The 139,980-nt window shown below is 36.2% G+C and overlaps 4 protein-coding genes and 1 long non-coding RNA gene across 5 annotated transcripts; 4 read left to right on the top strand and 1 right to left on the bottom strand.

Annotated features, from left to right (window-relative positions):
- Window positions 1-25,338: 25,338 nt before the first annotated feature.
- LOC136037691 (transcription initiation factor IIB-like) lies at window positions 25,339-33,698 on the top strand. The gene is made up of 2 exons (XM_065720444.1): window positions 25,339-26,116; window positions 32,968-33,698. Exons 1-2 carry the CDS (start codon window positions 25,343-25,345, stop codon window positions 33,127-33,129), a joined length of 936 nt encoding a protein of 311 aa, XP_065576516.1. The 5' UTR covers window positions 25,339-25,342; the 3' UTR covers window positions 33,130-33,698.
- Window positions 33,699-35,938: 2,240 nt separating this feature from the next.
- On the top strand, window positions 35,939-50,961 carry LOC136037690 (transcription initiation factor IIB-like). The gene is made up of 2 exons (XM_065720443.1): window positions 35,939-37,539; window positions 50,709-50,961. Exons 1-2 carry the CDS (start codon window positions 37,318-37,320, stop codon window positions 50,868-50,870), a joined length of 384 nt encoding a protein of 127 aa, XP_065576515.1. The 5' UTR covers window positions 35,939-37,317; the 3' UTR covers window positions 50,871-50,961.
- Window positions 50,962-55,409: 4,448 nt separating this feature from the next.
- LOC136037758 (transcription initiation factor IIB-like) lies at window positions 55,410-65,742 on the top strand. The gene is made up of 2 exons (XM_065720556.1): window positions 55,410-56,210; window positions 64,913-65,742. Exons 1-2 carry the CDS (start codon window positions 55,410-55,412, stop codon window positions 65,045-65,047), a joined length of 936 nt encoding a protein of 311 aa, XP_065576628.1. The 3' UTR covers window positions 65,048-65,742.
- Window positions 65,743-69,440: 3,698 nt separating this feature from the next.
- Window positions 69,441-79,631, bottom strand: LOC136037757 (transcription initiation factor IIB-like). The gene is made up of 2 exons (XM_065720555.1): window positions 78,858-79,631; window positions 69,441-70,184 (listed from the first exon to the last, which is right to left on the bottom strand). Exons 1-2 carry the CDS (start codon window positions 79,629-79,631, stop codon window positions 70,023-70,025), a joined length of 936 nt encoding a protein of 311 aa, XP_065576627.1. The 3' UTR covers window positions 69,441-70,022.
- A 25,893-nt stretch (window positions 79,632-105,524) lies between these two features.
- Window positions 105,525-132,069, top strand: LOC136037689 (uncharacterized). Its single transcript, XR_010620018.1, has 3 exons — window positions 105,525-105,605; window positions 112,571-112,758; window positions 131,816-132,069. It is a non-coding gene; the product is annotated as an uncharacterized LOC136037689 (long non-coding RNA).
- The last annotated feature ends 7,911 nt before the right edge of the window (window positions 132,070-139,980 follow it).

Raw genomic sequence — 139,980 nt, 5'->3', positions numbered from 1 at the left:
CATTGAATCAGGATATCACTTGCTGTGCAATGCTGACCATTGGTCAGCATACAATTTTTTTCTTTTTTAAGTAGGCCTAACTTCTTGCTACATTAGAAAATAGGGTCAAAACTAGTAGGCTATGCAATTATGCAAAATAATGTGAAATTCAAACCCTCATGTATTGCTATCAAAATAGGAATTGAGAAGAACTATACATCAATGCATAACAAGAAATCTAAGCTATGCATCAATATGGTTGTTAGGTACTTCTGTGTTATTCAGAACACACTCAATAAGTAAAGTTAGGTTCTTTTGTGAAACAAACTATGATGCAATTACATTTAAATTAATATTTATATATAGAGGTGGTTAGGTTAGGTATTTGATATAATGCACACACCCCCCCCCCCTTCCCCTAATGTGCAAATAAGGTTTTGGAATTTAGGCTAAGAGATTGGTTAGATAAAGAGGAAATACTGAGTCCAGTACAAGTGGGATTCAGATTGACATTCAGCACTATTGACAATATTTTTACTTTGGAAATATTGAGATGGAAAAATGGTTGGCTATTTGTATCTTTTTAGACCTGAGAAGTGCTTTTGATTCAGTAAATAGGAGGTTGTTAATTGAAAGCCTGTTAGAAATAGGCTTGCTGTCTTGTTTTGTAGCAATAATAGCAGCTATGTATAGGAGGGTGAAGTTTGTTGTAAAGGTGATGGGGAAATTTTCTAGACTAGTTATGTCTCATTTGGGTGTGAAACAAGGATGTACTTTATCCCCAAAGCTTTTCTCCTTGTTTGTTAATGATTTAGACAGTTTTATGAAAAAATAATGGAGCCCCATTTGTATCTTTGGATTGGTTCAGGGTATCATGTATATTATTTGTAGATGATATAGTAGTAGTGGTGGTAATTTCAACTATTTATTCCACAGCCTTTCTGATTCAGGGGTCATTCTTTAAGAATTGGGACAAAACTTAAGATTTAGTATAAAAGGTGAGGTATTAACAAGGGGACAAACCCCCTCATATACATAATAAAAAAATATAAGAGTATAAAAGTTTGTTATGTAAGTTAATTCTTAAGTTATGTATATTTTTTACTAATAAAAACGTTTGTTAAAAATTAAAAGTTCTAGTTGCCTTTTTAAGTAGCTGAAAAATTGGAGGGCAACTAGGCCTCCTTCCCCACCCCTTATTTCTCAAAATTGTCAGATCAAAACTAAGAGAAAGCCATTTAGCCAAAAAAAAATTAATATGCAAATTTCATTTTAATAATTTATGTGTGGAGAGCCAAAATCAAAAATGTTCAGAAATTAAATAAAAAAAAACTAGTTTTTTAAACTGAAAGTAAGGAGCAATATTAAAACTTAAAACAAACAGAAATTACTCTGTATATGAAATGGGTTGTCCCCTCTGCAATTCCTTGCTCTTAATGCTAAAGTTTGATTCTTTGCCACAATTCTACTTTTTAAAACAATTAAAAACTTTAGTGTAAAGAGTGAGGGATTGCAGAGGGGACAACCCATTTCATATACGGAGTAATTTCTGTTCATTTTAAGTTTTAATATTGCTCCTTACTTTCAGTTTAAAAAAACTTGTTTTTTTTTATTTAATCTTTGTTTAGGGATTAAGCATAGGGAATCATGTTTGAGGAGTTAGCTTGGTAAGAGTTTATTTATGGGTGTTTCTGAATTCATAGTGTTTGAAAGTTTGTTTGCTTGTTTAAGTTGTTTGCAAGTTTGTTTGCCTTTTTAAGTTGTTTGGAATTAGGTGCTTGCATAAAGTTGCATGTGTTTGCTATGTCCTGCAGGCTTTTTTGCAAATAAATCTTATCTATGACATTTTGCCTTTTTTTTTATCAAATAAATATAATACAGAATTTGTAGAACAGACAGAGAAGTTGAACAAATAGGCAGAACAATAAATGTGTTTTTATTCCCTTCACTGCCTGTGTCAATAGAAAAGCCAGGGATTTACTGTTTTCATTCCCTGGAAATTAGTCTTATACCTGGTTCCAAAAGTGAGATTGAATTTGTCAAAGCTTGGAGGTTTATTCCTCCTGTCTGTTTAAAGAAAACAGATGCATAATTGAAGTTTTGTTCATTTCTATCTTACATTTCATGGGCATCCATGGTATTTCTTCCTTTATTATGATCCTTTATAATCTGTCTTGTTTCTTTTCTGCAGGATTTTTTATGTCTCATTTTTAGTAAGATACAAATTACTTATACTAGAAGCACATTTTCAAGACTTTGACCTAACTTAGGATCCCTTGTTCTAAAGGCATGATTGAATTTCTTGAAGCTAGAAATTTCTTTTGTGGCAAATTCAATGGTAAATATTTAGTTCACCCTTTTTGCAACTTAATAGTGGTAAAATAGGTAAGATTGTAAATTTTTAGTGACTGCAATATATTTCACCCATTGCTAATTGCAGTAGAAAGGAAAGTCACTGGTAAGGATCCCCAAAGAATTATTTCAGATTATTTTAAAAAGGCTTTACTGCCCATAAAGCTGGCATAACTGGAGAAGGGGCTTCTCAGGAATTAATGACTTTAAAAGCTATACATTATACATAAAAATGCACATTTTTATGCAGAAAGGCAGCAAGTTATTTATTACTAATCAACTACAGCAGGTATATCTATTGCTTTCTTTAACCATCAATAAAGATAAAATGCATGCTGAAAACTGAATGCTCTTTGGAAACTTTCTTTAGACACACTAATTGTGAGATGGATATCAACAAAATTCCAACAGGGTCTGTATTTACTTAAGATTTACAAACAAGCAAATTGAATGCTTAATTTTGTGATATCCTAATCTCTAAACAGTAAACTAGATTCGTTACATTTCATAATAGTTTTCCACCAGCTCATTTCAGCAAAATCATTTGTAATGACAATACACCCTTTGCTTGGGTAGCCTGGCCTTTTCAAAAATGAAAGACAACTGCTAGTAGGCTAAGCTAGTTCTGCTTGAAATTTGCTATATGAGTTAAGGTATCACTGAGATGGATTATGTTTTTTGCCGCATTTTTAACTGGACTATGAAGCACATCTCTAAGTTGAACAAAGATGAATTTTATCCATCTTTTGTTAGTTTCACAAGGATTTTAGTTGAACTTGAATCCTTGTGAAAATGGCCCCTAAGAAACTTTTATAAGATATTAAAAACTTCAGGGTGAAAAATGAGTTATTAAGGAGGGGGAAGCTACCCTCATTTATGAATCATTTAAGAATTTACTGTAGCTACTAGCCCCTGACAAATCTTGGAAACACAAACTTTAGATGTCAAGTATAATAAAACAAAGATGTTATTATCCTTGACATTGCAAGTTACTCAGAATTACAATGGACACCACCAAACCAAGCATTTATGTTTGCACTAATTTGTTGTAAATTCAGAAAAGCAAGTTAATGTTTACATTCCATCAGAAATTTGTAATTTTCCAACAAGCCAACAACTGCATCCATAACCAAAGTGATAAGATGCTTATCAATACATTTCTGAGGAAAAAAAATATTTGATGGGAGAATTTTCTGCAGGAAAAATTCTCCACAAAGAGGAAATTCTAGCTAGGAAAAGTTATGTGATTTGATTTCCCCTCCACAATACTCTGCTCTTTATGCTACAGTTTGACCTTTTGTCTTAATTCTTTAACTCTTGAAACACAAGGGCCATTTAAATAAAATCAGAAACTTTTAAGTCCTAAAAAACTGTTTCTATGTAATATAAAGAAATAACAAATTATTGGCTTTGGGTGAAACTAATGTTACCAGATAGTACACGAGAAATTGGGCAACATCATTCTTTTCCAAATTGGGTTTTGTTTAAAATAATATGTATTTTTCAAGAAAATCTTGACATTATGGGAATGATGGGAACCATTTTTGGAATTAACATATCAAATAGCATGAAACTTGGCAAAATACTTTATGGAATTTTCAAAACTGTAATTTTGGAGGCCAATGTTATCTATGAGTAAATTTATTAATGCCAAACCTGAAAAAATTAATTCCAAGAAATTAGAAGTTTATTGTACAAAGACAGTGATAGGTGATGTAGCCTATATGATTATTTCTGCTATTTAACCAACATTCTTTCTTGGGAAAAAAGAAAATAACTAAATGAAAACCATAAAATAGCCTAAACTCAAAAACATAGTCAAATAAAGAATATTTCTGCTATTTAACCAGCAAAACAAAATTAGCTAAATAGAAAGCATAAAACAGACCATAGCCAAAAGCCAGGAAGCAAAAAGAGACTTGTTGGTTGTACAGGCTGTCAGGTATTTAGTCAAAATGTTCCTATTGGGTTAGTTGGTCTATACATATGGTAAACTTTTTCTTCAAATATGCACATCAAAATAAAGACTCACAATTATTGTATACAAGATGATGAATAACATCATAATCGCAGGTTACAACAATAAATGACTGTAGCAAAACAAAATAATGTATTTTTAAATAAAATCAGAATCCTTTTTTCTTGGTCCTAAAAAACTGTTTCTATGTAGTAAAAAAAAATTACAAATTATTAGTCAACATAATACTTGTCTCCACTCCAACATTCATTTATACATATACCACAAAACAGAGAAAATGGGGTAGCTAAGTAGTAATGCTATTTGGCAGTTGCTGCTAGTGTCAGCAGCTTTTGGAATTCTATTTAATTGTGCTATTGGCAGCTTTGGAACTTGTCCATACCTGAATATACAAGATTGTGTCTAGAAAAATAATAACTTGCAAGATTAAATTGAATATTATATTACAACTTACCACCATTTTTCTTCATTTTTATCTGATCCTACATCAGTATCCATTATTTCATCAATAAGCAACTGTAGAACTAAATGTGGCATTTCTGACGTACCACTGGCAGAGTTCATTGTATGAAGATTTGAAAAAAGCTGTAAAATTGTAAAATCTAAAATTGTTTCTAGCTGAGATAATCTATTGAATTTTTGAAGTTATTTGATATTTTAGGATTTTGTAAGCTATCTGTTTCAATAATAGTGAGTGTTTTGAAGAGTATCAAGTATTTGAGATGAAAGGAATGCATACAAAGTCTATAGGTTCAGTTATTTTTGTTTTCTACCTATCAAAAGACAACAGTTTTTGAACAGCCATCAGAAGAGAGAAATTTCCCTTCACAGAAAAATCCTAAATCAGCCATTGAATTTTTATGCACCCATCTCTATGCTATATTTTTCATGAATTTTGGAATATTTGATGGAGGCTGTAAAATTTTGTTCCTTTATTGGGCTTTGAATAAATCATTTTTATCTTGGAATGTGAAAGCCTAGATTTAATTAGAAGCCAATACAGTAAACTGAAAATTGTGTTGTGACTACTCTGCTTTATAAAGGTTAAACTTGGTGAACTGAATATTTCAAATATATGACATCCACTTTGCTCTAAATTAAATCCTACCTGCAAGTTTCTGTTTCTTTCTCTAGTTAAATTTAGGTCATGGGCCTAAGTATGAGCCTGATTTGGTTATTAAACAAGTTTCTGAAAATCATATTGCCCTAACAACAAAATGTTCTGTGTTCACAAATTAATGCCCAAGAAAACATTTTTAATTATCATGAAAAATTGCCATTTTTTATATAGCTTATACCTTTGATCTGATACAAGTTTAACCTATTCATAAGCAAATACTATAAAATTATGCAGATAAATAAAAAATAAAAATTCCATAAAAATGAAGACATGAAACCCTTACAATTTTCTATGAATAAGCTGAAATGAGTCAAGTATAAAATAAAACAAAATCCAGGACAAAACCAAAGTCTTTCTGCTATGCTAATTCACAAATGGCACTAATTTACAAAACTGTAAATGGGAGGGGGAAGGGAATGTGTTTTGAAAATCTGAGGAGGGGGGTTCCTTGATGGATGTACCAAAATATATATATTTCAATGAAAATTCCCAAAGTATTTTGCCAAATCTAGGGGAACTCCCTCTCATTTGATGCAGATCCATTATTAAAAAATAATTTAGTAAGCTCAAATACTTTTAAAGATAGCCTAGTGAAAAGGCCATCATTTGGAAATTTTAACTAGCCTAGTCTAAAATTCTAACCTTAATAGTTCAACTGAATGTAAGAAAAAGATAGGCCTAAGCCAAAGAGTTTCAATAATCAACACTACTGTATGCTATCTCAGACACTAATGCACTGAAATTAATATAGAAACAGGATATTTAAACCAAATCTAGGTTAATGCCCACAGATTTATTGCAAAATTAATACCTTTCCATAATGAATTTGGCATTAAATTATTTATGCAGCATTCTGCTTTTCTTTTTGTGAACAATGTAGGTCAATTTTATACAGTGGGTTAAATTTAAGATATAGGTTAGGCTAGCTTAATCAATCAGGAAACAATGCAGAAAAAATAATTGTGGTAAAATTCTAGTTTAGATACTTTTTGCTATCTTGGCAAGAGGTTACGTTATTCAAACTATACCCAAGACAAACAAGTTTAAACATGCAACTAGCCTAGAATATCCTATTAATACACCCCTAGAGTGTATCTAATTTTTTTGATTTCAAGATCAGTTCCAAAATATTCTAAGAGTTTCCTCTACTGGTTGGTGGCCTTAGCTACAATATTTACAAGGACTTATGCACAGGACGTTATTCTAAATTCAGACTAAATGAGTCTAAAACAAATGTTATCAAAATCTTGGTCATAATATTTTTTTCTATCTGAATAAGACCTTAGTTACTTCAAAAGCCGTTCCTGGTGAATGTAAAATTCAAGTAACTTCTCTAGTTACTTTAAAGTTACTTGATTTTTCAGCTGGAACACCCTGAGAATGTCTAGTCTATGCAATTTTGCTGTTTCTTCTTTAACAGCAAACCGTCACAATAGAAGCAACGCCGCCGGAATCAGATTGAGTTTTTGGCCGATTCAAAAGTTGTGAACCTTTCGGGATCTTGGTTCTGATCACTGGCGGCATGGCTTCTCTACGGACTTATTAAACATAATAAAATATTACTATTATATATAATTCTTATAGCATATAAATAAAATAACTATATATGTCTTATAGCTATATAAGACATATATAGTATATATACATTTCACAGTGATATGGTCTTTTGTGGGGTATCCTTATTTTATTACCAGGCAATCGCTAAAGGTATTTGTCTGAAGTCTGCTCCCATGCATTTGTGAAGCATGCAGTTCTGACTTCACGTACCTCTGGTCATCCAGCTAGTCACCGGAGAACTAATGCAGATAAGAACGCTCGTACTGGCAACCCTCATTCTTATATATTTTTTTTTCTACGAACAGAACTAAACTACGAAGACTTATCATTCATGATGTACCCAAGGTTGCTTAAGGACAAATCCCTTTCAATGTCATTAGCCAAGATGGCATACATTTTTCCAGTTTATAACGCTCTGACGGTAATCCCGCTTGGCTCTTATCTTCTTTCTGCAACGGCCTAAAAATATAGTTAGTGACGATCGCAGGAATAACAGAAACGCACCTTAAAGGAAGCCGTGAAGAAGGTGTTAAAGAAGCATAGACGGTACTTGGTAGATCCCCATTATAGGGGGATTCGGTTCTGTTTTCAATAGCTTTGCTTGGAAGCTCATCTCTCGCATCTCATATTCTGAGAGCGAGAATAGACAAAAAGCACGAAAAGATAACTGTTCATACCAGCCATACTCCAACAAACGAGCCAAAAACTGAGGATAGTGATGATTTAATGCGCTACTGGTATTCGAGCTCTTCTCAACTGCCCCACATGATTACCTTTTAAAACCCTAATGATAATGAAAATTAACACCCTAAATGATAATGGCAAGTGGCTGGTCAATTATTGCATCACTCACGCCCAATCTGTCACAAATGATGGAAAAATGGAAGAAAACATAAGAAGAAAAACTAGCTTTTTTAAAGAAGAAGAATATAAGAAGGTAAAGTGTGCAAAAAACTTATATTTTCCCCAGTATGTAAACACCTATATTATGTGTTTATAGAAAGGTCCCTGCACATACTTATCAACTGGGAGGAAAATGAAAACAACTATTGCTGGAGCAAAAGCTTCATCTATAGAAGCCATTATTACCCCTGGAGAAGAACCAATAGACTGGTTGACAGAAAACGTATGTAGCTTAGAGCTATACCTGGGAAAATTAGAGGGGGAGTGGGGTTGGATTTTAACAAACACAACTTAAAATGTCAGAAAAAGCGAATAATTTGAAATTATATAATGTTACTTTGTTTTGCTCTACAGTTTTTTCTGAAGACTTTCCATTTCTGGCTGAACTTCTTTTAAGTTGTGATGCTATAACTACTTTTTTTTAAGTTTCAGTGGTTATGTATTTCATTGCAAGTCTTATTTTATATTACGCTTTCCTGCTTTACTAACGATGGTTCTTTGATATAGAGCCGAAATATTCATTTAGGGAAAGAAATTACAGTGTTAAAGTAATTTCTTGTTTTACCTTTTGTTATTTGTATCATGTATGTTCTAGCTTTCGCCAGTGGCCCACCAAAGGGCACAATGAGGATGCTTGTTCTTACTTTTGATCAGATTTTATTGAAATTCGATTGAACCTTTTTACATTTCCGCTTTTTATAACCACTTACTATATTGCCAGAAGAAAGTATAGGAAAAATTCATTTCATAAAAAATGAAGAATTTTATTTCTTTTTCGGCGGTATCTGTGTGTCAGAAGTTGGAAGAACACACTCTAGACAGTACTTAAGAAAGGTGTTAATCCTTGATTGGTTCTTCGACGCAGACTCAATTATGTAGATAGTCGATACTACATTTACTTCTGAAATACCCCGGGTTCTAACCGCATTCTAAAATTTCTTGTTTAACGACATTGCTTAAAAGGAAAAATACTTGGTCAAAAAATTAAAAACGGATATTTATTCATTAAACATTGAATGTTAAATTCGCAATGGAAAAGTAGGTCTCATAGTTAATAAATACAGGCTAATATTTTCTTAAATCAGTGTTTCTCAACCGCTGGTCTTTTAAAAATGAAAGAGGTACAAAGTCATACCCTAGGGGTACATAAGCTAGGCATGAACCCTCCCTGGAATGTGAAATATTACCCGAAAATACGCTTTTTGGGATGATAGGCTGAGTAGTCCATTTTTATATAGACTCCTTCTCCTCAAATCAAAAGGTCGAGCAACACGCTGGGCATAGGGTACCAGACACAAGATAGCTTTGTGAACGATAAGCCATTTTATCGGATAGTTCTCCATGCAATAAATTTCCCTTCGCACATGGAGTGGGGTGGTTAAAAGAGCCTAGTCCAAGGGAAGGGGGGTGGAGTTTCCTTATTCAAACAACTTTTCATGTTATAAGAATTGGGATTAGCTGAAAATGTATAGACGGTAATTCCTTACCATTTATACTTTTCTGTAGAAGCTAAAAATGCAGAGCAAGCTTATCTCTGGATTTGCCTCTTTTTCGAAGTTGACTGCGCCAGACAGTCTTGTCTAAGTCAACTTTGTTGGGGGGGGGGGGGTTCACTTGCCAAGCTTATTAGGCAATCTCTTTCACAAGACGGCTTTCAGACGCTCGACTGTTTTCACAAGTATGTCTTCAGGAATGAAGCTATACCCGTTCCTTAGGAATTCAGCAGATAAAAGCAGAAAAAGCATATGTATGTTACTAATTACTTGCTTTCAATTTTCAATAACAACATCTTTATAGGAGTTTAAAACACGCCTTTAAAATTATGTATTGACGGTGCTGTATCTATACTGACATCCTTAGCGTTAGAATCACAACAAATTTTAGCGTTTAGCCTTAAGAAATTTTTTTTTACGTTTAGCCTTAAGAACAAATTTTAGCCTTAAGAAAAATTTACAAGGCGATAGAACTCAAATATTTTCCTGTTTAACTAAAGTCAAGCTACTTTACAAGAAACCTTCTGATGTCACACCTTAGTGTAGGAAAATGGCATAAGAGATGTGGGTATTCTTCCCCTCGAAGACTCCCCCTCCCCCTCGCTTTTGTATAACATCAGGAATGAAAATCAGTAGACAAAAAAACTCAAAATAACGACCCTGTGCACCAGTGTTTTCACGTCCAAAAGATTTTAGTTCTCACTAATGGTAAAAAAAAAAAATCGCTTAATAATTCAAAATTATTCCTTTTCATTATGTATTAACTATACACGATACTAGGCATGGTAGTACCAATATCCTCCTTCACTAAAAATGAAGAAATTTCTTTCCGTAAAGATTCGCCTCCTATTTCTTCCAAATATTCGTCTGATCGTTAGCTCCTAGATGTTTCACCTATGTGGATAATAAAATAAAACTAGATAGGTCGCTTATTAAGTAGTGATGTTCAAAGACATTCTTAATTAAAAACAAAGAAATAAACAGACAAGGAAGAAGGTCTACTACTCATAAATATTATCTCAAGACTTAGAGAATTTTTCATAGTTTCTATCTTTGAAATGGATTATAACTCTGTAATTTAAAATAGGTAACAATGTAATGATAAAAAGAATGGGATCAAAACAATAGTTATGAGGCAAACAGCGTAAAACTGTTAAAATACCAATAACAAAAATATACTTGCCAGCTTAAACAGCTTAACCGACAACCGTTGGAGCGATCCAAAACAAACACCATTCCTGCTATAATTTTCCACCACTAATTAATTTGAGTTGTTTCCACCTGAGTATGCGAGTTAAGGGAATTTAGGCAGAGGATCTACCTCAGAAGCATAATCAGAGAGGCTTTTGTTCAGAGCATTTCCACCTCTACTTGAAACTAATACTACTACTACTAATAATAACTCACCTCAGCACCAAGCTGCCAGAGGCCAGCAAAGCTACGCACGCTCCTCCTCCATCCCAACATATTCAAAGCCTTCCTCTTTACACCCTCCCAGGAAGTTCCAATTTCCTTTAAATCATTCTTTATGACATCCTCCCACCCCAGACGAGGACGACCTACTTTTTTTTTTAGCCCTACACGGTTGGCCAAAAAGGTTGATCTTCGGAAATCTGTCATCCTTCATCTACAGAACGTGGCCTAGGCATCTCAGCCTTTCTTTCATTATAACCCTAGAAAGCGGGATTGAACCACATTTTTCGTAGAGCCTACTGTTTGAAATATGGTCAGTCAGTCGGGTACCCAGAACAATCCGTAGGCAATTTCACTGGAAAACATCTAGTAATCTTCATCCGCTTTTCGGAGCACCCATGCTTCAGAGCCGTATTTGACCACTTTACCTTCCAATATTCTAACTAATATTGATATACTCTATCTTGAAACTAATATTGCATACAAATGTGCAATACTTAGAGATTTCACGGCAAAAAGTAGCAATTCATGTTTGACTCTATCAAAATGGTCTAAACTCCTCCCAAAACAAACCACTAACAGCAACCCACTCACGTGGATTTTTTTAAGTATGGAAATGTAATGATAAGGCGTTAAATCGCTTTAATGGTACTTTTTAAAACAAAATAATGTAAATTTATTCATTTAATGAGTTTAATATAGCCTATCGTAAAACAAAACAAAAGTTAAGACTTATTCCATAGTTGAGGGGACTGCCCCCTTATTAACCTCCTTTTCCTTACACTAAAGTTTGGTGGTCTTCCATGTAATTTTTTGATTGAGAGGTCCCCTATGCCATACCAATACCAATTGAATCTTTTGCGTCAGTAGTTCTGGGGGCGGTGGTAGCAACCTTCATGCAGTGCCCCAGAATGTAGTGGACCATGTTTTATTTGTCCACAAATAGGGGCCCACCACTGCTAATTTCAGTTGCCACCCAGGTATCACACCGCCCGGCCCAGTGTCTGGCGAAGAGATGGTATAAATGAGCCTGCGCCACCAACCTTGGGATGGCTAATGGTAACTGGAATTTTGTTTTGTGCTGGGAGGTTCATGATTCTTAATGGATGCTGAAGGAAAGGGTGCAGTGGATAAAACTCTGTTGTGGCCATTCCAAGGATGCCAGAAAGTACATAGCCCATATCCAAGTGGGAAGCTATCCTATTTGGGAAATAATATCACACACTATAAAAGTCATTACTGTGAATGACACTGATAAACCGTGGATAACCAATGATCTAAAGAATTTAATAAAAACCCGTTGTCGCCTTCATATCGCTGGTGATACCGTAGCTTCAGCCAAGTTGCGTAATCATATTGTTAAACTGAACAAGCGTGCCAAGAGGCAGTATGTGAGGGATAAAATTACTCCTTTACTCACAATAGATCCCCACAAATGGCATTCCTCAGTAAAAAGACTTACCGGTAAGACAACACTCAGAGATCTAAGGCTCCTCAAAGAGGACGGTACCTTAACCTCAGCTAATGAAGTCAATTCTTTTTCTGCTGACATTTGTACCACATTTCCATCAATCACCAAATCAGAAATTGATACTATCATTGCTGGTGCAGAGATTGAGGACGTATGTGAAGTCTCTGAATTCACTGTTTATAAGGAACTCCTAAGACTGAAAGCGAACTGTGCGTCCTACCCAGCTGAGCTTCCAGTAAAGCTGTTACGTGAATTCGCCATTTTTCTTGCTAAGCCACTCTCTTCTATAATCAACCAATGTTTCCTTCATCAAGTATTCCCTAGTGCTTGGAAAAGAGCATATGTCCGCGTTATTCCAAAAGTAAGGTGTCCAAAATCTTGTGATCAACTCCGGCCTATATCAATAACTCCGAACCTTTCTAAAGTTGCAGAAACGTTTATTTACCGCACACTTATGTCACAGGTCTCTGTACATCTAGACCCGTATCAGTATGGATGCTTAAGAGGCAGCAGCACAACTGTTTATTTAGTACGAATGTACCATCTCATTGTCGAGTGGCTCGACCGAGGAAGTGCTATAGTCGACCTTCTCTTAGTAGACTACCGAAAGGCTTTTGATCTTATTCGCCATTCCGTTGCTATCACAAATCTTCGCACCATGGGTGCGCAAAAACATATTCTCCTTTTAGTGATCAATTTTTTACAAGCCCGCTATCAGTGCGTTTACAGTCTTTTCCCAGGAGATACCGACTCCGAATGGGTCGAGCTTACATGCGGAGCCCCACAAGGTACTAAGCTCGCTAGGCTACTGTTTTTAGCAGTGATAAATTTCATCCTTTCTGGCTATGAAGAAAGATTTAAGTATATAGACGACTTGTCAGTCCTACTGAAGTACATTGTTGAGAAGTCTGAGGCTGTCCCCCAATTCTGTAACGAAATAATCGACAACTTCAAAGATGAATGTACTGCGAACAGCCTCCAAATCAACGAAGGAAAGACTAAAATCCTTCGCTTTAATCCCCTGAAGAGAGACTTTGTGTGCCCTCCTCCTCCTTATAATAGTGAATCTTCGGCAGTAGTGCTTGGTGTCAAGTTTAGTATCGACTGCTCTTTCAGCCTTCATGTCGATACAATTATCAAAAAGGCAAATAGTACGATGCGGACACTTATACTAATGCGTCGATTTGGTTTCTCAGTGACACAACTAAGGATAGCCTATCTCACTTACATTCGACCAATTTTAGAGTATGCATGTCCCGTATGGGGCCCACAAGTCAATAACACTATTTACCTAAGTGACCAGCTTGAGTCAATACAAAAAAGAGCAGTCAAAGTAATATTGTGCGATGCTTTTACCGAATATATGTTAGCATTATCCACTTTACAAATTCCCTCTCTTCAAGAGCGTCGTCTCAGTTTGATCCTTGAATTTGGCCAATATCTTCTCAGAAGTGATAAATACAGATCGATACTACCACCAGTTTTAGTGAAACATCGAAGTACTAGGTTGAAGAAAATTGACAGATTAGCAGCACCTCCTTCACGCAAAAATCGTTTTTCCAACTCATTCATCCCTTTCTTTGTATCAAAGTATAACAATTGTTGATTTTATCCTATTTGTCTTCTAATTTTTTTTGTCTTTTGATTTAATCCTTCTTTTTTTTTTGTAAGCACAAGCGCCATTTAGTTCTATGACTACAAGAGATTGTGCAAATAAAACCTATTCCTATTCCTATCAACAATCACTTTTGGATAAGCCAAAGGGGAGGCTAGGGTGGCGTGTGGAAGGTTACACCAAAGCATAACTCAAAGCTGATATACGGAGGCTGTGATGCTGATTCTCCACTGCAGAATTGATACCAGGGACTTGATGTCTCACAGGACGATTGTTTATTGCAATGATTTGGATTTTAATGATGATTCGTTTCTTAAAACTGTGAACCCTACTTTTCCAGAAGGCATGAGTGTGCACTCAGATGTTCTGCTTGATGGTGATTCATCTTGATGGATGAGTCAACACTTTTGGAAGAGGAAGTGTTCAGGATTTATTTCTTTTAATATGAGTGTGAAGAGACGCAAAAACACAGGGGATTGGAAACAGAAGGTATGCCTGGGAAACAAACCTTCTGGACATGCTTAACACCAAACACTCGACAAGAAGAAATCCCTAAAAAAACAATCCAAAGTGGGAGAATGGACCCCTATCAAAATTAACGGTTCAGAGGATAGAGTACTGCTTACTACCGACAACCAAAAATGGTGGGTGACCCTCCCTCTCCTCTAAGGGTCGAGAACTTTCTGTCCAATGTGGTATAAATCCTCTAAGTGGGTCTCTTTAAAGGAGCGTGGAAGGCTCTATTCAATGTCTGCGAACCACTAAAGAAAAATCTTCAAGAAAAGGGATGGACAAGTAATGTTCAAAAATACTATGCCCGAGGAGGCACCGATTATCCAAAGGACTAGGATCGAGGACGGGGGACTATCAATAGTGTTGTTACTGACACTGATGGTTTGGAATTATAATGAAACAGAAAAAATATGTTTAGGAATAAAAAGAGCCTAATCTGCAGGCAAAGGAAAAAACTAGCTATGCAGAGGTTGCAAAACTAATCTAAATTAGGAGGGGGGTGAGCAGTCATATCAACAGTTTGAAAACTGATGACGAACAGTGCATTATCGATACAAAGGACGAAGAGATTCTAATTGGCACTAATTTTTGTCCGGAAATTTTCTCCACATAACTGGAGGGGGACTCAATAAGGGTCCGATGTTGGGATGGAAATAATGCGTCCTGGGTAAATGAGCTTATAAATGGTATTGGACTAGGATACCTTTCTTGGCACCAAGTAATGCTACTTCTAAGAAAAATTTTCATGGGGAAGACGCCCCATCATAGTCCACCAGAAAGACTAGTTGGGCTTTTGATGGCCTGAAACGCTCTCCTGGTTCGATGGAGAATTAGTATAACCAGGTCTCATGTCAAAAGAGATATACTCACTCAGCCATTGAAATGACCCTGGATGAAGAAATTGAGAAGCGTAATTATCGATTCTAAATTATTACGAGGGGACATATGGTTCTCAAACAGCTTTTAAAAAAAGATGGCGGAACTATTACGGGTAACCAGGTGACACCTTTGTCACAACTTTAAAGTTTTTCCTAGTTCCAGAAAACGAAGCAAAGAGACTGAATGCTGGCACATCAATTTGCATCATTGCCAGGCTGTTTCATTTAAGATTGTGGGACTGTTGGCTTGAAGGTAAATATTTTTAGCGTTGGTGCAGGAGCCCTAGAGTGTTGTAAATAAAGTGAGGAAGAAGGTTATTGATTCCGAAATCCATTCACAAACAAGGTAAGCATTGCTGCTAGAGCGTTCATTTATAACTCCAAACACTTAGACATTTGAGAATTATCCAATCACTTTTCTAGGAATATTTTAACGATAGTAATAAATACATAATTGAATTCAGGGGTGGATACAGGGGGCCAGGGGGTATCCCCAAGATATTTATGGTGCCTTCACTCCTTGTTTTTTTTTTTTTTTTACTCTTTTTTAGAATATTCTGTCGGTTTGGTCAATTATTGGCACCTTTGTCATATTGGGCCCCCTAAAGATTTTACTCATTTTGCTGCCCTTGTCACATTTGGTCTCTCCCAAGATTTTGTTCTAGATCCCCCCCTGGTTGTATTTTAACATGTGTAGTGTAGATCAGTCTGTATGCTTTACGATGATAGGGTACCACTAGTGAAGGTAATAGAACTAGCTTGCAGAAATCTTGCAGAAATGAGAGAATCCCTAAGTATTATCATAAGATGCGAACAGGCATCACACGACATGAGGTAGCTTGAATACAAATCGGAGGAGTCATAGGCTTTCTGGATTACTTGGCTGGAGAGAATCTTGTCTTGTGCAGCCAAGCCTCGATGCCCACTTTCATAAGGATAAGAAGAAAAAGAAGGCTAGATTTAGCATTAATTTTTTCCTAAGATGCCAGTTCAGTTTGAGAATATCATATCACTGGAAACAGGGAGCAAATAAACCGGTGGGGGACTTCAGAACAAAGTCATAGGAGACAAATAACATGAAGGCTGCTGAGAATCGCAACCCGGACTAGTGACCTGGGAGATTGGAACATATAGTCGTAAGGTACAAAGCCCCTTGAAAAAGAAGTGAGGAGAATAAAGAAGATCTCGTAGGGAAAGTTTTGTGACAGCATAAAGTTGGAAGAAGCACCCAGAGCTGCCTTCAGCTCTGTCATTAACAAAGATGGCGTTTACACAATAAGTTCAGGGGACCCTAAACCAGCCTATTAGATACATCAATCTATGACAGACAGGCTGGAAATAGAGGTTTTAAAGATTGACTGGGTCAAGAAAATGTGGATACACCTAAGCCTGGGAAAGAAAATTATTCAAATTCCACACCACTTCGATTGGTTACACTAATGTCCTTTCATCTGAAAGTGATGGAATGGGCAACTGAAACTGAAAGTCATGGTTACCTCATATTATGTGGCAACCATGAGGCTTATAAGTAATCCTGAGGCAAATGAGTTTTGGAACCAGATGTTCAACAGAAACGGACGTGCAGAAGCTGGTATGGTCCGCACAGTAAGCAATAAGAATCAAAGTATATACCATAGGCATTTTTCTAGACATAGGAGGGAGATTTGATAATGCCACTTTTGAATCCATGGGAGAAGGAAAAATAGACGAAACTATTCTAAGGTAGAATTTTGATGAACTCAGAAGCCGGCTATTGGCCATGGAACTAAAGGGTATAAAGAAATCAAAAACTAGTCTGATAAGCCTCAAGGAGGAGTGATTTTTCTGTTTATACGGATCCTTGTTATTTACCGCCGATGCTTTGAAAAACCAAAGCAAACTGTTCAATATATATATATATATATATATATATATATATATATATATATATATATATATATATATATATATATATAGCCTTCAATTAAAACGGTAAAGACCTAAAAGGCCGTAGAACTGATACGGTTAGGGGAAAGGGAAGGGGGCAGTAGCCAATCTCTTAATTTGCAGAAATTTTTATTCGTTCTAATTTTACTTGAATATTCAGTCTGATTTTTATCCATTTTAAAATTTATTTATTCACCTTATCCAGTCCCTGTGATATTTACAATTGATATGATCGCTTATAAATACCAACATCTAGGTCTAGCTTTGAACTGAGATTCAGTGATTTAAGAATAAATGAATCGCATTTCGGTTTTTCTCAAAAAAGAAACTGATACTTTAGTAATCCCTGAACTAAGCTTTGAATTACCTTCCCGGTCACATAATCAAACATATCAACAACCCATTAGGTCTCAAAGGGTGTCTGCAAGGACACTTGTTGAGGCCAATTCTCCAACGTATTTAATTGTTGGCTCGTTTCTTTTAGTGAATGATTTTTTGCTTTTATTTGTCATTTATTCGTTACCATCTGTCGATGGCAATTCAGAATTTTTCTTGGCGCAAATTGCAGATATTGGCGAAGGCTTACTTTATGGCTGTTAGGTATTTGGTTTTAATTCTTATAATTTCTAGCTTTTATTGAATTTTAGTTATCTTTTTTAATTTTGCTTTTTCAATGGTTTTGTTGACTTTTCGCGTTTGTTTTTGGTTTTTTCTTCGGCTTTTCCTTGATTTTATTATTTTGTTTGCGCTGAAGAAGAAAGGCAATTGTTTTCTCGAAATATTAGCTTCGTATGTTTTTTCAGTATCTTCATTTGGCCTTTAAAGCTCCGTTTTTGTTCGTTTACTTTATTTATTCTTTAATTAATTTAAAGAAAACTTTTCCACAAAACATATTTTTCAAAGAAAAACAAAGAGCTCCATTAAGCCAAGAATAAGCAAAAATAAAGTCAAATAATCTTCCAAGCGTAGTATTACCAAAGATCACTATCAATAAATAAACGAAACTCAAACCAAACAAATATCACAATAAATCGCAGAGTGAAACTCAAAACGAGCAAAATTAACATGAGTAGGGCTGATAACCCCCCTGCCTTCTCAAGACAAGAACACAATTTGTACTTTACTGAAAAAACAAACAAACAAAAACATGGATGGTCAATTTAACTGACATATACTGATATTTATTCCTTAAATTTTTATAATTTTAAATTAATGAAAGTATGAAAAGTGAAAAGTGAAAGTGTTTTACTGAATACACTTACACTCTTTTTATTTATTTAAATTGGAAGAGCATAATTAGTAATAGAAGTATCCCTAAAAGTTTCAACTTAATACCCCCATTAGTTCTCTATATATTGCCGAGGTGTCTTATGTGCAACCTTAAACACAATGCCTTTTGAGTTATTTTAAACCAATATATCTGTCAATGTCAATTCAGTATTTTTTGGATTCTATGCATATCGCAGATATTGGCAAATGACTCACTTCATGGTTGTTAGGTATTTGGTTTTAATTCTTATAATTTTTAGCTTTTATTGGATTTAATAAATCTTATAATTTTTGTTTTTTTCGTTTTTTTTTCCTTTCCACGTTTGTTTTTTGTTTTTTTTTTCTTCGGCATTTTCCTTGATTGTATTATTTTGTTCGCGCTGAGGAAGAGAGGCGGTTTATCTCTCAAAATATTCGCTTTGTGTGTCTCTTCAGTTTTTTCGTTTGACCTTTAAAGACCCATTTTTGATGGTTTTATTTATTTATTCTTTAATTAATTTAAGAAACTTTTTCCATGAAACAAGCTTTTCAAATAAAATTAAAGAGCTCCATTAAGCGAAAAATGCGCAAGATAAAGTCGAATAATCTTCCAAGCACATAACTACAACAAATAACTATCAGTAAATAAATAAAACTCAAAACAAACAGAAATTACAATAAATATCCGAGTCAAACTCAATACGAGCAAAAATTAACATGAGTAGGGCGATTACCCCCATGCCTCCTCAAGACCAGAACACAATTTGCTTTTTATTGAAAAAACAAAACAAAAACAAACAAATGGACCTGGAATGTCAGTTTAACTGACATATACTGTTATTTATTCCATAAAGTTTTGATATTTTGTTCATGAAAGTAAGAAAATTGAAAAGTGAAAGTGTTTCACTGGATACACTACCACTCTTTTTATTTACATAAACTGGAAAAGCAGAAATGGTAATAGTAGAATCCCCAATACTCAATGCCCCCAATCGTTCTCGATATATTGCTGAGGTGTCTTATTGGCAACAATAAACATAATGCCTTTTGATTTTATTTTAAAGCAACATTTACTTTTTAAAGCATAATGGGCCAATTGTATAATTGTTGGGGATTGACAAGCCTAATCTCCCGAAAACATAGTTACTGGACCGTTCCACTATGCTGAACAAAATGGCTGTCTCAGAATTTTGGCTGGATGCGTTTTTGAAACGAATTGGCTTGATAGAAGGGCTACTTGCCCTCCAGTCTCTTGTTATTCTTAAAAAGGACACCGAAACTTTTAATTTTGGATTAAATTAGCTCCTTTAAAAGTTTCAATGATATTTCTAGCTATTATAGAGTGGCGCTGCCTATGATATTGCTTATATGCCCTTTTGAAAACCTGCATGCATACAGTTTTTTTCTTTTAATTGAAACTCATAAAACGTTCAATAAAAGTTTCATCTTAATGCCTTTAGCGTCATTAGTCGCATTAACTACAGGGATAGTGTTAAAGGTATACATGTATTGCCTTCTGGCTAGTTCAAAATCCCCCACAACTTACCCTTAAAGGTCTAAATTAATAATGGAAATTATTCTTCAGATATTGCTTAGTCACTTTTTTGAAATTCAACATGCTTATAGTTTGTTTTGATTTAGTTCAACATCCACATGAATATTCCTTAAAAACTTCACGTTAATACCCTTAGCTTGCGCAGTAGCAATAGTTAATTCGGAAAAATTAGAAAAAAATGATGTATTTTAAACTTACGAAGGAGTGATAGGATCTTAATGAAATTTGATTTTTGGAAGGATATCGTGTCTCAGAGCTCTTATTTTAAATCCCAACTGGATCCGGTGACATTGGGGGGAGTTGGGGGGGGGGGGACTAAAATCTTGGAAAACGCTTAGAGTGGAGGGATCGGGATGAAACTTGGTGGTAAAAATAATCATAAGTCCTAGATACGTGATTGAAATAACCGGAACGGATCCGCTCTCTTTGGGGGAGTTGGGGGAGGAGGGTTAATTCTGAAAAATAAAAAAAGAGGTATTTTTAACTTACGAAGGAGTGATCGGATCTTAATGAAATTTGATGTTTAGAAGAATATCGTGTCTCAGAGCTCTTATTTTAAATCCCGACCGAATCTGGTGAAGGGGAAGTTGGGGGGAAGACCTAAAATCTTGGAAAACGCTTAGAGTGGAGGGATCGGGATGAAACTTGGTGAAAAAAATAAAGAGAAGTCTTAGATATGTAATTGACGTAACTGGAACGGATCTGCTCTGTTTGGGGGAGTTGGGGGGTGGGGTTATTTCTGAAAATTAGAAAAAATTAGGTATTTTTAACTTACGAAGGGGTGATCGGATCTTAATCAAATTTGAAGTTTGGAGAAATATCGTGTCTCAGAGCTCTTATTTTAAATCCCGACTGGATCCTGCGGCATTGGGGGGAATTGAGGGGGGAACCTAAAATCTCAGAAAACGCTTAGAGTTGAGGGATGGAGATGAAACTTGGTGGTAAAAATAAGCACACATCCTAGATACGGGATTGACATAACCGGAACGGATCTGCTCTCTTTGGGGGAATTGGGGGGGGGGAGGGTTAATTAAAAAAAAATAGAAACAAATAAAGTATTTTTGACTTACGACAGAGTGATCGTATCTTAATGAAATTTCATATTTAGAAGGACCTCGATACTCAGATCTCTTATTTTAAGTCCCGTCTGGATCCAGTGTCATTAGGGGGGGGGAGACCGAAAATCTTGGAAAACGCTCAAAGCGGAGAGATCAGGATGAAACTGGGTGGAAAGAATAAGCACAAGTCCAAGATAGGTGACTGACATATCCGGACCCGATCCACTCTCTTTGGTGGAGTTGGGGGGGGGGATAATTCTTAAAAATTAGAAAAAATGAGATATTTGTAACTGGAGTTGGAGGGGGAAACCGGAATTTTTGGAAAACGTGAAAATCGAGGTATCTTACGAATGGGTGATCGGATCTTAATGAAACTTGATATTTAGATGCGTCTTATGTCTCAGATGCTCCATTTTCAATTCGAATCGGATCCCGGGACATAGAGGGTTGGAGGGGGGAAACAGAAATCTTGGAAACCGGAAATCTTGGAAAACCCTTAGAGTGTAGAGATCGGGATGAAACTTGATGGGAAGAATAAGCACAAGTTATAGATAGGAGATTAACATAATTGGTACGTATCGGTTCTCTTTGATGGAGCTGGGGGTTGTTAATTTTGAAAAATTAGAAAAATTGAGGTATTTTTAACTTAAGAATGGGTGACCGGATCTTAATGAAATTTGATATTTAGAAGGAACTCATATCTCAGAGCTCTTATTTCAAATCCCGACCAGATCTTTTGACATTGGGGGGAGTTGGAGGGGGAAACCAGAAATCTTGGAAAATGCATATAAATGTCGTAGATACGGGATTGACGTAACTGGACTGGATCCGCTCTCTTTGGTGGAGTTAGGTGGTGAGGTTCAGTGCTTTGGCGAGATTGGTGCTTCTGGACGTGCTAGGATGACGAAAATTGGTAGGCGTGTCAGGGAGCTACACAAATTGACTTGATAAAGTTGTTTTCCCCGATTTGACCATCTGGGAGGCTGAAGGGAGAGAGAAAATTAGAAAAAGGAGGTATTTATAACTTATGAGTGGGTGATCGGATCTTGATGAGTTTAGATATTTAGAAGGACCTCGTGATTCAGAGCTCTTATTTCAAATCCCGACCGGCATTAACCCTCTGAGAAAAACAATAGCTAAGAGCTCATATGGCACTTGTGACGAGGTCGGCAGAGCCAAGAGCTCATTTGGTATGAGCTCTAGCAAAATTATAAGAATCAATAGATTGCTTTAAAATGAAAATCAGAGGGTTCTACCAATTTTTATCTTCCTAACACGTCCAGAAGCACCAAACTCGCCAAAGCACGGAACCCCACCCCCTAACTCCCCCAAAGAGATCAGATCTAGTACAGTAAAGTCAATGACGTATCTACGACATTTGCTTATTCTACCCACCAAGTTTCATCCCGATTTCTCCACTCTAAGAATTTTCAAAGATTCATGGTTCCCCCTTCAATTCCCCCCAATGCCAACAGATCTAGTCGGGATTTGAAATAAAAGCTCTGAGAAACGAGTTCCTTCTAAATATCAAATTTCATTAAGATCTGGTCACCCATTCTTAAGTTAAAAATACCTCAATTTTTCTAGTTTTTCCAAATTAACACCCCCCAGCTCCTCCAAAGAGATGAAATCCATTCCAATTATATCAATCACGTAACTATAACTTGTGCTTATTCTTCCCATCAAGTTTCATCCCGATCTCTCCACTCTTAGCGTTTTCCAAGATTTCTGTTTTCCCCCTCCAACCCCCTACGTCCCTGGATCCAATTCGAATTGAAAATGGAGCATCTGAGACATAAGATCCTTCTATAGATTAAGTTTCATTAAGTTCCAATCACCCATTCGTAAGATAAAGATACCTCAATTTTCACGTTTTCCAAGAATTCCGGTTCCCCCTCCAACTCCCCCCAATGTCACCAGATCCGGTCGAGATTTAAAATAAGAGCTCTAAAGCACAAGATCCTTCTAAATATTGAATTTCATTAAGATCTGATCACCCGTTCGTAAGTTAAAATACCTGATTTTTTCCTTTGCTTCCGATTTAACCGTCCCCTCACCCCTCTCAGGTGGTTGAATCGGAGAAATGACAATTTCCAACTTAATCTGGTCTGGTTCCTGATACGCCTGCAAAATTTCATCGTCCTTGCTTACCTGAAAGTGCCTAAACTAGCAAAACCGGGACTGACAGACCGACAGAATTTGCGATCGCTATATGTCACTTGGTTAATACCAAGTGCCATAAAAACTATTTTTTTTTTTCAACTGAAAGTAAGGAGCAAAATTAAAATTTACGACGAACAGTAATTATTCCGTACATGAAAGGGGCTGTTCCCTCCTAAACACCCCGCTCTTTACGCTAAAGTTTGACTCTTCCTCACAACTTTACTTTTTAGAACAATAAAAAACTTAGCATAAAGAGCGGGGCGTTCAGGAGGGAACAACCCCTACATACCTGGAATAACTTGCTGTTCGTTTTTAAGTTTTAATGTCGCTCCTTACTCTCAGTAGAAAAAACGAGTTTTTTATTTATTTAATACATCTAAAGCGTCTAACCGTCAAGTTGACTAAAGTATTCTTCTTTTTTTTTGGTTTTAAGGTCAATGAAACTTTCTGTCTACCTTAAGTGTTACAATTGCTTTTACTTTATAACAAGTGTGTGAATTTGTAATGAAAGTATAGACGAAAAAAAAACTTTATTCATTAGAGTTTACTGCCCACTTTGTTTTCGTAATAAATTTGGGCTGAACCAAATACTAAGTCTCTTTGAATGGAGAAGCTTTCTCTTTGTCCTGCACAATTTTCTGATTCAGGCAGTTTCATTTGAACTTTCGTGAAGCAAGCGTCCCATCAGGTAAGTTTTTGTAGATGATTAAATAAAAAAAACAAGTTTTCGAACTGAAGGTAAGGAGCAACATTAAAACTCTTTACACTATAGTTTGACTCTTTCCCTCAACTCTACTTTTTAAAACAGTAAAAAAGTTTAGCGTAAAGACTGGGGCGTTGAGCAGGGAACAGCCCCTTTCATATACGGAGTAATTTCTGTTCGTTTTAAGTTTTAATGTCGCTGCTTGCTTTCAGTTAAAAAGAAACATTTGTTTTTTTTTTATATTTAATTTCTGAACGTTTTTGAATTAATGCATGTTTTGCTTTTGGCTCTCCGCATATGAATAATGAAAACAAAATTTGCGTATTAATTAATTTTTTTTTGGCTAAGTGGCTTTCTCATAGATCGGACGATTTTGAGAAAAAAAGGAGCGGGGGTAAAGGCCGAGTTATCCTCCAATCTTTGAGTTACTTAAAAAGGCAACTAGAACTTTTAATTTTTTACGAACGTTTTTATTAGTAAAAATATACGTAACTTACGAATTCACTTATGTAGCGAACTCCTATATTCGTATGTTTTTATTACGTATATGAGGGGTTCGTTCCCTCGTCAATACCTCGCTCTTTACACTAAAGCTTAAATTTTGTCCCAATTCCATAGGAATGACCCCTGTATGACAAAGGCCATGGAATAAACAGTTGAAATTAATAAGAATACTTTATCGTAAAGAGCTAAGTATTAGGAAGAGGTGAACCCTTCATATGCGTAATAATTTCTGTTCAGCTTTTTTTTCTGATGCAAAGGAAATCCATAAAACAAAAATAAAAAAAATATGTTTCAACAAATTTTTTTCCAGTGCCATATTTTCTTTCAAGTAATGGTGTTTTTCAGGCATCCGAGAACCGATGCTCTCAGAAGGATATTGGTGAGGTTGCTGGTACTGCTGAGGCTACTATCCGACAGGCTTATCGACTTATGCTTTCATCGGCTTCGCTTCTATTTCCAGCAGACTTCAAATTTGCAATTCCCATTAAAGACTTGCCCCAAAGTTAAGCTACAGGAACAAACTTATGTTTAGTTGTGTTTTATATTTTTGTATTAGTAGCTAGCTCGCTCCCTTTTAAATATACGAGCCTTTGTATTATTTTTTTTAATCGTGGAAACGTGTTCATATATCCCATGAAAACATTCCTTCATGCAGGGCGGAGGAGGGGAATGAAATCTGTCTTAGTCCCTGACATTTTGTACGTTGGTTTTCAGCCCATCGCTTTAGCGTTACTAACACAAGAGTGATTATTGTTTATCCATAACACTAAATGACGTCCTACTAGCCTCATCTCTCTATTGTGTTTATATGTATTACCACGATTGTGTCATTTGCCATGACGTTACTAATCAATATAAAAGGATGTATCCGCTTATGACCCCTCAGTATTAAAAGTAAAAAACTATTGAAATAATGGATAAGCTAATTCAATCCAATAATGTTAAATGTCCTTATCACCCACAAGCCGATTTGATTGAAGATTCTCACGCAGGTGATAGCTTGTGCTCAGAATGTGCGCTGGTGGTAGGTGAAAGGACGATTGATGTTGGGAGTGAATGGAGAAGTTTTAGCAATGAGAAAAGCAGTGCAGGTCCATCTCGTGTTGGTGGTCCGGAGAATCTTCTTTTTGAAGGCCGTGGCCTGTCCACAATGATTGGCCCTGCTGGTCCCGGCTCGTTTGGTAAATTAGATTATGCAAAATATAATATCAGCCAGATCAGTAGCTCCGATCGAGCTTTGAAGACCGCTCTAAAGAGCCTTGAGGAAATGGCTGATAAACTCCATTTACCAAGCACTATTGTGGATGAAGCTGGGAGCCTTTTTAAAAGGTTTCATGGTGGAAAATCATTAAAAGGAAGGTCCAATAATGCTATTGCTTCGGCTTGTTTATTCATTGCCTTTCGACAAGAAGGGAACCCACGGACTTTTCAAGAATTATGTGCTGTTTCAAGCGTTAGTGTAAAAGAAATTAAACGAGAGTTTAAGCGGATTCTAAGCAATCTATCGATCACTCTCAATTTGATTACTCCCGGGGACTTTATAGCACGGTTTTGTAACAACCTTGGTTTGCCCTACTCGGTTCAAAGATCTGCTCATCATATTGCAGAAAAAGCTATGGAGTTAGATATTGTGCCAGGACGATCACCGATATCTGTTGCTGCAGCTGCTATTTACATGGCGTATCAGGCATCTAATAATCCATGCTCTCGGAAGGTCATTGGTGATGTTGTTGGTACCACTGAGGCTACAATCCAACAGACTTATCGACTTATGATGACATGGGCTCCGTTTCTATTTTCTGAAAACTTCAAATTTTCAGTTCCAATTAAATGCTTCCCCCAAAGCTAAGCTACAGAAACAAATTTATGTTTCAAACTTATTTCATAGTTAGACTTCAGCTTGTTTTTGGGGAAATGAACTGATTGTTTGCTTTTGCTTCTATATTAATGCTAATGCTTGTGTGCTTGCTTGCAGTTTGTTACATTATTATGCTTTTGTTACAGGTGCTTGGGTCAAATATACGTATTAACTGAATAGAACATCAAAGAAATCATTGCATGGTGTCAGAGGTGCAACATGGATAGTACACCAGCTCCATCAATCAACTGGTCAAGCCCCAACCTAAAATCAGAATGGAGAAAATTTAAGAGACATTGTGAGCTCATGTTTTCTGGTCCACTAAATGGAAAATCAGATGCAGTGAAATGCTCATACTTACTGATCTGGACTGGAGAAAAAGGACAGGATGTGTTCTCGACTTGGACCTTAACTGACGCGGAGGCAAACAAGCCAAAAGTATATCTAGACAATTTCGAGAATTATATTCAGCCAAGTGCAAACCCCATCTTTGCCAGATACATCTTTCATCAGAGAAACCAAGCGGATGGAGAAACCATTGAGTCATATGTCACTCAGTTGAAAGTACTTGCCAAGGATTGTGAATTTGATACCCTAGAAGACCAGCTAGTTCGAGATCGGTTGGTCTTTGGAGTCAAGAATGCAAGAATCCGTGAGCGGCTTCTCAGTGAGGGAGCCACACTTACCTTGGCTAGAGCAATTGAGTGCAGTCGAGCTATAGAAACTGTGCAAGAGACCCAAGCACTTATGCTTAATGAAGAGGCGCAGATTCAGTGACAGAAAAATTCCCCTGCATGCCATTTCTGTGGTGGCCAATACTCAAGAAGCCATAAGTGCCCAGCAAAAGGGAAGCAGTGCAGCAAATGCAGGAAGATGAACCATTTTGCCTAAATGTGCAAGAGCAAAGTAGTACATGAAATTGAAACAAGAAGCGAAGTGGAAGATGGGAGAGAATTCCTGATTGAGTCCATTTCCACAGAAGAAAAGGTGGAAAAGCCTTATGCTTTTTTCCAACAAATTGGCAAGAAAGCCAGCACTGCTGCCGACTGCTGATGTGCTGACCAGCTACACCGGAGAACAGCTAAAGGTACTGGGGACAGCCAACCTAAAAGTTCAGTACAAGAACCAAACCCCCCAGACCCATACCTTTCATGTGGTCTGCACAGATAGAGCACCCATCCTGAGCCGCCAGACCAGCGAACGACTTCAGCTGATCAAGTTTGTCCTCAGTATCAGCAATCCAGCCCCAATCAGACCAGTCATCCAAAAACTCTTAAACGAATTCAGTGATGTCTTTGAGGGCATAGGGACACTGCCTGGAACCTGCAAAATATATCTGAAAGAGGGTGCAATCCCTACTATACAACCGCCAAAACGGGTTCCTTTTGCGCTACAAGCTATGTTCAAAGAGGAGTTAGATAGACTGGAGTTACTTGGAGTCATAGAAAAAGTGACCAAGCCAACACAGTGGGTGAATTCCTTGGTTCTGGTGAGAAAGGCAGATGGGTCACTCAGGATCTGTTTGGACCCTGTTGATTTAAACAGAGCAATTGAGAGACCGCATTATCCTATACCCTTATTTGATGAAGTAGCAGCGAAGTGCAAAGGTGCAAAGAAGTTCTTTAAGATGGATGCCCGAAATGGATACTGGTCGATGGTGTTGGACAAACCATCCTCTGAGTTGACAACATTCAACACCATGTACGGCCAGTATAAATGGAACCAATACCCATTTGGATTGATTTCAGCGCAGGACGAATACCAGCGAAAGATGGAGGAGGTCTTTACAGACCTGGATATCGGGCGGATCGTTGATGATATTGCAGGCATTGGTTGTATTGATGCTGAACATGACGCCAAGCTGAGGGCAGTACTCCAAGCCGCAAGAGACAAGGGAGTGCGGTTCAACAAAGAAAAATCAACCCGCACCCCGAAACCAGGAGGAACTACAGACATTATTAGGAATGTACAATTACTTGTCTAGATACATCCCCAACCTGGCTACGCTGAACAAACCCCTCAGAGACCTGTCCAAACAGCAGAAGTTCGAATGGAATACAAGCCACAAGGAGGCCAAGAGAGTGATTCAGAATCCAGTCTCAAAAAACCTTTCTTACTTTGATCCAGAGGCCAAGGAGATAGAGGTGATCACAGATGCTTCCCAGCATGGTCTGGGTGCCCAGCTAACAACAGACGGAGCAACCGTTGCTTTTGCATCTCGCTCTCTAAGTGAGACAGAGCAGCATTACTCCCAAATGGAAAAAGAGATGCTCGCAGTAACCTTTGCTTGCAAAAGATTTCACCAGTATCTGTTCGGAAGAACGATATGCGTGACCACAGACCACAAGCCTCTTGAGTCGTTCTTTGGGAAGTCTATACAAAGGGCACCTCCAAGGCTGCAGCGAATGGTGTTGGCTATTCAGCCCTATGATATCAAGCTTAGATACAAACCTGGAAAGACTATCCCTGTAGTGGACACCCTATCCCGCCTGCACCTTGCGGATACAGACATCGAGTCGCAGGTAGACATGGAAATTCTGGTTCACTCAGTCCTTCAAACTGTACCCATAGCAAGCCAAAGGCTTGCACAAATACGTAAAGAAACGACTAAAGACGAAACACTGAATTCCCTGTTGGAAACAATACAAGTGGGTTGGCCAAACGATAAAAAGAGCCTAGACAGAAAACTTGGGACCTTCTGGAATTATCGTCATGAGTTGGCAGATCTTGATGGCCTTGTTGTTAAAGGGGAGCGCATAGTCATCCCGAGATCCATGAGAGCAGGCATATTAGGCCAATTACACTCTTCCCATTTAGGAGTGGCGAAGACCAAAGAGAGGGCAAGAACGTCTGTATTCTGGCCAGGTGTCACTCTAGATATCGAGAGGCTGGTCAACCAGTGCGATGTATGCGCCAAGTTTGCCATGAACCAACAGAAGGAGCCGATGATCCTGCACAAAATCCCCGACTACCCATTCCAGAATGTAGCTGCTGACCTGTTCCAGCTCAACGGACAGGATTACATGGTCACTGTCGATTACATGAGTCGGTTCTATGAGGTTGATCGCCTGACAAACACCACATCACGGCCATCAACAAACTGAAATCTCACTTCGTCCGATATGGGATTCCCGAGCGACTTACAACTGACAATGGCCCCCAGTTCAGCGCAAAGGAATTTGAGCAATTCATGACTGACTGGGGAATAATAAACTCAACCTCAAGCTAAAACTACCATCAGTCCAACGGCTTAAGTGAAGAGGCTGTTCAAATAGCTAAAAGACTCATGGTGAAGGCCGCTGAGAGCAAGAGTGACCCGTATCTGGCACTATTGGAGTATCGGAACACACCCATAAATGGATTTGCCCCAGCTCAAATAATGGTGGGACGCCAACTGAGATCACTCCTGCCCAGCATCACACAAACTTTGCAACCAGGAGCCTTCCAATTTGACCGATTCAGACAACAGAGGGAGAAGGCCCAAGAGGCACAAAGCAAACACTATAATCATCATGCAAGGAATATGGAACCACTGAAAACGGGTCAGAAAGTGTGGGTCCAGTTGACTGACCAGGGAACCTGGAAGAAGGCAACAGTTTGCAAGACTGGCGACAGCCCTCGTTCATACTATGTACGTTTCGAAGAAGGAGGGATGTTCCGCCGCAACAGAATACACATCAAATCAAGACAAGACCCGATGGTGACTGACCTGCACGATGGTGCTAGTTGCCAAGTCAAAACTTCGAGCGTCTCGCCATCGAAGAAAGTTCTCGATTCCTTAGCTGATTCCCAAGAGACTACGGACCCCCCCCTACAGTGGAGTCTCCAACACCAAAGCAAGGTGTCACAAACAAAGAGGTGGAGGCCACGGACCGGCTCAGGCAGAGCAGATTAACCATGGAAGAAGGGCGATGGCAACTCGTTCTGGTCGTCAGGTGAAACCCCCAACAAAGTTGAATTTGTAGAAAAGAAGGGAGATGAAATGAATTGATTGTACCGAATTATAAAAAAAAAAAAAAAAAAAAAAAAAAAAAAAAAATTAAATGAATTTATAGTACTGATTTAAAAAAAAGAAAAAAAAGATTAATGAACTTATTGCACCAAATCAAAAAAAAAAAAAAAAAAAAAAAAAAAAAAAAAAAAAAAAAAAAAAAAAGATGAAATGAACTTATTGTACTAAAAAAAAAAAAACGTTCTGGTCGTCAGGTGAAACTCCCCAACGAAGTTGAAGTTGAGCATATACAATAAAAAAACACCGTTGAATCACATGAAAAAAAGAAAGAAGATGAAATGAACTGATTGTTTGCTTTTGCTTATATATCAATGCTAAGGCTTGTGTAATTGCTTGCAGTTGCTTTATTCTGCTTTTGTTACAGGTGCTTGGGTCAAATATACGTATTAACTGAATAGAACATCAAAGAAATCATTGCATTGGGTTCTTAGAAAAAAAGCATTTTCAAATACTGTTGTAACTTCAAATGGTAATAAATTGTTGATTTTAAAAACAATCTACCTCTAGGTAAGTTTTTCATACTGATATGTCTTTTCATACTGAAAATGTTTCTACATTGAGATCCGATCACCCATTCGTAAGTTAAAAATACCTCATTTTTTCTAATTTTTCAGAATTAACCCCTCCCCCAACTACCCCAAAGAGAGCGGATCCGTTCCGTTTATGTTAATCATATATCCAGGACTTGCTTATTTTTCCCACCAAGTTTCATTCCGACCCCCCCACTCTAACTGTTTTCCAAGTTTTAGGTTTTCCCCTCCCAACTCCCCCCCCCAATTTCACCAGATCCGGTCGGGTTTAAAATAAGAGCTCTGAGCCAAGATATCCTTCTAAATATCAAATTTCATTGAGATCCGATCACTCGTTCGTAAGTTAAAAATACCTCATTTTTTCTAATTTTTCAGAAATAACCCCCCCCCAACCCCCAAATACCCCAAAGAGAGCGGATCCGTTCTGTTTATGTCAATCATGTTTCTAGGACTTGTGTTTATTTTTCCCACCAAGTTTCATCCCGATCCCTCCACTCTAAGTGTTTTCCAAGTTTTAGGTTTCCCCCTCCCAACTCCCCCCCCCATTTTCCCCAGATCCGGTCAAGCTTTAAAATAAGAGCTCTAAGACACGATATCCTTCTAAACATCAAATTTTATTGAGATCCGATCACCCGTTCGTAAGTTAAAAATACCTCATTTTTCCAAATTTTTCAAAATTACCCAACCCCCCCCCCAACTACCCCAAAGAGAGCGGATCCGTTCCAATTATGTCAATCATGTATCTGGGACTTGTGCTTATTTTTCCCATCAAGTTTCATCCCGATCCCTCCACTCTTAAGTGTTTTCCAAGATTTTAGGCCCCCCCCCCTCCAACTCCCCCCAATGTCATCAGATCCGGTCGGGATTTAAAATAAGAACTCTGAGACACAATATCATTCCAAACATTAAATTTCATTAAGAATCCCATCACCCGCTCATAAGTTAAAAATACTTTATTTTTTCTATTTATTACGAATTAACCGGGCCCCCACTCCCCCCCCCCCAAGATGGTCGAATTGGGAAAATTTCTAATTTAAGCTGGTTATGTCCCTGATATGCCTGTCAAATTTCATCGTCCTAGCTTACCTGGAAGTGCCTAAAGTAGCAAAACCGGGACCGACAGACCGATTGACCGACCGACAGACCGACAGAATTGGCGATTGCTATATGTCACTTGGTTAATACCAAGTGCCATAAAAACAAGAAAAAACTAGCTATTTAAAGAGAAAACTGGAAATAGACCTATAAAATTCATGTCTGTAGCTGAAACTCTTAACATCCTAAAAAAAAAGAAAAAAAAAGAAAAAAAAAAAAAAGAAAAAAAAGAAGAAAATGATGAAACTGCTCTGATATTAATATGGAAGATTGAACGTTGTGCTAAAAAGAATGTACATATTTAAGAAAGTTTTCACAAAGAGAGTATACTTACGAAAACATAATCTACATAAATTTCCTTGACAAATTTTGTTTGCCCTTCGTATTAATGCACAACTATGGCTCAATTTTTTTGCCAGTCTTAATTAGTTAGCGGTTTCTTTCGAGACTTGGCGATTATAGCAGAAACGCTAAACAGAGAACTAAGCTTAGAGGGACAAAAGAACAAGTGGACATTTAGCTGATAATTAGGGCCAGGGCGTCCAAATATGAGTTTGGAGAGGAAATAATATATAATAAGAAAAGGATATTTACTTGATAATTAGGACCAGGGATCAATACATGTCATGCGTAAATTTTGGCTTGTCTTTATCAATTGGGCTTGACTATGATGTGGTCCTAAGATTGTGAATAAAAATGCACTGAATGCACTTCCTTTTTTACCGTATTTTACATAGAACAAATTTTCGTTTCCGTCAAATTTTATTCCAGTGCCATATTTTTCTTGGGACATATAGTTCCTTGGGATATTTATTTTATTCTCATTTTTTTTCAATATTTTGTTTTCATTTTGTCAGTTTTATGTCATTTAGATAAAACTTTTTCTTTAATAAAAACTATGAAGGAACAGCTCTTAAGATCCTCTCTGAAGCTTTTTTTTCTTATGCAAAGGAAATCCATAAAAAAAAAAAAAAAAAAAAAATATGTTTCAACCAAATTTTATTCCAGTGTCATATTTTCTTTCAAGTAATGGTGTTTTTCAGGCATCCGAGAACCGATGCTCTCAGAAGGATATTGGTGAGGTTGCTGGTACTGCTGAGGCTACTATCCGACAGGCTTATCGACTTATGCTTTCGTCGGCTTCGCTTCTATTTCCAGCAGACTTCAAATTTGCAATTCCCATTAAAGACTTGCCCCAAAGTTAAGCTACAGGAACAAACTTATGTTTAGTTGTGTTTTATATTTTTGTATTAGTAGCTAGCTCGCTCCCTTTTAAATATACTAGCCTTTGTATGATATTTTTTAGTCGTGGAAACGTGTTCATATATCCCATGAAAACATTCCTTCATGCAGGGCGGGGAGGGGGTTGAAATCTGTCTTAGTCCCTGACATTTTGTACGTTGGTTTTCAGCCCATCGCTTTAGTGTTACTAACACAAGAGTGATTATTGTTTATCCATAACACTAAATGACGTCCTACTAGCCTCATCTCTCTATTGTAATTATCGCACTTTTTTTGAAGTTATTCGAATACATACAGCTCCATTTGCCTGAAAAACTCCACTTTCTAAACCTTTATTTTGCTCCCTACTTTTGTGCTTTTTATCAACACAAAATTTTGATAAAATCCATCCGAGAATTAATAGTGCTTGATAAAAAAAAACAAAACACTATTAACATTACTCATCTATTGAAATTACCGCCCTTCTATTGTGAGCATTGGATAAATGAGAGATCCCAGACAGTGAAGGGGGAATTCTCCTCCCCCCAGCCCATTCACAAAAGGCAAAACACCTAAAAAAGGTCTAACATATTATAATACTAAGAAAAATCCATCATCTTCACGAGAATGCTGGTTTTTTTCCAAACCGTTCGTCCCAATTTCTGGAATCTTCTTTTTTTTGTACCCTTGTTATCAACACAACGATTTACGCAATCAATGCGAGGGAAAACAGATAAGCAGCCATAGGTAAATATAAAAACACTGGAAAATACTAAAGAGACACTTAAATTTTTTTTATTTTTTTTTCTAAGCTTCCTCTTTTAGAGCTTAATGGACCTTTATTGGATTGTTTCCTTAATTAAAAGAAGATTTCGACCAAAATATTTGTATTTATTATATTTTGTTTTACATTATGTATTTTATTATATATTATTTTACATAGACAATATTATATTTTATTACCCTTCTTTTTCCTAGCGGATAAAAAATAAAATAGGGAAGCAGGATAAAAAATAGCTTGAAATGGCAATAGGATTAATTTTATAAAATATCACAAATCACTTCTTTTTCCTACGTAACTTACCTTAGTATTGATTAGACTCTCTGAAGTTGGAGAATATGAGTTCAAGTTATTTTGTGATAATGATGATAAGTATTTTATCGTCCTGTGGTGGCGCAGTGGGTTTGACCTTAGCTTGGTAATACGGGACCCAGAGATCGAATCATGCTGCAGCAATGCACTGCAGGGCCGACGCAGGGACCTTAGTAGTCAAGAAGCGTCGTTAATCTGATACAATACAATACAATAAGTATTTTATCTGGAATTGCCTGGAGATTATGTCTTAGCTTTTGTAAATAATCAAACGATGATCAATGTGGCAAAATTAATCTAGTGCTTAAAAGGAAGAAGATGAAATTTTGATTCGTTTATTGTGGGATAGGATAATTTCAATGGAGCAATTTTAAACTATTTCTTCTGACCTATTTCAAACTTTACTTCTAACGCAATATAAAAGGGATGGAAGAATCTTGGTTAATCCCGCGGATTGTTTTTTGATAGTTCTGAATTTAGCAATTTTTTGAATGAATTTTTTGCTTCTTCATGAGTAAAGCTCTTGGCAACTCTAAAAAGTGGCTACTGGATAGAGAGACATAGGAAGTATCTGTCATTGGTAGGGTATCAATGAGAATTCTTATGAGTTTAATATCACATGGTAAATCCAAGATAGTTAAAAAAAACAATATGAAATATCACAAATCACTTCTTTTTACTACGTAATTTACCTTAGGATTGATTAGACCCTCTGAAGTTGGAGGATTAATTTGTGATCGTTTTTCAAATCTTGACGGAAATCCCCCTCCGTGAAAATTGTTTCCCAGAAACCCTCCCTTCCCCAATGAAAAGTTTCTCCCGTGAAAAGTTCCCCTATTGAGTATTTGTCCCAAGAAGAATAGTATAGAGTTTAAGTTATTTTGTGATAATGATGATAAGTATTTTATCTGGAATTGCCTGGAGATTATGTCTTAGCTTTTCTAAATACTCAAACGAGAGTAAAAATAAAATAAAAAATCAGCAAAAAAATGCAATTCTTCTAATGTATGCACTGTTATCAAAATTCTGTTTTTAGAGTTTCGGTTGGTATTCAGCCGATTCACTCCTTACTTGCAATTCGTTTCAACGAACTGTTTGATCAAATCTTCAATGAAAATATTATACCCGTTTGCAGCAAATGATATACCCGTATGTAATTTTGGAGTGCCACTCCAACTTTGGAGTGGTCCTGGAACGAATGCTGCAACATTTAGTCTTCAAAATATTTTAGAGCTGGAGAAAAAAGAATCGTTTTTGGTCATTTTTAGACCGTTTTGAGATAAATTTTTTTTGTCATGTTTAAGAGCTAATTTTAATTTCTTTTTTATTGCTCTAAAGCTTGTTAAACTATTTTCATTTTTCTATTTTCGGTAAAAACTTGGAAATAATTTACTTACTATTGGGGATAGATGTTTGCTTTTCTAAATTAGTAATCTTGATCTTAATGGAGCAAGGTAAATAAATTGTATGCATGTTGTTTTCAGAACATGTCACAATTCATTTTGGACAAAGGAAATGATCAAGGAGTCTTTTGGTTGAGAAACATTTCAGGCTATTATAGGCAAATCGCTTTATATAGGAAGAAATTATTTTTGTAAATTTAGTATTTTGTTCGTTTTCTGTAAAGCATGGTTTAAATTTTAAAAAAAAGAAAAATAAAAATAAATCAAGATTGTTGTACAAGTTAAATCGAAGAAAAACTTAAGGTATAGGAAATAAATAATTATTTAGGCATTATTTAAATAAAGTCACCGCAATAATCAAGTTGGAGTGTCATTCAGTATATCAAAATAAGGGCTCTATTTTTCTTTTTAAAAAAATTGGGCAAAGGTCACTTAAAATTGGCAAGTTTTTAGTAGACTCGAAGAAAATATCGATATAAATATCAGTAGGCGTTTTTCTACGGTTCTTCTCGGGTGAGCTTTCAAACCAAATACAAGACAGTCTTTTTATCGGCTTTAATAAGCAGAATATGGCATTTTGTTCAGTTTTTGGTGTACTTGCAACCCTTTTGAAACTGATTCTCAAGCTTTTTGAGTGAAACGCAGCAACAGTTATCAAACTTTCAACCTTTTTTTTTTTAATTTTTTCCCATTTTCCATTTATGGAAAATGGCAAACAGAAAAAATTTGAAATATTTTCAAAAATATTTCATTCGTATTACTTGTTACTCTTGCTCCCTTGACACGCTGATGCAACCTACACCAAAGCCATCCGTACATAAGAGAAAGCAAAATTAAGTAACAAATCAAGCGATCCTTTTTCAGCAAAAATGGTGATTGTCGTTTATTTAATTTGAAAACCATAATTTCGAAATTTTTGGTTAATTTGTTGACATACAGAAAAGTAACATTCAATTAGCCATATATAACTAAGAAGAATTTAAGAAAAATTAGGAATTCAATTTCTAATTCAAAAAAGCCTCACCAGTTTTGTTGTTGTGGTAGTAGTGGGCGTAAAAAAAAAAAAAAAAAAGCGTGTGAAAGACTGCAAAAAACACCATATGGTGCCGAACAGCTTAAGAAGATATAAAGCTTAAGGGTTAATTTGTTGACATACTTCAAAGTAACATTCAATTAGCCATATATAACTAAGAAGAATTTAAGAAAAATTAGGAATTCAATTTCTAATTAAAAAAAGCCTCACTAGTTTTGTTGTTGTGGTAGTAGTGGGCGTAAAAAAAAAAAAAAAAAAAAAAAAAAGCGTGTGAAAGACTGCAAAAAACACCATATGGTGCCGAACAGCTTAAGAAGATATAGCTTTCTTTTGAAGGTTTTGGGAATCACCAGATTCAATACTTGAATTTTTATGGACGGAAAGTTGTTAAATTTAAGTGATTGGTTTTGGTTATTTATTTTGATGGTCTTGCGTGGCAACACTGATAAAAATGTTGTAAGTTCCTAAAGTGTTCTTAATTGTGAAAAAAAGAAGAAAAATCGAAGACAAATTGCGTTTTCAGGTATGAATAGAACTAAGATATTTCTATGGGGAGGGGGGTATTTGATGTCCTTGGTGCGTTAAGAGTGACGTGATTTAGTGGATGTGGTTTATCTTGTCAGGGTTGCCGCTAAACTTTTGAATGAAGAATACCCAACAGTTGCCTTACATTTGCTACGTAGTACCACAGTTAATTCACCAGGATAATAATGTCGAATTTTATATGAAGGTTTTCTTTACAGCTTTACCCAACTCGGTTCAAAGGGCTGCACATCATATTGCGAACAAAGCTGGCGAATTAGATATTGTCCAAGGACGATCACCAATTTCTGTCGCTGCAGCTGCTATTTACATGGCCTCTCAGGTAATCTGTTTTTAATTTTGTCATTTTATATTATACTACTTATTTATTTCATATTATTTATTTTTATAATTTTTCTTTCATTTTGTCGTGTTATTATTTTTTTGTAGTTTTCGCAAAGAAACTAGTCTTATTTCAATAGCTGTCAATAGACAAACTCGTTTTGATACACTTAGAAATCTCTTTTCAATGTTCTACCCAAAACTAAGTTTCATGTCTTTCTCTTTCTCATTGAAAAATATTTGAAGGCATTCTTTCGCTTTCTTTTCTTTGTAGAGAAAAACTATTAATAAAATTTGACTGACTGAATATCGAATAATTTGAAACGAATCGTTTTAAAAGCGATTATCTTTTCTTCAATGAGTGATTTCTGACTTGGAAGAATTTTGAAGTGATTCAAGGGTACGAGCGAATTGCAGTTGATTAGGCTCTGGTTGAATTTTCTATAGAGATTGTGCTATGGCTAAATAAATATGTTTCGAGTGGATTGTGAAGTTTTTTTTGCCATTTGGACGGGTATTTAAAACTGGATAGAAGCAAACAGATAGATAAATAATTTATTGCTAAACAAAGCTAAGAGGCTATAGGATTGTGTTTAGATATAATAGGATTTTTTTATAACAAATATATAATTAAAACAAAATTTTGTTGCTGTCTCCCTTAAAAACGAAGCTCATACTGGGGGGGGGGGGTTGAGAAAACGAAATTGATGGTAAAGAAAAAAAAATACACATTTGGCCATTGACGCTACTAGTACCACCACACTATTCAATGAATAAATATGAAAAAACATTGTTTTTACATCTGGAAATAGTATTCGAAACGGGGAATCGTCCTAAAGTCAGCCTTAGGTATCAAACATAGTATATATATGTATATATATATATATATATATATATATATATATATATATATATATATATATATATATATATATATATATATATTACAACAGTAGCGATAACTCCTATACTCTCCATTAAAGATGTTTGGGACACATCAGTCGCACACCTTTCTTCATGACTCCCCTTCGCGCACACGTAATGATGAATTTTAGCACATTAAGATGGGGTATGGGAGACCCATTGCTCTGACGTATTGCTAACTTCCCTGTCCGCGCGCTGTGATGTGTCCCATTTCCGAAAACGATTTTTGCTACTGCTTAATATTTATACTGTGGGATCAAGCGATAAGGTATCTTCTGAAACAAGTGATTTTTTGACAATCCTACAGCTTTGACTTACATCAAAAGGACAAGGTACTTACATCATTGGATTGGTTAGTGGAAGTTTTATCCATTCACCGAGCCATAATTATGATATCACTTAGAATTTCCCTCTTGGAAGGACCTGAACTTCCTTAAAAAGGGGAAAATAGTCATTTTTTCGATGATTTCCAGCCAATTGTTAACATATTTTCAATCGAAAAAACCATATACACCCAATTTAAAAAATTGAATTTGGCAGATGGAAAAAAATGAGTTTTAGCGATGAAGACTGATACCTAAATTGCAATTTTACGAACAGTAAAACCATAGGATCACAAGAAATATAACATACTAAAATGCATTGGGCACATGAACCTTAAGGGCCTCAAGTGCATAACTAATAATTGGCTTTGAGTGCGTTTTGAAGTGTCTTTAACAACGTATTTTGACATGCAGTCAACGAATATTGACTTTAAAATGGATTTAGACTTTAGTTTTTTCAAGAAAAACATATAAAAGCCGAATTTTACGGGAAAAATCCTGATTTTTTTTAAAATGTTCGGGAAATTCATTTTTTACCTTAAATCACTTAAATTCATTTTGTGAATGAATAACAAAAAATTTAGGAACGAAAGACCTTGCGACTCCGAATACACGTAGTCAAAACTTCTTAGGCAGCCCAAAACTGTGCATCTTTTTTTCGCAAGTTTGCTCCTTGTGACCTAAAATTCACGGAGTCAAAATATCTTAGGCGGGCCAAAATTGTTCAAAAATCAATTTTTTTTTTTTTGTAAAAAATTCCCTACTAAACTGTAAATATGAGACAAAAAGGTTAAGTGCAACCAGGATAACGAAGGAAATCTAATTTCAACCAAACGATCCCCCCCCCCCCGTAGTTCATTGCAAATAGTAGCGGTGTGATTTACCCTGTGTCGGTCACTCAGATCTCAGAAATAATATTTAAAAGAAAACTGTATTTTGAATATGACTGGTGAAAGCTTAAAAAAAGGTATGAAACTTAAGAAACAAATGTGAACAAAACCTATTGGGGTTATCCTTGATTAAAATCACAGTATAGGCTACTTCGCTTTGATTTTACGCTAATAGTCTTTTTGAGTTTTCCACTCGTCTTGGTTCTGCTGGTCCTCAACTAGGTCCGTGCAGTTCTCCCATAAACATTCTAGGATGCAGGTGGCTATTGCAGCCAAGACCTTCAACGTGAGCCTTTTGCTGTTTGACAACCTGACTTCCACGTCCCTTGAAGACATTAGCAGCCGCTCTGGGACAGACATCGTATCTATCATGGCTGGAACGTTCACCATCTTGAAGACACCAAGCTTAAGCGACAGAGTTCAGACTGGAAGTATTCCTATTCCAAGTAGTTATCTAAAAGAAGACATGATAGAAGTGATACTGAGTGGCAGAGGGTGTTGACAAGGGTGTTGACTCGTTTGGGGTTGACAAGGAACATCGATATTGACAGTTTTCTGACGAAAAGTCTGTGTGGAAAAGAGCGTTTCACCATTTTTAACCTTATAAAGGTTAAGCAGCGCTTGTTCTCTGGCTTCTACCAATTCATCTTTTGACGGTTCCTCAGTTTTCATTGGAAACTGAAGCCGTTTCGTGAGAACGCTTGTCCCTTTCCGCAAGTGTGATTCTGGCCGGCTTGCTGAAATGTTCAGTCCTGATGAAGTACCACAGTCTAGGAAGACATGCCAGAACACCATGTCATTTGCATTGTGACCAAGGTTGTGCTTCACTTTTAGAATGCTGAAATTCTTCCAAATTAATAGACTTGCTTTCAAATTGATAGAAAGGTCAATCATGGCTTTCTGCTGAGCTATAAGAGACCAGCGAATCTGTATCACTACCGACACTATAAACTTCCGTCATAATCACAGTAGAAACACATGTCTTTACGATAAAAAGTCAACATCATTGTTGGTGTGATGAGCTTTAATTCCCTCCTTCTTTAGTCCCAGCGCCAGTTGCAGGATGAACCTCTGCTTGTTCCCTTTGCTGGTAGAAATTATCTTTTTTTATGGCACATGGTATTAACCAAGTGACATATAGCAATCGCCAATTCTGTCGGTCTGTCTGTCTGTCGGTCCCGGTTTTGCTGCTTTAGGCTTTTCCAGGTAAGCTAGGACGATAAAATTTGGCAGGCGTATCAGGGACCGGACCAGATTAAATTAGAAATAGTCATTTTCTCGATTTGACCATCTGGGGGGGGGGGAGTGGGGGTAGATTAATTCGGAAAAAATAGAAAAAATGAAGTATTTTTAACTTATGAGCGGGTGATTGGATCTTAATGAAATTTGATGTTTGGAATGATATTGTGTCTCAGAGCTCTTATTTTAAATCCCGACTGGATCTGATGACATTGGGGGGAGTTGGAGGGGGGGAAACCTAAAGTCCCGGTTTTGCTACTTTAGGCACTTCCAGGTAAGCTAGGACGATGAAATTTGGCGAGATAATCAGGGACCGGACCAAATTAAATTAGAAATAGTCGTTTTCCCGATTTGACCATCTGGGGGGGGGGGGCGGGTAATTCGGAAAAAATTGAAAAAATGAAGTATTTTTAACTTATGAGCGGGTGATTGGATCTTAATGAAATTTGATGTTTGGAATGATATTGTGTATCAGAGCTACTATTTAAAATCCCGACCGGATCTGATGACATTGGGGGGAGTTGGAGGGGGGAAACCTAAAATCTTTGAAAACACTTAGAGTGGAGGGATCGGGATGAAACTTGATGGGAAAAATAAGCAAAAGTCCCAGATACATGATTGACATAATCGGAACGGATCCGCTCTCTTTGGGGTATTTGGGGGGGGGGGGGGGGTAAATCTGAAAAATTAGAAAAAATTAGGTATTTTTAACTTACGAACGGGTGATCGGATCTCAATGAAATTTGATGTTTAGAAGGATACCGTGGCTTAGAGCTCTTATTCTAAATCCCGACCGGATTTGGTGACGGGGGGAGTTGGGAGGGGGAAACCTAAGACTTGGAAAACACTTGGAGTGGAGGAATCGGGATGAAACATGGTGGGAAAAATAAACACAAGTCCTAGATAGATGATTGACATAAACGGAACGGATCCGCTCTCTTTGGGGTAGTTTGGGGGGGGGGGGGTTATTTCTGAAAAATTAGAAAAAATGAGGTATTTTTAACTTACGAACGGGTGATCGGATCTCAATGAAATTTGATATTTAGAAGGATATCGTGGCTCAGAGCTCTTATTTAAAACCCGACCGTATCTGGTGACATTGGGGGGGGGGGGAGTTGGGAGGGGGAAACCTAAAACTTGGAAAAAACTTAGAGTGGAGGGATCGGGATGAAACTTGGTGGGAAAAATAATCAAGAGTCCTAGATACAGGATTGACATAACCAGAGCGGATCCGCTCTCTTTGGGGTAGTTGGGGGAGGGGTTAATTCTGAAAAATTAGAAAAAATGAGGTATTTTTAACTTACGAACGGGTGATCGGATCTCAATGAAATTTGATGTTTAGAAGGATATCGTGTCTCAAAGCTCTTATTTTAAATCCTTACCGGATCTGGTGACATTGGGGGAAGTGGGGTGGGGAAACCTAAAATGATGGAAAACGATTAGATTGGAGGGATCGGGATGAAACTTGGTTGGAAAAATAAGCAGAAGTCTTACATACGTGATTGACATAATCGGAACGGATCCGCTCTCTTTGTGGTAGTTGGGGGGGGGGGGGTAATTATGAAAAATTAGAAAAAATGAGGTATTTTTAACTTACGAACGGGTGATTGGTTCTCAATGAAATTTGATGTTTAGAAGGATACCATGTCTTGGAGCTCCTATTATAAATCCCGACCGTATCTGGTGACGGGGGGGGGGAGTTGGGAGGGGGAAACCTAAAACTTGGAAAACACTTAATGTGGAGGGATCGGGATGAAACATGGTGGGAAAAATAAACACAAGTCCTAGATAGATGATTGATATTAACGGAACGGATCCGCTCTCTTTGGGGTAGTTTGGGGGGGGGGGGGGGGGTATTTCTGAAAAATAAAAAAAAATGAGGTATTTTTAACTTACGAACGGGTGATCGGATCTCAATGAAATTTGATATTTAGAAGGATATCGTGGCTCAGAGCTCTTATTTAAAACCCGACCGTATCTGGTGACATTGGGGGGGGGGGGGGTTGGGAGGGGGAAACCTAAAACTTGGAAAAAACTTAGAGTGGAGGGATCGGGATGAAACTTGGTGGGAAAAAAAATCACAAGTCCTAGATACATGATTGATATAACCAGAACGGATCCGCTTTCTTTGGGGTAGTTGGGGGAGGGGTTAATTCTGAAAAATTAGAAAAATGAGGTATTTTTAACTTACGAACGGGTGATCGGATCTCAATGAAATTTGATGTTTAGAAGGATATCGTGTCTCAAAGCTCTTATTTTAAATCCTGACCGGATCTGGTGACATTGGAGGAAGTGGGGTGGGGAAACCTTTAATGATGGAAAACAATTAGATTGGAGGGATCGGGATGAAACTTGGTTGGAAAAATAAGCAGAAGTCTTACATACGTGATTTACATAATCGGAACGGATCCGCTCTATTGGGGGGGGGGGAATTCTGAAAAATAAGAAAAATGACGTATTTTTAAATTACGAAGGAGTGATCAAATCTTCATGAAACTTCATATTTAGAAGGACCTCGTAACTCAGATCTCTTATTTTAAATCTCAACCGGATCAAGCGTAATTGCGGGGGGGGGGAGGCAGTTGGGGGGACCGGAAATCTTAGAAAATACTTAAAGCGGTGAGATCAGGATGAAACTGGGTGGGAATAATAGAAACCTGTCTAAGATACGTGACTGACATAACTGGACCGAATCTGCTCTCTTTGGTGGAATTGGGGGGGGGGGGGGTAATTTTGAAAATTGAGGTATTTGTAACTTACGAAAGGGTGACCAGATCTTAATGAAATTTGATATTTAGAAGGATCTTGTGCTTTAAAGTTCTAATATCAAATTTCGACCAGATCTTGTGACATTCGAGGGAGTTGGAGGGGGAAACCGGAATTCATGGAAGAACGTGAAAATTGGGGTATTTTTATCTTACGAATAGATGATCGAATCGTAATGAAATTTGATTTTTAGAAGGAATTCTTGTCTCAGAGCTCTTATTTCAAATCCCGACCAGATCTTTTGACATTGGGGGGAGTTGGAGGGGGAAGTCTTGGAGAAACACTTGGAGTGGAGGAATCGGGATGAAGCTTGGTGAATAGAATAAACAAATGTCCTTGATACGTGATTGACAGAATCATACTGAATTCGCTCTCTTTGGGCGAGTTGGGGGGAGGGCTTCAGTGATTTGGCGAGTTTGGTGCTTCTGGACGTGCTAGGACGATGAAAATTGGTAGGCGTGTCAGGGAGCTGCACAATTTGACTTGATAAAGTCGTTTTCCCAGATTCGATCATCTGGGGGGCTAAAGGGAGAGTAAAAATTAGAAAAATTAGGTATTTATAACTTACGAGTGGGTGATCGGATATTAATGAATTTTGATATTTAGAAGGACATCGTGACTCAGAGCTCTTATTTTAAATCTTGACCGGCATTAAGCCTCTTATTTTCCTTTTTAAATCAATCTATTGATTCATAGAATTTTGTTAGAGCTCATACCATATGATCTCTTGGCTCTTAGCTCTTTTCGCCTCGTCACAAGTGTCATATGAGCTCTTAGCTCTTGTTTAACTGAAAGTGGCGTAGAATATGTGAACTAGATCTTACGGCTAGAGACCCCTTTTGTTCATTTTTGATGAGCGCAGTTTTTGGTCGAAGTTCTACATGTATATGCTTCAAAGAATGTATCTGCATTTTCAAATTCATTTTTAAATCCAAGACTGCATCTGCATTTTTGAAATGCTGCCTCAAGTTAGCCACATAGCTGTCGCAGATAGCCTTATGGCCAAAAAAAATTCTACTTGCCGTGATATCTTGTGTAGCAGCCGTCCTCCTTCAATAGCAAAGTAGCAAGAAAGTTCGAGGGTCTCTGGGACTAGAGTATTCTTAATAGATGGGGTTTACAGAAGATCCCTTGTTGGGACCTCTCGTTTCTCTCTCTCTCTCTCTCTCTCTCTCAGTCTCTCTCTCTCTTTCTTTCTCTCCTTCTCCGTTCCCCTTACTCTTTTGTATTTCGTGCACTGCCTGTGGTTTCGATGTGCACTTAAATGAACATGTTTTTTTTGTCATTTCCTGTAGCAAGAAAGCTTTGATTTTATGCATGTAAATATTTCATCTTGTGGAACTTGAAACACAAATCTTAAAATTAATATTATATTTTATAGTGTCTTAATTAAAAAAAAAAGTTCATTTATGGTCATTAGGGGGAGAGAGGTTATAGAAGTTGTTGGATTCACTTGTCAAAGTTCTAAAAACACTGATATTTTCGCTAATTTTTTTCTTTCCGTTTTTTTTTCTTTGTTGTAACATTTTCTTAATTTAGAGCTGAAGCGCTAATTTTAAAATTTTAATGTGTTTTTTTCCTTTTTATGTTGTCTTACATGTATTTCTTTTCATTGTACAAATTTTAAGGGACAATTTTTTTTTTTTTAAGTATAAAAATATTTTTTCTTACCCATAGGCCTATCAGTTTTTATTTTTTTTCTGTGTACGGAGGTGGGAGAAATTAAGACATTAAATTCAATTTTAGCTATTCGTATCTTTGTTTTGCCCCGCATGTCGCTGCCACCATCAATTTGTTACGTCTATCCTTATTGTCGCTGTTATTATTTATATTGTTGTTATCGTACAATTGTAAAAACGAAGTTCAGGCTTTTAGGGGTCAACTTTAATGGGTCAACTTTGACGAAGTTGACCCATTAGTATCAATTTTCTTCACACACTCGCGCACATCCAACCAAAAATAAAAGAAGATGTAGCACTAACAACCGCCGGGTTGTTATACTGCTGGGCTAATCGTTGTTTTTCCCTATCTTGAGAACCCCACCCACCAGCTTCAGACCGTTTTTGGTTGGCAACACTCACCTTTCAAAAGAGAGGGAGAGTCCCCCCTTTTCCAACTATCAGCAGCAATTGGTATATGATTCTTAGAACCGGTACTAGCAAAAGAATTTTTTCTGCCACCTCGAGTTTCTCCTCAAGGGATTTTATCTTACGCCACTTTCGGGTCTCCATATATCCGGGGAAACTAATTTCCCCCTTCTGTATGATTCTGTCAGACATTACTGGCTTCAGTCCATCCAACCTCGGCAGCTTACTGCACAGAAGACCCTGCTCCGTGGTCAGACTCTGGGCAGGACTAACAGTGGTTGTATGGCAACTGAAATAAGCAGTAGTAGGCCCATTTTTTGCTACCCCATGCAGGGGCACCACGAGAAATTCGCCAAACTACTCCTGCTTCCTATGCATACCCGCTTCTAAGTTGTTAATTTTTTATGGGAAGGTTTTCGGCAGAAAATTTGGGAATTTCTTGTTTAAAACATTTAATTTCTTGTAAATATTTTATTTTCATCAAAAATTCCCTCAATGTTTAATTTTCTTTCTTCTTATATGATGCTACAATCACAATAAAAAACAGAAGATGAAAATTGATATTTTGCTTCAAATTGAAAAAAAAAGGAATTCTAGATTGATCTCATTTTTTATTTTTACCACCATGTCATGTATCACCTATGCTTTTGATTACTGTTGAATGCACCTTTCTAATTTTCTTGAGTGCAAAGAAAATTCCGCTTTCTTTAATGGAGGAGCATTCCATTTGGTCTCTATCCAAAACATTCATTTTCTACTGTATACAGTATGGAGAACGAAAGACCTATTACTTACCATTTGTATAAATGTTTGATGGGCCAAGAAAGGATTTTTATTGCCAACATAACTTTTTTTATGATAAACGGCTATGAGATAGTAACTTATTGATAGACCAATATAATGGATAATAAGTGATCAAATGTATCATCCATCTCTAAAAAAGTTAGGAAGAGGTGATTGATATTTATTTTTGTCTAGTAGATACGTAGGAGGCTCGTCTTTTAGAATACTTGAAGGGCTGAACCAGAAAACGGTCAGAGGGAAGGACTTAAACGTCTTTTATTAATAATAAATTATAGTTTATCTATTTCCTATCATAAACAAAAAGATCCCAAACAGATTGAAAAAAAGTAAGGAAAATGACCTAACATAATATATTTTAATTCAATACAATCATATAAAAGTGTACATAAGAATGTAAATAAAAAATAAAATAAAAAAAGTAATAAAAATAAAATAAGTAAATAAGTGTAAATAAATAAATAAACGCAAGTAAATAAATAAAAATGAATAAGTAAATAAAAGTGTAAATAAAAGCGTACATAAAAGTGTACAGAATTTAAAAAACTCGGTTGGTTTCTCAATTGACATTTCAATGTGGTATCCAAAATTTTTAAACGTGTTTTTGTGTGATTGGTGTTTTTGGCGTTTTTGTCGTGCTTTCGAGTCTCGCTCTCAGGTCGCGTTTCCGTGCACGGCTCAAGTCTTTGGATAAATAAAATTCTATGCTATATTAATTTATGTCTGTTTCTATAATAATAGTGTTTAAAAAAAATTTACGGTGCAAATTGGCAAAAAAATGTATTGATCGAAAAAAGTTAACAAATCCCGACTTGATTAAAAAAGGCTTGCTGATCAACAAGTATTGAGGTCGTGTTTAGTCAAGGTGCTGAGGAATGTAATAACTAGAAGATTCTTTGGATTATTTTTTTTTTCTTAGCCAAAACTATTTTTTTTTTCTTAGCCAAAACTAGACTGACGTGATTTATCGTCTAAGTGCCTGTTGCACTTTGCTGCTGCACTATCTATTCACAGAAAAGTCATTTAAAAAAAACACAGAAATTCTGTTGCCGCTTATGATTTGTCAGATGTCTCCCAAGAATGACAGCTGAAAGTTCGGTATCACCTATCTCTTGGATTACTTTTGGCTCATTACTCATCAGTTGCCTTTTGTTCAGGGCTTCCACTATCCCTGGATTTTCGGGGATTTCCCCGTAATCCGAAACAAATCCAAAATCCGAAAATCTCTGGCTCCCCGAAAAAAATTGCCTGGGCCTAAAGGTGCAAAAACGCTTCGGCATAGGGGCGCAAAAGCTAATTTCGGCCCTTTATTTACTAATTCAATTTCTAACGTATGGTAGTGAACTGTATCATGATGCTAGAAAGAAAATTCAAACTGGCTATTTTGAGATTGCTGCTAATCAAGCGAAGTATAATCGACACAGGCTTTATTCTACTTTTGTTATCATGCTATCTTCTACTTTTGTGTTCTTTATCCCCTTTTTAAATAAGAAAGATATTAATCAATCGGATCTTTTTATTTTAAATAATGTAAATTGTTTTCTTGTGTCCCCTCTTGGCATAAGAATTATAAATTATTTGTAAGTTTGGAGGAACCGATGTAACAGCGAAACTGGCCATACTGCATGGAGAGACATCAGATTGAGTTTTTCACAATTTTTTGCCACGTTATCGTGGAAAGAAAATTCAAACAGGCTATTCTGGGATTGTTACTGATCAAGCGACGTATAATCGACACAGGCTTTATTTATTTTTTTATTTTTTTTTGTTCTGGTCTTTATCCCCTTTTTAAATAAGAAAGATATTAATCAGTCGGATCTTTTTACTTTAAATATTGTAAACTGTTTTCTTGTGTCCCCTCTTGGCATAAGAATTATAAATTATTTGTAAGTTTGGAGGAACCGTTGTAATAGCGAAGCTGGCTGTACTGCATGGAGAGACACCAGATTGAGTTTTTCACTATTTTTTGCCACGTTATCCTTTAGTCCGTCCGTTTAATTAATTACATTGTTATATATTTGTTTGTGTATTCTTTCTCTTTTATTGTTTTACTCCATAGGTGTCATTTTCCTATATAATGTGGGTTACAAAATACATGAATTAATTAATAAAAAATGAGAAGTTGATTCGATGTGAGCTATCATTAAAAGATCAATATTAATAAACATAAAGTTAGATTGTCATAGAAATTACATTGAAAAATTAAATGCAGCATAAAACAGCATAAATAAAGTAGCATAATGGAGCATAAAGATTCAACAAACCGATATTTTTCTTATAAAGCTATTCTTGTGTTTACAGTTTTTCCTTGATAAAACGACAAAAGAAAAACGGTTACGGTGCCTTAGGAATTTGTGTTGTGACGCAAAGGAAATCCCATAAAGAAGATAGGAAAAAAGAAAACTAATAATTTAACAAGAAAACTGGAAATAGAGCTGGAAATAGAAACTGGAAATAGAGCTCTGTCAATTCCAATCCGTACCTGAAATTGACAATGCCATTCGGGAAAAAGTAGAAAATGGCAAAACTGTTATAAATCTGGATATAACAAAATAGAACATTATGCTGAAGATATCTTCTGAATCTTGGTTGTGACCCAAAGGAGAGCTCATGAAAGAAAGCAAAAAAAAGCTTGAAAACTTACAACTTAAAGAGAAAATTAAGAGAATGTTTATATGTAAGAAATATTTTTCAAAATCAGTATTATTAAGGTAAAATTTTTCTTGTCCTTTTTTTTGGGGAATATTTTATTGTCATTCATTGTAATTGTCAGTTTTTTTGTTTGTTTTTTTCATTGCTACTATTATTATAAAGCAACAAGATTATTTTGAAGCTTTTTCCTTTTGTTGAGGAAATTTCAAATAGAGGAATAAAAGATTAAAATGTGACTAATTGCTTAAATAGAAAACTGGAAATAGAACCTCTTTTTAATACTTACTTTACTTACATACTTACGTTGCTAAAACAAGATAATCTACTTAGCCTTTTAAGTTTCCTTGGGACATTTATTTTATTTTCATTTTCTTTCAATATTTTGTTTTCATTTTGTCATTTTTTGTCATTTAGATCAAACTTTTCTTTAATAAAAAACTACAAAAGAACAGCTCTTAAGATCCTTTCTGAAGCTTTTTTTCTGATGCAAAGGAAATCCATAAAAATAAAACAAGAAAAAACAAGCTATTTAAAGAGAAAACTGGAAATAGACCTCTAAAAATTCCTGTCTGTAGCTGAAACTCTTAACATCCTAAAAAAAAAGAAAAAAAAAAGAAAAAAAAAAGAAAAAAAAAAGAAAAAAAAAAAAAAAAAAAAGAAAAAAAAAAAAAAAAAGAAGAAGAAAATGATGAAACTGCTCTGATATTAATATGGAAGATTGAACGTTGTGCTAAAAAGAATGTACATATTTAAGAAAGTTTTCACAAAGAGAGTATACTTACGAAAACATAATCTACATAAATTTCCTTGACAAATTTTGTTTGCCCTTCGTATTAATGCACAACTATGGCTCAATTTTTTTGCCAGTCTTAATTAGTTAGCGGTTTCTTTCGAGACTTGGCGATTATAGCAGAAACGCTAAACAGAGAACTAAGCTTAGAGGGACAAAAGAACAAGTGGACATTTAGCTGATAATTAGGGCCACGGCGTCCAAATATGAGTTTGGAGAGGAAATAATATACAATAAGAAAAGGATATTTACTTGATAATTAGGACCAGGGACCAATACATGTCATGCGTAAATTTTGACTTGTCTTTATCAATTGGGCTTGACTATGATGTGGTCCTAAGATTGTGAATAAAAAAGCACTGAATGCACTTCCTTTTTTACCGTATTTTACATTGAACAAATTTTCGTTTCCGTCAAATTTTATTCCAGTGCCATATTTTTCTTGGGACATATAGTTCCTTGGGACATTTATTTTATTCTCATTTTTTTTCAATATTTTGTTTTCATTTTGTCAGTTTTATGTCATTTAGATAAAACATTTTCTTTAATAAAAACTATGAAGGAACAGCTCTTAAGATCCTCTCTGAAGCTTTTTTTTCTGATGCAAAGGAAATCCATAAAACAAAAATAAAAAAAATATGTTTCAACCAAATTTTATTCCAGTGCCATATTTTCTTTCAAGTAATGGTGTTTTTCAGGCATCCGAGAACCGATGCTCTCAGAAGGATATTGGTGAGGTTGCTGGTACTGCTGAGGCTACTATCCGACAGGTTTATCGACTTATGCTTCCGTCGGCTTCGCTTCTATTTCCAGCAGACTTCAAATTTGCAATTCCCATTAAAGACTTGCCCCAAAGTTAAGCTACAGGAACAAACTTATGTTTGGTTGTGTTTTATATTTTTGTATTAGTAGCTAGCTCGCTTCCTTTTAAATATACGAGCCTTTGTATTATTTTTTTTAATCGTGGAAACGTGTTCATATATCCCATGAAAACATTCCTTCATGCAGGGCGGGGGAGGGGGTTGAAATCTGTCTTAGTCCCTGACATTTTGTACGTTGGTTTTCAGCCCATCGCTTTAGTGTTACTAACACAAGAGTGATTATTGTTTATCCATAACACTAAATGACGTCCTACTAGCCTCATCTCTCTATTGTAATTATCGCACTTTTTTTGAAGTATTCGAATACATACGGCTCCATTTGCCTGAAAAACTCCACTTTCTAAACCTTTATTTTGCTCCCTATTTTTGTGCTTTTTATCAACACAAAATTTTGATGAAATCCATCCGAGAATTAATAGTGCTTGATAAAAAAAAGAAAACACTATTAACATTACTCATCTATTGAAATTACCGCCCTTCTATTGTGAGCATTGGATAAATGAGAGATCCCAGACAGTGAAGGGGGAATTCTCCTCCCCCCAGCCCATTCACAAAAGGCAAAACACCTAAAAAAGGTCTAACATATTATAATACTAAGAAAAATCCATCATCTTCACGAGAATGCTGGTTTTTTTCCAAACCTTCGTCCCAATTTCTGGAATCTTCTTTTTTTTGTACCCTTGTTATCAACACAACGATTTACGCAATCAACGCGAGGGAAAACAGATTAGCAGCCATAGGTAAATTTAAAAACACTAGGAAATACTAAAGAGACACTTAAAATTTTTTAATTGTTTTTTCTAAGCTTCCTCTTTTAGAGCTTAATGGACCTTTATTGGATTGTTTCCTTAATTAAAAGAAGATTTCGACCAAAATATTTGTATTTATTATATTTTGTTTTACATTATGTATTTTATTATATATTATTTTACATAGACAATATTATATTTTATTACCCTTCTTTTTCCTAGCGTTTTCCAATATCTCATGCCTAGCCAGTGTGAACTCAAATTATTTTCGACTAAAAAAGAAACTAAGAGAAAAAACAATACAAAAATACAATCGCCCTAACTCCTTTTTAAGGGATAGCTTGTCTGTTTCCTAAAACTGGCACATTTTGTTGGGAAACGAAGTGAAACATAATTTCTTCCCGTTTTGACCGTATTTTAGTTTAAGAACACGTGCCAATGATGAAATTGAGAAGCAAGCACAACTACATGCTACGATCATGTTCATGTTTTTAGAAGAAATAGTTTAAAATTGTTCCATTGAAATTATCCTATCCCACAATAAACGAATCAAAATTTCATCTTCTTCCTTTTAGGCTCTAGATTAATCTTGTCGCATTGATCATCGTTTGAGTATTTAGAAAAGCTAAGACATAATCTCCAGGCAATTCCAGATAAAATACTTATCATCATTATCACAAAATAACTTAAACTCTATACTATTCTTCTTGGGACAAATACTCAATAGGGGAACTTTTCACGGGAGAAACTTTTCATTGGGGAAGGGAGGGTTTCTGGGAAACAATTTTCACGGAGGGGGATTTCCGTCAAGATTTGAAAAACGATCACAAATTAATCCTCCAACTTCAGAGGGTCTAATCAATCCTAAGGTAAATTACGTAGTAAAAAGAAGTGATTTGTGATATTTCATATTGTTTTTTTTAACTATCTTGGATTTACCATGTAATATTAAACTCATAAGAATTCTCATTGATACCCTACCAATGACAGATACTTCCTATGTCTCTCTATCCAGTAGCCACTTTTTAGAGTTGCCAAGAGCTTTACTCATGAAGAAGCAAAAAATTCATTCAAAAAATTGCTAAATTCAGAACTATCAAAAAACAATCCGCGGGATTAACCAAGATTCTTCCATCCCTTTTATATTGCGTTAGAAGTAAAGTTTGAAGTAGGTCAGAAGAAATAGTTTAAAATTGCTCCATTGAAATTATCCTATCCCACAATAAACGAATCAAAATTTCATCTTCTTCCTTTTAAGCACTAGATTAATTTTGCCACATTGATCATCGTTTGATTATTTACAAAAGCTAAGACATAATCTCCAGGCAATTCCAGATAAAATACTTATTGTATTGTATTGTATCAGATTAACGACGCTTCTTGACTACTAAGGTCCCTGCGTCGGCCCTGCAGTGCATTGCTGCAGCATGATTCGATCTCTGGGTCCCGTATTACCAAGCTAAGGTCAAACCCACTGCGCCACCACAGGACGATAAAATACTTATCATCATTATCACAAAATAACTTGAACTCATATTCTCCAACTTCAGAGAGTCTAATCAATACTAAGGTAAGTTACGTAGGAAAAAGAAGTGATTTGTGATATTTTATAAAATTAATCCTATTGCCATTTCAAGCTATTTTTTATCCTGCTTCCCTCCCAGAAAAGATGTATTGGAGCCGAAGTTGGTCGTAATTGGCTTGATTAGCAATGATTTTCCCTTTATTTAGGAAACAAAAGACCTAATATTAATTACTATCCCATACCTGAATATTAAAGGATCCGAAGAAGGAATAGAGAGACATTTGCAACTTCATACACTCTTCGACAAATGGCGTGGCCATCGACCAAAAGGCAACGTATGCATGCTATTACTGCTAACACCAATTATTATTAATGCTATTGCTACTACTATTATCACTGGTACTTTTACTGTTAAAGCTAAGCGTATTAAGGTGAAATTTCAGGGGACGTTGAACTAAATAAAAACACACTGTGCGCATGCAGGTTGTCAAAAGGACTTATTAGCAATGCCCCAGGAACTGTTTAGGGTGTTAAGTTGAAACTTTCTGCTTTTGTTTAGGGGAGTATTAAAAAAGGAAAAGGTACTACATGCACACTTTTTCTAATGTTACTTCTACAACATTTGCTACTGCTGATACCAAGGGTATTAACGTGAAGCTTTCGGGGAATGATTAGGAGGATGTTAAACTAAATCAAAACATACTATGAGAATGCAAATTGTCAAAAGGGTGTAGCGGCAATATCTATTGAACGGCTTTGAGTATTAAGTACTGCTGCTAGTTTACTTCTACTGGTGAGGCTTATGGTGTTAAGGTGAAACTTTCAGGAAATGGCTTGGGTGAGCTTCAACCAAATAAAAACACTATATGCTTGGAGGTTGTCAAAAGGGTAGGCTATGTAAGCAATATTTTGAGAACGATTGGAATATTAAGTTTAACCTATCAGGACATGATGAACTAATTACGGAGCCCTATGTGGATGTTACCATTATTAATACTATTAGTACTGCTACAATTACTACTTTGAAGGATGTATCAAGGTAAAACTTTCAGAGAATGTTTAGATGAATGATAAACTAATCAAATCTACTATTTGCATTCTGGTTGCCCAAAGGACGTATGAGTAGTTTCTCAGGAATAGCTTAGAGGGTTAAGTTGAAACTTTCAGGGCGTGTTGAGAGGAATTTTGAACTAACCAAAAGGCACTCTGTACATACTGCTGCGGCTTCTACTACTCTTACGACTATTACTACAGAGACTAAGGGCACGAAGACTAAAAACACATTCTGTGCATGTAGGTTTTCAAAGGGGCGTATTAGCAATAACCCATATCATCAATTTAACCCGTATCAGCCATTTAACTGTGCATACTACTACTATAAGTAGTGGTAGTACTGCTCTTGCTATTAGTACTACAGTTACTAAGTTACTTATTCCTCATGCCGGGGTGGCATTGAGCGCGTCGTCAGGCCTCTGTAGATACAGACATATTTTAACAAATGAACTAACAACATTTTGATACAATCCTAATAAGGGAGGGGAGATTAATGCCAGGTTTGCTTCTCACTCATTTGGACTATCTGTCTTGGCTTTTTCTATAATTAGCCATTTTATTTTATTATAATTTTTATATGATTAGCAATTCAATTCCTAATAAGGGGGGGGGGTTAATGCCAAGTTTGCTTCTCACTCAATTGGACTATCTGTCTTAGCTTTTTCTACAATTAGCCATGGCTTGATACCCACAACTATTCCATTTTCAAATCTTTTTCAATTCATTTCACTATTCCATTTAATTCAGCAGAATTCCAGCCTGGTCCAGAAATTTTCTAAGACTCATTCCACCGGAACTTGGGCCATCTCCTTGGACGATTTAAGCCGCTACTGATTGGCTAAAAGTCATGCAGAATCTGATCCTATGAGTCATCAGACATCCGCAGAAAATATCTGAACCAACGTCCGCTGATCAGTCTGGACAGAAAAGAGTGACCTCGCAAGTGGCTAATGCTAACAATTATGTCTATCATATTCTTTCAGTTCTCCGGAGCCTCTTGGATTAAATTGTACTAACACGGTGTTGGAAAGCTGCAGTGGCTGCAGTATATGTATGATGATTTAATTGACGTCATACTATAAACTTATGTATTACCACGATTGCATCATTTGCCATGACGTTATTAATCAATATAAAAGGATGTATCCGCTTATGACCCCTCAGTATTAAAAGTAAAAAACTATTGAAATAATGGATAAGCTAATTCAATCCAACAATGTTAACTGTCCTTATCACCCACAAGCAGATTTGATTGAAGATTCTCACGCAGGTGATAGCTTGTGCTCAGAATGTGCGCTGGTGGTAGGTGAAAGGACGATTGATGTTGGGAGTGAATGGAGAAGGTTTAGCAATGAGAAAAGCAGTGCAGGTCCATCTCGTGTTGGTGGTCCGGAGAATCTTCTTTTTGAAGGCCGTGGCCTGTCCACAATGATTGGCCCTGCTGGTTCCGGCTCGTTTGGTAAATTAGATTATGCAAAATATAATATCAGCCAGATGAGTAGCTCCGATCGAGCTTTGAAGACCGCTCTAAAGAGCCTTGAGGAAATGGCTGATAAACTCCATTTACCAAGCACTATTGTGGATGAAGCTGGGAGCCTTTTTAAAAGGTTTCATGGTGGAAAATCATTAAAAGGAAGGTCCAATAATGCTATTGCTTCGGCTTGTTTATTCATTGCCTTTCGACAAGAAGGGAACCCGCGGACTTTTAAAGAACTATGTGCTGTTTCAAGCGTTAGTGTAAAAGAAATTAAACGAGAGTTTAAGCGGATTCTAAGCAATCTATCGATCACTCTTAATTTGATTACTCCCGGGGACTTTACAGCACGGTTTTGTAACAGCCTTGGTTTGCCCTACTCGGTTCAGAGATCTGCTCATCATATTGGAGAAAAAGCTATGGAGTTAGATATTGTGCCAGGACGATCACCGATATCTGTTGCTGCAGCTGCTATTTACATGGCGTCTCAGGCATCTAATAATCCATGCTCTCGGAAGGTCATTGGTGATGTTGTTGGTACCACTGAGGCTACAATCCAACAGACTTATCGACTTATGATGACATGGGCTCCGTTTCTATTTCCTGAAAACTTCAAATTTTCAGTTCCAATTAAATGCTTCCCCCAAAGCTAAGCTACAGAAACAAATTTATGTTTCAAACTTATTTCATAGTTAGACTTCAGCTTGTTTTGGGTGAAATGAACTGATTGTTTGCTTTTGCTTATATATTAATGCTAATGCTTGTGTGCTTGCTTGCAGTTTGTTACATTATTATGCTTTTGTTACAGGTGCTTGGGTCAAATATACGTATTAACTGAATAGAACATCAAAGAAATCATTGCATGGTGTCAGAGGTGCAACATGGATAGTACACCAGCTCCATCAATCAACTGGTCAAGCCCCAACCTAAAATCAGAATGGAGAAAATTTAAGAGACATTGTGAGCTCATGTTTTCTGGTCCACTAAGTGGAAAATCAGATGCAGTGAAATGCTCATAATTACTGATCTGGACTGGAGAAAAAGGACAGGATGTGTTCTCCACTTGGACCTTAACTGACGCGGAGGCAAACAAGCCAAAAGTATATCTAGAAAAGTTCGAGAATTATATTCAGCCAAGTGCAAACCCCATCTTTGCCAGATACATCTTTCATCAGAGAAACCAAGCGGATGGAGAGACCATTGGGTCATATGTCACTCAGTTGAAAGTACTTGCTAAGGATTGTGAATTTGATACCCTAGAAGACCAGCTAGTTCGAGATCGGTTGGTCTTTGGAGTCAAGAATGCAAGAATCCGTGAGTGGCTTCTCAGTGAGGGAGCCACGCTTACCTTGGCTAGAGCAATTGAGTGCAGTCGAGCTATAGAAACTGTGAAAGAGACCCAAGCACTCATGCTTAATGAACAGGCGCAGATTCCAATTAAGCAGGAGGTGGAAGTGGTTCAGAGACAGAAAAATTCCCCTGCATGCCATTTCTGTGGTGGCCAATACTCAATAAGCCATAAGTGCCCAGCAAAAGGGAAGCAGTGCAGCAAATGCAGGAAGATGAACCATTTTGCCAAAATGTGCAAGAGCAAAGTAGTACATGAAATTGAAACAAGAAGCGAAGTGAAAGATGGGAGAGAATTCCTGATTGAGTCCATTTCCACAGAAAAAAAGGTGGAAAAGCCTTATGCTCTGATAAAACTAACAGGAAACGATAGTGAATTGGCGTTCAAGATAGACACTAGTGCCGAGGCCAATATTTTGCCGCTCAAAGACTTCAACAAATTGGCAAGAAAGCCAGCGCTGCTGCCGACTGCTGATGTGCTGACCAGCTACACCGGAGAACAGCTAAAGGTACTGGGGACAGCCAACCTAAAAGTTCAGTACAAGAACCAAACCCCCCAGACCCATACCTTCCATGTGGTCTGCACAGATAGAGCACCCATCCTCAGCCGCCAGTCCAGCGAACGACTTCAGCTGATCAAGTTTGTCCTCAGTATCAGCAATCCAGCCCCAATCAGACCAGTCATCCAAAAACTCTTAAACGAATTCAGTGATGTCTTTGAGGGCATAGGGACACTGCCCGGAACCTGCAAAATATATCTGAAAGAGGGTGCAATCCCTACTATACAACCGCCAAAACGGGTTCCTTTTGCGCTACAAGCTATGTTCAAAGAGGATTTAGACAGACTGGAGTTACTTGGAGTCATAGAAAAAGTGACCAAGCCAACACAGTGGGTGAATTCCTTGGTTCTGGTGAGAAAGGCAGATGGGTCACTCAGGATCTGTTTGGACCCTGTTGACTTAAACAGAGCAATTGAGAGACCGCATTACCCTATACCCTTATTTGATGAAGTAGCAGCGAAGTGCAAAGGTGCAAACAAGTTCTTTAAGATGGATGCCCGAAATGGATACTGGTCGATGGTGTTCGACAAACCATCCTCTGAGTTGAGAACACCATGTACGGCCAGTATAAATGGAACCGATACCCATTTGGATTGATTTCAGCGCAGGACGAATACCAGCAAAAGATGGAGGAGGTCTTTACAGAACTGGATATCTGGCGGATCGTTGATGATATTGCAGGCATTGGTTGTACTGATGCTGAACATGACGCCAAGCTGAGGGCAGTACTCCAAGCCGCAAGAGACAAGGGAGTGCGGTTCAACAAAGAAAAATGTGTTTTCGACACTACCTCCATCACCTACTTCGGACACAGACTGACAACAAGCGGCATCGCCCCAGATCCAGAGAAAACCCAGGCGTTAGAAAACATGCCCGCACCCCAAAACCAGGAGGAACTACAGACATTTTTAGGAATGTACAAATACTTGTCTAGATACATCCCCAACCTGGCTACGCTGAACAAACTCCTCAGAGACCTGTCCAAACAGCAGAAGTTCGAATGGAATACAAGCCACGAGGAGGCCAAGAGAGTGATTCAGAATGCAGTCTCAAAAAACCTTTCCTACTTTGATCCAGAGGCCAAGGAGATAGAGGTGATCACAGATGCTTCCCAGCATGGTCTGGGTGCCCAGCTAACAACAGACGGAGCAACCGTTGCTTTTGCATCTCGCTCTCTAAGTCAGACAGAGCAGCGTTACTCCCAAATGGAAAAAGAGATACTCGCAATAACCTTTGCTTGCAAAAGATTTCACCAGTATCTGTTCGGAAGAACGATATGCGTGACCACAGACCACAAGCCTCTTGAGTCGATTTTTGGGAAGTCTATACAAAGGACACCTCCAAGGCTGCAGCGAATGATGTTGGCTATTCAGCCATATGATATCAAGCTTAGATACAAACCTGGAAAGACTATCCCTGTAGCGGACACCCTATCCCGCCTGCACCTTGCGGATACAGACATCGAGTCGCAGGTAGACATGGAAATTCTGGTTCACTCAGTCCTTCAAACTGTACCCATAGCAAGCCAAAGGCTTGCACAAATACGTAAAGAAACGACTAAAGACGAAACACTGGTTTTATTGTTTGGGTTGGCCAAACAATAAAAAGAGCCTAGACAGAAAACTTGGGCCCTTCTGGAATTATTGTCATGAGTTGGCAGAACTTGATGGCCTTGTTGTTAAAGGGGAGCGCATAGTCATCCCGAGATGCATGAGAGCAGGCATATTAGGCCAATTACACTCTTCCCATCTAGGAGTGGCGAAGACCAAAGAGAGGACAAGAACGTCTGTATTCTGGCCAGGTGTCACTCGAGATATCGAGAGGCTGGTCAACCAGTGCGAGGTATGCGCCAAGTTTGCCATGAACCAACAGAAGGAGCCGATGATCCTGCATAAAATACCCGACTACCCATTCCAGCATGTAGCTGCTGACCTGTTCCAGCTCAACGGACAGGATTACATGGTCACTGTCGATTACATGAGTCGGTTCTTTGAGGTTGATCGCCTGACAAACACTACATCACGGCAGGTCATCAACAAACTGAAATATCACTTCGTCCGATATGGGATTCCCAAGCGACTTACAACTGACAATGGCCCCAGTTCAGCGCAAAGGAATTTGAGCAATTCATGACTGACTGGGGAATAATACACTCAACCTCAAGCCCAAACTACCATCAGTCCAACGGCTTAAGTGAAGAGGCTGTTCAAATAGCTAAAAGACTCATGGTGAAGGCCGCTGAGAGCAAGAGTGACCCGTATCTGGCATTATTGGAGTATCGGAACACACCCATTGATGGATTTGCCCCAGCTCAAATAATGGTGGGACGCCAACTGAGATCACTCCTGCCCAGCATCACACAAACTTTGCAACCAGGAGCCTTCCAATTTGACCGACTCAGACAACAGAGGGAGAAGGCCCAAGAGGCACAAAGCAAACACTATAATCAGCATGCAAGGAATATCGAACCACTGAAAACGGGTCAGAAAGTGTGGGTCCAGTTGACTGACCAGGGAGCCTGGAAGAAGGCAACAGTTTGCAAGACTGGTGACAGCCCTCGTTCATACTATGTGCGTTTCGAAGAAGGAGGGACGTTCCGCCGCAACAGAATACACATCAAATCAAGACAAGACCCGATGGTGACTGACCTGCACGATGGTGCTAGTTGCCAAGTCAAAACTTCGAGCATCTCGCCATCGAAGAATGTTCCCGATTCCTTAGCTGATTCCCAAGAGACTACGGACCCCCCCTACAGTGGAGTCTCCAACACCAAAGCAAGGTGTCACAAACAAAGAGGTCCCGGCTCAGGCAGAGCAGATTAACCATGGAAGAAGGGCGATGGCAACTCGTTCTGGTCGTCAGGTGAAACCCCCAACAAAGTTGAATTTGTAGAAAAGAAGGGAGATGAAATGAATTGATTGTACCGAATTTAAAAAAAAAAAAAAAAAAAAAAAATGAAATGAATTTATAGTACTGATTTAAAAAAAAAAAAAAAAGATGAAATGAACTTATTTTACCAAATCAAAAAAAAAAAAAAAAAAAAAAAAGATGAAATGAACTTATTGTACTAAAAAAAAAAAAAAGGAAATCGTTCTGTTCGTCAGGTGAAATCCCCAACGAAGTTGAAGTTGAGCATATACAATAAAAAAAAACACCGTTGAATCACATGAAAAAAAGAAAGAAGATGAAATGAACTGATTGTTTGCTTTTGCTTATATATTAATGCTAATGCTTGTGTGCTTGCTTGCAGTTGCCTTATTATGCTTTTGTTACAGGTGCTTGGGACAAATATACGTATTAACTGAATAGAACATGATAGAAATCATTGCATTGGGTTCTTAGAAAAAAAGCATTTTCAAATACTGTTGTAACTTCAAATGGTAATAAATTGTTGATTTTAAAAACAATCTACCTCTAGGTAAGTTTTTCATACTGATATGTCTTTTCATACTGAAAATGTTTCTACATTGAGATCCGATCACCTGTTCGTAAGTTAAAAATACCTCATTTTTTCTAATTTTTCAGAATTAACCCCTCCCCCAACTACCCCAAAGAGAGCGGATCCGTTCTGTTTATGTTAATCATATATCCAGGACTTGTGCTTATTTTCCCCACCAAGTTTCATCCCGACCCCTCCACTCTAACTGTTTTCCAAGTTTTAGGTTTCCCCCTCCCAACTCCCCCCCCCCAATTTCACCAGATCCGGTCGGGTTTAAAATAAGAGCTTTGAGCCACGATATCCTTCTAAATATCAAATTTCATTGAGATCCGATCACTCGTTCGTAAGTTAAAAATACCTCATTTTTTCTAATTTTTCAGAAATACCCCCCCCCCCCCCCAACTATCCCAAAGAGAGCGGATCCGTTCCGTTTATGTCGATCATGTATCTAGGACTTGTGTTTATTTTTCCCACCAAGTTTCATCTTGATCCCTCCACTCTAAGTGTTTTCCAAGTTTTAGGTTTCCCCCTCCCAACTCCCCCCCCCCATTTTCCCCAGATCCGGTCAAGCTTTAAAATAAGAGCTCTAAGACACGATATCCTTCTAAACATCAAATTTCATTGAGATCCGATCACCCGTTCGTAAGTTAAAAATACCTCATTTTTCATAATTTTTCAGAATTACCCCCCCCCCCCCCAACTACCCCAAAGAGAGCGAATCCGTTCCAATTATGTCAATCATGTATCTGGGACTTGTGCTTATTTTTCCTATTAAGTTTCATCCCGATCCCTCCACTCTTAAGTGTTTTCCAAGATTTTAGGTTCCCCCCCCCCCCCTCCAACTCCCCCCAATGTCATTAGATCTGGTCGGGATTTAAAATAAGAGCTCTGAGACACAATATCATTCCAAACATTAAATTACATTAAGAATCCCATCACCCGCTCATAAGTTAAAAATACTTCATTTTTTCTATTTTTTACGAATTAACCGGGCCCCCACTCCCCCCCCCAGATGGTCAAATTGGGAAAATTTCTAATTGCTATAAAAACAAGAAAAAACTAGCTATTTAAAGAGAAAACTGGAAATAGACCTATAAAATTCCTGTCTGTAGCTGAAACTCTTAACATCCTAAAAAAAAAAAAAAAAAAAAAAAAAAAAAAAAAAAAAAAAAAAAAAGAAGAAGAAAGTGATGAAACTGCTCTGATATTAATATGGAAGATTGAACGTTGTGCTAAAAAGAATGTACATATTTAAGAAAGTTTTCACAAAGAGAGTATACTTACGAAAACATAATCTACATAAATTTCCTTGACAACTTCAGAGGGTCTAATCAATCCTAAGGTAAATTACGCAGTAAAAAGAAGTGATTTGTGATATTTCATATTATTTTTTTTAACTATCTTGGATTTACCATGTGAAAATTAAACTCATAAGAATTCTCATTGATACCCTACCAATGACAGATACTTCCTATGTCTCTCTATCCAGTAGCCACTTTTTAGAGTTGCCAAGAGCTTTACTCATGAAGAAGCAAAAAATTCATTCAAAAAATTGCTAAATTCAGAACTATCAAAAAACAATCCGCGGGATTAACCAAGATTCTTCCATCCCTTTTATATTGCGTTAGAAGTAAAGTTTGAAATAGGTCAGAAGAAATAGTTTAAAATTGCTCCATTGAAATTATCCTATCCCACAATAAACGAATCAAAATTTCATCTTCTTCCTTTTAAGCACTAGATTAATTTTGCCACATTGATCATCGTTTGATTATTTACAAAAGCTAAGACATAATCTCCAGGCAATTCCAGATAAAATACTTATCATCATTATCACAAAATAAATTGAACTCATATTCTCCAACTTCAGAGATTCTAATCAATACTAAGGTAAGTTACGTAGGAAAAAGAAGTGATTTGTGATATTTTATAAAATTAATCCTATTGCCATTTCAAGCTATTTTTTATCCTGCTTCCCTCCCAGAAAAGATGTATTGGAGCCGAAGTTGGTCGTAATTGGCTTGATTAGCAATGATTTTCCCTTTATTTAGGAAACAAAAGACCTAATATTAATTACTATCCCATACCTGAATATTAAAGGATCCGAAGAAGGAATAGAGAGACATTTGCAACTTCATACACTTTTCGACAAATGGCGTGGCCATCGACCAAAAGGCAACGTATGCATGCTACTACTGCTAACACCAATTATTATTAATGCTATTGCTACTACTATTATCACTGGTACTTTTACTGTTAAAGCTAAGTGTATTAAGGTGAAATTTCAGGGGACGTTGAACTAAATAAAAACACACTGTGCGCATCTTTGGGAAGTCTATACAAAGGGCACCTCCAAGTCCCCCCCCCCAATGTCACCAGATCCGGTCGGGTTTAAAATAAGAGCTCTGAGCCACGATATCCTTCTAAATATCAAATTTCATTGAGATCCGATGACTCGTTCGTAAGTTAAAAATACCTCATTTTTCTAATTTTTCAGAAATATCCCCCCCAACTACCCCAAAGAGAGCGGATCCGTTCCGTTTATGTCAATCATGTATCTGGGACTTGTGCTTATTTTTCCCATCAAGTTTCATCCCGATCCCTCCACTCTTAAGTGTTTTCCAAGATTTTAGGTCCCCCCCCTCCAACTCCCCCCAATGTCATCAGATCCGGTCGAGATTTAAAATAAGAGCTCTGAGACACAATATCATTCCAAACATTAAATTTCATATAGTCAGATAGTTTCATTTCAGATAGTCAAATTGGAAAAATTTTTAATTTAAGCTGGTTATGTCCCTGATACGCCTGCCAAATTTCATCGTCCTAGCTTACCTGGAAGTGCCTAAAGTAGCAAAACCGGGACCGATTGACCGACCGACAGACCGACAGAATTTGCGATTGCTATATGTCACTTGGTTAATACCAAGTGCCATAAAAACAAGAAAAAACTAGCTATTTAAAGAGAAAACTGGAAATAGACCTATAAAATTCCTGTCTGTAGCTGAAACTCTTAACATCCTAAAAAAAAAGAAAAAAAAAAAAAAAAAAGAAAATGATGAAACTGCTCTGATATTAATATGGAAGATTGAACGTTGTGCTAAAAAGAATGTACATATTTAAGAAAGTTTTCACAAAGAGAGTATACTTACGAAAACATAATCTACATAAATTTCCTTGACAAATTTTGTTTGCCCTTCGTATTAATGCACAACTATGGCTCAATTTTTTTGCCAGTCTTAATTAGTTAGCGGTTTCTTTCGAGACTTGGCGATTATAGCAGAAACGCTAAACAGAGAACCAAGCTTAGAGGGACAAAAGAACAAGTGGACATTTAGCTGATAATTAGGGCCAGGGCCTCCAAATATGAGTTTGGAGAGGAAATAATATATAATAAGAAAAGGATATTTACTTGATAATTAGGACCAGGGACCAATACATGTTATGCGTAAATTTTGGCTTGTCTTTATCAATTGGGCTAGACTATGATGTGGTCCTAAGATTGTGAATAAAAAAGCGCTGAATGCACTTCCTTTTTTACCGTATTTTACATAGAACAAATTTTTGTTTCTGTCAAATTTTATTCCAGTTCCATATTTTTCTTGGGACATATAGTTCCTTGGGACATTTATTTCATTCTCATTTTTTTCAATATTTTGTTTTCATTTTGTCATTATTATGTCATTTAGATAAAACTTTTTCTTAAATAAAAACTATGAAGTAACAGCTCTTAACATCCTCTCTGAAGCTTTTTTTTCTGATGCAAAGGAAATCCATAAAAAAAAAAAAAAATATGTTTCAACCAAATATTATTCCAGTGCCATATTTTCTTTCAAGTAATGGTGTTTTTCAGGCATCTGAGAACCGATGCTCTCAGAAGGATATTGGTGAGGTTGCTGGTACTGCTGAGGCTACTATCCGACAGGCTTATCGACTTATGCTTCCGTCGGCTTCGCTTCTATTTCCAGCAGACTTCAAATTTGCAATTCCCATTAAAGACTTGCCCCAAAGCTAAGCTACAGGAACAAGCTTATGTTTAGTTGTGTTTTATATTTATATTAGTAGCTAGCTCTCTCCCTTCTACATATACGAGCCTTAGTATTATTTGTTTTAATCGTGAAAACGTGTTCATATATCCCATGAAAACATTCCTTCTTGCAGAGCGGGGGAGGGGGTTGAAATCTGTCTTAGTAAAGATTAATTATGCACTGCACAAAATGCCTTTGAGAAAACGAGTTTTCATTTTAGATGTTCTATATCTGAACAAGTTGTTTGTTGCAATTTATTTAATTTTTACAAGCACCAAAAGGCTGCAAGTTATTTGTTTCTTGGGTCAATCATCTATTCACAAATACTTTATATTAATATTTAATCTATTGTCAAAACCTCGCTCAATCTGTACTTCATTTCCATATTTTACGTTGAATTCAGAGATTTGTTGTACCATTGGAAAAGACAAGCTTTCGCCTGTAGGAATTCTTAGGAACAAAATGTTGTCAAAATATGAACCTCACCATTTTATTGCTTTTAACAGAAGGTGTATTAAAATATACCTACTAACCATAGGTAAAGAGGTCTTAGTTTGAAATTCTGTAGAGACTGAAAAGTTTTAGACCAGTTTTTCAGATCTAAAAGTTTTTCAGATCTAAAAGTTTTCAGATCGTAAAGAATTACCACTGAGTTGGTAATTCTTTACGAGGGGTATGGGCTCGATTCAGAGTTGATCCGGCTTTAAATCGGTACCTTGAGAAATATGTGGAAGGTAAGCAGGAAAGGCGTGCGAAAGCACAGGATGGCTGGCCCCCAACCCCCCCCCCCCCATTGTACTTCCTGGCTGAAGGGCGATGAAACAGAGATCAGCACCGCCGGTTCGGACCTTAAGGGTGTAGTGCCGTCATACTTACTACTTACCGACAATTTTTCCTTTGAGTTTGGTCTGGAAAATCGGTAAATTTGTTCTATGTAAAATCTTGTGAAAAATCGGTCAAAGGTGTACTCTCTCCGGTTTCTTACCCCCCCCTCCCTGAAACAACCCTTTCTCCTTCTCGAATTTTTTTTTATGTAAAACTGTGTAGTAAGCTCTGCAGCTGGCTACTCCTTTTTATATTTGCTAGAGTTCTTGTTTTTCAAGCTGTATTTTCTTCTTTATACATTTATTCATTTTTTTTGCCTTGGATAATTTCTTATTTTGACTAGTTAGAATCGCTTACTTATTTGAAGAGAAGGTTAAATATATTTTTTCTTTGCTTTTTCTACTATCTTGCATTTTCCTTAAAATAATTGAACACACAGATATCATCATGTAAACTTTATTGTGTAATTTCCATTTACGTTAATGAATTTGGAGCCTAAGTATTTTATTTGGTATCAATATTTTGGTCTGCGAGTTGAATTGTCTGTATTAATATTTGTCTGTATTAATCTTGCATATAAGTTTAGGAGGTACGGGGGGGGGGAAGAAATTTAGATTGATTTTGGGAGCTACTTTTTTGGAGCAATATTCTAAGGAACTTCCAGAAGAGATAAACTCATGAACCTCTTTACTGAATTTTAACACTGTTGATGAATTTTTTTGAAAAGTATTAAGGGTTAATATTCTGAAAGATGTTATAACCTAGAATTCCCCTCAAATTTGAAGTTTGTTTGAGTGACTCCAATGCCTGTTGACTAGCTCTTATTTTGTGGAAGGTTAATGTAGTTTTAATATTGATGAATCCCAAAATTTTCCATTGTGACATGTCTTATTTTTTTTAGCTCTCTTGTAGTGTTCAGTGTGTATGCTACTTAAAACTATGACTCACAAATCTAAAAGGAGAAAAAGGTAGTAGAATGAATTTAAAGAGTTTAAACAGACATATCCTGGATTATTACGCTCAAGTACATTGTGTGGTATGGGTCTCTGGATTGGGAGCCTATGCATTTTCGAAATTTTTTAATTACTCCAGGAGCATCTAGAAACATCAGGGAGCTTGACTCAAATTTACATCTTAGAATTTGTCACTGTGATCTTAACAGAAGTTCAGAGAACTAGACTTAAGAATGTATCAAGAGCTGCAATTTTCATTTGAACAAATACATGTATAAATTTTCATAAACCCTGACGTTCTTTACCTACTAGACAATTCTTGAAATGTTGGTATGTCATGGTAGAACTATTTCAGTTCTTGATTCTTATAAGACGTTGGCAGGGTTTAATTTCTATTCTCCTTGTGATCGTGTTTAGCTTTTTGCATAATGAGTTGTTATACATTTCAATAAACATATGTATTGATTTTATTTTCGAGTTGATTTCAGCTTTTCCTTTGCTTCATACGGATACCGTCTGCCAAAACCTGCTATCAGCATTTTTCATGTTTTTAGAAAATTAGAAAACGACGATTTTTCATTATTTTTTGGAACAGGAGATATATGAAGATACAGAATTTTATCAATTGCTTCTCTGTTGTTCAAGTTCTGTCATTATAGCGTGTCTGATCAAGGTTGTTATTCCGGTTTGACTCGGGAAATTTGTTGATATCCCTTTATAAATTACTAATGCATATCTTAGTAGTTTTGGCAAACACAAAAAATTGTTACTGCACTATCTGACTCGTCATGTCAGAGGAAGCTCATTCTTAAACTGAAATTAAATATAAAAAAACAAGTTTTTTAACTGAAAGTAAGGAGCGTCATTAAAACTTAAAACAAACAAAAATTATTCCGTATATGAAAGAGATTGGCCTCTCCTCAACCTCCCGCTCTTTACGCTAAAGTTTGACCCTTTCTCGCAACTCTACTTTTTAAAACAATAAAAAAAATTAGCTTAAAGTGCGAGGCGTTGAGGAGGGGAAAATCCCTTTCATAATACGGAATAATTTCTGTTCGTTTTAAGTTTTAATGACGCTCCTTACTTTCAGTCAAAAAACTTGTTTTTTTTTTAATTTAATTTCTGAACTTTTTTGAATTAATGCATGTTTGATTTTAGCTCTCCGCAAATGAATAATTAAAACGAAATTTGCGTAGTAATTTTTTTTTGCTAAATGGCTTTCTCTTAGTTTTGATCAGACAATTTTGAAAAAAAGAGTGGGGGAGGAGGCCTAGTTGCCCTCCAATTTTTCGGTTACTTAAAAAGACAACTAGAGTTTTTAATTTTTAACGAACGTTTTTATTAGTAAAAAATATACGTAACTTACAAATTAACTTACGTAACGAACTTCTATATTCGTATATTTTCATTATGTATAGAAGAGACTTTGCCCCCTCGTTAATTCCTCGCTCTTTACATAAAAGCTTTAATTTTGTCTCAATTCTTTAAGAATGACCCCTGAATCACAAAGGCTGTAGAATAAATAGTTAAAATTACTAAAAATACTTTAGCGTAAAGAGTGAAGTATTTAGGAGGAGATGATCTCCCCATATGCATAATAATCTCTGTCTGTTTCAAGTTTTAATGCTAGTCCTTACTTTCAGTTGAAAAAAACTTTTTCATATTTAATTTTTCATTATTTTTTTTTAATAATGCAAGCAAATCCTTCGCCCCTTAATGTAGTTTCTCTTCTCCCATGACAAATTCCTCCAAGGGAAAATCCTCCTACGTAGCCCCCTCCCCTCAACCCCTCCCCCCCCCCGGCCGAAAATCAATTTAATTCATCAGAATCAATCAAAAATAATTTCTGTTCGTTTTAAGTTTTAGTGTCGCACCTTACTCGCAGTTAAAAAAAAAAAACTTGTTTTTTTATATTTAATTAATAGTAAAAAAAACGAACTCTAGCCTAAATTAACTGAGTCCCGATTGCATTGATAACTAGGAACCTAGTAAGCTACGATCACGTCCAATGCTAAGAAATACAATAGCATATAACTCCAAAAAATATTGTCAGATCAAATATAGTAAAAATGACCACTTGTATTTGACCGATTTCCCATAGCTTAACCGGATTAATTTCTAGACTTATTCAGCCAAGATGATTGTAGCTGATCTCTGCGTTCGACCATACCAAGGTACTTCAGAGACAAGGACTGCTGGACTATGATACCATTGGTCGAATTAGCGCCACTAAAAAAAGTAATTCTACTTTCTCTATTTTAACATGTAGTCCCATTCTTCTGTAGAGGGTTATTAAAAGGCGAAAACTCTTTAGTAGACTCCTAGCATGGTGCTGAGAAGTAAGAAGTCATCCACATAGCCAGGACGCAGATTATAAACTGGTTTTCTCCAGATATCTCACTTCAACATTATCGGGAGCCTCAAAAACCATCCGATCAGGTGATTTGCCTTCCTAAATGTTGACGATGTCTAATGACATTGCGGAGGTGAATTCCAATCCAGTGACATTGCGCAGACGGCCGAGTTTTGTTAGATAGGCAATATCATTAAGACCAATGTAAAGATTAATTGTAATTTATAACTGGTCTAAAACTTTTCAGTCTCTACAGAATTTCAAACTAAGACCTCTTTACCTATGGTTAGTAGGTATATTTTAATACACCTTCTGTTAAAAGCAATAAAATGGTGAGGTTCATATTTTGACAACATTTTGTTCCTAAGAATTCCTACAGGCGAAAGCTTGTCTTTTCCAATGGTACAACAAATCTCTGAATTCAACGTAAAATATGGAAATGAAGTACAGATTGAGCGAGGTTTTGACAATAGATTAAATATTAATATAAAGTATTTGTGAATAGATGATTGACCCAAGAAACAAATAACTTGCAGCCTTTTGGTGCTTGTAAAAATTAAATAAATTGCAACAAACAACTTGTTCAGATATAGAACATCTAAAATGAAAACTCGTTTTCTCAAAGGCATTTTGTGCAGTGCATAATTAATCTTTACTAAGACAGATTTCAACCCCCTCCCCCGCTCTGCAAGAAGGAATGTTTTCATGGGATATATGAACACGTTTTCACGATTAAAACAAATAATACTAAGGCTCGTATATGTAGAAGGGAGAGAGCTAGCTACTAATATAAATATAAAACACAACTAAACATAAGCTTGTTCCTGTAGCTTAGCTTTGGGGCAAGTCTTTAATGGGAATTGCAAATTTGAAGTCTGCTGGAAATAGAAGCGAAGCCGACGGAAGCATAAGTCGATAAGCCTGTCGGATAGTAGCCTCAGCAGTACCAGCAACCTCACCAATATCCTTCTGAGAGCATCGGTTCTCGGATGCCTGAAAAACACCATTACTTGAAAGAAAATATGGCACTGGAATAATATTTGGTTGAAACATATTTTTTTTTTTTTTATGGATTTCCTTTGCATCAGAAAAAAAAGCTTCAGAGAGGATGTTAAGAGCTGTTACTTCATAGTTTTTATTTAAGAAAAAGTTTTATCTAAATGACATAATAATGACAAAATGAAAACAAAATATTGAAAAAAATGAGAATGAAATAAATGTCCCAAGGAACTATATGTCCCAAGAAAAATATGGCACTGGAATAAAATTTGACAGAAACAAAAATTTGTTCTATGTAAAATACGGTAAAAAAGGAAGTGCATTCAGCGCTTTTTTATTCACAATCTTAGGACCACATCATAGTCAAGCCCAATTGATAAAGACAAGCCAAAATTTACGCATAACATGTATTGGTCCCTGGTCCTAATTATCAAGTAAATATCCTTTTCTTATTATATATTATTTCCTCTCCAAACTCATATTTGGAGGCCCTGGCCCTAATTATCAGCTAAATGTCCACTTGTTCTTTTGTCCCTCTAAGCTTGGTTCTCTGTTTAGCGTTTCTGCTATAATCGCCAAGTCTCGAAAGAAACCGCTAACTAATTAAGACTGGCAAAAAAAATTGAGCCATAGTTGTGCATTAATACGAAGGGCAAACAAAATTTGTCAAGGAAATTTATGTAGATTATGTTTTCGTAAGTATACTCTCTTTGTGAAAACTTTCTTAAATATGTACATTCTTTTTAGCACAACCTTCAATCTTCCATATTAATATCAGAGCAGTTTCATCATTTTCTTCTTTTTTTTTCTTTTTTTTTTTTTTTTTTTTAGGATGTTAAGAGTTTCAGCTACAGACAGGAATTTTATAGGTCTATTTCCAGTTTTCTCTTTAAATAGCTAGTTTTTTCTTGTTTTTATGGCACTTGGTATTAACCAAGTGACATATAGCAATCGCAAATTCTGTCGGTCTGTCGGTCGGTCAATCGGTCCCGGTTTTGCTACTTTAGGCACTTCCAGGTAAGCTAGGACGATGAAATTTGGCAGGCGTATCAGGGACATAACCAGCTTAAATTAAAAATTTTTCCAATTTGACTATCTGAAATGAAACTATCTGACTATATGAAATTTAATGTTTGGAATGATATTGTGTCTCAGAGCTCTTATTTTAAATCTCGACCGGATCTGGTGACATTGGGGGGAGTTGGAGGGGGGGGGGACCTAAAATCTTGGAAAACACTTAAGAGTGGAGGGATCGGGATGAAACTTGATGGGAAAAATAAGCACAAGTCCCAGATACAAGATTGAAATAATTGGAACGGATCCGCTCTCTTTGGGGTAGTTGGGGGGGATATTTCTGAAAAATTAGAAAAATGAGGTATTTTTAACTTACGAACGAGTGATCGGATCTCAATGAAATTTGATATTTAGAAGGATATCGTGGCTCAGAGCTCTTATTTTAAACCCGACCGGATCTGGTGACATTGGGGGGGGGGACTTGGAGGTGCCCTTTGTATAGACTTCCCAAAGATGCGCACAGTGTGTTTTTATTTAGTTCAACGTCCCCTGAAATTTCACCTTAATACACTTAGCTTTAACAGTAAAAGTACCAGTGATAATAGTAGTAGCAATAGCATTAATAATAATTGGTGTTAGCAGTAGTAGCATGCATACGTTGCCTTTTGGTCGATGGCCACGCCATTTATCAAAAAGTGTATGAAGTTGCAAATGTCTCTCTATTCCTTCTTCGGATCCTTTAATATTCAGGTATGGGATAGTAATTAATATTAGGTCTTTTGTTTCCTAAATAAAGGGAAAATCATTGCTAATCAAGCCAATTACGACCAACTTCGGCTCCAATACATCTTTTCTGGGAGGGAAGCAGGATAAATAATAGCTTGAAATGGCAATAGGATTAATTTTATAAAATATCACAAATCACTTCTTTTTCCTACGTAACTTACCTTAGTATTGATTAGAATCTCTGAAGTTGGAGAATATGAGTTCAATTTATTTTGTGATAATGATGATAAGTATTTTATCTGGAATTGCCTGGAGATTATGTCTTAGCTTTTGTAAATAATCAAACGATGATCAATGTGGCAAAATTAATCTAGTGCTTAAAAGGAAGAAGATGAAATTTTGATTCGTTTATTGTGGGATAGGATAATTTCAATGGAGCAATTTTAAACTATTTCTTCTGACCTATTTCAAACTTTACTTCTAACGCAATATAAAAGGGATGGAAGAATCTTGGTTAATCCCGCGGATTGTTTTTTGATAGTTCTGAATTTAGCAATTTTTTGAATGAATTTTTTGCTTCTTCATGAGTAAAGCTCTTGGCAACTCTAAAAAGTGGCTACTGGATAGAGAGACATAGGAAGTATCTGTCATTGGTAGGGTATCAATGAGAATTCTTATGAGTTTAATATCACATGGTAAATCCAAGATAGTTAAAAAAAATAATATGAAATATCACAAATCACTTCTTTTTACTGCGTAATTTACCTTAGGATTGATTAGACCCTCTGAAGTTGTCAAGGAAATTTATGTAGATTATGTTTTCGTAAGTATACTCTCTTTGTGAAAACTTTCTTAAATATGTACATTCTTTTTAGCACAACGTTCAATCTTCCATATTAATATCAGAGCAGTTTCATCATTTTCTTCTTCTTTTTTCTTTTTTTTCTTTTTTTTTCTTTTTTTTTAGGATGTTAAGAGTTTCAGCTACAGACAGGAATTTTATAGGTCTATTTCCAGTTTTCTCTTTAAATAGCTAGTTTTTTCTTGTTTTTATAGCAATTAGAAATTTTCCCAATTTGACCATCTGGGGGGGGGAGTGGGGGCCCGGTTAATTCGTAAAAAATAGAAAAAATGAAGTATTTTTAACTTATGAGCGGGTGATGGGATTCTTAATGTAATTTAATGTTTGGAATGATATTGTGTCTCAGAGCTCTTATTTTAAATCCCGACCAGATCTAATGACATTGGGGGGAGTTGGAGGGGGGGGGAACCTAAAATCTTGGAAAACACTTAAGAGTGGAGGGATCGGGATGAAACTTAATAGGAAAAATAAGCACAAGTCCCAGATACATGATTGACATAATTGGAACGGATTCGCTCTCTTTGGGTTAGTTGGGGTGGGGGGGGGGGTAATTCTGAAAAATTATGAAAAATGAGGTATTTTTAACTTACGAACGGGTGATCGGATCTCAATGAAATTTGATGTTTAGAAGGATATCGTGTCTTAGAGCTCTTATTTTAAAGCTTGACCGGATCTGGGGAAAATGGGGGGGGGGGGAGTTGGGAGGGGGAAACCTAAAACTTGGAAAACACTTAGAGTGGAGGGATCAAGATGAAACTTGGTGGGAAAAATAAACACAAGTCCTAGATACATGATCGACATAAACGGAACGGATCCGCTCTCTTTGGGATAGTTGGGGGGGGGGGGGTATTTCTGAAAAATTAGAAAAAATGAGGTATTTTTAACTTACGAACGAGTGATCGGATCTCAATGAAATTTGATATATAGAAGGATATCGTGGCTCAGAGCTCTTATTTTAAACCCGACCGGATCTGGTGAAATTGGGGGGGGAGTTGGGAGGGGGAAACCTAAAACTTGGAAAACAGTTAGAGTGGAGGGGTCGGGATGAAACTTGGTGGGGAAAATAAGCACAAGTCCTGGATATATGATTAACATAAACAGAACGGATCCGCTCTCTTTGGGGTAGTTGGGGGAGGGGTTAATTCTGAAAAATTAGAAAAAATGAGGTATTTTTAACTTACGAACAGGTGATCGGATCTCAATGTAGAAACATTTTCAGTATGAAAAGACATATCAGTATGAAAAACTTACCTAGAGGTAGATTGTTTTTAAAATCAACAATTTATTACCATTTGAAGTTACAACAGTATTTGAAAATGCTTTTTTTCTAAGAACCCAATGCAATGATTTCTATGATGTTCTATTCAGTTAATACGTATATTTGTCCCAAGCACCTGTAACAAAAGCATAATAAGGCAACTGCAAGCAAGCACACAAGCATTAGCATTAATATATAAGCAAAAGCAAACAATCAGTTCATTTCATCTTCTTTCTTTTTTTCATGTCATTCAACGGTGTTTTTTTTTATTGTATATGCTCAACTTCAACTTCGTTGGGGATTTCACCTGACGAACAGAACGATTTCCTTTTTTTTTTTTTACTACAATAAGTTCATTTCATCTTTTTTTTTTTTTTTTTTTTTTTTTTTGATTTGGTACAATAAGTTCATTTCATCTTTTTTTTTTTTTTTTAAATCAGTACTATAAATTCATTTCATTTTTTTTTTCTTCTTTTTTTTTAATAATACAGTACAATCAATTCATTTCATCTCCCTTCTTTTCTACAAATTCAACTTTGTTGGGGGTTTCACCTGACGACCAGAATGAGTTGCCATCGCCCTTCTTCCATGGTTGATCTGCTCTGCCTGAGCCGGGACGTCTTTGTTTGTGACACCTTGCTTTGGTGTTGGAGACTCCACTGTAGGGGGGGTCCGTAGTCTCTTGGGAATCAGCTAAGGAATCGGGAACATTCTTCGATGGCGAGATGCTCGAAGTTTCGACTTGGCAATTAGCACCATCGTGCAGGTCAGTCACCATCGGGTCTTGTCTTGATTTGATGTGTATTCTGTTGCGGCGGAACGTCCCTCCTTCTTCGAAACGCACATAGTATGAACGAGGGCTGTCGCCAGTCTTGCAAACTGTTGCCTTCTTCCAGGCTCCCTGGTCAGTCAACTGGACCCACACTTTCTGACCCGTTTTCAGTGGTTTCCATATTCCTTGCATGCTGATTATAGTGTTTGCTTTGTGCCTCTTGGGCCTTCTCCCTCTGTTGTCTGAGTCGGTCAAATTGGAAGGCTCCTGGTTGCAAAGTTTGTGTGATGCTGGGCAGGAGTGATCTCAGTTGGCGTCCCACCATTATTTGAGCTGGGGCAAATCCATCAATGGGTGTGTTCCGATACTCAAATAGTGCCAGATATGGGTCACTCTTGCTCAGCTATTTGAACAGCCTCTTCACTTAAGCCGTTGGACTGATGGTAGTTTGGGCTTGAGGTTGAGTGTATTATTCCCCAGTCAGTCATGAATTGCTCAAATTCCTTTGCGCTGAACTGGGGCCATTGTCAGTTGTAAGTCGCTCGGGAATCCCATATCGGACGAAGTGAGATTTCAGTTTGTTGATGACCTGCCGTGATGTAGTGTTTGTCAGGCGATCAACCTCAAAGAACCGACTCATGTAATCGACAGTGACCATGTAATCCTGTCCGTTGAGCTGGAACAGGTCAGCAGCTACATGCTGGAATGGGTAGTCGGGTATTTTATGCAGGATCATCGGCTCCTTCTGTTGGTTCATGGCAAACTTGGCGCATACCTCGCACTGGTTGACCAGCCTCTCGATATCTCGAGTGACACCTCGCCAGAATACAGACGTTCTTGCCCTCTCTTTGGTCTTCGCCACTCCTAAATGGGAAGAGTGTAATTGGCCTAATATGCCTGCTCTCATGGATCTCGGGATGACTATGCGCTCCCCTTTAACAACAAGGCCATCAAGTTCTGCCAACTCATGACGATAACTCCAGAAGGTCCCAAGTTTTCTGTCTAGGCTCTTTTTATTGTTTGGCCAACCCAAACAAGAAAACCAGTGTTTCGTCTTTAGTCGTTTCTTTACGTATTTGTGCTAGCCTTTGGCTTGCTATGGGTACAGTTTGAAGGACTGAGTGAACCAGAATTTCCATGTCTACCTGCGACTCAATGTCTGTATCCGCAAGATTCAGGCTGGATAGGTTGTCCGCTAAAGGGATAGTCTTTCCAGGTTTGTATCTAAGCTTGATATCATATGGCTGAATAAGCCAACATCATTCGCTGCAGCCTTGGAGGTGCCCTCTGTATAGACTTCCCAAAGATCGACTCAAGAGGCTTGTGGTCTGTGGTCACGCATATCGTTCTTCCGAACAGATACTGGTGAAATCTTTTGCAAGAAAAGGTTATTGCGAGCATCTCTTTTTCCATTTGGGAGTAACGCTGCTCTGCCTCACTTAGAGAGCGAGATGCAAAAGCAACGGTTGCTCCGTCTGTTGTTAGCTGGGCACCCAGACCATGATGGGAAGCATCTGTGATCACCTCTATCTCCTTGGCCTCTGGATCAAAGTAGGAAAGGTTTTTTGAGACTGCATTCTGAATCACTCTCCTGGCCTCCTCGTGGCTTGTATTCCATTCGAACTTCTGCTGTTTGGACAGGTCTCTGTGGAGTTTGTTCAGCGTAGCCAGGTTGGGGATGTATCTAGACAAGTATTTGTACATTCCTAAAAATGTCTGTAGTTCCTCCTGGTTTCGGGGTGCGGGCATGTTTTCTAACGCCTGGGTTTTCTCTGGGTCTGGGGCAGATGCCGCTTGTTGTCAGTCTGTGTCTGAAGTAGGTGATGGAAGTAGTGTCGAAAACACATTTTTCTTTGTTGAAACGCACTCCCTTGTCTCTTGTAGCTTGGAGTACTGCCCTCAGCTTGGCGTCATGTTCAGCATCACTACAACCAATGCCTGCAGTATCATCAACGATCAGCCCGATATCCAGTTCTGTAAATACCTCCTCCATCTTTCGCTGGTATTCGTCCTGTGCTGAAATCAGTCCAAATGGGTATCGGTTCCATTTATACTGGCCGTACATGGTGTTCTCAACTCAGAGGATGGTTTGTCGAACACCATCGACCAGTATCCATTTCGGGCATCCATCTTAAAGAACTTGTTTGCACCTTTGCACTTCGCTGCTACTTCATCAAATAAGGGTATAGGGTAATGCGGTCTCTCAATTGCTCTGTTTAAGTCAACAGGGTCCAAACAGATCCTGAGTGACCCATCTGCCTTTCTCACCAGAACCAAGGAATTCACCCACTGTGTTGGCTTGGTCACTTTTTCTATGACTCCAAGTAACTCCAGTCTGTCTAAATCCTCTTTGAACATAGCTTGTAGCGCAAAAGGAACCCGTTTTGGCGGTTGTATAGTAGGGATTGCACCCTCTTTCAGATATATTTTGCAGGTTCCAGGCAGTGTCCCTATGCCCTCAAAGACATCACTGAATTCGTTTAAGAGTTTTTGGATGACTGGTCTGATTGGGGCTGGATTGCTGATACTGAGGACAAACTTGATCAGCTGAAGTCGTTCGCTGGACTGGCGGCTGAGGATGGGTGCTCTATCTGTGCAGACCACATGGAAGGTATGGGTCTGGGGGGTTTGGTTCTTGTACTGAACTTTTAGGTTGGCTGTCCCCAGTACCTTTAGCTGTTCTCCGGTGTAGCTGGTCAGCACATCAGCAGTCGGCAGCAGCGCTGGCTTTCTTGCCAATTTGTTGAAGTCTTTGAGCGGCAAAATATTGGCCTCGGCACCAGTGTCTATCTTGAACGCCAATTCACTATCGTTTCCTGTTAGTTTTATCAGAGCATAAGGCTTTTCCACCTTTTCTTCTGTGTAAATGAACTCAATCAGGAATTCTCTCCCATCTTCCACTTCGCTTCTTGTTTCAATTTCATGTACTACTTTGCTCTTGCACATTTTGGCAAAATGGTTCATCTTCCTGCATTTGCTGCACTGCTTCCCTTTTGCTGGGCACATATGGCTTATTGAGTATTGGCCACCACAGAAATGGCATGCAGGGGAATTTTTCTGTCTCTGAACCACTTCCACCTCCTGCTTAATTGGAATCTGCGCCTGTTCATTAAGCATGAGTGCTTGGGTCTCTTTCACAGTTTCTATAGCTCGACTGCACTCAATTGCTCTAGCCAAGGTAAGCGTGGCTCCCTCACTGAGAAGCCACTCACGGATTCTTGCATTCTTGACTCCAAAGACCAACCGATCTCGAACTAGCTGGTCTTCTAGGGTATCAAATTCACAATCCTTAGCAAGTACTTTCAACTGAGTGACATATGACCCAATGGTCTCTCCATCCGCTTGGTTTCTCTGATGAAAGATGTATCTGGCAAAGATGGGGTTTGCACGTGGCTGAATATAATTCTCGAACTTTTCTAGATATACTTTTGGCTTGTTTGCCTCCGCGTCAGTTAAGGTCCAAGTGGAGAACACATCCTGTCCTTTTTCTCCAGTCCAGATCAGTAAGTATGAGCATTTCACTGCATCTGATTTTCCATTTAGTGGACCAGAAAACATGAGCTCACAATGTCTCTTAAATTTTCTCCATTCTGATTTTAGGTTGGGGCTTGACCAGTTGATTGATGGAGCTGGTGTACTATCCATGTTGCACCTCTGACACCATGCAATGATTTCTTTGATGTTCTATTCAGTTAATACGTATATTTGACCCAAGCACCTGTAACAAAAGCATAATAATGTAACAAACTGCAAGCAAGCACACAAGCATTAGCATTAATATATAAGCAAAAGCAAACAATCAGTTCATTTCACCCAAACAAAGCTGAAGTCTAACTATGAAATAAGTTTGAAACATAAATTTGTTTCTGTAGCTTAGCTTTGGGGGAAGCATTTAATTGGAACTGAAAATTTGAAGTTTTCAGGAAATAGAAACGGAGCCCATGTCATCATAAGTCGATAAGTCTGTTGGATTGTAGCCTCAGTGGTACCAACAACATCACCAATGACCTTCCGAGAGCATGGATTATTAGATGCCTGAGACGCCATGTAAATAGCAGCTGCAGCAACAGATATCGGTGATCGTCCTGGCACAATATCTAACTCCATAGCTTTTTCTGCAATATGATGAGCAGATCTCTGAACCGAGTAGGGCAAACCAAGGTTGTTACAAAACCGTGCTATAAAGTCCCCTGGAGTAATCAAATTGAGAGTGATCGATAGATTGCTTAGAATCAGCTTAAACTCTCGTTTAATTTCTTTTACACTAACGCTTGAAACAGCACATAATTCTTTAAAAGTCCGTGGGTTCCCTTCTTGTCGAAAGGCAATGAATAAACAAGCCGAAGCAATAGCATTATTGGACCTTCCTTTTAATGATTTTCCACCATGAAACCTTTTAAAAAGGCTCCCAGCTTCATCCACAATAGTGCTTGGTAAATGGAGTTTATCAGCCATTTCCTCAAGGCTCTTTAGAGCGGTCTTCAAAGCTCGATCGGAGCTACTCATCTGGCTGATATTATATTTTGCATAATCTAATTTACCAAACGAGCCGGAACCAGCAGGGCCAATCATTGTGGACAGGCCACGGCCTTCAAAAAGAAGATTCTCCGGACCACCAACACGAGATGGACCTGCACTGCTTTTCTCATTACTAAAACTTCTCCATTCACTCCCAACATCAATAGTCCTTTCACCTACCACCAGCGCACATTCTGAGCACAAGCTATCACCTGCGTGAGAATCTTCAATCAAATATGCTTGTGGGTGATAAGGACAGTTAACATTGTTGGATTGAATTAGCTTATCCATTATTTCAATAGTTTTTTACTTTTAATACTGAGGGGTCATAAGCGGATACATCCTTTTATATTGATTAATAACGTCATGGCAAATGACGCAATCGTGGTAATACATAAGTTTATAGTATGACGTCAATTAAATCATCATACATATACTGCAGCCACTGCAGCTTTCCAACACCGTGTTAGTACAATTTAATCCAAGAGGCTCCGGAGAACTGAAAGAATCTGATAGACATAATTGTTAGCATTAGCCACTTGCGAGGTCACTCTTTTCTGTCCAGACTGATCAGCGGACGTTGGTTCAGATATTTTCTGCGGATGTCTGATGACTCATAGGATCAGATTCTGCATGACTCTTAGCCAATCAGTAGCGGCTTAAATCGTCCAAGGAGATGGCCCAAGTTCCGGTGGAATGAGTCTTAGAAAATTTCTGGACCAGGCTGGAATTCTGCTGAATTAAATGGAATAGTGAAATGAATTAAAAAAGATTTGAAAATGGAATAGTTGTGGGTATCAAGCCATGGCTAATTGTAGAAAAAGCTAAGACAGATAGTCCAATTGAGTGAGAAGCAAACTTGGCATTAACCCCCCCCCCCTTATTAGGAATTGAATTGCTAATCATATAAAAATTATAATAAAATAAAATGGCTAATTATAGAAAAAGCCAAGACAGATAGTCCAAATGAGTGAGAAGCAAACCTGGCATTAATCTCCCCTCCCTTATTAGGATTGTATCAAAATGTTGTTAGTTCATTTGTTAAAATATGTCTGTATCTACAGAGGCCTGACGACGCGCTCAATGCCACCCCGGCATGAGGAATAAGTAAGTTAGTAACTGTAGTACTAATAGCAAGAGCAGTAGTAGTACTACCACTACTTATAGTAGTAGTATGCACAGTTAAATGGCTGATACGAGTTAAATTGATGATATGGGTTATTGCTAATACGCCCCTTTGAAAACCTACATGCACAGAATGTGTTTTTAGTCTTCGTGCCCTTAGTCTCTGTAGTAATAGTCGTAAGAGTAGTAGAAGCCGCAGCAGTATGTACAGAGTGCCTTTTGGTTAGTTCAAAATTCCTCTCAACACGCCCTGAAAGTTTCAACTTAACCCTCTAAGCTATTCCTGAGAAACTACTCATACGTCCTTTGGGCAACCAGAATGCAAATAGTAGATTTGATTAGTTTATCATTCATCTAAACATTCTCTGAAAGTTTTACCTTGATACCTCCTTCAAAGTAGTAATTGTAGCAGTACTAATAGTATTAATAATGGTAACATCCACATAGGGCTCCGTAATTAGTTCATCATGTCCTGATAGGTTAAACTTAATATTCCAATCGTTCTCAAAATATTGCTTACATAGCCTACCCTATTGACAACCTCCATGCATATAGTGTTTTTATTTGGTTGAAGCTCACCCAAGCCATTTCCTGAAAGTTTCACCTTAACACCATAAGCCTCACCAGTAGAAGTAAACTAGCAGCAGTACTTAATACTCAAAGCCGTTCAATAGATATTGCCGCTACACCCTTTTGACAATTTGCATTCTCATAGTATGTTTTGATTTAGTTTAACATTCTCCTAATCATTCCCCGAAAGCTTCACGTTAATACCCTTGGTATCAGCAGTAGCAAATGTTGTAGAAGTAACATTAGAAAAAGTGTGCATGTAGTACCTTTTTTTGCCTTTTTTTAGTTTTTTTAGTTTTTTAGCTTTTTTATTAGTTTTTAGTTTTTTTTGTAGTTTTTGCCTTTTTTTAGTTTTTTTAGTTTTTTAGCTTTTTTATTTTTTTTTCGAACATTCCTTTTGTCCTGGTCGCTTTCTCTTTGAGTGTCGTCATTTATTTTTTCTTTTTTAGTTCTTTTAGTTTTTACCTTTTTTAGTTTTTTTTATTTTTAGATGAAATTTTTTTTTAGTTTTTTCCTTTTTTTCTTTTTAGTTTTTTATTGGTTTTTACCTTTATTTTAGCTTATTTTTCAGTTTTTTCCTTTTTTTTAGTTTTTTTTTATTTTTTATTTTTTTTTAGTTTTTTACCTTTTTTTAGTTTTTTTAGTTTTTTTAGTTTTTTAGCTTTTTTACTTTTCTTATTAGTTTTTAGTTTTTTTGTAGTTTTTGCCTTTTTTTAGTTTTTTCAGTTTTTTTTTAGTTTTTTATTGGTTTTTACCTTTATTTTAGCTTATTTTTCAGTTTTTTCCTTTTTTTTAGTTTTTTTTAGTTTTTAGTTTTTTTAGTTTTTTACCTTTTTTTAGTTTTTTTAGTTTTTTTAGTTTTTTAGCTTTTTTATTTTTTTTATTAGTTTTTAGTTTTTTTTTGTAGTTTTTGCCTTTTTTTAGTTTTTTAGCTTTTTTATTAAAGTCCAGAAACTGAAAAATATAACTAAAAAAAATATATAAAACTAAAATAGACTAACATAAAATATAGTCTACAATTACTTAGATATACAAAAGAGCCCCCTTCCAGGATATGATTCACTTTTCTTCTGCCAATGATTATGTCAAAAATTTTAGGAATGAACATTAATAAGCTCAACTTTATATTGGTAAAACTGGAAACAATGACATCCCTCTCTATAAGTAACCTGGAATGTGTTAGCTGTTTAAATCGACATTGATGGAAATACAAGTCAACAAAACTTGTCAGGAAGCCGTGCTTTATTTTAATCGTCATGGCAACTCTCAAACTAATTATAGTGACGTTTTGTTCATGTTATCATCTTTCATGATGTCATAGATAAGGGACTTGGTACTGTATGCCACTGGTGTACATCATTGGCGTTACAAAGAGTAGAGGGGGAGGCAGTTCTATTCACACTTTTCTGGTAGCTAAACTTGTGATGCACACCAATGTGTCTCCGTACCTCCATTTAGTCTTAAGTCAATGCCTCCGGATCTGGCCCATTACCCCTGGGAATAAGGAGGGGGTCTGGCGTCCCCCCTGCCTTCCAAAAAATCTATAAATATTATATGTATGCTTATCGTCCCTCATGTTTTTCATATAGTTAAGTCTCATCCCCCCCCCGCCAAAGAATAATGTATTCGTCCTCTAATACAGACTCCATGGGATATAGTACGGTAGTCCCTTAATTAGAATGAGGTCAAAAATTGCGATGTGAAGTTTTCCTTTCGGTCAATTGTGGATTGACACGACGATGAACTATTCATTGATTATTCAGGGCGGCGAACGCAGTCCACCAGTCTCAATTATATAGCTCTTCAGTATCCCTATTATCGTCATCTGTCTCAAATTTGAAACCATCTGTCTCGAATTTGAACAAACAGTAGTGTAGAATTCTGATTCTACTAGAGAAAGATTGATTCTCATTGGCTATCACTGATGCTTTGACTAAAGGTATTAAATACCACTTTCCCTCTCAATAACTTAACGTTAGTGAGAAGCACCTTTGATTACTTGGAAGTGATAACCTGCCAGGGCCGTATCAAGGATTTTTTTTTTCGGCATGTGGGTTTACAAAATAATTTTCCTGAGAGTGGGGGGGGGGCTAAAAAAATCAAAAAATATAGAAATTTGTTGATATTCATTTTTTTGCATTTTACGAGTCGGACAAAAATTTCGGGGGGGGGGAGATTCTCCCACCCCAGGATATGGCCTCGTGTTCTACGATAACTTTTATCGAGTAAAAGCCTATTCAACGCCACTATTGGTTCAAATTTTAGACAGATGGCATAATTTCACAATTTTTAATGCATGCGCATGTGCTTAACAGTGGGCAAGCATATTGGTCCAAATAGCGATACTGGAGGATACATTTTAAAATAACTGTCATGCATGTAGACAACGTTTGACACTGCTATTACAAGAAAGAAATGTCAGTTGGTTAGATTTGGAATCTTATTGATTGAACATACAGCAACAATTGTTTATTTTGAATTGAAAATTATTTTGCTTTTAAATTTAAATAAAAGAATGAAATATCGATTAACTTTATTTAATTTAGGTCACCAAAAGTTTTATTGATAAGAGAGTCAACTTGAGAGAGAGAAAGAGGAACATCAAAAGAAATTATGAGAGAGAGAAAAAGGTCAAAAGCGGGAAATTGACTGAATAACGAAAATCAAGCCATGCTATAAGAGTTTGATTTCAAAAAAGAGACAACAAAATTCTCAAAAAAATTCAAAATTCTTACAACAATACTCTCGTAATTACAATACCAAAAAAGGCTGTTTTCAATAAAAATACCCCTAAAAACACATTTCCAAAAGTTAGGGGGATCTAGAGGACGGATACCCCCCCCCCCCCCAAAAAAAAAATTGACATCACTGGGTTGATGGAGCTCATATGCTTTGAAGTGAATGATGCAATTCTCATCGAGGGTATACATTTCTTGGAGAGGTTCTCCCCTCCCCTCTGCTGTAAAATTATGCACATTTTTTTCTGATCCAACAATTATGGATAAGTAGCTTTACGCTTAATAAGTTTGATATGTATCGGATCAACATGCGAAATAGATTGATTTTATATCTAGCCTGTGTCGCAGTAATATGAGATCCCTCTAATTTTTCATCCCTTAGTTCTATGACTACTTACCTTAGTTCTCCCATAAGATAGATCTACAGACGGATGGATGATAAACTTATCTATGAACAAGTGAAATGATATAATTTTTAATCAATCCTAAAAAGGGCTTATGCCAGATTTACCTCTCACTCACACTGCGTATCTTGTATAAAATGATGTCATTTCACTTGTTGATAGATAAGTCTATCATCCATCCGTCCGTATATCCATCCTAGGGCAGAATTAAGGTAGATAGTCCTAGAACTAAGGGATGAAAGATTGGATTCATTTGATCAAATACCATGATTTTTTTTTCAGCCCCAGTGAATGCCGCAATGAACAAGTACTGTGACTCGAAGTCTCAGTCCAAATAGTAAACAGTAGCAAAAATTCGGTTCAGAAATGGGACACATCACAACGCGCGGAAAGGGATATTACCGATACGTCAAAGCAATAAATCTCCCATAATCCCATCGTAATACGCTGTCATTGCGCGTGCGGAAAGCGGAGTCATGAAGAAAGGTGTGTGACTGTTTTGTCCCAAACATCTTTAATGGAGAGTGTAGGAATTTTCGCTACTATTTAATATTTATACTGTGCTCTAAGTGTAAATATGACTTTCACTGGTAAATCTTAATGTAGTGAATTTTATATATTTTAAAGCAGCATAAATATTATATACTTCGAATGTAGCTAAGTTTTGACCTAGAATTGATGAATTCCCGAAAGCTTCATTCACCTAGCTTGACAACTCTCAAAGTGGATGTGAGAGTTGTTATCCACAAGGATGGATAATTCCTAAATTGTGTTTGTGAACCACTTGCGTACCCTATGGTGCACCCCTTCTATATGTTTCTGTTCTCGAGAAAGATCAGGAGCGTAGCTATCAAGGCCTGACAATTGGGTATTTTGGGGGGGAGTGGACAATTATGCATTTCTCACAGACTACATGAGTCAACCCTTTTTGTTGTGTCACGGAAACAACATTTCGAATTTGTCATATTTATTTCCTTTTTTTTCCAATGTCGTTGACTTATGTTTAATATACAAATTGATAAGGGCAGCAGCACCCTTACTACTGCGAATGGCAGTAGCACCACCAATTGAACATAAAGTCTAGGGGCGCTCAAATCCCAGTGCGAAACACTTTCTGTAAATCAAACTTGGGTTCAAATTCTTTGTTTCCGAGTAAAAACTGTTCAATCTATTCAAACACTAAAATTCGTTCTTTGTGTCTCTATTTCATTTTTTATTCTATTATTTTATATTAATCTTCTTGTTTTACTGAGACACGGGTACCCTTATCGTATCACAAATAATCTTTGGCAAAAGCTGTTACTTACATTTTCAATAAGTTTATGTCACATTTTCATTATTGGTGATATGAACACTGACATAAAACTTAATTCTTTGCGTTCTATGAGCCTTCTTGATAGTCTTCCTAATTACAGAATAATTACGAAGGATCTCTTTTCCGTACGTCCATAATTCTGGCAGCCTATCGGATATTGATCATGTGATTTATTCCCCCTTTATTACATCTTCAACAGTGCACGTCCACGAAGATGAGCAGGATATTGATCACCTTCCATTATCACTCTACTTTTCGATTAGAACACGTAGTTCAGCCCAGGCATATACCCCTGCCTCTAAATGGTTTTTTCGAAGTAACTGGAAAAATGCTAATATGTCACTATATATTTCGACCCTGGCCATACTCCTTGGTTCTTTACGTGTACCCTTTCATTTACTCCAGCTAAATGTTCGATCAGTAAAATGCAATTATGAACTGAATCAGTACTCCAAACAAATTGTGTTGTGGTTAAAACGTGCTGAGGAGTTTTCCGTCCCTCAGGAGCGAGTGAGAAGAAGTACAAAGAAACTAATATGGTCCTGTGACCCTGAACTGAGAATCGTGAAAAATAGAGCCAAATTGTGGCTGCGGATATGGATTAATAATGGTCGACCACTATCCGGAAATGTATTTGAAATAAAGCAAAAAACTAAGCGTGTGTTTAAAAAACGTCTGCGATTAAGCCGATATAAAGGATTAGATTGTCCTACCAACAAGAATGAATGGGAAAAAGTGATTAATTCATCTAAATTAGATAACTCAGCAAATCTTCATTGCCCCATCTCGCCAGCTGCGTGGTCTGGTCGCTATTCAGTTATATTTTCCAAAGTGAATTATGCAGTGGACGCATTTTACTCAAAGCTGCTTGATTCGGTTCTCCCGTCTTCTTGATTCAGGCACAAGTTCTATCCGTTTCTGTTGATACTCTAATTGCATCTGTTAAGAAATTGAAATCAAGTTCTATCGATGTTGACGGAATTAGTGTTTATCATCTTAAAGTAAATTGCCCCTCTTTATTTTTCCATTTACAGTTGCTTTTCCAAATGTGTATTTGTTGTTCTCTTGTTCCTGATAGCTTTTTGTGTGGAACTGTCACTTCCGTTCTTAGGCGAGGTAAGAGTCCATTGGATTGATCTTCTTATAGGCTAATCACGGTTACTTGTAATCTTAGTAAAATCCCTGAATATATCCTACTTCCCTTCATTAATTTGAATGCTAATTTTGAGGAGAACCAGCTCGGTTTTCGGTCTGGCATCGGTTGCTAGCACGCTCACCGTGCTCTGGCTTGCCTTTTTAAAGATACTTCTGCTAAAGGGTATGGTCTTCACATTTGTGCCCTTGATCTTTCTAAGGCTTTCGATAGTATTGTACATAGTCAGGCTCTTTATTCTCTTTATAGTCAGGGCATTAACCTTTCGCTAATTTTTGTCTTAAGTTTTGGTACGGTAAATCCTATTTTCGAATTAAATTTAATGGTACTCTTTCTTCTTTTATTGTCCCTGTTCCTCGGGGGGTACCGCAGGGCGGAGTATTGTCTCCAAGCATTTTTAAATTTTGTATTTCTAGTATTCTTGAGAATATATCTTCTATGTCTTTTGTTAGGTTAACTGATATTTCATACCTTGCTTATGCTGATGATATTCTTCTAATTAGCCGTTCTAAACTCGTAGTATCGCAGATGGTTAATGAAGTTTCTTATTATTTTACTAAAATCGGTCTTTCGCTTAACTTTGGTAAATGTGAGTATCTTTCTTTCAGTTCTCCATCCCCTCATAAACCTCTAAGCTCTAAAATTTTTTCCATCCATCATGTAGGTTCGATGCGGTGGTTGGATATTCGACTTACCAAAAATTTAAAAACTTTTCGTGAGCGTGCCGTCCGGGATGCTAGAAAGAAGATCCAGATTGGTTACTCTGAAATTGTAGCTAATCCAAGCAAATATAATCGTATTGCCCTTGGAAAGTTGTATTCTACTTTTTCAGATGAATCTGTTCTTTACCTTTCTGGGCTTTATCCTATACTTAGGAATAAGGAGTTTAGTTATATTCGGGTGGCCCATTTCCGTTTTTGTAAATATCTTCTTTATCTTCCTCTTAGTATAGGAATAGAAAAATAATAAATAAGTTTCACCTCCCGAATATTACTGAAAAGCTGACTGGCTTACACAAAAAGATTTTGGAAACAGCGTATCGGCATTTGTCACCTCACCATGGTTTAATTCATTCATTTCATTAATTTTATTTATTTAATGTTATTGTTGTTTAATTGTTTTTGGTTATTTTTTGTTTTTTTTTTGTGTAATGTTATTGTTGATCTTGGTTTGTGTTTACTCCACTATTTAGCTTTTGATGTGAGTGGGTTATAAATAAATATATATTAGTGGTTTTGCTTACAAAACGCAAAATAAATCAACCAATTTAAAGCTGGGACACTTTCCGTGCGTTTTCATTGGTTACTTAGCTTTTTGTTTTATCATGTCTGAGTAACGGTCAGATATTTTTAGCAATTACTTCAGCGCCGAAATCAGTAAATAATTCTTTAAACTGAATGCAATGAAAAAATTCCAGTTTCAGCTATCTTGGGGTATTGCTATCGATATTGAGGGTATCGATGCTATGTTGAAGTATCGGCACTTAAAAAAAAAAAAAAACTTAACGGTCTTTAATCATAATCCCTGAAAATTGAATATATTTGGCAAATGGAAAACATCGTGGAAACATGCCTCAATAATTCTCTTTATTCACCTTTAAAAAGACAGTAAAAATAAAAATAAACGAAACACCAAATCAGATGCAGTAATTTAAAAGAAGTGTTGCTATTTGTCCAAACTCAGGTTTGTTAAAACACACTAATAACACCAGCACCAGCTATCGATTGTTCAAACCTGTTTTCACAGTTTTGATTTGTTTTTCAATATGCTCAAAGTTCCAGCACTACTACACACCGTAATTTTATTTATTAATCATGTGATTTAACTTTACGTAATTTGCCTAAGATCAATATTGAGAAGACAAAACTAAATTTAATTTTGCAATTTCATGGGCCGAAATGACCCGAGTCAATTTATTCATCAATAATAGTGCTTTCAGTTACTCCCTCGGAAGATAATTGGGTTCTCCCGTCTCTGCTCAAAAGTTAACGTTAATGAAAATTAACGATTTCTAATGTTGAGTGCTAAGTTATTAATAGTGCTAAGGTTCAAGATGTTGATGTTGTGTTTTCTTTTTTAAACTCCTTCTGAGGTTAATGTTAATCATTAAAAAATTTTATGGATTTGTTTGGTTATCCCTTCTTCATATCATGCTGTGGCGTTTGGAGGAGATGTGTTTATGTTAAGTTTTTGCTTATAATTGATGTTAAAATAAACATTTACTTACTAAGCTTCTTGGTGGGGATGATTAGCCCACTTCTCTGATCAGGCATCATCCAAAGCTGATCCTCGTCGGCTACCACGGACGTTGTATCTGAATCTCCTGTATTCATTGGTGTTTCTTGGGAATTTTCTTGACCAGCAGCTCTCCAAACTTCTGGCGCCCCGTTGCGTTAGCCGTTCTGCCAATAGTGCTAGGCAACCAGCAGAACGTTTAACCACTCTACCGCGATGAAGTGCATCTTAGGGCTCTCCTTTAGTCTCACTAGGGAAGGGAGCGTGAATAATAGCTGCGAGGCCGCTACCTTAGCTTGGAGCACTCGAGCTTATCAGGTCCTATTTTCCCCAAGGATAACTAGTGGTTGGAGTGGCATCAAATACTTTCTCAAATTATTTCAGACATTAAGACATTTTGATGAAAATATTTGGCATTTTGAAAAATTCTCATTTTTGTCTTATTTCAGGAAACAATACGTTTTGAGCAGCACTATCGCATATTTCACCATCTTATATCGAGTATCAAAACGTTTGATGAAAATATTTTGATATTTTGAATAATGCATTTCTTTATTTACATCTTATTTTAAGAAACAACATATTTTGAGGAACAACATCGCACATTTCCTCAGATTTATTTTTATTTTTTTTATTTTTAATTTTAAATGTTTTTCTTTATTTTTCGTTATTCTCTTTTTTATTTTATTTTTTTATTTTTCGTTATTTTTTATTTTTAAATTTGTTTTCTTTTTTTATTTTTATTATTTATTTTTTATTTTTAAATTTGTTTCATTTTTTGTTTTTTTTTAAATTCGTTTTTTTCGTTATTTATTTTATTTTATTTCATTTATTTTCATTATTTTTTTTTCTGTCGTCACCATTACTAGGTTAATAGTAGCCACCTTTTAATATAATACGTTTAGAATCCCACTTTATACTCACTCAGTATTTAGTACTGGCCAATGGAGGTTTGACCCGAAACAAATTGCAACAGAAATGATTCTTACACCATCTTGTAGAGAAAAAAAAAACTGAACAACATATCCATTTTCGCATATTCTGAGTCGACGCAAAATAACCGTGTTTTGGCTTTTAATGCGATTTTTTTTACGTTTTCCGAAAAAAAATATAATTTTAGTATCCGACCGTTTTTCTTGAAATGAAGTATGATTCTGATCCAGAATGACAAGCTGAGACAGAAAATGAAGTCAGATTGGGTGTCTGGTGCAAAACAAAAAAGTTTCACTATCATCAATATGCGTTGCGGTAATTTTTGTAAAGACAATCAATCGGCACTTGTTATTCAACAAATGATCGGTTTTTCGTAAAAATACCTGAACTAGGCACTAGTATAAGACACTTCGAAGGCTACGTAATGCAATAAAAATGAAAATCGTCACATTCATAACTTAGTGTTTTAAAAATTTCAAAGTTTATTCCAAGATTTGACTGAGAAATCAATTAGACGAAGACCTCAAGTAATGCCAGAAAGTCGAGTAGAAAACTAGTTCCGGTCAGTGACAGTCATAACCTTTATTTAAATTCGCCATCTACCCCGAGAAACTATTTTATTCGAAATTCCGCCATCTAACAGTCGAGTAATACTTTCCAGTGAATCTGCTAGTGTTCTGATGAATGATTAGCGCAGGTAAGAAGTCGGTTTTTATAATGGTGGTTCGGAACTGAATACTTTAAAAGTTTAAAGAACAAATTATTGTACTTTACTGCTTTGCGTCAAATTCTTGGATGTTTCAGGTCAGTTTAAGTTATTAGTTTTTGTTTTACAACGACATCTATTGAGAAGACAATCGTCCCCTGAAATACACCTTGTACCAACAGGTGACCTCATCATCACGACAGGTTAACTTGTATTATGAGCCTGTGGTATTCTTCAGAGCTGTGAGGGACCAAAAGATTGACGGATTAGGTACAGTACTCTATTGAACTCTTTTTTATGGCACTTGGTATTAACCAAGTGACATATAGCAATCGCCAATTCTGTCGGTCTGTCTGTCTGTCTGTCTGTCGCTTCCATAAAAGATATGGCTTACTCGCAGAGGAGTCGTACAGTTGGCCGTGAGATCTTCTTCACAGCAGTTATGCAGCTCAAGGTGAAGAAAGAAGAGTTCTTATCTTGCAAGAAAAACAAAGCCAGGTTTATCTGCGCTTTGGCTGATCATCTCCGTGCAAAGGGTGTCTCTGTCTCCCAGGCATCAGGTGACGCAGATGTCCCGATTGTGGAAGCTGCTGTTGCCTCTTCACGGTATCACGACACTGCCGTAGTTGGGGACGATACCGATCTATTGGTTCTCTTATGCTACCGCTGTGACTTGTCAAGCAAGAAACTATTCTTCGCACCTGAGCCAAAGTCGAATAAAGCTCCCCGAATATGGGACATACACACCCTGAAAGAGAAGCTGGGACAAGATACTTGTCATCTGATCCTTTTTGCTCACGCCCTGTTAGGCTGTGACTCTACTTCGCGAATCCACGGTGTGGGAAAAGGTCTTGCACTGAAGAGGCTGATAGAAGACAGTGATTTCCGAAAATCAGCTGCAGTGTTCATGCAGAAGTCCGCTTCGAAGGAGGAAATCAAGACCGCTGGTGAAGACGCCCTGCTGATCATATACGGTTCGTCGAAAGGAGGGAACTTGAACAAACTCCGCAGAGAAGTTTTTGAAAAGAAAGTGACATGGCAAACTCTTTTGTTCACCCAGAACATCTGCCACCAACTTCTGATGCAGCCAAGTTTCATAGCTATAGAGTTTTTTTTTATCAAGTTCAGGTATGGACCGGGGAGCCTGATCCGGAACTGAAAGCCGAGGAATGGGGATGGAAGAATAAAGATGACTTCTTGTACCCATTAACAACTGACCTCCCACCAGCCCCGCGTATGCTCCTAAAGATTGTGAAGTGCTCCTGTCGTGTACAGTGTAGTTCAGCGAGGTGTAGCTGCTTTAAAAACGGCTTAGTTTGTACTTCAGCATGCAGAACCTGCAAGGGAACAATGTGTTCCAACTCCCCAAAAATCGACAGCAACAATGATGAAGAGAACCTAGAACCCTAGTCGTTAATCCATTCCAAATGAAGAAGTTGTGAAACTAGTCGAAATCTGATTCTCTATTTTTTATTTTTTTATAAGATTCATTCTATTTAATAGACTTTGAAGATTAGACACTATGGGTTGACCCTAAATAGTATACGAAGAGTGTTTTAAGTGTGATTTACGATACTGACCACTGAAAACCAGTTCGGTTTGTAATTCACTTTCCCTAATTATTTTCTAAAAAAATGTAGATCATTCATTAATGATTACGATTTTTTCTGGTTCAGTGAACAACCTATTTGATTCTATTTTCGGTCTCAGCTCGTGATTCTACGTCAGAACCACACTTTCATTCAAGAAAATCGGGCTACAACGAAAATTGTATTTTTTAGGCGAAAAAAGTCGAAAAAATACAGTTACTTTTTTTATGGTGCTTCTTACGCTAAATCCGACTTCGTTTTCGGTCTCGCCATGTTATTTTGGGTTAGAATCATACTTCAGTTCAAGAAAAACCGATGTCCACGAAAATTGCGATTTTTATTCGAATAACGGAAAAAAATAGCATTAAAAGCCAAAAAACGGTTATTTTGCGTCGACTCAGAATATGCGAAAATGGATATGTTGTTCAGTTTTTTTTTCTCTACAAGATGGTGTAAAAATCATTTCTGTTGCAATTTGTTTCAGGTCGACCTCTTTTTGGAGGTCGACCCTCCAAAATGTAAACCGGTTTCATTCAACCCGGATAAAAATTTGTTCATACAATTGTGATGGGACTACTGAATATTAAGTATGTACCAGCTGTAATATGCAAATGCGGTGCCCGCTATGATTAAGCTGATTCTACTAGAACATTTAAATTCAAATAATCCGGTTTACTTAACTGGTAATTCCTCTTTTTCAGGGAAGGTTGAATATATGTTATTCATGTCCTGATAGGAATATGTAAATGAGGTGCCGGCTGGAATATGCAAATGAGGTTTAGAGTATATGCAAATGAGGCTTAGGGTATATGCAAATAGAGCCTCAGGTGTGCCGGCTGGCTACACAATGTCAATACTCCTATCAGCCGACAGCATCCTCATTCAATCTTAGTCTAAATGAAAGGGGATAAGTGATTAATTAATATCCCCCTCTCAGTATGTTGAGTTGCGCTCTTTTAGGTTTCTGGCAGCCCTTCCCGCCTAAACAATAAGCCAATCCCAGTTTTTCTTAATTGTTGATATGCAATTATATATCGCCGGGTATGATATCATAAAAATCATGGGAATCAACTTAGTTGAATCAAGTACTGAGATGCATTTCCGTATTAACCGTCTATCTTGAACGGATTACGCAACTTTTCAGGAACAAATGCACCATTGTGATGCATTGCTTCAGCTGCAACCAAAAAGCTCATTGCATATTTTTTGTTCTTTTATATCGATTGGCTATATCAGAATTTGCAATTGATAGTGAAACTATCCGTTTGAATGAGCCGACTTCCAATCTTCTAGAGCCATCGGCTCGGTACGACCACTCATGGTAAAAAAAAACAAAAAAAAACACATAAACACACATCCAGGATTTTTTCTTGGGGGAATAAATCGAAGTTTATATTTTTGTAGATAAGAGATTAAAACTCCATAATTAGGTTCTCTGACGTGCTAATTCTCATGGTCTGGTTTTTCTTTAAGATCACTCGCCTTTTCTTGGGGAGGGGGTAATCCCACCTTTTTCGAAAATCCGGCAAATTTTCTGAGGATCTTAGCTATTGACATTTAAAATTGTCTGAATTTTACATATTTGGATAAGTTTTTGATGTATTAATTGCTATGAAATTTTCTATTTTTGAGTTTTATTACTATTGACCAGAGTCGTATGTTCCTTACCAGAGTCTCTCCTTCCTTTATATTTTGCAAGTCTATACACAATAAAAAACTGGCCTAATTGCTCAAAAAGGTAACTATTTGTTTATACGACTGAAAAACTACTTGATCTATAAAGATTTACTTTCAGAGATTGGACAACCTTTTTTTTCTGGTATTGTGCAGGTTAGAAAAAATCACTTTTATTTTTCCCAGAAAATTATTGGACTTTAAAGGGACTATTATAATCTGTTTTATGATCATCAAACTGCAGAGAAAGTTTGAATTTTTACCTCCTGTTATTTTAATGCTACACAGAGCTGATAGCGGGAGATAGAAAAGAAAAATTACAAAAGCAGTAGAGCTGCTCTGTAATATTATTGCAATATTACATTATTATTAGAAAGTACTAAAGGACCTCTTGCTGCTTCAAAAGCAGGAGCTGACTGGGGCTTAGAAATCATTCTTCAGGTTGTGGTAGTTTCTGATTATTGTAAGCTTCAATCTAATCTTCATAATAAGACCACTGCTGGGAAATTCTTCAAGGGGGACAAGTACTACTCAAAGTCCTTGTCCGCCATAATTTAAACTGGAGTATATCTCATTTTCCTTTGTTGATACATTTTTAAGGGTCATCTTGTTTTCTTTAAAAGGCTATCGTTCCATGGCTCCTCTTTTGCAGCGCCCGTACTTTACACGCTTTTTCTTTACTTTGGTGGAATACGAAGGCTTTTTTTTTAACTTGGTACTACTAAGACTATTCTTTAGAGTCAGTATTCGTTGATTCAAATTTAAAATCGCTAAGACATCAGTGAATCAGTTAACCGATGTGCAGAGCACAAAGCTGTCACAAACATTTTTGCACCATTCAAAGTTGAATTTTTTTTAAGGCAGGAACGTATATTAAATTGTTCTACCACAAATACAATGCGAAACGTCTGCTATGGTATCTATACTATTGTCATCCTCAGATTTTTAAAGGTATGTTTTCGGCTTAGTAAATAAAAACATCTAATTTCTTCAGAAAGTTTTGCTCTGCCAAAACCATATGAAAGAGGCAATGTAAGGGTAGTCTTGAAAAAAAAAAGAAAGGGAAGGGAACGAAATTTCAAAATGGTATTTGCGTGAGCGGTATTTAAATGCATGATATGTATACAAGGGTATTGTCTGTATCTATTTTTGGTTTAATTAACCACGACACATAGGCAGAAAAACTAATAAATGAATTTCAGTTTGGTTCCTGCGTAATCAGAATAACTACGTTTTCCTCCCCAACATAATATAATCAGTCAAATACCTAACTAAATGTTCTGATCCTCTCTCAATTTACAGCGGTGAGTCTTAAGGAACCCAGTTAGGCATATTTTCCTTTATAATAATGATATGCAACCTTAATGTTGATATCACGACTAGATGGGAATTTGTTGAAGATCGAACTGTCTTAGAGACCCGCCCAAAAAATCCCAATGGGTATCTTGTAACAGATATTAGATGATGCTTTTACTAATGATAGGACAGCCAGTATCTTTGGGGGAGCGAAGGGAATGGTACCTGGCTACCATATGACCACTTTTTGATATCTCCTGAACCTACCCTGAAAATTTAAACCTAATACCCTCAGCTGTTCTTGAAATATTGCAGAATTGCCTTTTTGATACACTAGATCCACATAAATATTCATTTAGCTTAACATGCCCCTCAACAGTCCATGAAGTTTTGCCTTAATTTCCTTAGCCTTTCCTAACATTCCCAGAATCAAACATCCCTCCCCACCTAGTTCATAATGATAAATCTTGCATGTCAACAAAGGGCAAATTGAATAATTTAAAATCATTGCCCTAAGGGCCGTGGGGGGTATTTCATCCCCGGAGTGATAGTTACTAGACCTTTTTGTTTGTTTTTAACGAAATTGCTTTTTAAAATTAGATCAGTGTTGAGTTGAGGGGGCCCATAAAAAGGGCAAGAAGGGGGGGGGGGGGCGTCCACTAATTTCTCTTCGACATCTCCTTCAATTACCATGAAAATTTCAAAATAATAACCTCCTTTGATATTTCACCGTTCCTTTGATGTTGCTGATATAATATTTCAGCAATATATATAATAATAGCAATATATATATATATATATATATATATATATATATATATATATATATATATATATATATATATATATATATATATATATATATATATATATATAATAAGGTATATTATACCTATCAGGCTTTTGATATAAATAACGCACTAAGCATTTTTGAGGACTTGGGTTCAAACATACCTTCTTGTCCATTAAAAAATCATATATTTTAACAATGGCCAGCTTGCAAACCTTACAGCCTATGCCCCTGATGCTAGAGGTTGTCAACCCCAGATGCATAGTTACTTGACCTTTTGAATATTTTGAACAAAATGGCTATCTCAACATTTTGATCGAATGTATTCTGGGAAAAGGGACGTGAAAGGTGGGTTGGTTACCCCTCCGATTACTCTTGATTCTTAAAAAAGGCACTAGAACTTTTTACTTCCAATCGAATGAGTCCCTCCAAAGGTTATATCACAACCCTTCCCATAAAAAAACCTTATATGTTAACAATTGGCAACTTGCAAAACTTAGAGTCCTTGTCCTTGGGGTTTTGTCAACCCCAAAGTGTCAAAATTTTGATCAGATGCCTTTGGTGAAAAGGCCTGGGAGGGGGGGGGGCAGGTTGCCTTACGATCCCTTATCACGGTTAAAGAGAGCACTATAATTTTCAATTTCCAGTCTAGTGAGCCCTCTTCCATAGTCTATGCGACAGATCCTTTATACTCTGAGAAAAAAAATAATTGAAACCGTATTGACCTTTATTTTAGGCAATGTCAACAAAGGTCAAGGCCCTCAAGAGGGATAAGGAGTGGAGGTAGTTGCTTCAAAATACCTTCTCGGGACATACTTTAGTCTGTAGATTCATCCCTGAAAATTTCATTTTCCTCACCTAAACCCTTTCTGAGATAGCAAGAAGTCAATTAACAACAATTTTAACCTGACAGCATTTATCCCTGATTACTAAAAAAAGTTGTAGCCAATGTTCCTATTACCTGAATAATTGTTTTGGGTCATGAAACTATTGTTAATAGATGCATTTTGACTTTTGGAACATCTTTTCTCTCTTGCAAAATTTCCGCAAACTTACTGTTGTGGAGTTATTATATATTTGCACATTAGGGGGGGGGAGGTAAAGCATAGCATAGCCTATATTAAATACAGCAATGGTTAGTTTACATATTTATTATATGCTATGCTTTACCCCCATACCCCTGATGTGCAAATATATAGTACAAACTTGTTTCTAAACTATCACAAATCTGCAATTTCAAATGTTCAATCAACAAAAATGGAAATGATTGCAATTCTATATGTGTAAATACAGGATATTAGGGCTGGAATAACTCCATAACAGTGAGTTTGTGGTAGTTTTGCAAGAGAGAAAAGATGTTCCAAAAGTCAAAATGCATCTATTAACAAGTTTCATGACCCTAAACAATTGTTCAGGTAATAGGAACATTGACCTAAGCTGCAAGTGAAATTGTCCCTAGACTGACTATAGGCCTATTTGTCAAAAATTCCTTGATCATAAGAAAGTCCCCTCCCAATGGAAACTTCACCATGGAATGTAGCCTAATGCTAGCCTAACAAGGCTCTTATTCTTCAGCACGTTTCCAATAGATGCAGTCAATCACAAGAACAATAGGACCACCAAAGGCCTATCTTATAGATATGGTAACACATTCATGTGTACCTGCCTCAATTTCAGGATTGAGAAACAAGCCTTGGCCATAAACTCAAATTGGAAAACAACTTAACCAAGCCAAGAAAAATAATAGGCCTACCTGGGATTCAGTTGACTAGGCCTTGGAAGGCTAGCTAAAAATCACTAAACCATGATGGAACAGGCCAAAGGTATATAAATAATCGGTTTCAAAGGCAATAGAAGAAAACCAAACCTTTTAATCTTAGCAAGATTCAAATAATTTAAACTCGATCTGCTTCAACATCCGAATCACATGTACAAATGAATTGAAAATGGCAGTGTTTAGAACTATGAATTAATTTTATTTCCTTAGGGTGAAATAATTTATGTTGAGTGCATGGTAAATAGTATGAAAGATGACATTTCAAGATGTTCATTAGAAAAAAAGCGACTCCTTTATGAGAAATAAGGAGTTCCATAAAAACTATTTAAAAGACGGCTGACACCTCGTGCTAAAAACAGGTTTTTGTAGCAGTACCAGTTTGAGGCCTTTTTTCGCGTCAACCAGCTGGTTTAACCAATGACAGCTTTGATTTAACCAGCTTATATGTTTAACGCTAAAACGGAAAAAAATTACATATGGTTGAGCTCAAACAAAACTGGTTCGCGAAAACACTCTTTTTACTTGTCGGATTGGGCAAAAAATTTCAATCATAAAACATCCGTAAAGTGTTAAGAGTGGCATTCTATTATAATTAAATGATTTAGCACTGGCTTAATTTCCTCCGGATTTGACAAATTTCACATTAATTTGAGGTCAGAGAGAATTGAAAAATGATTTAGCATACTCTCTGGTATATTTGAAGAGATAGGAAGGGTCTGAATTAGTGGAATCTTTGGTTAAATTGTTCAGGTAATATATTGGAAAATGTTGTATTCATACTGTAAAAGCAAAATCATCTATAAAAAGTCCTAAATGATAAGACTTTAGCTTTGTTGAGCTACCCTAAACAGAGGATAAAATTCTAGTTTGACTTCTTTTTGTTTTGATTTGGAATTCTACTAGCCTACCAGGCTATAGATTAAATTTCCAGTCAAATTCCGGTTTAGCTACTTTTTGCTATCTTTGAATGGGGTTATGTTAGGAGAATGAAACTTTCAGTGATTAATCCATAGCTAAAACCATACTCTGAGAAGCTATTGCTAAGCTTATGTGATAACCCTCTTCTGTTTTTAAGTCTGGGAATTTTGCATACTGGATTGGTCTGTAACTATTAAAATTTTGGTAAAACAACATCTTACCTTAATTTTCAGCAAGCAGTTTCTCTTTCTCTGGTTTTAGCTCTGAAAATGCAATTCTTGTTATTTGAGTAGAATTTTAAGCCATATCAGTGTTTCATTTTTAAATATAGGGAAATGTATTTCCTGAAAGTTTCCAAATCTTGGAAACTTCATAAATTGAAATTGAGCAAAGTTATGACACTAAAAACGCTTTTTTCTTGTCATTTAAGTAGAAGATTTATTTTGCAAGGGTTTCACTTTTATAACACAAGCATTTTTATAGGTGTGGACCAAATATTGAGATTTCCAACAGTCATCATCACTAACCAGCAGGATTTAATCCTTATTTCATTAGACAATGTGATTTAAGGTAATTTAAGGCAAACATTTTTAAGAGAGAGAAAGAGTAGAGTTAGATGCTCCAAAATACTTTCCCATGATATAGTTTAGTCTCTAAACCAATCCCTAAAAGTTTCATTTTCCTAACCTAAACCTTTTTCAAGATAATACAAATTTATCTAAACTAGAATTTTACCAAACAGAAGTTTAACCTAATAATTTGTAATAACATATTGTTCAGGCTAGCCTTTGCAATCCCTACAAATTTTGACTCTTCACAATAAAGCACTATTACAGGCTTAGCCTAACAAAAGAAAATAGCAAACTGCTTAATCTTAATAAAAAAAAATCCAAAGGGCTTTATATTTCTTCAATACAAAATATATATTAATTTTTGTTTTCAGTAGAATACTAGTTAAGTATAAACCATCAAATGTTTAAGAATTTTTTGAGGGGGGGACAGCTGCCTAAAATTAACAAAATATTTCTGATAAGCACAAAAATATAACAAATTAAGCTAAACTAGGAAAATAGTTTTTTTCTCACTGAACAGTTACCATAACACATAATGTGTTGTAAGATTTTTGCAGTACTTGTGCATTGTAGCCACCACATTCAAGTTCTATTGAGAAGTTTAGTTTGGCTAATGTTAATGACATAAAATAAAATATGATGAATATATAAAACTTTATCAACAAAATTATGAAAACTACAACAAAGAATCCTGGAATTTGTAAATCAGCATCATATCTAAATATACTGTATCTTACATTGTGCTAGATTGTTTTAACGCCCTACTGTACAGGGGTAAATATTTAAATTATGTATCATAGGCAATTATCTGAAGAGTAATCTATTAAAAGTCTCCTGAGCTAACTAGGGAAGTTTTTTCTTTCTTTTTTACTTGCTTTAGCATGTATCCAGTTCCTGATTGCCATATACATTCCATATTCATAGTTAAATAACATAAGCCTTTGTATATAGACTATACCTTGTTGCTAATTTTTCTGGGCATAGAATGTTTGATTTGGTAAAGCCCTATTAGGACCTGAAGAGAAAGAAACATAAAAAAAAAGAAAAATTCATGCTTCATAATTTTTAGAATAATAGCTGGTAACACATTTTATATACAACTTTGCTCTACTTTACCCCTCAATCCTCCCAATATAAAAATGTATTGCTGAAATTTCCTATTTTCCATTTGTTTTGTCAATCTGTCTTTCTAACTTCATCCCATGTAGCTGTAAATTAAACAAATGTGACAAACAATAACTAGAAAAACAGGTGACAGGAGGTTAAATGCATTGAAAATATGAAATTTGAGCCATATTTCTGCACATTGGGAGGGGGATTGAGATAAAGCATAGCCTAACTTAATGATTTTCTCTTGCCATGTAGGGTAATTGGAAGGTCACTTGTATATTATGCTGTCCTTTTCAGTTTTAGTTGGATAGAAAAAATCCAAAGAAAGTCCCCTTTGAAAAGATAGGAGTCACAAAGTGAGATTGTATTTGTCAAAGCTTGGAGGTTTGTCCCTTCTGTCTGTTTAAACAAAACAGAATCTTAATTGAAGCTTTGTTCATTTCTATCTTAAGGGTGCACAACAATTATGATATAAGGTACTTTTCTTTATTCAATTGTCTTCTTTGTTGTCTAAAAGACTTTTTTTTTAATCTAGATGTTTCATAAATTGCTCATTTTTACCAGAAATTCATTTGACCTACTTTGAAATCCCTGGTCTTAAAATTACATTTGACTTTGTTAAAGCTAGGAGACATAGACCTTGTGTTTGTTTAAAGAAAGTGAATAAACATTAGTAATTTGTATTGCACTAAAGCCCTAGGGCCATGACAATTCCAAACAAAAAAGAAACTTCACTTTAGAATATTCAACATTGTCTAACATAACAGAAACAAAGAAAAAAAATGACAAAATTTTACGTCTGCACTCTAGTGTCAACATGAGAAATTGTCCAAAATTTTAAAATTTTGCAAAACATTCATCCCTCATCACATTCACCAGCCATCTCTCATCAAACCTACACTTCATTTCTCATCTCACTCTATCCTACAAATGCATCAAATGACCCACTCTCTCATTAGTGCTTCCATAGATATGGTCAAAGTAAGAGCCATCTTGCTCACACTTTATAATATCTAGAAGTTTTCTGTAGCTAAGTCAGTACTTAAATATTTCATACACCTTTGTAAACAACCTTAAGATGGTAAAATAGGTTGGATTATCCAAATTTTTAGTTACCACAATATATTTTAATCATTATTGTAATATAAAGGGCAGCCAATAGTAAAGGACCTGAATAAATATTTTAAGGTAATTAAAAAGGTTTATTACTCAAAAACTTGATAAAACTAAAAGGGACTTCTTAATGATTGATTACTTTAAAATATCTACATTATACACAACAATAAACCTTTGCTATAAAGGGAAAGTCAGTAAGGCCCAAAAACTATTCAATACTAATTGTGCTTTGAGACAGTTTGCTGAATGTCTAAATGATTTTAGATAGTAATGAAGATAAAATGTGGGCAAACTCAACACCAATATGCAAGTAAGTAAGTATGGCAGCACTGACACATCAAGGTCTAAACTGGCAGTGCTAATTTCCACTTTGTGACCCTTTGGCCAAGAATTGCAATTAAGGGCTGGGGGCCAGAAATCTTGTGCTTTTGTACACCCTCCCTGCTTACCTTTTGCATATTTCTCCATTTGCCTATTTAGAGCTGGTTTAGATCTGTCTAACATCACTGACCCCCATTTAAAACAAATAAACAGGCAATACTAGGAATCAAACCTGTACCCCATGGACAAAGGATTTCTTACTAAGAGTGCTTTCCACTTAGCCAAGAACATTATTACAACCAGAGTAAAACAACTATTAAAAAAAAAATATTGAAAAAAAAACAAGATGGATTTACAGCAATTTTCACTAATCTTCAATACACATTGTATTTTACTTAGACAAGTTATTGTAAGGCAGGTGTCAACAAAGCTCCAGCAGGGATTGCTTTACTTAAGATGCAAACTAGCATGGTGAATACTTAGCTGGTAAAAACCAAATACACTAGCAATACCAGGAATTAAACCTGTACCCCTTGGACAAAGGATTCCCAAACCAGAGTGCCAACAACTTAGCAAAGAACACAAATGTGACCAGAGAACTATTATTTGAAAAAAGAAATATTGAAAAAAACTCAATTCATGGTTGTTGCCATTTTCTCTACTGTCCCATAAACAATATATTTTATTTAGACAAATTAATTTTAAGACAGGTATCAACAAAACTCCATCAGGGATTGTATTTACTTAAGATACAACAAGCAATGTGATTGCATAGCTTTGTGATATTCTAGTCTTAAATAATGATAAAAAAGCAAATTTACATTTGCTATTTGTTTTCCAAACCATTTTAAGCAAAACCATTTGCAACAGCAATACGCCCATGGTTAGATTAGTGTCTATCCAAAATGCTTTACAACAGAAGGGACACATTTCTTGCAAAGCAAATACTCAGCTTTAATGCTATTCTGTGTCATCTCTAAAAAATTAAACTGTACCAGGTGTATTTTGATATAAGATACTTCTAAGACTTTTAGCAAGGGGGCAGGAATTTCTTCACAATTTATACAATGTGTAAAAGAGCACCAGGGGGTGAGATTGAAAAAAAACTTTCAGGGATGGGTCTAAAGGCTAAAGTATGTTCTGGGAAGGTCTGCTTACATGGAGTACAAAGAAACTGTTTCACAGCTTTCCTCAATCCACTTTATAAGGTTTTAAAGATATGCAAAGACATTTCCTAAATTAAAAAAAAAAATATTGATATGGCTTAAAATGCTACTCAAATAAAAGGAATTGCATTTTAAGAGCTAAAGCCGGAGTAAAAGAAACTGATAATTAAAAATAAAGGTAAATCTTGTTTTGTCAAAATTTCAATAGTATAGGTATAGACTTTTTGAGTAAGCAATTATCTAAGACTTAGAAATCAGAAAAGGGTTGACATAGAAGCCTGGCAGTACCTTCCCAGAGTGTTTTTGACCCTGGATTAATTACTGAGTTTCATTCTTGTAACCCTTTCCAAGATAGTGAAAATTAGCTAAACTCGAATTTTATGTATTTTTTGCTTTGGATTCATTACTGGAAGTTCTATTTTCCTGACTTAACCCATTTCTAAGATAGCAAACAGTAGCCAAACTAGAGTTTGACCTGGAAATTAGAGCTCAACCACACCGAGTGGTTGAGCTCAAACAGTCTCTTTGGTTGATGTGAAAAAAGGCCTTAAGGATTCATTAACATTGATTAAAAGTTTGACTATTAGTACTGCCTCAGTTAATCAATGGTTTGTTTCCAATAACCTAGTACCAAATTTTACAAAAACATTTTACTGAAAATGAATTTCACTAAAAATTATTTCTATGATAAATCTCTGTTAATTTTACTTCCTTGTTTGGATTGTTGGAGATCTGGGATGTACTGAATTCCTTTTGTAAGTTCTGAAAGGTCATGGTTTTCAATTAGGTACCAAATACCCTTCATTGCAAACAATTATAAGTGAATGACAAAATTCTATTTGATCCATCCCAAAAATCTCAGCTAAATTTAAAAAAGCAAGGATTAAAGATTGTTTGCTAAAATTTTGATTATTTGCCATTGATGATGGAAAATTAAATTATTTGATCTTTTTTTTGTGTTTTGTTTTGGTGTCCCAGTGTTTGGGCTGGCCTCCCATGCCCCTCCTACCCAATATTTATTTATTTACTTATCCTTGTTACTTCTCTTTTTGTGTGATTTTTTTTTCTCTATTTTGTTTGTTTTTTCCCATGTTAAATTTTGGAATTTCTTCTATGTTTCTTCACTTTCCCAGCGTTATGAGCTCTGCTCCTTGTTAGGACATAATATTGTTTTGTATTTTTAAGTTGAATAAAGGAAAAATTTGAAAGCTGAAGTTAATGAAATTATATTGAAAATTGAAATTTTGGTAAAATTATAGTTTTGCTATCTTGGAAAGAGGTTTTGGTTACGAAATGACACCTTCAGGAACAGGTCTATAAACTAAAGTATGTCCCAAGAAGTTAAATTGAAGTTCCTACCTCTACTCTTTCCCCCTCTAGAGGACAGTGACATTTGATGACCTTTAAAATCTTTGTGTTATGAAAGTGAAACCTTGCAAAACATATCATCTACTTAAATGAAATACAAGGAAACTTTTTCAGCTTTGCTTTTTTCACTTTGCTCTATCACAATTTATGAAGTTTCAAAGATTTTCAGGGCTTAAACTAGAGAAAAAGAAAGTGATAACTGAAAATCAATGTAGAATTGTTTTCCAAAATTTCAATTGGTCCTGTCAAATTCCTATGCCAGTCAAGTAGGCAAATTTCTAAAACTTAGAAATGAGAAGAGGATTAAAATGAAAGCCTGGCAATACCTGTCCTAAGTAAATTTTTAGGTAAAATTCTAGTTTAGCTACTTTTCACTATCTTTGAAAAGGTTTAAATAAGGAAAATGAGACTTTTAGGGATTAGTCAACCAGCTAAAGTATGTCCTAGGAAGGTGTTTTGAAGTACCATCTCCACTCCTTCTCTCTTCCTCACAGACGATCAGTTTTCAAGGTTTCACTTTTATAACATACATATTTTTAAAGGTCATCAAAGGTCAGGGCCCTCTTGAGGGAGAAGGAGTAGAGGTAGGTAATTCAAAATACCTTCCTGTGACATACTTTAGCCTGTAGACCCATCCCTAAAAGTTTCATTTTCCTAACCTAAACCCTTTCCAAGATAGCTAGAAGTCAATTAACTAGAATTTAACCTAACCCTTTTCCAAAATAGCAAAGAGTGGCTAAACTAGAATTTGACCTGAAAATTTATCCATAACCCTGAAGAGCCTCAACAAGTTGTAACAACGATTTCCAAATATCTAGACAAGTCTTGGAGCCTCAGTGTAAAGGTTAATGCCCAAATTCAAATTCTTGATTTGTCCTATGAATGTCTTAAGGCCTATGTGAATCAAATTGCAGGATATAGCCCAACATTTATCTAAATAGCCCTAATACGAAAAAACAAAATCAAAGCTTACTTTTGCGTGGCTAATATTCTATTTGTTAGCTTATAATTCTTATTTTACATAAACTTATTTATAGCCTACACATTCTTATTTTTGAAATATACGCCTGAAAAGTTCAACCAATAATTATGAATGGTATAACCCTACGGTTAAAAACAATGACAGTTCTGGTTAAAAAATAGCTCAACCAAACAATTGTTTCACGCGAAAACACTTTTCATGACAACCTGGTTCGTCATTGTTTCACGCAAAAACAGCGGTTGAGCTCAACCACACCGAGTGGTTGAGCTCAAACAGTCTCTTTGGTTGACGCGAAAAAAGGCCTCAAGCGTTTTATGAGTCGAACATGACGTCAGGTATATATATACCTGATAGCCTTTTATGTAGTCTATATTTGTTAAGATTGCTATTTAAACTGGATTTTTAAGGTAAGATAGGGGTAAAGTTTTACTTTAGCTACTTTTGGCTATCTTTGAAAGAGGTTAGGCTAGGAAAAATGAAACTTTCAGGGATGTGTCTACAAGCTAAAGTATGTCCCAGGAGGTAAATTTATAGCAAACAGTATTACTGGCTTTCATATAAAGTGAATATACCACTCAATGCCTTTTTTATGCTCTTTACAAATATAATAATTGCTTTTACCGGAAATTCAGATTTAAGCACTTTTTGACCTCTTAAAAATGACCTAAATATGGGGTGTAAAAAAGGCTAAGAAAATTGGTCTTGAACCTTAAATACCTTATAATATTGATCTCAAACTTACTGTTTCATTAAAAATCCTTTTTTTTAATTTTATATAATCCACAAGCACTGATTTTCCAGTATTAATTTGGATAAATTAATTTCTCCAATGTTAAGATGTTTTCTTCTTCCTTGACATTGAATTTTAAATAAAAGCATGCGTTTTTGGTCAAAAATATGAAAGCTGGCTATTATGAATGCCAGTTATACTATTTGCTATAAATTTAACTATATTAAATACAGCAATGGTTAGTTTATATATTTAATATATGCTATGCTTTACCCCCACCCCCCTGATGTGCAAATATATAGCCCAAATTTGTTTCTAAACTATTACAGATTTGCAATTTCAGATATCCTATTATTTTGTAAAAAATTGAAATCTGCCTACGAGGAAAATTTGGCTTCTGAGATCAAGTTAAACCCAAAATCTATTTGGAGACATGTCTCTTCTAAAAGCCCAAATCATCATACTATTCCTGACCTTGTTGACCACACTGTATTACACTCATCTCCAATAGATAAGGCTGACATTCTAAATGCACAATTTGCTTCTGCCTTTACCCAAAATTCAGGCACCTCCTCACCAGATCCTCCATTGTATGAAGTGCTTTTCCCTATGCCTGATTTGTCAGTAGGTGAATTAATGGTTTTCAATAGCCTTGAGAAGCTTGATGTAAATAAGTCAAAGGGACCAGACAGTGTTCATCCACGTCTTCTTAGGGAGTGTCGAAAAGCTCTCAGCTACCCCCTGTGCATGCTGTTCCAGTTATCTCTTCAAAATGGGGACCTACCGCATGATTGGAAAACATCTTATATAACCCCGATCCATAAAAAGGGACAAAGAGACTCGGCAGAGAACTACCATCCCATAAGCATCACCTCTGCAGTTGTTAAGGTGCTTTAGAGATTTGTTAATAAAGCTCTAATTGAACATCTTGAGGTCAATAATATCCTTTCCACATCACAACATGGTTTCAGATCTGGTAGATCTGTGGACACTAACCTTATCCAAACATATGAATTAGTGACTACACTGCTTGATGAGGGTTGTCCTGTCGACATGATTCTTCTTGATCTGTCCAAAGCATTCGACAAAGTTTGTCATGAATTCCTCATAATCAAATTGAGGGCTGCAGGTGTCAATGAAGGTGTTGTACGGTGGATTAGGGGCTTCCTTTCTGAAAGATCACAGAGTGTCAGAGTTTTTGATTTGCAAGGAACTCCTCATTTCTCTTCTCCCACAACTGTATTAAGTGGCGTACCCCAGGGCACTATTCTTGGACCAACACTTTTCAACTTCTATATTAACGAATTACCCACCCTTCTTTCAAATCTTATTACCCTTTACGCTGATGACTCAAAACTAGTTGGAAAAGCGGCTACTCCCTCTGACCAGCAATCAATTCAAACAGATCTTGATAGTCTAGTAAGATGGGCTAACATGTGGCTTCTGACTTTCAATGTTGACAAATGCCATGTAATTCATTTTGGAAAAAATAACAAGCATCATAAGTATTTCCTTCAAGACAACTTCCTTTCTGCTGTTTCCGATGAAAGAGATCTTGGGGTTATTGTAGATCACCAATTAAAGTTTAGCAGCCATGCTAAGTCTGTTTCATCTTCTGCAAATAAAACCCTCGGTATCATAAAAAGAACCATCTCCAGCCGACACCATAGAGTTCTTATGAAGTTATATAAGGCGCTTGTACGTCCATGCCTGGAGGTTAGAATGTCATTGGCAGCCCCTTTCTTCAAAAAAGATAGGAAGTTGCTTGAGGATGTCCAGCGTTGTGCCACTAAGATGGTTGCCAACATGAATAAATTTCCATATGAAGAAAGACTACGTCATTTGAAGCTGCCAACGCTGACATACCAACGGAAAAGGGGTGACATTATTTTAACCAAAAAAATCCTCTCTAAAAATACCCTTCCCGGTCTTTTTGCACAGCCCTTGCATTCTGGTACTAGAGGACATTCTTTGAAGCTCTCCATGCAGCGTTCCACGAGTAGACATAGAAGCCACTTCTTCAGCCAAAGAATCATCAATATGTGGAACCAGCTCTCTAAGGAAACAGTTTCTGCTACTTCAATTGACATGTTCAAGTCCCACCTTGATAGGGAATGGCTCGGCCAGGAGTTCCTTTACAATTGGGAAGGTGCAGAGTCCTCCACAAGAGTCTAATCTAACAGCCACAATCTACACCAAACGAATTCTTTTTTTCTCATGGAGCATCACAAGGATGGATAATCCTTATATCGCTCCAAGCTGCGATTTAAGGTATTTTAAGGTAATTAATTGAAATTTTGGTGACAAGGAAAAAGAAAACACCATAACATTGATAAAATTTATTTATCCAATTTAATCATGGAAAATCAGTGCTTGGAGATAATATGACATTAAAAAAATGGATTTGTAATGAAACAGTAAGTTTGAGTCCAATGTGATAAAGTTTGAGAGCAATGTTTTAAGCCTTGTTTGTACCCCATATTTAAGTCATTTTTAAGAGGTCAAAAAGTGCTTTTTGACCTCTGACCAGAACAGACTGGTAAGTTTGAGTCCAATGTTATAAAGTTTGAGAGCAATGTTTTAAGCCTTGTTTGTACCCCATATTTAAGTCATTTTTAAGAGGTCAAAAAGTGCTTTTTGACCTCTGACCAGAACAGACTGGTAAGTTTGAGTCCAATGTTATAAAGTTTGAGAGCAATGTTTTAAGCCTTTTTTGTACCCCATATTTAAGAGGTCAAAAAGTGCTTTTTGACCTCTGACCAGAACAGACAACATACTGGAACAGACCAGTCTGTTGGTCTGTTCTGGTTTTGCTAGTTTAGGCACTTCCAGATAAGCTAGGATGATGAAATTTTGCAGATGTATCAGGAACCAGACAAAATTAAAGCAGAAATAGTCATTTTCCCAATTTGACCATCTGGGGGGGGATGGGAGGACAGTTGATTCAGAAAAATTAGGTATTTTTAACTTACGAAAGGGTGATTGGATCTTACTGAAATTTGATATTTAGAGGGATACCATGTCTCACAGCTGTTAGTTAAAATCCCGACTGGATCTGGTGACATTGGAGGGAGTTAGAGGGGGAAACCTAAAATGTTTTGAGGGATCAGGATGAAACTTGTTGGTGAAAATAAGTACAAGTCTTAGATACATGATTGACATAACGAGAACGGATCCGCTTTCTTTTGGGGGAGGGTAAATTCTGAAAAATTAGAAATAAGAGGTATTTTTAACTTACAAAGGAGTGTCAGGATCTTAATGAAATTTCATATTTAGAAACACCTTATAACTCAGATCTCCTATTTTAAATCCTAACCATATCCATTGTTATTGGGGAGGAGTTGGGGCAGGGAACTGGAAATCTTGGAAAAGGCTTAGAGTGTAGAGATCAGGATGAAACTTGGTGAGAAGAATAAGCACAAGCCTAAGATAAGTGTCTGGCATAACTGTACCGGATCCGTTCTCTTTGAGGGAGCTGTAGGGGGGGGGGGGGGGGTTAGTGGAAAAAATTAGAAAAATGAGGTATATGTAACTTACAAACAAGTGATCAGATCTTAATGAAATTTGATATTTAGAAGGTTCTAATGCTTCAGAGCTTTTGTTCCAAATCCTGATCAGATCCAGATCTTTGGAGGGGGAAACCGGAAGCCCCCCTGTTTCCATCAGCAAGTATTCCCTAGTGCTTGGAAAAGGGCATATGTCCGCATTATTCTAAAAGTAAGGTGTCCAAAATCTTGTGATCAACTCCAGCCTATATTGATAACTCCAAACCTTTGTAAAGTTGCAGAAATGTTTATTTACCCCAAACTAATGTCACATGTCTCTGCACATCCAGACCTGTATCAGTATGGATGCTTAAGAGGCAGCAGCACAACTGTCTATTTAGTATGGATGAACCATCTCATTGTTCAGTGGCTTGACCAAGGAAGTGCTATAGTCGACCCTCTCCTTGTAGACTACCAAAAGGCTTTTGATCTTATTTGCCATTCTGTTGCTATCACAAATCTATGCACCATGGGTGTGCAAAAACATATTCTCCTTTTAGTGATCAATTTTTTACAAGCCTGCTATCAGTGCGTTTACAGTCTTTTTCCAGGAGATACCAACTCCAAATGGGTTGAGCTTACATGCAGAGCCCCACAAGGTACTAAGCTCGCTATTCTACTGTTTTTGGCAGTGATAAATTTCATCCTTTCCGGCTATGAAGAAAGATTTAAGTATGTAGACAACTTTTCAATCCTACTGAAGTACATTGTTGAGAAGTCTGAGGCTGTCCCCCAATTCTGTAACGAAATAATCAACAACTTTAAAGATGAATGTACTGTGAACAGCCTACAAATCAACAAAGGAAAGACTAAAATCCTTTGCTTTAATCCCCTGAAGAGAGACTTTGTGTGCCCTCCTCCTCCTTATCCTAGTGAATCTTTGGCAGTAGTGCTTGGTGTCAAGTTTAGCATTGACTGCTCTTTCAGCCTTCATGTTGATACAATTATTAAAAAGGTAAATAGTGCAATGCGGACACTTATACTGATGCGTCGATTTGGTTTCTCAGTGACACAACTAAGGATAGCCTATCTCACTTACATTCGACCAATTTTAGAGTATGCATGTCCCATATGGGGCCCACAAGTCAATAACACTATTTACCTAAGGGACCAGCTTGAGTCAATACAAAAAAGAGCAGTCAAAGTTATATTGTGCAATGCTTTTATCCACTTTACAAATTCCCTCTCTTCAAGAGTGTTGTCTCAGTTTGATCCTTGAATTTGGCCAATATCTTCTCAGAAGTGATAAGTACAGGTCGATACTACCACCAGTTTTATTGAAACATCGAAGTACTAGGCCAAAGAAAATTGACAGATTAGCAGTACCTCCTTTACGCACAAATCGTTTTTCCAACTCATTCATCCCTTTCTTTCTATCAAAGTATAACAATTGTTGATTTTATCCTATTTGTCTTCTGATTTTTTTGTTGTTGTTTGATTTAATCCTTTTTTTGTAAGCACAAGCGCCATTTAGTTTTATGACTACGAGAGATTGTGCAAATAAAACCGATTCTATTCTAGTCTTGGAAAACGTGAAAATTGAGGTATATTTATCTTATGAATCGGTGATCGGATCTTAATGAAACTTAATATGTAGAAAGATTTTATGTCTTAAATGCTCGATTTTCAATTCGAATCGGATCCAGGGACATAGGGGGTTGGAGGGGGGAAACAGAAGTCTGGGAAACCGGAAATCTTGAAAAACGCTTAGAGTGGAGAGATCAGGATGAAACTTTGTGGGTAGAATAAGTAAATGTTGTAGATACGTGATTGACATAACCGGAATGGATCCGCTCTCTTTGGGGGAGTTAGGGGGTCCAGTGCTTTGGCGAGTTTGGAGCTTCTGGACGTGCTAGGATAATGAAAATTGGTAGGCGTTTCTGGGACTTGCACAAATTGAATTGATAAAGTTGTTTTCTCCGATTCGACCATCTGTGGGGCTGAAGGGAGAGAAAAATTAGAAAAAATGAGCTATTTTTAACTTACGAGTGGGTTATCCGATTTTAATAAATTTTCATATTTAGAAGGACCTCGTGTGTCAGAGCTCTTATTTTAAATATCGACCAGCATTAAGCCTCTGATTTTACTTTTAAATCAATTCATTGATTCTTAGAATTTTGCTAGAGCTCATGCCATATGAGCTCTTGGCTCTTCCAGCCTTGTCACAAGTACCATATGAGCTCATAGCTCTTGTTTAGTTTGCATGGCCAAACTAATTAGAATGGATTAATTGGTCTCGTCATAGCCTTTAGAGCTAAATAATAGATCCACATAAACAACAGAAAAGTAAAAGCGAAAACGTAGTTTCTTTTAAATCTTAAAAAGAATGATTAACTTCTTCTGTGTTTTGCCAAAGATAAAGATATTTATTGATAAAACTTACATCACCAAAAAGCATGACTTTTGTTTTTTGTCAATGAAACGGAGCAGGATTTTCTTTTTGAATTTCCAGAAAGAACAATCGCTGAAATTCAACTGACATATCTGCTAGGAAAACAGAGTGGTTACTCCAAGAGTGGGTTAGACAATCCCTAAATAAAGTTTCATGATGGCTAAGAGTGAATCAGCTTAAGATGAGCCCCACTAAAAGAACTTTTTCTTATATTTTTTTAGGACTTCGAGTTTATTATCCATGGATACGGCATATGACGATGGTATGATTAGACATAAAAAGTTAATAAAGTATCTTGGTGTTATTATACATGAAACTTTCATTTTTTGATCCCATACTGAAACCTTTTCACGGATTATATCGCGTAATTTGGGAATTATTCACAAACAAATGCATATGTTTTCAGCTAGTATACTTAGGCTTCTCTATTTTCGTTAATCCATCCTTATACTTTGTATTGTTCTCTATGTTTGGGTACATTTTTCTCTTCAATTGCTTATTCTGCGATAATTATTCAAAACAAGTCTATTAGAGTTTTATCAGATAAATCAGAGAGAGAATCACTTTGAGAAGTGCACTTGGACAGTAGAATATTGCCAGAAGTAGATCTTCACCATTTTTATTCATTGGTGTTCATGCACAAACATGATATGAACCTGCTGCTGGAATGCTTTAGTGTTTGTTTTTTTTTGTTTTTTTTTATAGATAATGAAATATACATAGCCAGGATACTATGGATAAGAATGTTTATTACACACCACCTATAGTGTCTGCCAGGTCCAGGTTTTCTTTCGTTGTGAAGGGTATAAGACTATGGAATAATTTGGAAAAAGAAATGAGGAAGATGGAAAATTGTAGTGATTTTAAAGGAAAATTGAAGGAAAAATTAATAAGTAAGCATGAATTTTAGTTTTGTTTCTTTTGAAGGAGATTTAATTCGATTTAAATTTAGTTGTAATTGTGATGTTTGGTGAGTATGAACCCACAATATGGACATGGTATGTAGTTGCTGCCCCCATAGTATTATTATTATTTTATATGAATCTTTTCTTTTTTCTTTGCTTTTTCTTTCTTTCTTACTTTTTCATTATAGTGAATCTAAATGATGTTATGTGTATGTGTTTTTTTTTCCTGATTCAAACTACGTCAACCGTTTGATTTTGATTGAATTACATTGCTTTTTATATTAAAATTGTTATTAATGTTAAACAAATAAGTCAATATTAACAATAGTAGCAATATGAGCATAGCGCCTCTACATATCCCCTCAGCATTCCCTGAAAGTTTAAGCTTAATACTTTAAGCACTTCCTGGGATATTGCCGATAAGTTATTTGTTATAACGTGGATTCAAATAGTTTGTTTTGATTTGGTTAAACTTTCTCTCAGTATCCCTTGAAATTATCATCTTATTAACCTTAGCCTTTAGCTGTAGACTTGTAGTAGTAATAATAGTAGTGAAAGTAGTAGCAGTAATAGTAGTAGCATTAGTTGCAGCAGCATACAAACATTACCTTTTGGTTAGTTAAACATCCTCCACAAGATACCCTGTAAGTTTTAACTTAATACCCCAATCTATTCCTAAGATATTGCTGATTCGCCCTTTTGGCAACCTTCATACACAGGGTTTTATTACTTTATTCAAATTCCACCTCAATATTCCACAATCCCTATAATTTTCACCTTCATACTTTATTCTTAGGAGCAATAGTTGTAGTAGTAGTACTAGCAGTAACAGTGGTTGAATTAGAAGTAGCAGTATGCACATGTCCCATTTTGGTCAGTTGCATATTCCCTTGTCATGCCCAGCAAGCTACATAACTCTCTAAGCCGTTCCTAAGATGTCGCTGAAACACATTTTTGACAACCTGTTTGCACATAGAGTGTTTTGATTTAGCCCAACCTTCTCTCCAACATCCGCTGAAATTTCTTATCTAATCAGAACTCAGAACTTAGCTTTCATAAGATGCAGAAAAATATATTGAAAAGAATGAAACAATTTGTGAAACCTGATGTGAAGAAAGATTTGTAAGGAAGAATTAGTGATAATACTTAAAGGATTAAAAGCATAATAAATCCATATTTTTTAAATATGGTGGCAATGAGGATAAATTAAATTTTTGAAGATTTTGAATATGATTTTTGAAAAGGGAGGAGCAACTAGCGATTTCTAGAAAAAATTTTATTAACGTATTTACAAGAAAGGTAAGAGTGAGATTAGTAATTATAGAGGCATTGGCTTGGTTTCTGTAGGAAGGAAATTACTTAGTATACTGATACATTTTATGCTTAAAGATGTCGTAGATGAAGCTTAAAAAAAGATCAGTAGGGTTTTACGAAAGGGAGAGAACTTATGATCAAATGCTCACTCTTAGATTAATAGTTGAGAAGCGCCTTAGTCATCTAATCTTTCTCAGCTTTGTTTTTTTTTATTAGTTTTTAGCGTTCGATTCAGCTGATAGAGGAGCTTTAGCTAAGGTCTTATCCTTGTATGGCGTACCAGATAAACACATTAAAATGATTAATGCTATTTATGAGCATAACACAACTGTGAATAAAGTAGGAAATGAGGTTAGTTTTTGGCTGCGTATTAAATCAGGAATTAAACAGAGTGGCATTCTATCCCATTTACATGGATCATTTTGATAGATTGTGTCCTAAGGACCACAGTAAAGGCAATGACAGGACATGGAATTAATTCAGGAATTAAAACTCTCCTAGATTTAGATTATGCTGATGATTTAAGAATCCTAGATGAAAATGTTAGCAAAATGAATAATTTTTGGAGGTTGTGAGATTTGAAGGTGCAAAAATAGGTCTGAAAATTAATGTTAAGGAAGCTAAGTCGCTAAGACTAGGAATAAGTGAGGGTTAAAAGTTAAAAGTAGAGTAACTAAGGCCCGGTGTGTTTTTTCATAATCAGAAATATTTGGAAGAATAAGAAGAAAAATCTGCGAACCAAGATAAGAATATGGGCAGTTGCATTGATGATATGGTCAAGAATGGTTCTGGAGCATTGGTTCTCCGAAAGATGAACAGTTTGCTAAATATTTTCCAGGGAAATTGCATGCGGATTGTTCTGGGTTTCTGAACTGACTGACTGTATCTCAAAGAGTAAGCTGTTAAGAAAAATATCGTTCAATCTTGCTTTCTAGGGCTATAATCAAAGAGAGCTTGAGATGGCTAGGACACGTTTCGGGGATGAAGAATGGCAGATTACCCAGGATCGTCTTGACAGGCAAGCGTTTAGGACCAAACGAAAAGTACGTTGTCTTCAAATAGTTTGGGAGGATACCGTAAGGAAATTGAATGCGGATTGTTCTGGGTTTCTGAACTGACTGACCGTATCTCAAAGAGTAAGCTGTTAAGAAAAATGTAGTTCAATCTTGCTTTCTAGGGCTATAATCAGAGAGAGCTTGAGATGGCTAGGACACGTTTCAGGGATGAAGAATGACAGATTATCCAGGATCGTCTTGACAGGCAAGCGTTTAGGACCAAACGAAAAGCACGTTGTCTTCAAATAGTTTGGGAGGATGCTGTAAGGAAGGATTTAAGAGAAGCGCGAGCTTTCATGGAGGTTGCAAAGAGGGGTCTTTGAAAAGATTTGGATGGAGAATGAAGATGCATAACTGGGATGACCTCAGGTGACTTGTACTGCAGTGAGTTTTAAGTAGCATTATTAGTTTATTGCACAGAAACTCTTTTAAATGTCTGTATATACGTAGTTTATTTTCATTTAGACTTTTTACCTGACTTTTTTCCTTATTCATACCTGACTTTTTTACTTAGACTTTTTTCTTACCTGAAAAATTAAACTTAATATCCTATTTCTCTCCTGAGGTATTGTATCTGTGCCAATTTTACAATCTGGATGTTGATAAGTTTTTTTGATTTATTTTTAGCTCAACAGTAGTAGTAATAGTAGTAGTAACAGTAGTATTAGCATTAGCAGCTATAGTAGTAGTAAAAGAAGTAGCAGTAGTAACATCAGTAACGGTCACAAATACTCCCAATTGCACTTAAATGTAGTAACAAATGTTCCAGTCGTAAATAGTTGCAGCCGCATTAGTAGTAGTAACATGTATGCATGTAATGCGTTTTATATTGCACAATATACACTCCAATATCCCCTGAAAGTTTGATTTGTGCGTCTTTAGCCATTCCAAATTGATTGCAGATGCAACCTTTTAGCATCCATAATTGATAAAACTTCCTCCTCAACATGCCCTGAAAGCTTAAACTTAATAGCCTACCTCTATCAATTCCTTAAATATATGCAAATGTGTCGTTATGACAAACTTAGATGGGAATAATATCTTTTGATTTAATTCAACATTTTTAATAGCATGTTCTGCAAGTCCCAACATAACATCCCTAACTGTTATTTGGATATTACAAATACACCTTTTGACAATCTGGATGCACATATAGCCTTTTGATTTCGTTTTACATCCCCTCAACTTTCCCTGACAATGAAGCTTAATACATAGTTTTGCTGTAAAGATATTATATCTATGCTATTTTGACAGACAGATGCAATTAAGCCCTTCTGATTTAGTTTAATAGAAGTAGTGACAGTAGTAGTAGTAGTAGCCCTAAAATTTTAAATTTAATACCCTCAGATGCTCGAGAGATATTGCTGATGTGTCGTATTGATAGCCAGCAAGCAATTAGTGCAATTTGATTTAGATTTATAATACCATAAACTTTCTTCAAAACTTCCCACTTTATGCCCTAATCCAGTTCTAAAGTATCCTGCGTATGACCTTTTCACACGCTTGAAGCTCTTAAACTATTTTTATTTAGTTCATCGTCCAGAAATTAAATAAAAAAAAAAAAAATTTAAATGAAAGTAAGGAGCGACATTAAAACTTAAAACGAACAGAAATTACTCCGTATATAAAAGGGGCTTTTCCTCCTCAACGCCCCGCTCTTTACTCTAAAGTTTGACTCTTTCTCTTAACTCTACTTTTTAAAACAGTAAAAAACTTTAGCGTAAAGAGCGGGGCGTTGAGGAGAAAAAGCCCCTTTCATATACGGAGTAATTTCTGTTCGTTTTAATGTCGCTCCTTACTTTCATTTTAAAAAAATTGTTTTTTTTTTGTTTAATTTCTGGACGTTTTTTAATTAATGCATGTTTTGATCTTGGCTCTCTGCACATAAATAATTAAAACGAAGTTGCATATTAATTTTTTTTGGCTAAATGGCTTTTTCATAGTTTTAATCGGAAGATTTAGAGAAAAAGGAGCGAGGGAGGAGGCCTAGTTGCCCTCCAGCTTTTTTATTACTTAAAAAGGCATTATCTTTAAATTTTTTACGAACGTTTTCATAAGTAAAAAATATACGTAACTTACGGATTAACTTACGTAGCGAACTTCTGTATTTGTATGTTTTTATTGCGTATATGAGGGGGTTCGCCCCTCGTCGATACCTCGCTCTTTACACAAAAGCTTAAACTTTGTCCCAATTCCCAATTAAGAATGACCCCTGAATCACCAAGGCCGTAGAATAAGTAGTTGTAATTACTAGAAATACTTTATCGTAAAGAACGAGGTATTACGAGGAGGTAAACCCCTCATGTGCGTTATAATGTCTGTTCGTTTTCAGTTTTAATGCTGCTCCTCACTTTCAGTAGAAAAAACTTTTCATATCTATTTTTTCATTGTTTTTTTTATAATGCTAGAAAATCCTGTGCCCCCTCCATTGAAAGTCTCTTCCCCCATCAGAAGTTCCTCCATGGAAAGATCCTCCCACGTAACCCCTCCCCTCAACTCCCCCCAACCAAAAAAATTCCCCTGAAAACGTCTGTACACTTCCCAGTAACCATTACTATATGTAAACACAGGTCAAAGTTTGTAACTTGCAGCCCCTCCCACGGGGACTGCGGGGGAGTAAGTCGTCCCCAAAGACATAGTTATTAGGTTTTTCGACTATGGTGAATAAAATGGCTACCTCAGAATTTTGATCCGGTGACTTTGGGGGGGGGGAATGAGCGTGGGAGGGGGCTTAGGTGCCCTCCAATTTTTGGTCACTTAAAAAGGGCACTATAACTTTTAATTTTCGTTAGAATGAGCCCTTTTGCGACACTCTAGGACCACTGAGTTGATACGATCACCCCTGGGAAAAAAAAACAAAAACAAATAAATACGCGTCTTCTGGCAAAAAATGCGAAATTCCACATTTTTGTAGATAGAGACTTGAAACTTCTTCAATAGGGTTCTCTGATAAGCTGATGGTGTGATTTTCGTTAAGATCGTATAACTTTTAGGGGGTGTTTCCCCCTATTTTCTAAAATGAGGCAAATTTTCTCAGGCTCGTAACTTTTGATGGGTAAGACTAATCTTGATGAAACTTATATATTTAAAATCAGCATTAAAATGCGATTCTTTTGATGTAACTATTGGTATCAAAATTCCATTTTTTAGAGTTTCGGTTACTATTGAGCCGGGTCGCTCCTTAATACAGTTCGTTACCACGAACTGTTTGATTCTCATGATGAAATTCGTAAGATCATCTTTGAGATAAAATGTTCTTCGGATGGGAGTGATTCCATTAACCTTCTTGTTTTATAAACCGCGTTTCCAAGCATTTCACATATATTTACGTCCCTTATTAATGCTTGTTTTAAGCAAGGGAATGCAGCAAGCAAGGGAAATGCAGTTTTAATGCAGCAATGAGCAAGATATGTACATGGCTTAAAATAAACCATCTTGACCTGGATATTGATAAGTCAAACTTTGTTATTTTCTCTCGATCTCCAAATTTTTACCCTTGTTTTACGGAAATGATTTCGGAGCGGAAAATTAATAAATGAACAAGGTTCACGAAATACCTTGGAATCAGTGGTTGATGAAACCCTATCATTTAAAGATCATGTGAAGTCAGTTTCGAAAATATTGTCACGTAACTTAGGTATCATGCGCAAATTAAAACATATTCTCCCCCCACATGTTCTACGATTGTTATACTTTTCCCTGATTAGCCCCTACATTTTGTATTGCTCGTCGATTTGGCTTGGTACTTTTTCTTCGATAGTTCGTCCAATCCGTGTGATCCAGAATAATGCGTTCCGAGTTTTTTGTGGCGTTGGGAACCAGGAGTCTATGAGGTCTGTGTATAGAGAATTAAATATAATTCCTACAGTTGGATTTCGTGATTTTTATATATAAGTATTACAGTGAGAGTCTTCCTGATTGTTTTAAAGGAATATTTTGTGAGAGGTCTGATGTTCATCTCCACGTTCTGAAAATCTTATGTTATTTAAAGTAAGAATAAAAAATTATTTTTTGAATAAATTATGAATTATCTTGGTTAAATTTTTATCACTTTTTTTTCTTTTTTTATGATGAGAGATGGCTGTTTAGAGATTGTATAGTGTTTCGTCTTTTTTTTTTTTTTTTTTTTTTTTTTTTTTGCGTATTTCTTTGATTTTGAATGAATAGTTATCATTTATTTGTTGTAGTTTTGCTGCTGAACAGGGACATTTTAGGTCCCTAAATTGAGCAGTATATTATTAATTGTAAGTGCAATTTTAGTAATTTTTATTTGATGAAATAAACGCATACCTACCTACCTACGTTACTCGGATACGAAGAAATACTGAGGTTCCTCGATTACTTTCAAGTAGGTCTTCTTTTTCACTTAGTTACAGAGCTTCAAAACTTTGGAATAAACTGAATATAGATATCAAGGAAATAGGTAGCTTTGGCCAGTTTAAGTCTGATCTACGTATGGATTTGCTTGGTAGGTATAATTTTGAAACAGATTAGATAAAATAAATTTTGCATAGGTTATTCATTTGTAATATTTGTGTAATTCTTAGTTTATTATTTTTTGTTGTCTTGGGGTCACGCAAGGTAATATATTATTGATGTTTTTTGTATGGCTGTTGGTTTCGGTATATGGTCTCATTCTCCATATTCACTTCTTTTTTCCTTGAATTTAGCACAGCCTCGCAAGCTTCTCGTATGTTGTGCTATTGATTAAGAAATGTTTATTTCTAATAAAATTATTCTACTACTACTACGAATACTACTAATGGACGATTATATCAAACATTTTCTCCTCAAGACACCATTTTTAAATCAAAACTATTAACGTATTTTCGTGATTTAATTCCCCATAGGAATTTTATTACAGCTTCACCTTCTGATTTTGAAAACCGGGTACTACTTCTGAAACCTGGTAAGTCTTTATTTTTCTTTATTATTTCAAGCTGCTTTGTCTCAGAATTGTGCACCGAAATCATTTTGTGAGGACACAACTTCTTGTATTTCAAAACGAGGTAAAGATCCTTCTGTTTGTTCTTCCTAAAGGACTATTACAGTTCTTTTTATTGTTAGGAAACTTACAGAAAAAATTATTTTTGACCAGGTTTATGATCGAGCAAATATTGGGGGCAGTCAGTTCTGGTTCCGCAGAGGTCTCGGTGTTCAGAAGGCTCACAGAACACTTTTCAAGTCTTCATCAGTATGAGTACTCCAAGAAATAATGATTCACTTGTGCACTGGATATATCTGGAGTATTTGACTCCATATGGTACTCCCAATCCATTTTATCTTTCTTGAAATCCTTGGCGAATCCGTTCATTTGCAAGTCTCTTTGGTAATGGTACCAAAATTCTACCACTCGAATCAGAGTTGGCCGTTTAATTTCGAGCAAGATACCCATTAGGAGAGGGGTTAAACAGGGGCAGTGATTAGTCCTATAATTTTCAATGTAGGTCTTCGCTCCGCTATAACGATCTTGAATCCTTTGATCACTCTAGATGGCCCTGATATCAGTCATATTTTATACGCTGATGACCTTCTATTATTAGATGAGAATCTATATGGGTTGCAAGAAGCTGTGATCTCAATTTCTAGGTGTTTAAATTCCACAGGGTTAGCCATAGCACCGTCCAAAACCGTCCAAGTTTTTAGTTTTTGGTTTTTAACCGACAGATTAGATTCTATCAATATAGATGGCGTTGTAGTTCCAGAAGATAAGTCTTTTGCTATATCTTGGCCTTCCTTATGGTAAAACTCTGTATGATACAAAACACCTCATAATCCATTGTCTCAAAGAAAAATTGGAAATACATATAGAGCACTTGCCCGAGTCAGGGGTTAGTTCGACCGGCGTACACTAAGCCATCTTTATAACGCTTTCTTTGGTCCACATATTATCTTTTTGGCCCCTGTGTGGTCTTTTTTCTCCAGTCGAGAAAAAAGACCCATTAATTCAGTGTATTTAAATTTCCAAAGTTTTTTTTTTTAATTACGATCGAATGTTATTAGTATTTAGTTTTTTAACATACCTTATAAAATGGAAGGTGTTAATAACCGTTTCCTTCGTAGGAATAGTAAAATTCCTAACTTTTCAATGGTATCGTTAATTAGCTAGGTCCATTACTTGTCATTTCCTTTTAATAAAGATATTTTATAGTGTGTTGAATTGTTTGTATTTCTTACTCTTTTTATGATTATGTTAGTTATAATTTTTCTTTGTTCATTTCTCAAATTTTTCAAGTTTTGTATTTTCCAGTCTGTGGTTTTTTGTGTCTTTTTCCCTTTTTTTCTCTCTCCCCTTTACTTCTCTTTTCAGGATTGTATCATTTTTGTTACAGAGGGTTTAAATAAATTATTACTATTTTTATTATACTGAAACTTTAATGCAGATTCTATCACGCAATTTGGGAATTATTCGCAAACTTAAAAATATGTTTCCAACTAGTATACCTAGGCTTCTCTATTTTTCATTAATCCTTCCTTATATTTTGTATTGTTCTTCTGTATGTTTGGGTACATTTTCTTCAATTATTAATCCTGTGCTAATTATTCAAAAACAAGTCCATTAGGGTATTATTAGGTAAATCAGAAAGAGAATCGATCCGAAAAGTGAATAAGGACAGTAAGGATCATTTTTATATACTAGTGTGTATGTATAAGTTTGATGTGAATCTGCTGCTGGAGCGTTTTAGTGTTTTTTTTTTTTATAACCGATGGAATTTATATAACCAAATATTAGGGGGTTAGGAATGATTATTATACTAAAATACAATGTCTGCCAGGTCCACGTTTTCTTTTATAACGAAGGCTATAAAATTATGGAATTATTTGGAAATGTAATGAGGAAGATTGTAATGAAGGAAAATTGAAAGAAAAATTATTAATTAAGCATGAATTTTTTGTTTGTTTGTTCCGAAGGAGATTTGATTCGATTTAAATTAAGTTGTTATTGTGTTGGTTGGTGAGTGTGAATCCACATTATAGACATGGTATACAGTTGCTGCCCGCGTAGTATTATCATTATCTTATATTTTATTCTTTTTTCGTTCTTTTCGTCTTTTTTTCTTTCTTTCTTTCTTATTATAGTGAATTTAAGTAATGTTATATGCATTTTTTATGGCACTTGGTATTAACCAAGTGACATATAGCAGTCGCCAATTCTGTCGGTCCCGGTTTTGCTACTTTAGGCACTTCCAGGTAAGCTAGGACGATGAAATTTGGCAAGCGTATCAGGGACTGGACCAGATTAAATTAAAAAATAGTCGTTTTTCCGATTTGACCATCTGGGGGGGGGGGGGGGAGCGGGGGCCCGGTTAATTCGCAAAAAATAGAAAAAAATGAAGTATTTTTAATTTATCAGCGGGTGATTGGATCTTAATGAAATTTGATGTTTGGAATGATATTGTGTCTCAGAGCTCTTATTTTAAATCCCGACCGGATCTGATGACATTGGGGGGAGTTGGAGTGGGAAAACCTAAAGTCCCGGTTTCGCTACTTTAGGCACTTCCAGGTAAGCTAGGACGATGAAATTTGGCGAGCGTATCAGGGACCGGACCAGATTAAATTAGAAATAGTCGTTTCCCCGATATGACCATCTGGGGGGGGGGGGTAGGGGCCGGTTAATTCGGAAAAAATAGAAAAAATGAAGTATTTTTAACTTATGAGCGGGTGATTGGATCTTAATGAAATTTGATGTTTGGAATGATATTGTGTCTCAGAGCTCTTATTTTAAATCCCGACTGGGTCTGATGACATTCGGGGGAGTTGGAGGGGGGAAACCTAAAATCTTGGAAAACACTTAGAGTAGAGGGATCGGGATGAAACTTGATGGGGAAAATAAGCGCAAGTCCCAGATACATGATTGACATAATTGGAACTGATTTGCTCTCTTTGGGGTAGTTGGGGGGGGGGAGTAATTCTTAAAAATTAGAAAAATGAGGTATTTTCAACTTACGAACGGGTGATCGGATCTCAATGAAATTTGATGTTTAGAAGGATATCGTGTCTTAGAGCTCTTATTTTAAATCCCGACCAGATCTGGTGATGGGGGCGGGGAGTTGGGAGGGGGAAACCTAAAACTTGGAAAACACTTAGAGTGGAGGGATCGGGATGAAACATGGTGGGAAAAATAAACACAAGTCCTAGATAGATGATTGACATAAACGGAACGGATCCGCTCTCTTTTGGGTAGTTGGGGGGGGGGGGGGTATTTCTGAAAAAATAAAAAAAAATGAGGTATTTTTAACTTACGAACGGGTGATCGGATCTCAATGAAATTTGATATTTAGAAGGATATCGTGGCTTAGAGCTCTTATTTTAAACCCGCCCGGATCTGGTGACATTGGGGGGGGAGTTGGGAGGGAGAAACCTAAAAATTGGAAAACACTTAGAGTGAAGGGATCGGGATGAAACTTGGTGGAAAAAAAAAACACGAGTCCTAGATACATGATTGACATAACCACAACGGATCCGCTCTCTTTGGGGTAGTTTGGGGGGGGGTTAATTCTGAAAAATTAGAAAAAATGAGGTATTTTTAACTTACGAACGGGTGATTGGATCTCCATGAAATTTGATTTTTAGAAGTATATCGTGTCTCAAAGCTCTTATTTTAAATCCTGACCGGATCTGGTGACATTGGGGGAAGTTTGGGGTGGGGAGACCTAAAATGATGGGAAACGCTTAGATTGGAGGGATTGGGATGAAACTTGGTTGGAAAAATAAGCAGAAGTCTTTCATACGTGATTTACATAATTAGAACGGATCCGCTCAATTGCGGGGGGGGGGGGGGGGGGGTAATTCTGAAAAATAAGAAAAATGACGTATTTTTAACTTACGAAGGAGTGATCGGATCTTCATGAAACTTCATATTTAGAAGGACCTCGTAATTCCGATATCTTATTTTAAATCTCAACCGGATCAAGCGTAATTGGGGGGGGGGGGCAGTTGGGGGGACCGGAAATCTTAGAAAATACTTAAAGCGGTGAGATCAGGATGAAACTGGATGGGAAGAATAGAAACCTGTCTAAGATACGTGACTGACATAACTGGACCGGATCTGCTCTCTTTGGTGGAATTGGGGGGAGGGGGTAATTTTGAAAATTGAGGTATTTGTAACTTACGAAAGGGTGACCAGATCTTAATGAAATTTGATATTTAGAAGGATCTTGTGCTTTAAAGTTCTAATTTCAAATTCCGACCAGATCCTGTGACATTCGGTGGAGTTGGAGGGGGGAACCGGAATTCTTGGAAAACATGAAAATTGGAGTATTTATATCTTACGAATAGATGATCGGATCGTAATGAAATTTAATTTTTAGAAGGAATTCATGTCTCAGAGCTCTTATTTCAAATCCCGACCAGATCTTTTGACATTGTGGGGATTTGGAGGGGGAAATCTTGGAAAAACACTTGGAGTGTAGGAATCGGGATGAAGCTTGGTGGATAGAATAAACATATGTCCTTGATACGTGATTGACAGAATCGTACTGGATTCGCTCTCTTTGGGGGAGTTGGGGGGGAGGGGTTCAGTGATTTTTCGAGTTCGGTGCTTCTGGACGTGCTAGGGCGATGAAAATTGGTAGGCGTGTCAGGGAGCTGCACAATTTGACTTGATAAAGTCGTTTTCCCAGATTCGACCATCTGGGGGGCAAAAGGGAGAGGAAAAATTAGAAAAAATTAGGTACTTATAACTTACGAGTGAGTGATAGGATCTTAAAGAATTTTGATATTTAGAAGGAGTTTGTGACTCAGAGCTCTTATTTTAAATCTTGACCGGTATTAAGCCTCTTATTTTCCTTTTAAAATCAATCTATTGATTCATAGAATTTGTTAGAGCTCATACCATATGATCTCTTGGCTCTTAGCTCTTCTCGCCTCGTCACAAGTGCCATATGAGCTCTTAGCTCTTGTTTTTACCTGATTCAACCCACATCAACCGTTTGGTTTTGGGTGAATCATATTTTGTATGTAAATTGTTATTAAAGTTAAATAAATATATTAAAATCAATATCACACAGTAGTACAGGTGGTAACAGTAGTAGCGACATGAACATAGCGCATCTGCATCTCCACTCAGCATACTGTGAAAGTTTAAACTTAATACTCTGAGTACTTCTTGGAACACTGCAAAGTCCTTTCGATAACCTGGATGCAAAAAGTTTGTTTTGATTAGGTTCAATTTTCTCTCAATATTTCCTGAAATTATTATCTTAATACCCTTAGCTTTAGTTGTAGACTTGTAGTAGTAATATTAGTCGTAAAAGCAGTTGCAGTAGTAGCGGTAGTAGTCGCAGAAGCAGTAGTTGTAGCAGTAGTAGTCGCAGCAGCAGTAGTTGTAGCAGTAAAAGCAGTAGCAGTAGCACACAGACATCACCTTTTGGTTTCTTAAACACCCTCCATAACGTGCCCTGCAAGTTTCAAATTAATACTCCAATCCATTCCCAAGACATTGCTGATGCCTTTTGGTAATCTGCATACACGGGGTTACATTACTTACTTGAAATTTCTCCTCAAGATTCAACATTCCCTATAAATTTCACCCTTCAAAACCTTATTTTTTTAATAGGAATAGGCATAGTAGTAGCAGTAGTAACAGTGGTGGAAGCAGTAGCGGTAGTAGCAGTAGTAGTAGTAGTAGCAGTAGCGGTATGCACATATTTTATTTTGTTCAGTTGAATATCCTCTCCTCATGCCCAGCAAGTTTCAACTTAATGCCGTTCCTAAGATATCGCTGGTACACCTTTCTGACAACCTGGTTACACATAGTACGTCTTGTAGTTCATCTTCCTCCTCAACATCACATGAAATTTTCATTTTAATACGATTTTGGAGAAAATCATCCAGGTCAAAAATGCAAACATATAGGCTAAATTAACTAAAAACATACTTCGTAACAGTAACACTTTTAGCAATCGCAGTACTGCCAGAAGTAGTAGAAGTAAAAATAAATAAATAATACATTGTGTCTACTTGGCTCATTATTTAGGCTGTACTACTGTGCTGCTTATGATATAATATTAATTACATATATCCAAGGGTGCAGCTAGGGTTGTTGAGTTTGGAGGGGGGTATAAACACTGTATCGACAAAATCGCTCAGTGGTTAAACAAATGCACACATATATGCTAAATTAAACTGAAAACATACGCTAAAACAAAAGCTAAATTCCAAGGTGCTGAAACACCTTGGAAAATTGGGGGGAGATTCCACCCTCCCCCACCTTAGCGGCACCCTTGAACATATCCCTAAAGATAGGATGCTGCATACTTAAAAGACGCTGGGTCCTCAAGTTTGATATACGAGAAGCAGGCACGTACGCAGGAATTTTTTTTTTTTGGGGGGGGGGCAAAACCTTCGAAACAGCAGATATAAAGTAGCACGTTTTTAATTTAGTAATGAAAAAAGCACGTATGTCGGAAAATACAGATTAACTTTCATCTGTAGTATTGTTGCGGATAGGGGGAAGAAGACTGAAGCCTCAAAAGTACATTTTAGACTCAGGTATGTTCATAGCGATTTAGAACCATTGATTAATCTATTATATCCCACTGAAAGGGAAATTTAGGGTTAACAGTGCAATATGGGTGCTGTGGGGGGTAGTTCTTCTATTGCAAATCGTAGATTTTAATGAAAAACGATAGTTTCCAAAATTGATCCATTAAAAGCTGTACTTTATCCTGAAAAGGGGGGATAAACGCTCTAATATCAAGTATGATTCTATTTTGCTGTGGAAAGCAAACTCTCTTTACAAAAAAAAGTAATAGTACAATTGCTAATTTCTTCAAAGAGGGTAAAAAGTTAGAAAGAAAATGGGTTAGTAATTGGGCTGTGACTAGACCAGATAATTGCATGCTGTAAAATCCCCCAAAAAAGGCTTCCCACATGTATCTTGATTCTTAATAAATGCCCTACTTTTGCCAGAAATCCCAAGAAATCATGGGGAAATTAAACATTTCAAAAAATTTGAAAGGGGCCAAAGGCCCCCCCCCCCTGTGTACGTGCCAGACGAGAAGTGTCTAATTTGGTAGGCCTTTGTGAAAAGTGCATAACCATTAATGAAAGGAAACACAAATATCTACATACCTTAAAAAATATACGTTATCAACAGCAGATTGATTTCTGATTATAATAGCTACAGTGTTTTTCTGAAAGTCTAGATAATGTCTACTTTGTCAATCTTGAAAATCTCTACTCTGCTTTTACTATTTACACCTGCTTTATTTCTATCTTCTTATCACCGCTGCACCTTATTACCGCTTCTTATTAACTTCGAATTACCGTTGCATCGGTAAATCAGGACCTTTTTAAACGTAGATTTAAAGCCCCCTCCCCCCCCCCCCGTCAGACGAAGTGATTTCATTTGATTGGTTTGATCAAGATTTCCCAATCTTATTTGACTGTTAAAATTATTGAAGTTTATTTTTTAACCAACCATTGTCATTCTTTTTCTTACTGATAGAAGTAGTTGGGAAATAAAAGGTCCTTACTTACAGTGAGCGAAACCCGAAGCGATTTCCACTTCTGTAAAATTGTGTTGCGTAACATAATGCCTTTTGAATCATGGAAGTTCTTAAACCGAATTGGCCAGCCATGACAAAAATACAACAAAGAGAGGTTAAACTCAATGAAAGACAACAAACGAGACTGCAGCCAGTAGAGAGAAAAGATGAAAGACTAAAACAAGGCGAATATTTCGCCTGAATGCAAACTAGGCGTCCTCAGCACAAGAGAGAAAAAGAAAAAAACGCTAAACTAAAAATAAATAAAACCGCCACCAATATTAATAAATACAGTTGTCGGAACTGATCCACGTAGGGAAAAGAAGCTATTAGAGTTACTTCAATGATAACATCAAAGCAACTGAATTTTTTCCAAAATTAAGGCTCTAAAGGAATTTCCTTAAACTTCTGACCCATCTAGATCGTGTTTTAGGCTAGGATACCGATTTTCCCGAAAAAATATGGAGCCGTTTTCGAGAAAAATACATACATACGTAAATAGAAGTCAAATTCAAAGTAAAAAAAAACATACATCCATAAAAACAGCCATTATTGCTCACTTATAAAGATAGTATTTATATATATATATATATATATATATATATATATATATATATATATAACTTCGAAAACCACACTACCTTTCCATGACGAAAAATATAACGGTTCAAAAAGGGGATGAAACCTTTTAATTGACAGTGAAACAAATATAAAATTTTTAACTGGATATTTCGAACTCATATACAGCGTCCATCAACAGCAGTAAAACTAAAATACATTAATACAAAAAAAAATTATGCCCAATAAACTAACTTCATATAGTTTATTGCTCCTCTAAAGTAAATTTCATTTCACCTAAGAGCTTTGACCTCTGTCCACCTGATATTTCAGATAAATCTAATGAACCGGAACCAAAAAGGTCAAGGAGATTTGCTTCCGCTGTCACATTGAAAAAAAATAAGAGCAATAAACTGTATGTAATTAGTTTATTGGGTATGAATTTTGTTTGTTTTTATTAATGTCTTTTAGTTTTACTGCTAATGGTGGACACTGTATATTTGTCCAAAATATCCAGTTGAAAATTTTATATTTATTTCACTGTCAATTAAAAGGTTTGATCCCTGTTTTGAACTGTCATATTTTCGATATATATATATATATATATATATATATATATATATATATATATATATATATATATATATATATATATATATATATATATATATATATATATATATATATATATATCCTTTTGATTTTCTTTTTCATTATTTTACTCCACTAATTATCTTTTTGATAAATGCTATTGTCATTGCAATATTTTTACGGAAAAAAAAACTATGCTCGCATTTTCAACAAATACTATTTAATTAAACAGCCGTAACCCAAGCAGTTTCAGAATTTTCAGATGCATCCTTGAAAAATTCTTAATTTTCGATATAAATTGAGAAAATAGGAGTGAGGGGTTTTTGCCATCCTTTGGAATTGCTCATTCACCGGTAATTATTACCATTTTCCTTAGAATTTCTAATATGATTTCATGTAACTCATCAATTTTTGTAACTGTTTTTTTGAAGTTTTACTATATCCTTCCATAGATTCCCCCCCCCCTTAAAACAAGTCCTATGTATGTGCCTGGGTAGAATCATTCATTTTTGAGGCTATAGTAACGAGTTACTAGGCATAGAGGAGAAATATGTCAACTGGAGTATCCCTAAATACTAGACTGATAATAAATATAAAATTGAAACATGTACTATCAATTGATCATGCAGTCAATTTATTAATACTAAAAGAAAAATAGTTACAAAAAGTAAAGTAATTACTAAATAAAGTAAAGCCATCAAAACAAAAATAAAACTCTTGCATAAAGCACATAAAATTAAAAAAGTGCATATAATGAAAATACGAGCACATAAACAAAAAAAAAAAAAAACTGGAAAAAGACAAGAAAATTTATCAGATAGGAGATTTAGAAGGAAATTTGCCATATAACTGAAAAAGAATTTAAATGAAGAGGAGAGATAAAAAAAAAAATTAAGATAAAACCAAAAAGATTTTAAAATCTGAAAAAGATATTAAATGAAGAGAAGAGAGAGATATAAATAAAAAAAAATTGATGGGTTCCAGAGTAGAACTGATTGATAAACTGGAAACCTCTGAGCTGCTGTTGATGATCGTTTGGGTAAAATAAATATGCGAAAAGAATTACGTAAAGAAGAAGAGTACCTAACTGAGTCTGACCGTGAGAAAAATCGCTGCAGAGACAGTGGAAGTGTACCTAAAAAAGCAGAATGCGCTAAATAAAGGTAACTTTTACCAACAATACGATCCAGCGGAACTACTCCAGGACCATCATAAAGATCAGAGGAAGGGTAAAACCGAGGTAGAAGAAAAATAGCCTTCACTACCCTATTTTAGGCTCTTTGAAGTGAGAAAAAAAGAGATTTGTTAGTACTATCCTAGACAGAACAGCACAGGTAAGGAAAAATGAAAGCATAGTGAAGAAAAAGCATAACATCTGGGGGAAGAAATGAGTTAACCCGGTGCAACATTGAAGACTGGCGGAGCACAAGGGAGCGGGTATGAGCTGTATGGGGCTTAAGAGAAAGAAAACAGTGAAGATACACACCAAGAAATTTCACTATAGTAGCTTGCGGTATAACATCGTTCCCATAAGTCAGAATAATTGGCTCCTGTATGTCTGTCACAATAAGGGGTCCTGAAGTGTACAATGGCATTTTACCGGCTGTTGAGTGCCATACCGTTTGGCCAGCACCAATATTTTACCTTATCAAGAAGACCTTGAGCTACGGAAGAGGCAGATTGTAGGTTTACCGTAGCAATGAAAAAGTTACTGTCTTCAGTAACTTTTTCAATGCTTATCGAAACAAGCTCCCATATGACACAAAAATAAACTCGTTGCACATTCAAAATCATTAGCTTCAAGAACACAAGACCATTCATTACTCTGTTGAACATGTATTAAATTAAAAAAAAATAATATCTGTAAAAGCTCTGAAAGAAGACTCACCTTGCTCATCCACAGTAATCTCAGTTTTACGCACAAAAAGCGATAAATAAAACAGGGAAGCGATCAGAAAGATCAGTGAAAACTGGACCAGAAGTAGGAGATTGAAAAATGAAAATATTAACTATCAAAGTGGCAAAATTTATAATTAGGAATTTCCATTTTTAAACTAAATATTTTCGTAGATCGCGAAACTACCGCGTCAGACAGTGCATTTGTGCCTCTAGAGCTCAAGTGTCTGATTGCATTAAAATATAATCATTTCGCCCGATAGCCCCAATAATTGATATTACCCAAAATTTTGGCTGCGGTTAATCAGAAGTTAGAGGTGTGCGGACGCTCGATAAAATGGTCTAGTAAACTCTCCCATGCTTAATTTAATTGAAGAAGCTAAAAATATTATATTAGTCTAAAATGTGTTCCACATGAGGGGGTGCTGAGTTTCAGAAATCTCGTACACCATGGAGCGCGAACCAAAGGTGGCTAAAGTGTGCCATTTCGCCCGATAGCCCCAATAATTGACATTACACAATATTTGGCTGCGGTTAATCAGAAGTTAGGGTGTGCGGACGCTCGATAAAATGGTCTAGTCAACTCTCCCATGCTTAATTTAATTGAAGATGCTAAAAATATTCCATTAGTCTAAAATGTGTTCCACGTGAGGGGTACTGAGTTTCAGAAATCTCGTAAACCATGGAGCGCGCGCCAAGAGTGGCAAAAGTGTGCCAATCGTGGAACAATGGCAAGCACTACGGAGACTGTACAAATAGTGGAGGAGCAGTTTGGCACAGGGGGTGATACGAAATGTACACCCGGTGGTGGAAAGCGGATTACCCCTCAGTTCCTTCTTTCATATCACAGAAAAAACTCTTGTGTCCAAGCAGCTGGCCTAGTGTCTTGCCTTATTTGTCTGATATAATTTCTTAATGCATCCTAAAGTAACAATTCCATTTCTTTATAGTGATATTTATAGTGACAACCTCAAGTAACAAGAGTTCATTATACTATTTTATTTTGTGGACAATAGAGCTTAAACTTTATTTTGAAACAAGCCGGCCATGTTTAATTGTTCGAAAAGAAAGGTGATTTAAGATAGTAAAAAGTTTTTATTGGTATAAAATACTTTTACTAATTAAAAGTCTTTTTTTCAGGTCATAAAAAAGCTCCTTTGCCCAAGCAGCTTGTCTTCAGGCAGAAATCGTGTTTTATCTTACTTTTCTCTGATGCAAGTTCGTAAGGGAGCTTCTGACATGATTCTGATAAAAAACGTACTTTTAAATATTAAACATATCGTTCGGATTTATGGGCATCGTGTTTTACGTTGTGTTTAAAACTAACGTTTATGCATCCAAGTCAGATTTAACTTTTTGATAACAGCTGGATATAGGTTATATTCTGAACTAAACACTATAATAAAAATTCTTACTTAATCATATTCAGGAAATTTACATTTACGAACTTTTGATAGTTGCTTTTTATTTAACTGTATCCTCGCCCCCTCCTAATGCTTGGATGTAGCTATAGGCTATGTCCAAAATTTACTGTTTTTTTTTTCATATTAGCATTAAAAAAACGACAGTTGATGAAATATAGTACAAAAATGAACGCCACTCCACAGAATCAGCAAGTTTTTGATACAGTATAGGGAAGCAGTTTACTATGTTTTCTATATAGTAGAAATTTTTTATATATTAGTTCATGTTAAACCTGGGAAGCAGTTAAACCGTAAGTGACCCAGAAACAAAGAAATTCCGAATGAAATAAGATTTTTTTTAACATAACGTTGAGTTCAAAATAGAATATAAATTCAAGTATAACCAATATTTTAATAAAGAATTTTTTTAGAAAGGGCGATTTTAGAAAGCGCATGGGCCACTGAAAATTGCACTTAACTTGTTTTGATTTCGACGTCCATACTTCAATAGTAGTCCAAGATTGGGAATCAGCAAGCTAAATAAGGTGCAAATTGAGAAGAGGGATTAAGGAGGGGGCAATCACCCCCTAGTTATTAGAAGTCCCTTTTTTGTATTTTTATGAAAAAATCAGAAAACGACAAATTTCCCTTTCCAGAATAAAATAACAAACTTTGTGTATCTTCACGAAAAGTGATTGAATCCTCTTCCTCTACATTTTCGTGAATGGGCACTCCTGAAGATAAAACTTATAATCAGCAAGTCAAAGGGATAGAACTATGTTTCATGTGTAAGGGGGGAAGAGAGGTACTTTGAAGGGGTCTTAAGTTCAGACATCTTAATTAGGGCCTTCCAATCATGCAGATTGGAAATTTTACTTGCGAAAAATAATGAGAATACATTGAATTCTCAGACATGGGAGTTAGAACTTTATTTTGAGATTAATGTTAGGCGTCTTGACATTTTAGTTTGTAAAAGAAAAATATAGACTGAGCTCAGGCAGGTAGGCAGGTACACAGGGATTGGTTTCTTGGGGCCAAATAACAAAATAATTATAGCTCGAATGCCAAAGGCCCAGAAATTTAAAACAAATTGGGGGACAGGGGTCGATATCTTCACGAAAGTCCCTGGGTATGCTTCAATTGTATCTTCTTTCATTAATATATGTTTTTCACATGATCATTTAATACCAAATGGACCTAAACTTTAAATAGTTTCAGGAAGCTCATTTTTAACACGCTATTATAAGTTCGTGCTAATATCCCCTTGAAGCTCACGTTCAGCTCTAACAATAAAGAACAATAACTAAGACAGTACCAACACATTTTATGTCCGGGTATTCACCTACTATATGACGCAAAAAGAAGCTCCAAAATAAGAGACATTATTTATTTATGCTTTGTCATCATCAACACCTCTTGCGGTAGAAGTTACCAATATTTAGTGGTACTAATAGCTATGCCTAAGGAGGAGCCATTTCATACTTTTCAACTCTGTCATGGGTCGGAGTGCGACCATTCAACCGGGTCGCCGTAGCTGGTGGGCTATTCACGCTTCTGCGACCTATTCTTCCATTGCGAGCTTTGGATAAATGTCAGGATTTTGGAAGGGACTTTTTTTCAATCTCAGGTTAGATTTTCTCTCTAGTGTTCACTCTGACTTTTTTTTTTTCGGTATCTATGGTCCTAATCTCCTAACGTTCCTCAGTCCTTCATCAGTTGGTTCTCAGGTCAGTTTCTTCCGCAGAAGGTATAAAAGCAAGAATGTATAAAAGAACCTTAGGTTCACATAGGTCGCAACCCTGGGTAAGGGGGGTCGGATGATTTTTTGTGGGGTTGATCGTAAAAACAGATGAAGTGCTGGTGAAAAATTAAGATTTTATTTATTGCTTTGCTAGCTAAAAGATAAATATACCAGTCGATGCACGTTTTAACGCTGATTCCAAATATTCTAATCGTTGTCCTCGCAAATGCACCCCAGGCTGTTGCGGGATACCTAGGGCTATTTCAATGAAAACACAATAAAAATTCATTTTTCAAAGTCTAAGAGTAAAAAAAAACTGCACTCCCAACTGACGCCCCTGTAGGCTGTATATGCAACTTTAGGCTGTACACACAAGTGTAAAAGGCTTAATATCAAGCTGATTTAGCTTTGTTTTCAGATTGCCTTTAATCGGCGTTAGGAATAAATTGATAGGGAGGAATAAATTGCCGTCTAACTCAGCCAATTCTTGCATATAGCCGAGGGCTATACTGGGCTTCATCAGGGTTGGGGCCAAGGTGCATTTGCGAGGGTAGCTATTAGTGTATTAGGAATGGGCGTTGAAGAGTGCATCGGGAGGTATGTTTATATTTTAGCTAGGGAAGTAATCGAAAAATGAATGTTTACGAAAGTACATTTCCTGACTCAGCTTTTCTTAAGGCCCTTCGGACTGATCTAGTAGGGATTGTCCCTGTTTTAGGGCATGATCAAGACCTATATCAAAGTCAACATTAATTGATTGCCAAAAGATGTGAGTCATTGCATCGAACTCGGAGCACAATTTAGTAGGCACAGAAGCAGAATTTGGTGGAAATAAACAAACTTGGTTCTGGGTGATGAAATAAAAATGTAGATAAATATTCAGAGAAGGCACACCACACTTATATTTAAAAACTACAGAGCTCGAGAGACTAAGTAATTTCTCACAGCGTTTTGAAAGCATACACAGGTGGGCGACAAACTTTATTTTTCATATAATGGGCAGCGTTCTCTCGGCAAATGCTTCAAATCGAACAGTTCGTGGTAATGAACTGTAAGTAAGCTACCCGACTCAATAGTAATCGAAACTCTAAAAAACAGAATTTCGATACCAATAGATATATTAAAAGAATCGGCGTTTTATGCTGGTTTCAAATATATAAGTTTCAATAAGTTTAATCTTACGCACTAAAGATAACGAGCCTGAGAAAACTCGTGTGATTTTTGAGAAAAGGGGGAACTACCCCCTGAAACTCACAAAATCTTAATGAAAATCAAACCATCACATTCAGCGTGCTGCGGTAGAAGTTTAAAACTCCAATAGGAAAAAATGTGAAATTTTGTATTTTCTGCCAGAAGAAAGATCACGGATGCGTATTTATTATTATTTTTTTTTCTCAGGGGTGATCGTATTGAACCAGTGGACCTAGGGGTGATCGTATTGAACCAGTGGACCTAGAATATCGTGAGATGGCTCATTCGAACGGGAATTAAAAATTCTAGTGCCCTTTTTAAGTAACCAAAGAGTTTGGAATTCTATGCCTTTGGGGATATCATGACTCTCCCAAAGCCCCTGGGGACAGGTCTTCAAGTTAAAAAATTTGCCTATTGTTTACGTATAGTATTTGTTATCGGGAAGTATGCATACATTTTTCTTGAGGGGGGGGGTTCGCTGGCGGTATTTTTTCGGGGATAACTTTCCACGGGTAGGGAAATTTCCAAGGGGTGAATTTTTAAGGGGATATTTCACACAGGGGAGTTTGTTGAAATTCCTATACGAGATTCTTTGTAAGTCTTTCTTTCTCTTTTCCGTCTCAATTTTACGCATGAAGATGTTAAGGGTTGTCTGAGGTAGATTTCCACCAGGAATGAATTGTCTAGAGAATAAATCCTTGTGGAAGATGGATTTTTCCATGGACGAGTAGCCAGATTTCCTGGCATTCTTTAAAAAAGATCAAAAATTTAAAAAAAAACAAGTTTTTTGAATGAAAGCAAGGAGCAACATTAAAACTTAAAATGAACAGAAATTATTGCGTATATGAGGGGGTTACTCCTCCATAATACCTCGCTGTATGTACTTAAGTTTTGATTCTATCCCAATCCTTTAAGAACGACTCCTGAAACACTAGGTTCGTTTAATTGGAACAATAAGAAGCTTTATTTTAAGTACTAATAACTTTTACTGTAATGATCGAGGTGTTGTGGAGGAGTAACCCCCTCATATACGTAAGGATTTCTGTTCGTCTTAAGTTTTAATATTGCCCCTTGCTTTCAGTTTAATTCCAAACTTAATTTTATTTAATTTCAAAAAAAAGATTGACGCTAAAATAAGCAAAGTCGTTTGGTCAAATAATACAGTGATTATTTATTAACTAATATTATTTATTAGCTTGTTTATTAACTAATATTTGGGGAACTAACCTCTGTAGTAAGTACCTCGAAAAGTCCAGTAATGACAATATTCAGATTAGTTTGTCCAAATCCAAAACTAAATAGGTCTGTGTAAATAACGCTTAAGCTCTAATCTTTAAAGAATTCCTTGTTCGAAAACTAACGAAAAATACGGCCGATTTAGCTTGAGGAAGAATACACTTGCCAAACCTTTAAGGTGTATGTTCACTTTTTGTGAGAAGCCTACAGTTGTAACTGCTATGGATTTTTTGTATTATATTTGTAACCTTTACAATTGTAAACACTTGCACGTATTACGGTGTGTCCAGAATCTTTTTTTTTGGGGGGGGGGCTATTTTTTCGTTGTGAGGGGGTAATTTTTAAAAATCATATAATAATTTTGTTTATGTGCATTTTGTTATATTTTTAAGAGTCGGGCAAAATTCTTGTTTTTTTTGGGGGGGGGGGGTCAACCTTGGTCCCTCCCACTGGACACAGCCTTTTTCTCAAACTAGTATCTGTTTCAGGGGTGAAATGTAATATAAACTTTAAAAATAAATCTTAATCATGGCCCTAGGTTCTTTTTTCAGTGAAGCGCAAACGACACTTGTCTTTAGGTTAAAGCGGAAGCGGTCCTTCTTTTATTAAAAATAATTTCTGTTTATTTTAGTTTAGACTGGATCAAAATTTTGTTTCAGCAATTGCATAACTGCTTCAAGAAATAGCTACTCTCCTTTTACAGCAGCATTGAATAAATTATATCATTTTTTTTTCATCAGAAAAAAGGGACGTCCGAATAAAAGGAAAATTGATCCCCTCCCATCAATTGAATAAGGTCCTTCCTTTTGTTCTTTCAAAAATCTAAGGGTTTCAGGGCAAGACGTCGCTTTGTTGCCATGTTATCCCGCAAAATAAATAGACAAAAAGAACTAATTGGTTTGACACCATTTTTACTCCGTAGAAACATAATATTAAAATACGTTAATTTTCTACGACCTTCAAAGAGAAGCTACACCGTTATTTAAAACGTTAATATTTAAACGTGAATTTAAACATTATTTGTCGTTCAAATGTGAATTTTTTCGTTCAAACGTCTTGGATTTATCTACAATTAGCCATGGTTTGATGCACAACTACTTGTTACAGCACAATGTTAACTGATACACAGTGAACTTGACGTTTTAAAGTTTATTTAATGTTTAAATTTAAAAACGTTTAACGACAAATCCGTTAATTTTTAACGACAGCTAGACCATCCAAGAGAAGCTACACGCTTGTAAGCATTTTTGTTACATGTGTTTTTAGCTCATTTTTTCTTGATTTTCTCTCACGTTTCCTTTCTTTAAACTGGGTAACTGCAGCGACCAAACACTGCATATCCACCGTCTAGGGTCTTTTCAATTATAAAATGTAATTCCCCACTTTTCTATTTTTTTTAAATAAATGGTTGTGAACACAGCCGTATCTAGGGGTTGGGGTTTCAACTCCCCTCCAAAATTTTCTTAAGAATTGCGAAATTGTTGATGCGTTTGATCCTTGACTCTCGCCTACATCTTGGGCGGAGTAGTGAGGTGCCATATCATGATGGTGTACAGGGTCTACGTGTGTAAATACTAGTTTCTATACCTACTATACAGGAACAGGTATAGTGAAATAAACGGAATGTTGACTGCTTCTGCCTTGTACAAGCTCAGATATTGTGAAATAAACCGGAATTCTAATTGTTTCTGCCTTTTACGTTCGGGGTTCATGTAAATCCTCAGTGAAGGCACTTTCGTTCTGTATGTAGGAGGAAGGTATAACGAAAAGAGAAATCATCAATGCAACAGCACAAACACATTAAAAAAAAAAAAAAAAAAAACAGTAGTTTTTCTAACGTAGAAGCTTTTCTGGAGGAAGTTTTTCTGACATAGTTGAACTCGTTGCTCAATGCTTCCTTAGAAATTCAAGTAGAACCTTCCCGAATATTCTACCAGTTCATTAACGTAAACTGTGTTTAATTATTAATTTATTAATAATTTTATTAATTTTATTTAATTTAATATAAATAATTTTAATTATTTAATTAATTTAATAATTTTATTAATAATTTATTATTAATAAATTTTATTAATTTATTTAATTTATTAATTTACGTGCATTAGAATATTTATGCTAAATCATTGGAGAGTAAAAGCATATTAGAGGCCCATTGAATGAAAGAATTAGGTAGATTAATATTATAATAACATTCACGAAGTATTATAATATTAAATATAAACAAATTATTATAATAAAATAAGTAATATGAGTCGTTCGCGCGAACGATATATCATTTTTTAAGCATTAGCAATGAAAACTGTGTGTTGTCCGTGACCGTGTGTTGTCCGTTGTCCGTGACCGAAAACTGTGTGTTGTCCGTGGTTGTTAACAGACTTGAACATAGCTGGACTTGGTTGATAGAGCTGGTCAGTGGAGCAATTTCTTAAAGTCACGTTCTGCGTTTACGTATTGCTGCTCGGCAAAATTGAAAATTACGATGTTATCGGTAAAAAAGAAAAAAAAAATCATAGGTTTACATCTGTGATGTATTTTCTTAAGATAGTCACATAGCCTAATTCCTAATTTCTGGAGAGAAAATTAACCTACCTTTTAAAACCTGATTGATTTCAATTCCTTGCCACTGAAATTTTAAGCAAGCAAAAATGAGGAAAAGCTAACATTCACCTGGCTGGTTTACGCATATGAAATTTTGAGCAGAAAAAAGAAATGAGGGCTCGTAGTTTTAAGATTCATTAAAAGGTCATTTTTTAAGGTTTGGCTTCTCTTTTCTAATTTGTAAAAATTAATTTATCGAGGAATGATACAGTTATACACATTTTATTAAGTTTGGGCCAATTTGAAACACTCAACTTCACGATGGAAAACTAAATGGCAGTCTCTTATAATTCGTCAGTAATGTCAATCTTTTTTTAAAATTATGTTTTATTTTAAATACTTGAAAACATTAAAAATAAAACGTGATTTCTTTGTTGATTTGGATCAGAGCCAACGCTTTAGCGTTGCCTATAGTAAAAAGCCATGACCATAATAAGTATTTGTTAAATAGTTATTAGAACCAATTCTCATAGAAGAATATTACAGTAGAAATACCGGAGATGGTCTGATTCAATTGGAATTTGAAAGTTCTCATGCCCTTTTTAAGAGTCAAAAGTGATCGGAGGGCAACCAGTCCCCTCCCCGCTCTTTTCAGCTGTCCTCCTTCCAAAGACATTCGATCAAAATTTTGAGATAGCTATTTTGTTTGAAATAGTCAAAAGGTCAAATAACTATGCCTCCAGGATGACATGCTTCCCATCCCCCACCTCCAGGAAGAATTTAAGTTATGCAAGTTATCCACTGTTTACTTGTAGGATTTATTATTGGGAGTGTTCTTAAATGTGTTGCGTCATACCACTACTTCAACATGATCATTATAGGAAAAACTAACAAATGAGGAGACGTACATTATGAAATTTATCAAAAAAATGCAAAATTTTAATATTTTGCACGTATTGAACCCGCCCAATAGGGCTCTTGGACATGCTTAATTTGATGCTGCAATTTTCATTAAAATTGCATCCTCTTTTGATGTGTTTCCACATTCCTCTCCCTTTTTCATAAACTATAAAACTTTTTTAGGCTCGATACTTTGTGTGGCTAATCTTTTGCCATCAATATTCCGTTTTTTTTATACTTTTGGTTCTTATAAACAAAATATCGGTCTTTACTTAAAGCTTGTCATTACTAAGTGT

Source organism: Artemia franciscana, chromosome 17 (genome assembly GCF_032884065.1).
Source record: "Artemia franciscana chromosome 17, ASM3288406v1, whole genome shotgun sequence".
NCBI classification, from domain to species: Eukaryota; Metazoa; Arthropoda; class Branchiopoda; order Anostraca; family Artemiidae; genus Artemia; species Artemia franciscana.
Note: the sequence above shows the minus strand (reverse complement) of the source record. Positions and strands in the feature narration are given on the sequence as shown.

Bases quoted from the DNA above. Each gene is read 5' to 3' on its own strand.
- LOC136037691 (XM_065720444.1), top strand. From the start codon at position 25,343: ATGGATAAGCTAATTCAATCCAATAATGTTAAATGTCCTTATCACCCA. The intron at 26,117-32,967 runs GCATCTAATAAT...GGTGTTTTTCAG, and splicing joins CTATTTACATGGCGTATCAG to GCATCCGAGAACCGATGCTC.
- LOC136037758 (XM_065720556.1), top strand. From the start codon at position 55,410: ATGGATAAGCTAATTCAATCCAACAATGTTAACTGTCCTTATCACCCA. The intron at 56,211-64,912 runs GTCATTGGTGAT...TGCTCTCAGAAG, and splicing joins ATAATCCATGCTCTCGGAAG to GATATTGGTGAGGTTGCTGG.
- LOC136037690 (XM_065720443.1), top strand. From the start codon at position 37,318: ATGAAGAATACCCAACAGTTGCCTTACATTTGCTACGTAGTACCACAG. The intron at 37,540-50,708 runs GTAATCTGTTTT...GGTGTTTTTCAG, and splicing joins CTATTTACATGGCCTCTCAG to GCATCCGAGAACCGATGCTC.
- LOC136037757 (XM_065720555.1), bottom strand. From the start codon at position 79,631: ATGGATAAGCTAATTCAATCCAACAATGTTAACTGTCCTTATCACCCA. The intron at 70,185-78,857 runs GCATCTAATAAT...GGTGTTTTTCAG, and splicing joins CTATTTACATGGCGTCTCAG to GCATCCGAGAACCGATGCTC.